Raw genomic sequence first — 115,485 nt, 5'->3', positions numbered from 1 at the left:
GAGTCGGGGGAAGAAATATTCCTGAAATAGGAAACATTGCTAGGCATGCTAGCCGGGAGCATAAGGTACTTCCATTATTTTAGGAAAGAAGCATGGGGGTATGTGTATATGTGGAGGGTACATTTATGGAGTGTGCCCGCCAGATTCCTGTTCTGTCTCTTTGTAGCTCCTGATTGTATTCTACACATCTAGTGCTGCATAATTTTACCAAGGCTATAGCCTTCACCTGTAGTCTTACAAAGTCTTCAGTCCCCTATATCACAATCAGTTGTGTGAGTCAGAAACAACACCACCCCCCACTGCCCACCCCCCAGCCCTTCCACCCCCCCCAAAAAAGCAGTTAAATAGCAGCACAGAAACCTTGGCTAGCATGTTGTTATTCCTCAATATCAGACTTCTCCCTCTGCTTGTGAGACTCTAGTGTCTTCCTTTCACATGGCAAACTTACAGCCATGCACAAAAGCACACTCAAATTTCATGATTCTTCAGGCTGGAATAGTATGAGATTAGAAGTTTACAATAAATTAGTAATTAATATCAGAAATGTATATGTATAAAGGATCTTTGTTCAATGAAAGCTAATACTATGTCTAGTCTATTATTGGAACTCTATACAAACAAGCTTCTTGACGTTCATATCGGCATGGAAGCCACAATCTTCCCATCTAAAGAATCCTGCATCTGTAGCTATTGGAGTGTCATCCCATCGCAAGCTGTAGCACAAGGCCAGTATGACTTTATAATTATTAATTACTGACTGGCATTTATGGAAGTAGTACGCGTCAGTCCTGGAGATAAGGACAGGCAAATGAGAAGCAGCCTTTGAAAGCTCGGAAATGGGACAGGAACATTGCTGGAATGATTTTCCTATGCTGTTGAGAGGGCCTTCCACAGGCAGGAGAAATGGGCTGACAGGAACCTCATGGAGTTTAACAAGGGGAAGTGCCGTGTCCTGCTGTTGGGAGGAACAACCCCTGTGGGGGCCAACCTGCTGGGAAACAGCTTTGCAGAAAAGGTCCTGGGGGTCCTGGTGGGCACCAAGTTGAACATGAGGCAGCAGTTGCAACAAAGGTGGCCAGCAGCACTTTGGGCTGCATCAGGCAGAGCATCACCAGCAGGCCAAGGGAGATGATACTTCCTCTCTGATCAGCCCTGGTGAGACACATCTGGAGTGCTGGGTCCAGCTCTGGGATCACCGGTATGAGAGAGACACAGGCATACCAGAGGGAGACCTGTGGTAATCAAAGATGGTTAAAGGACTCGAGCATCATATGGGAGAAGCTGAGAGATCTGGGACTGCTCAGCTTGGAGAGAGCTCAGATACAAATACCTGATGCAGAGGGTAAAGGCCATGGGGCCAGACCCTTCTCAGCAGTGCCTGGTGATGGTGAAAGACAATGGGCACAAACTGAAACACGGGAAATCCCATTCAAACAAAACAATTTTTTCACTCCACGGGTGGTCATGTATGGGAGCAGGTTGCTCATAAAGGCTGTGGAGCCTCCATCCTTCAGGATACTCAAACTCCTGACCTTGCTGACCACACTGAGCAGGGGTGTGCCTTCCTGCCTCTGCTGATCTGTGAGCCCGTGCTTAGGTCAGCCACAGCTTGTCTCCAGCGCAGGCTGAAGGCTTGGGCTAGATAATAACAAGGGCCAGGGAGAAGGCAACGCTAGCTTATTTGGACAAAACCATTTCACTTTGTATGAATCAGTTTACACCCATCACTGTATTTCAACATTATTCAACCGGCACGATCACTACGTTACCCTATATATGTATTTGCTTTGGCAGAGTCAGCCCTATTGTGTGGGCTTGCTATCCTACTTGGTTTAGTTTTGAGAGAGAATCTTTTAAGCGGTTGCAGTGGGAGTCCAAGTAGAATGACTCCTTTTCAGATTCCTGATTGCTTTAGTCAAATGCCTTATTTTTCACAAGGAATTATACCACCAGGCGCTTCAAAGCAGCCCAAAAGGCAGGCGTGGGATAATATGCTTCCAAAGAGACCACAGTTAAAGTGTGGTTATAAAAACATAAAAATATGGGTTCCTTAATTATTTTTAATGGGAAGACATCAATTTGGGAGTTGCTTCTTTTTGTCTGTAGTGTTGGGTTTTTTTAATCTATGGGCTGCTGATCTGAGGGTTCCTTCTCTGACTGTCCTCAAACGTTAATTCACTTTGGTTGGAAGGATCTCCCACACGACTGCTTTGCAGTTCTGCAGGGAGGGAGCACTCTGAGAGCTGAAGATCCAGCAGCTCTAGCTTCCTCACCGCCTGATACATTTCTTGGGTCTTGTGCAACTAGGAAAGAGCTTGCAGACAGGACAGCGCTGGTGATCAGTTGTCACTGTCTAGAGCAAGCATTTTGCCTCCCACTGCCAAAGCTGTTGCAATTGTCTTCTATTTGTTTTGGCAACAGGATGGGTTAGTCAGCTGCTCAGCAGCATGCGCATTTCCTATGCTGCCTCACAAACAGCTTCGGGAGTTTTGAGTATATCGCTTTAGCTACTTACTTTCTTCTAAGTTTTCTGACTACATCAGTCCTGTCCATCTTTCTTGCATATGTTGTCTTGCAGGTGAACAGATCACTGAAACCTGCCATAGAGCTTACTGTTTGATACAGAGGAACTCAAATTCATGGACTGTTTGTCATCAGCTTTTATGAGCACAGACATCCCTTCTGTGCCACCGCTCTGTGTCCAACAACAGGAGTCAGCTTACGGGATGCATAACACAAATATTAGTGCTCTCCCCTGCATGGTGTTTCAGTATCAACATCACTTTCTTCCACAAACGCTAGTGCCCAGTGCTGCCCCGTTCTGAAAGAAGGTTACTTGAAAAACTATGTAAATGGCTTCAATCTCTGTCAGCTTACGACTAGAATCTAACTCCAAGTCTTCTGTGGACGGCACTTTCTGGAAGTTATTGTGCCAGTGCCGCTTGTCAACCTTGATTTTTCAGGGAGAATTGATTCTTCAGTTGCACAATTCTGATGAACTGACTCTTCAGCAGAAGAAACTGATTTAACAAGAAGAAAAGCTTCTAGCGCTCTCACAGTACAAGAGGCATCAGATACTCACCGAGTTCTTTGTTTTTAAGGAAGAAAGGCAAAAGGAGGGAGAGTGACCTGTCCGGAATGTGCAAGAATCCTGTCTTCATTGTGAAGCAAAGCACAAGATGATAACTTTGATATTGTTCTCCAAATGATGATTGTTGTGTCTCAGTTAAAACTCAAGACATGTATCAGTAAGTCTCTTTAAGACACTCTACACACAAACACACACCACCACCCCAGGAAATAGGCTGACAACGCAAGCTGTTCTGATTTGGACTCTATATAGTCTTCAGCAAGGTGTAAACCACTTAAGTGCAACATGATGCTTCTGTTCTGTGACCTTCTTAATACTTAAGCCTTAAAGTAAACAAATTGTACCTTACCTTCATTTGGATTTCTGCTTATTGACTCAGAAGTCGTCAAGGACTATCATATCCAGCAACAGATTTCAGAACATGTGATTGTTTCTTTGACTGTTACCAGGTCCTTTTGTTTGACTGCTGATACTACACCAACAAACAATTGGATACAATGCAAGGTTTATCAGACTGCTAAACATTAGGTAATGTTAAGTAAAATTCATATTAATTTAATTAATTGATTTAATTAAACATTATAATAGTGCTGAAAGATTTTATTCGCTCATCTTGAAATAGCTTATTTGTTTATTCATGAATATATGAAATACTGAGTTGCACTTCATGTGCAAATAAGACATGTTGTATATTGGAATATGCAGGTGTAGTTTTATTTAGTGTGTGAGGTAAGGACTTAGGAAAGGTAGAAAAAAACAAACCAGAAATTTAGCAATTCAGAACCCAGTGTAATGCAATAGTAAATCAATATAACAAGCCACAGCATGATTGATGGCCATAACAGTAGGATGATACTGGTTTATAGAACATCCTTCAATATCTGAAATTGTTGGAAGGTTTTATTATAGCTTCATAAAAAAACAAACCAAAAAAAACCCAAAGCAAAAAAAACCCAAACAAAAAACCACAAAACACTTTCCCACTTGCTTTTCAAAGTAGCATCTGCTGAAGCTATCAGAGCAGCATTTGGCATAGTATTCTCAAAATGAAAATGTTGAAAAAAAATTTAAATATTTATGCAAAAACATGAGTCACAGCTGTACTACCTTACAATAGTAACAAAGATAACATCAGCATATGAGCAGTTCATTTACACTGTGTAGATCGGTACTGCCAAACTAGTTTGCAGTAAATGCATAGTACCAAACACATATGAGGAAAGACAGTGAGTTCTTTCATAATAAAATAAAAAACAAGAGGTGTGGTCATTCTTGTCTATAGAATTTCCTCTAAGATTGTTAATGTTATGGATTTTCACCCAAAAGTCATGAAGTTCCTGTACCAAGGTCACACACAGACCTAATAGTGTGTATCCACAAAGTAACCATTAAAGTATACTTATGTAATTTATTTCTTTCTATGGATGTTTAATCTTGGACACTGCCTAGACTTTGAAATGGATGTTCCACAGTGAAGGAAACAGATGTACGTAAGGTCCATATCACTTTTGGTTTTCTTTTATTTGGAAGTCAGAGGGTTTGTAATGTGGAAGACATGGGTTCTCATTACTGTGGTGCTTGAAATTACTCTGAGCTACACAACATTTGCACAGGCATTTCCAGGATACGTCTCTCTTGCTCTCTTCTCTGGCCATTAAAAAAACACAGACACTTCATATCCATTAAGAAGGCTGCTAACATTTGTTGGTTTGTTATTTTGGGTTTGCTTATCCATCACTTTAAGTCTGGACTCTGTGTCAGTAAAAGCATTCCTGTTTCAGAACTATAAGCTGGGGATCCTCCACTCCATCTGTCCCCTCACCCTGCTACTGTAGTGAAATAATGTCTGACGGTCTTAGGGCATATAGGATCATGCATCTAGATGCCAGGCAACATCATTCTTCAGACCATGTCATCCTTATCCACCTTTACAGAGCCAATCTTTCCTCTTGAGAGTTGGCCATCAGCTATAGTCCCAAAGAAACACTGTACAGAGGGATGAGCTAAGCAGGAGTTGTGCTGAAGTCCACACATGGGGTGTTTGTTGGGGTTCAGGGTAGTATCTGGCAGGGAGGGGGGCGTATAGATCTGCCTTCCACTGTGAAGCAGAGTACTGCTTCTGGAAAAAAAAAATCTCTCCTGAATGCTAAAAAAAGCATTTAGGAGAAAAAAAAATAAATCATTTGCTGCACTGTATACCTGCATTTGTAAAAATTCAAAATACTTCCTTTCCACCCCAGCTTCAGTGCTGAAGTCGGGCCCACGCTGTAGCCCTCTGCCAGCACAGCTGTGCTGCCCGCGGGTATAAGGATGCTTTGGCTGGTTCGTACCTTAGCGCCCACGTACATCAGGCACAGTGGCAATGCTGTACTTTTACCAGCTTCACTGGCATTTTAGGTGGGAACTGATCTAAGATCTCTGTATTATCACATCAAAATTGCTTTACTGCTATCATATTTCTCTGCATTAAGAAATGCTTTTGCAGACATAGCCTTGGCATCTTGGGCTTGAACTAAACCAGACTGTTATCAAAGCAATTTTAATAGCTTGTTTTTCAGGCCAAGGCACATAATGCTTCAAATTTAAACAAAGTAGAATAAATATAGTATATTCAAAAGTACTTTATTCAGTGAAGACCAACTTTTAAGGTGTATGAGAAAGTAATTAATGGTAAGAGTTTAAAAAAAAGCCCCCAGTGATGGTATCACTGTAGAGGAATGAAGGCAGTGGGTTGATTAGCATTGATAACATGCAGCTGTGGCCTTGCCTCAGCGGCAGCGGGTTGATTGACCTGGATGATGTGCAGCTGTAGCTCTAAATATCCCTGAGGCGTGTGGGAGAGGTGGTCAGATGGAGGAAGAGGAATGTTGTCTGACCTCTGGAGGAAGGAGAAACAGCACAGACAGTAGAATCTGACTGAGGGTAAAAGCCTTGTTGCAGCCTACTAGTTTGTTTGTGCTGCAGCATGACTCCATTTGGTATATGTGCACAGGTAAGATCAATTGATTCCTCTGGTTTCCTTTGTTCCTTAGATAGATCTTTTTGAGCATCCCATATGGTAGAAAATTTCCAAAGAACAAAAACCCAAATTTGCCACCACTGTTATTTTCCTGCCAGAGCAGATGTTAAGAAGCTGCGGTCCTAACTATAAAAATTGAATTCTTATTGATCAGCCCAGTAATTAGATTATCACTGGCCCTATGCATGGGACCTATTTAAGCAAGGCATATTTTGTACTCAAAATCCGTTAGCACAGATACTGATTATGTTATTTATTATGTTTGTTTTCAACAATCATACATTTGTTTTCCTTCTTTGATACTTTAATCATTTGCTACTGCTAACTAGGTTAGCATTAAGATAATGCTAAGCTAATGCCACAAGTGACTTGCAAGAAAGCTGTAAATTCTTATCTAGTTCACAAGCAGCTGCAATATAAAAAACCTTCTGCACAGTTATGGTAAGTGCTGCTTTAAATCTGAAGCTTTTGATAGATTAAAAAGTTTAAAGCATAAATTGTATTTTCTGAACAAAGGAGTTTCTTAATCACATTTTGCCTGTGCTGAAAAGCACCATCTGTTTATAATTTTTAAAAGACACTTGTTGACTGCATTAATTTCTCAGGAAAGCTAAATTCACTTACAATGAAAGGTGCTCACCTGGCAGTATGACAAACAGAAGCCCCTTGTTTATTCACAAAACCAGCCATGCACGGACTGCAGACTGAGTCTTGCTCTCTTACCCTCGTGCACCACATACAAAAGCAGATTCTTGTTGCCAATTAAACCCGGACCATCTCTTTGGGCATTAGGATGCCCACCGAGATTAGACTTTGTCCTTGTGTAGCTACTTGTCCGACAGATGCGGAAGGAGTTCCCAACCCCATCGTCAGTAGGTGGGCAAGCAACCACCAAGGACATGGGGCTTCTGTCAGTCACCTGGGGCTGAACCAGTCAGGTAACAACCTGGCATTCTGGATCCCAGTCAATCATCTTTTTTCCTTTATTTTTCTTCTCTTCATTCACTGGCTGTTTAGTTGTGGGCACACCCTACGTGTTTAAATGACTCAAAATAAGACTAACCTTGTGCTAGACCATTGCAATGTGGGAAGTGTTGCTTAGTTATTCACTATTCTCCTGTATTTCTTTTTTTAATTTTAATTTTATTTTATTTTTTTAAATTTTTAAATATATTTTTATAGTATTATAAATCTTTAATTTAATTTAAAAAAAAAATACCATGGGTATCTCCTAGCAGAGATGAAAAAAGGCAGGGTCTCTAGTTATGAATGTAATCATCCTGATCGCTATGTCTACAGTTGTATGTAAATTTAATGTAAAATGTAAAATAAATGTGAATTTAAGCCTAGCTCTTAGCCCACGCAGACCAGTAAGCCTCCTGGCCTTCCCCCTGCCACCCCCGTGAGTGTGCCTGGAAGCCCCCTGGGAGCACCGGGCCAGTGCTGAGAGGCAAACCCGCGCTTCCCCCACTGTGGTGACACGGCAAGCCACACACACCGGCTCCACCAGCTCCCTCCAGCTGTCAGGCAGCAAAAAGATCCTCACCTTGGCTGTTCGTTACGTCCAGCGGTGTACATCAAGCATCCCTTTGCTTCCCCAAAAACCCAAGTGCATGAGCTGAAACCTCGCGGTCTCATTGCCCTGGCAGAGCTGCCAGGCTGTGAGTGCCCCTCTGTCTTCACATCGTCTGAAATGTGACCTTGCAGGGAACGCCTGGAGCAGGCAGATGCCACGGGAGGTAGCTGGCAGGCAGGGTATGACCCCCTCAGCACTGCCTCCGAGCGCACAGGGGCTGCCTTCCCCACCACTTCGTGTCTGGGGACCACAGCAGTGGGACCAGCAGCTTGCCCTGAACTCCACCCAACGTGCAGCACAGGGTGGTGCTTTCCAGGGTACTTGGGGACTTTGGGGATTAATTTTGGACCTGCAAAGACAGTGAGACACTGTGCTTGCAACAGGACAGAGTCGTTCACCCAGGGTCACGCCAGGAGTCCAGGATGCTTTTGCTCAGGGCTGTCACTCCCAAACGACAGGACCTAGGTGGGTGCGCGTAGTTTGACCAAGGACCAAGTCCTTACCTGGGGTGACAGCCAAGGGCAGCTCCCACTCAGCCATTCACATAGTGTCAGCTTTGCCCAGGTGACACTTAGAAACTTGCCAGGGTACTTGACAAATATAAAATCAATTTAACAATCCAGAGTACTGTAATTGCACGTGTTTATCAAACTTGACAAGTAAATTGTGTAAAGGAAGCTGAGTTAAAACACTACAAAAGTTTTAATTAGAATTTATTTCGGTATGTAAAAGGGGACTACCAAGTTTTGTAATTAAGTCTTGGCAAAAGGATTTTAATGGAAAAGGCCAGGACATAAATTGCTTTGTGTCACGCTACTCAGCATGGATTTCTCTGCTGCTTTACTGATGGAGTAGGAAGTAGAAGAATAAAAACACCATGCCAAAACCTCTCTGCACAAGAGTGGATATTAGTCGCTTCAAACTCTTTCCTGTTTAATAGAATGTGTTACCTTAACTTTCAGAGGGAGGAAAGTAATATTCTCAGTGGTGAAAAACAGCTGGATATCATTAACAGCTTGGAAGTGGAGGTGGTACTTTCAACAGTTCCACTTTTCTTTCCCTCCCTTCGCCCTCCTTTTCAGAGCCACCGCTTCATTTCCCTGTTCTTGCTTAACCCACTCCATATTACAGCTTTCTGGCAAAATGAAGCTGGATTTTCTGAGGTATCCTTCTATATTTTGTCAAACAAGGCACAGGTGTGTAACGTACCACAAATTTTCTTTTCCTTTTGATTTGTTTCCTTCTGTTGTCTGAGCCAAAAATGCAAAAGCAAGAGAGTGAGAGAAGCCCTCCTACAATGGTGTGTGCTTCAACTCCCTTTTTTCTGGCTCCTCCACAAACAGAGCTATAACTTTTATATCCAAAGGATTTGCATTTTCTATTATGTACCCTCCTTTTGCCATACACAGTACTTGGCTCTACAGCTGCAGCCCTCTGTGCACCCAGCTCTGGAGAGCCCCTGCTCTCTCCTTGATCTGCCCCAGAAGCCACAGCCACCCCAAAAAACAGGCAATGTGGTGGCTGGGCTCTGTGACACCAAGGCTGTCAAAGCTACATCATTTGCAATGTAATCTGATTTTTAAGGGAAGCTATTGAGAAGGTGGTGGTGGCCAAGCACATGAAAAATTCACAAAAGACTTGTTCTTCTGCAAGTGTGTGCTGGCTTTGACTCAGACTAAACACTGACTGTAACTTCGCAGGTTCAGCCATCGGTCCTGTGCTTTTGGGTGGTGCGACAGAGTGGCCTGACACTGCTCCAGGAAGAATGCATCCTGCCACCCAGCCAAGGAGTTGCCATAATGTTTGTTGGGCTTAAACCCCAGTGAGTCTGTGGTATGTCACCGATGGGGCATGTAGAAGCTGGCAAGGAGTGGGTAATGGTGTCCTGGCTGTTGCCCGCCCTAGTGACAGCCCCTTGCACTCTCACAGGGTTGCACCTATAGTGTTGCACCCGGTTTCTTTACGTGCACAGCAAGGAAAGGGAAGAAGATGACCCTTTAACATGCTGAGTTTCACAACCCCTCTTTAATGCTTCCTATGTAATGCACACTTCATGCAAGACTGGTATCATTTATTTCTAGGCAAAGAGCCTAAGTTAATACAGGTAGCCCTGTGCTCGAGTGATCTACCACTCCCCGCTCCCCCGGAGGCGTGGGGACAGAGAGTGGCCACCCCCATCCCACTGCAGGGACCATGGGGGTGACTGAGCTCTGGGCTCCAGGCTGCCCAGCCACACTGTGAGCTGCCCTCCAGCCCAGATCCGCTTCTTCCTTGCGGGCAGCTTTCTCATCCAGTCTCAAGAATGGTCAAAAAAACCCCTGGCAACTCCAAGGTATATTTTCCTCCTCTTATCCTAAAACTGTTCGTTTCCCCTCCTGTGCTCTGTTGGCAAGAGGAAGGACAGATAGAAATGGTTTTCACATGGTCTACCCTTTCTCCCTACTGTTTTTCTGGTTGTCTTTGCAGATACAGAAAGTTTGATGGTTTCTGAGAAATAAGAAAAGGTTCTGCCTTTTGCAACAGCTGCTGTTTGTTGCTCTCCCCAGGAAGGAGGTTTAGCCGGGCAAAGAGGGGGTTATTTTGGGCAGTCCAGTACATGAAGATCAGATTTTGCAGGATTAGCTCCCAGTGGAGCCAAAGGGCCATTACTGAGGATGCGTCTGGAAAAGGTCACAAAACTCACTCGAACAGAAGAATTGTCAGCCTGCTGCTTTTTGTTCCCTCATATAGTCAGGGTCCAGCATTAGCTGGATATTCCTGCATCCAGTACTATATCAAAGAGGAACTTTGCTGTTCTACCTTTCACCCAGTGCACGTGCTTCTCTCCTGAGCGCTGCTCGCCCCTTCAGCAGTGCGAGACTGCTGTTCTTTATTCATGCACTGGGCGAAGCCCCGGTGGCACTCCTGGATGGGCAGTAAACGAGCTACAGCCAGCAGTGGCATTGAATTATTCACAGCTATACCCAGAACGGGTTTCAGTGATACAGCCGTGATTCTGGGGTGGAAGGTAAAGCTGTTCACTAGGCAATTACTTGTCCCAGTGGGGTGGGGGTGGATGTTTTTGCTGCCACCAGCCTCTCTGTTGCTATTAGCCTTCTAACCGGTGAAGAAAGTCATGACATCTCAGCGCCGCCCCAGGGACAGCGTGTTTACCAAATGGAGGTAAATGCATACGCTAAGGGGCGTGGGGGATAGGCAGGATTTGTTCCCTTCCTCCAGGGAACTACAGCTGCTTTCCTGGCCATCCGTTCTTTACTTCTCCACTTTCTCCCTTCCTAGAGATCTCTCTTCCACCTAATGGGATTTCTATTGTTAACTTTAATCATTTTAATGCAGGTTTCATGGGAATTAGAGTTCTGGATTGAAATTATTACTTGCAGGTATGGTGTTATATATACATATATTTTAAAACCTCTAGTTTTCACCTTTTTTTTCAAGCTCAAGAAGGAGGTAAAAATTATTCTATTTTCTAAATCATGTGGTGTTTGAGTTGTTGGACTTTTCAGCGTATTCTTGTCCTCTAATTGGACTTTGGAAGTCAGCTCTTAGAAAGTCTGTTGGGTCTACTGGAGCTTGTCTTCTCTTTATTGCTATGTATCTTTTATTTTTCTTTATGATGTAGTATGAGTATGTCAGGATTATTCGATGTGAAGATAATTATTTTTCCATTACCTCCCTTTGTGAAGTGTTAAAAGAGAAACTTACACTATAGTACTTCATACAGTCATAATATGTCAAATAGGTGATTTTTATTTTCCTGACTTTCATTTTTAATTAAATGGTATTTTCTGCTTTTTAGGATTCAATCTGTAACATGATGAATAATTGTCTTAATTGCAGTTTGATATTTTTTCTGATGGGGTGCAGAACAGTGAATAAGGCTGTTCATTATTAGAATGCAAGAAGTTCACAAACTACTCTAAAATAAAAATGTGAGTAGGTGGCTGAATATGTAAAATCCTTGTAATTAGTGTGATTTCCAGACTGCATGGTGGGACTTCTATTATTTATATTGTATCGCAGATCTGTTACATATTAACTGTGACTACCCATCAGCTCCAGATGAAGTTTTGAGCCAAAGTGCTTGCTTCCTTGCGTGATCATTTTAGTATCAAAATAACTGTTGCTCTGTTTTTGCTGTTCCTGATGGGGCTAATGAGTAGTGCTTAACAAAGGCAGTTAAACCCTCAGAATTTAATTGCTGGTAAAGAACACTTTTTGATGAGAACATTGCAACTTCAAGCTGTGATTAGTGATGTTTACGTAGCTCCTCCAGGATAAATATTTAGTGGGCTGTTGTATGGGTCTCTAAATGTCTTTGGAGTCTGATCAGGTCTGTCTTGCACATTAATAATGTTTTCAAGCACTTAAATTTCATCTTAGTGAGCAAGAATAAGTGAAGAAGGTTGAGGGATGTGGGTGCATGCCTACATGTTGACTGGACCATGACTACATCTAAAGAGATTGTTTACTCCGGCAGCTACCAAGAGTATAAATCGCCATCAAGAGAAGGCAGGATGCCTTCTCCTTATTTTCATCAGTGGAAGGAGCAGTTTGGCAGTGCCCAAGGTCATCTTTTTTATCCTTCTGATAATTAAACAATAGACAATTAAGTGCAAATAGTGGGAATAAAAGTGACTTGACTGTCCACAGGGGTTTTTAGTTGCTCAAGGGAAGCTGTTGCCAGAAAACCCTGTGCAGCGACCACTGGCACAAGGCTTGCTGTGCGGCTTGCCCTGCCAGGGGTCACACCTGGGCTGCTGGAGACCCGGGGAGCTGCTGACCACGGCTGACCCTGGTGGCATTTCCCACCGCCCAGCAATGTTCTCCCAGTCATCCTACAGGCTTTGTTAGGCTGAGGAGAGTGGGCTGTGGAGGCGTCACTGGTGTGTGCACACCCTGTTTCAACATGTGCTTTAAGAGTGTTGGTGGAGCGGAGTTGAGGGCTGCTGGTGAGAGGACGATGACGATGTGATGACTGAAATGAAGAAGCAGAAGTCAATGCCTTGCTCCAGCCACCCTGTCTGCCAGCCAGACCGCTCACAACAGCGGTGCAGGCATGATCTACCCTGTCAGCCCCCAAGCACAAGCCTCAAATAATTGTTACAAATTCTGCTCATATCAGGCAATATTTTTCTTATATTAACTTGCATGGAGAACATTTTTGACCCATCTTAGAGCTGCATTTATTTCATTGCTTGCTAGGTACTTAGTAAATGCAGTGGGGAAGGATTTGTATTTTGATTTTAAGAGAAGGAAATCTAGTGCTTTTACATTCTGAAAGATACGTCAGTGCTTTCCAGACAATTTGTAAGCTCCTTTAACCCAGCACTGAAACATGGCTGCATCTTTTCTGTGGAATGCTGCTGGAGTTTGAAGCAAATGTACCAATTTGCTGGTATCTCAATTTGAAATTGCATGGAGTGTGTAGCTCTGGGTGCTGGGATATTGGTAAATGTGGTGCCTCTCATTTGAAATTGGTACAGTTTTTGATACTGTTTATATAAACACAAAAATAAAATGTGAAATGCAAAACATAGCCTGTGCTCTGAGTTGTTTTGTCTACTTAAGGTGATTATTGTATAAGTATTTCAATGGTGAAGTATAAAAATTAGAGCAGGTAAGTCTTTGAGTTCTGAATGCGTGGCACCTTGATTTTACACCTGAACAAAATTATTGATGCATGTTGCAATTTGATAGCTTAAAAGCCTCATAAAAAACCAGTGAGGGAATAGTTTATCACTACTTTATTTATAAGTAAACATGATTTTAAGATGAATAAATATCTGTAAATTGTCTTTTAGTTGAAGGACAGGAAGAGATTTTGGTTTTCACTGACGGAGCATTTCTTCTTTGTCCTTTCAGGACAGACAAATGTGGGGTTTTTTGGGTGTTTTGTTTTTTTTTTTTTTTTAAACAAACCAAAAAAACCAACAACAACAAAAAAAAACCACAACAAAAAAAACCACAACAACAAAAACATAGGGCAAAGTGCTGGATGTAATAACTCTGACCCAGAGAAATGTCTTCATTCAGAAAAGGTGTTTAACTGTATTTTAGTATCATCAGCAGCTTCAGTGAGAAAGAAGTAGGTGTGCATTTCCAGAATAAGAAATCAGTTTCAAACAATTTGCATGCTTAATCCTTCTCCCCAGAAGGGGCAGGAGGTCTGGGCTCCTTGATGAATGAGAATGACAAATATGCAGATCAGCAGTCTTTGAAATGGTGGTCCTTTTTGGGAGACTTAGTAAAGTAGATAGAACAAATTTAGGTGGGGAAAATCTTGGTGTGTATCTCGCATCACAGGCCCTTTGAAATACAGAGTGCCTGAAGCAAAGAGAAATTGGTAAATGTAAGGACAGGACAGCAAAACCAGAGTGAGAATTTTTCAGGAAAAAAACAGTTGGAAAAGTAATAAATTTTTCATTGCCTTAAATTCTAAAAAGAGTTTAATCAATAATGGGAGAGATACCAAAAATTTCTGTAACTCAGTATTGATTTTTGTTATATTTATCCTTTGAAAGGCACTAGCAGGTCATTATTGAATTAGATAGAAGAACCCTGAAAAGCTAAGGGGTTTTACCACCCTCAAAAGATAGATATTTGTTACTCAAGGTCACAGTGACAGTTTATTTTTGGAAAACCATTAGTTCCACACAGTATGTAAGGAAGAACAGTTCCAGCTGCCAGGCAGCAAACCTGAAGCTTCTGTCCTGTCTGTGAGGGTTTGCATGTAGTTCTTTGTTTGAAAAGAAAGGCTGGGGGGTTTCTCCTAGCCTAACACGATCATTTATTAAATTCTATTATTTCAGTGTTTCAGTAAATAATTACCCAACATTGCATCATTAGCTGATTTGTGACCCTCATTATTACAATTTTATGTTAAACCCATGGCATTTAAATGTTGGACTCCTGTATAAACAAGTTCTGGGCTAGCCAGAGATGCTGCAAAAGGAAACATGTGGATCAAATACCAGCCCAATGGCTAAAAATTTCCCCCTCCCCTGAGGAAACTTCATAACCTCTGCATTTGTGTCTGTGCTTGCAGGGCTTGAGCTGCTCCCTCGTCAGTTTCCCATACAGGCTGGCCAGCTGAAGGACAGTGTGGTCCTGCTGTAGCAGTAGTTTTGTGGTTAACCCTCGTGACATTGATGATTCTGCACCAGGTGTTGCATCCTGCTGGTTTCCTTCTCCAAATGAGGATGCTTTTTGTTGCAGATATGTCCTTTAACTAAAACCTCTTCAAGCTACAGTGTGGAAAGTATTTTCTTTTGCAGATACGTGATGCCCCCAGTTTAGGTACTCTGAAGTTTCACGGCTCTGACTCTGTTGCCCTGGGCCCTGTCTGTGTTTGGCGCAGAAAGCTGCTGCTGGAGTGCAGCTGGGATCTTAGGTGACCTAAGTTAGCATCTGGACTTGCCCCATATTCCCCGGCAGAGGGGCAACGTGGTTAGTAGAGGGAGATGGACCATGGGGATGCTTACTTTGCTAGAGACCAAAGCGTTTGAGGCGGGGTTAACGTGCATATGCTTGAAAGTTTCTTTTTTCTCTCTTTGTAAACGTTTTTTTGTTTCTCTTTTTAAGCCATCTTAATGCATTTACTTTAGTTTCTTTATTGTTTCAAGGCACGGAAATATTTAACATGATCGATTTAGGAGTTCTGGACAATATAGGCAGTACTGTAATATAATATCAGACCTTTAGCTAGGCAGTGGGTGGGGTAGATGATTAGTCTAGCCTCTGGAAGAATGAGACTCTAAGAAACTTTATTCTTAGTGGTATTAGCAATTCAGGTATATCTTCATTTCTGGTGATGTCAAGAGTTGGGACGTAATGTCTCTATTTCATCCGTCAGCTTGGCTAAGCCAAAGCACTTTACCATTGTGCAATGCTTATTTGACATCTATATTAGATTGCCAGTCAAGCCTCTGTTTAATTACACTTTAGATTTAAATGCATGCTTTTTTTATTCAGGAAAAAAGATTAATTCACTACCCCTTTTTCTCTTTCCATCGCTCGTGTTCACTTCAGTGCCAGTTTCTCATTTCCCTCTCTCCTTCATGACTACGCTTTTTCTTATAGTTATGCTCCTTTTTTCTCTTCCATTGCTTCATGAGGAAGAAGGTATCTTCTTTGAATATTTAACATATAGCAGGACACAAAGAACAAGGAAATCCCCAAATCAAGCCTTCTGCTGAGTTCCGCTTCACAAGTTCATTTCAGTTTTTCCTTTAATGGCCTATCAACATCAAGTTAAACTGCTCCAGATAACCCTTTTTCCTCAATAGGGATTAAATGCTTGCACTGGGGGAGGAAAAAGAATTGTTTAGGGAACTTTAAATGTAAGCCTTGACATTTCATATTAAATTTACTAGAAATGCTGACTGTATGAATGAGATTAAGAGGGATGTGCTAGGAAGGGCTGTGCAACATTGCAGTGGGCCAAACCTCTAACACTGCTTGGATGTACCTGATTAGGTACCAGTACACAGCTCCACCTGGATCCTCTGCATAAAACTAGACTAAATTGGCTAAATTAATTCTGCGTTGTTTTGGGGAGTTGTGAAAAAGAACCCAACACTTTCCACCAGTAGTTTACTTCTTGTTTGTCCTTTTTACCAGGTAAAAGATGATCTGAATGCTAAAAATAGCATGGCACCTATAATTTATTCAGTAGTTTTTATTTCAGGTTTTGGTGCCCCAGTTAGTAGAAATGAAATACAGTGTAGAGGCTTTATTTGAGGAAAAATAATTTTCAACTTTCCCTGCAGATAGAGAATTACAAAAAAAGGGCTTTGTGCCAGGTATCTGCTTTAATAATTCTATAAACGGTGGCAAAAGAAAGAGTTACAACAAACCTGGAACTCAACTGCAGCATCTTTTCTATTCTTCCAGTGCCTAATGTCTGTATTTTACATAGAATCTGCTGTGGATATTTTTCTGTTTTCTCTTTGGGGGGAAAAAAATACTCTGCTTCTGCTCTTTTAGTCAGAGAATTGTTTGTTGTGTCTTTTACACCTGATGGGTTTTCCCAGACAAAATAGGGAAAGTTCAATATCTATAGTTTCATTTCTTATCAATTTGGAAAGATGTGATTATTTCTGTTGAACTTTTCCAGAGATGACAGGGCTTCAGGTAGGGATCTTTAGGCAGTAATTATTTCTGATAGGAAGACAATAAATGGACTAGATATTTGCTATTTACTTTGATATTCAGCCTTGTTCTAAATACCTAATCATTATGTTTATGAGACAAAGTAACCTCTGTGTTTTGGCACTAAATTTTACTATTCATTCTCTGTTGTGCCTGGACTTGTGTCTACAGTAGCTTTCTCAATGTATATGGTCTGAATTGTCAAAACAAATAGATTGAAAAGGGTGCATTGAAATCTGTTGAAGGTGTGGATAAAAAAAATGCTTTTTCTTACTGAGAGGAGAACTGAGCACATGAAGACCAAAGAGACTTTTCCCACTAATACTCTTCACTGAATTTCCATTATTGCAAAGTTAGTTTAGTGCTGAAAATAAGAAATGGCACTCATGATAGAGCTTACTCATTCCGTATTTTCCTGTAAAATAAAATTAGCTTCTATAAATAAATAAAACCATACGTTTTAGTCTAATACCTTTTTAGTCTACATTGTATTCTCTTCAGGTACTATAATATAGATGTTTCAAGAATGCACACTGAACATTGAATCCTGGACATCAAGGTTATTGCATTCTCATAAATATTCATGTAAAGTATGTTAAGGATTGTCATACATCCAAACTGGTACTGGGTAGTTCTCAGTAAAATGTGTTATGCAAATCTACCTTGTTTTAAGGAGAGTTATGTGAATATGATAAATTCAGCTATCTTCAGATGACTTATAAAAACAGTAAGAAAAGAGCAGTGAAAAAAGGATGTCCAAACCAGCTTGGTTGCCCTGTTAAGGACTGCTGCCCAGGATTGCTTGTGTTAGTGGGTCATCCTGTACCAGCCAGCCCAGCTCGGCAAGGTGCTGAGCTCCCCAGCTGCCACCACGATCACTGGGAAGACGAAAGACATCTGCACCTTACAGCTACAAACCCACAGATAAAAAGGAATAGCAGGTTTTCTCCGAGGCCCACAACAGAATGACGATGTTCTGTGAACTATAGAAGTTTCAGTTAAAATAGAGCCTGGTGCCAGGTTTCCCCACGCTAATTCAGGGGCAGCTTCTTGAACACATCAGACCGCTCGAGGTCAGTCCCGTACTGCTGTGCCTTCCGGCACCGGCACCTGGACCCCGGCCAGCCGCTGGGGCACCCCGGCATGAGCTGTGGCGATGGGTGCACCCTTTCAGCAGATGCTCAGGCACCCCGCTGAGTCAAGGCTGATAACACCTCGCTCCGGATCCTGGCACTAGGACTGGTCTGAGTACAAGGAGATGCTCTGCAGCTCTCTCCTCTGGTGGAACATTGTACACAGGTCTTGGTTTTAGATCTGGGTTTGGTGTTTTGTATTGGTTTTTTATATAGATCTCATTGCAGATATTGTTTTGTCTTTAAATGGCTGTAGGGAAAGCATAGTCTATAATATTTGAGGCTCATTTTCATACAAAGTCATGATCTAGACCTCATAGTTTCACAAGCAGATGAAATAAGACAGCTGTTTATTTCCCCAGATGCTCCAGTTCAGGGCAGTGGCACAGAGGGCATGCTTGTGGCAAACTGGATTTTGGCAGATGTTTTGGAGGAAGGCAGTTCTTTCTCCCTTTGTAGCTGGGTTTTGAAACATTCCTCTTGTACCTCACCTTGAGAATTTTTACTCAAATCAGTTTTGTGCAGGGGGCTCTTTTTCAGTGAAAAATGTCATCGCAGGCTTGATATTTAAGTCATAATTTTTTGTGAGCATAAACTTGGGCACCCAACTGTAGTAAAATAATAGGTCAGTTGATCCTGCTTGACACCGGCTCAGTCCAAGCAATCTCACGGTTACTTTTGACGGCGTTGATGCATATCCAGTGTGGGGAATAACTGGGTTTGAATGGACTGAAGGCAAACATCTTTTACATTGCTCTTCTGTACTTTATAAGACATTCCATGTACCGATTTTAATTTCATTAAACCTGGTGAGGACCAGCTAATGCACATTGTATCTGTCCTCAGGGAAGGTTTTATTTTCTTTTACCTTGGTACACATTAATAATGGCATGCTTTGTTTGTTTCTAATTTTGATGTTCCAAGGGATAATTTCTTTAATTTCCAAGGCTTTTGTTACCTATATTGAACCCTCTCTTTAATAAGTTAGCACATGTAAATCAAAGTAGTTAATTCCTATTATACTGGATTTCCATGAAGTATATTTCCCTAGTAGTACCTAGGAAGTTGATGCAGGGTTTTTTAACCAGTACTATGACTTATTCACAATTATTTCATTCCGCAGTTGTTTAATGACTTGTACTAAGGTAAAGACTGCATAGTATTAATTTTACTTTATATGACTGATGAGGAAAAGAGTAATGATGTTTTCTTGTGTGGTGCCTCTGATGTCAGGGCTGGGTTTACACCATGTGCATGAGAGTACGGATTCAGCTCCTGGATCCATCACGTGTGTGCTGTGTGACTGTGGACCAGCCGTGCCATGTTTGTTTCTGTGATTTGCCCTTGAACTGGGGAAAGCCGTAATGCCTTGCTGCTGGCGGAGAATATTGTGGGAATGCGTGGGCTTCGATGCTGTCCTCTTGGAGGCCAGCTGCTTAACTTCTCAAAACCATTTTTCTTTGCTTGTTAAGAAAGTTACCATTTCATTATCCCAGCTCAGGATTAATGGAGCTGTTTGATGAGTCTGGTAGGGTGGGTTGTGAGAAAGGGAGGGAAAAATCTTTCCTGGTGTTCCTTTTCCTTATGTCTTATCTCGGCTTTACCGAGAGCCTCAGCAGCACAGCGCTGACCTCGAGAGGGCTACAAAGCATGTTTGTACTTGCTAATTTTGCTGCACCTGGTGAAGGACTGATGATATCAGCATGTCTGCTCAGCATGGGAGTTGTGGCACATGGATCTTGCTGAAGCTTATGTAAAACTGACCACTGCACCACTAGAACAATGAGGATGTCATCCTGAGATTCATCCATTGCACTTGCTAGACCGTTGCCTGTCTGTGAATCTAAACTCCTTTTATACAGTTACATGGTCAAGATGCACTATATCATATTCCAGAAATTTAACTCCTTTATATTTGTTTTTTTGTCAGGATTTGTAATAGGAAGCTTTTGCTGAGTGGCAACTTCAGTGTTAACAAGTATTGCAAGCATTGGCTGGGCATGGTTGATAGATTAATACCTGCTGCAGTCTCAGATGATGAGAACACAAACGCTATAGACATCATAAGCACAAGAAGTCAAATTCCAGAAGACAAAATGTTGGTTTCTTTTCAATTAGAGCTGCACAAGAAAATAATAAGTGGTGTTTCTGTACCCTCTGTTACCCAGTCTTTAGGCTGGTACACCTACGTCACAATGATCAACTTGTCAGGTTTCTCTAGGCACTTACATGATCTTCTACCTATTTTTCCTGAGCAGTCTGGTTCTTTTAGGATGTAGGAGCATGTATTTGGACATTTGTAGAAATGCTGATCAGCTTCAGACATCTTCAGAAGCTGGATGATGCTGCAGAGCAGACTGTGTGAATTATTTCAGTGCCTAAAGGCTTCAATACCTTCAATTACTTAAGTGACTTTGACCAAGTAAATCTCTGGAGCTCTGGCAAGCCCTTTCCAATTCAAGAAATCTTTTACCAAGTTGTTTAGGTCCTACAGCTCACTGTGGACAGTGACATGAATATGGTTCAAAGCTGCATCGGTCAGGGAAGATTCAGGCTGGACGTTAGGAAGCTTTTCTTTACAGACAGGGTGGTCAAAGCCTGCAACAGGCTTCCTAGGGAGGTGGTTGGTGCCCCGTGCCTGCCAGCGCTTAAGAGGCATTTGGACAATGGCCTTGACAACATGATTTAATTTTTGGACAGCACTGAAGCGTTCAGGCAGCTGCAGTAGATGATCCTTGTAGGTCCCTTCCAGCTGAAGTAGTCTATTCTATTCTACAAATCAGCAAAAGGAAGCAGCACTGGCTGTTGGGCACGGCAGGGGAGCCAAGAGTTGCACTTCTTCACCCAGAGTATAGAAAAAGCGCTCAGCCCAGACCCAGGTGCCCTGCTTTTGCTCAGAAGGAGCCTTTCCCCAGGGACTTTTTTCACTCATGAGGTTCCAAATCTCATAATTACCTAAATATTAAAATATACAAGAAATCAAGCTGCTAGTTCTGCCTGGCAGCTTAGTATGTTACCAGTGTCACCTCGCATCTTGTCCCCCTGGCAATGCATAAGTAAACCTAAATGGCAGTTGTCTGATCAGAAGAAAAGAAGGGAAAGAAAAAAAGAAAGCCTGACCCCACTTCTGTCTGTTTGCTATTTGAGGTGAGCAGCAGGAGGGCTGAAAGGACACAGAAGCCAGAGGGAGGCCCCCATGGCCAGGCAGGGTGAGCAGGGACAAGGACGGTGCCTGGGGTGTGATGAGAGCGGCACATCCCCGTAGGGAACTGGCAGCACCTTGGGAAGAAAGTGAAGTTTTCTGGGCTTTAGCCAATTTGTGAGTCATGAACTAGTGGTAACCATAGTTTCAGAAACGCTGTTGTGAGGCCAGACTAACAGCCCACTTTGTGGTTGGTCTTGGTGTATGCACATGGGAGAGGACAAAGGATGTCACCTCCAGATCCACAGGGCCAGGAAAAACAAGTTTTTACCAAGTATCAGAAGAGATGGTTACAGAGGAGACATAGGACTGGTTTCTAATTTTGTGTTGGAACCCCTTCTGCTGCTCAGGCAGTAAGGTAGAGCCTTAACATCGGTCCCCCCCCAGCCCCCCCCCCCCGCCCCCCCCAGCCATTTCTAACTGCATCATGTGATTTTTTTCACACCTAGCCAAGGATAAAAGGCACTGTGGCATGTGGCAGAGTAATTCCGAAATTTTCACAGGGCAACATATCTGGTATTTTCACAAATCCCTGATGTCAGATTTCGCATTTGTTTTGGGGCCAGAGCATTGCCCCCAAGAAGCCCCTCTGTGCCGGCTGGCTGGCACGGCTGGGGCTGGGGGGGCTGCCCACTGCCGGCAGCAGCCCTCGCCGATCCAGCACCCCTCTTCTGCAGAGGGACAAGCTGTGCAGGTTTTCCAGGCAGCGGCAGCTCAGACCCTTTGACCAGGGCTTTGGATGAGGGACCACAGCTGCGGCCACTGCGCTGCTGCTGCCCCTGGAGCCTCACACAGGTGACAAGATGGCTCTAAATGGAGGTGGGGGCTGCTGGGCTGCTGGGCTGCGGCACCTGGGCACGGGCTGGCTGCCGGGAGTGGTGAAAGGACAATGAAAGCCACAGCTGTGGAGGTGGGAGAGGGATTTTTTGCTTTCAAACCAGAGTACAGTGGTTGTATACAAGCAGTGAAAGAAGGGAGCCTTCTTACTGCCAGCTCGTCTGAAATCAGCCCTCTGACTGCAAGTTGCGCTGTGATGCTTGTGTGGTTAGGTGCTAACACCTGGGTATTCTGCAGCTAACATCCAAGTGTCGTACATAATAATTATCTTCCTGAAATACGAATTTTTAAATTTGATTAATTGAGCAGGCTTTACCACCAGGACGTTTTTGGTTCAATAAAATTAAGTGTCTGCAGAAATTTCACTTAGCGTTTCTCTTCCTTACACATGCCTCATGGTGGTTAAACAGCTTTCTTCTAACTGTTATCTCTCTTTTATAGATTTAGTTTGGAGGGGTTTAAGAAATTAAGCACAATGCAACAAGTTACGTAATTTTAAAATTTACCATATAAGCATCCTTAAAAGAAAAAATATACATAATTATTCTTTATTTATAATATAAACATTGTTTATAATCGTACTTATTACTTGTTTCAGTCAAAACCAGAAACCTGTAGTCAGATGTACTAAGCTAGACCAAGAATTATCTGGCTATAATGCCATTTTTTACTCACCTGTTGGTGCATTTCCTGTTGTTTCAATACTGTAATGTATTTCTTATCATTTTAACACATGAATTCAATGCATGCAAGTGTACAGTTCCACCGGGACCGGCTACAAGCTATCAGTAAACTGGAACATCTGTTATATTTGTGTACCCACACACACATCTACATTACCAAACAGCCTGCTTACAGGGCACGTAAAGACCAGTAAAACCATCAATATTTTCCTATCAGACAATAATAAACCCAAACCAGATATAAGTACGCATCTTGTGGTTCATATCATGGATTCTCCCTTTGCAGTAGTTTTTCTTTTCTGAATTCAGTGATTTAACTGCAGTTGAAAAACACCACAGCAATTGTAAAACTCCATATATTGGAAGGTGAGAAACAATAGCAAAACATTCTGTTTGGGAAGTCTGTGCATGACACCCATATAATTTAAGATTAATTCGTATTGTTGTTTTCAAAATCTGTCATGATGATAAAACTGACAGCTGCATAGCAGGTTGTAACTGCTTCCCTGTCCACAGAGCTCCTGCCCTTGGCTCCTTCTCCTCCTCCTGGAAGATATGGGTCACTGTTTCAGTGCTCGAATAATACAGTTGTTCTTTGTAGGAAATGGCTGAAATCTTTGAAAAAGGCTTTGGGATTAAACCTGTCAGTAATTCTGTACTGCAGTGTGGGAATAAATGTAACCTGCTGGCTAAGAGGTACCTTTTAAAGGAATATCTGGGGTTTTACCATCTTATCTGTCAAAGCTGATGGGTAAAACTAAGTCATTTAGATTTAGTGGTATTAGCACACCTTTCTACAGAGTTCAGAGTTAGTGCAGCACAGCAGACTGCCTTAGCTTTTTGGTTTTTAAACAATTAACAAAAAAAGAAGGAAAGAAAAAAAAGTAATGGGGTTTTCAGTGATGGTGTGACATTTAGAGCCTTAACCTAGATTATCTCTCTTCCTACAGCATATGAAGGGTCTTAATCTGCTGTAGACTTTTCATTACTGATTTTTCAAATGGTGGCAAACCAAAGATAATATACCATGCGCTTTCTACTATGAGCTGAGCTGGTCTCCCACGTCGAGTCTTAGCCACAAGATACATGAAATGCTTATGGCTCCAAAGCATTTTTCCTGCTTGCAGGTGATGGCTCAGTAAGTGGTTATTCTGCTGAGTGCCAGTTCACCGGGTGTTGTGTAGCTGGATTGTTTCAGCATGTTATCTACTGACACTGCAATAGTAGTCAAACTTTTTTATTTTCTATAGGGTTTACAAAGCCTGAGTTTACTAAGTAGAATAATTAGTTTGCACTACATGGCCATCACAAAATTTTAGTGAAATCAGGCAGTTTTTTTATTGCATTTCCTTTAACACTGGACAAAGTGACCCGAGGACACAGCTGCACCACTGCTGATGCCACTGCTCGGGAGCTGGGTGCCGCAGCCGGCAGCAGCCACGCGCAGCCCTGGCTCCCTGCAGAATGCAAGAGGCTCGGGAAAAAGGTGAAGTCGGGTGTATTTCTGATAGTGTTTTTTTCTGTCTCTCCAGTGTCTATGTGTCTGGAGCAAAACAGAAGAGGTAAGGAAAAAAAAGGTCTTTCTGCAATATTTGTTTTAAATGAGAGGCAGTCAGACAATTAGGATGCAGACTGCTTCCCTCCTGTCCCTGGAACAGATAACAAAACAAAAATGTAATTGTTCTTCATCTTACTTTCCCCACTTTTCTACATCACAATAGATATATGACAGAACTAAACACAGGAAAAAATACCGTGCCCAGGGGGACTGTTTATAGACGAGGACACCTACAAGTAAAGGATTTTGGTATCATTACACTGTCAGCATTTCTTTGATCTGGCATGTTCAGGGAAAAAGATTTATTGTTATCGTGTTCTCAATAAGCCAGCGGCTGCACTTATGATATTTGCAACACAATCAGCACCCAGAAATTATATGCATGGATCCCCACTACTCTTGCTTCGCTGTTCTCCATTCCCACAGTCACTGCAGGCAGACATCAACAAACTGGGGTATCGCACACCTATGCTCCTTGAAGAAGCAGCCCGACGAAACAGGAAAAGTATTTAGTCTTAAGGTACAACTTACCTGATTAAAAGTAGGTGGCTTGTTTTTCTGTGAGTAGAGGGAAAGGGTCACTTCTAGGGTGAAACACATTTTATTTTACAAGAGACGCTAACACAGAGTGCTGGCTCTTCTCCGTATTAAAAGACCCAACGTGAGTAATTCAGATATAGACTTTAGCCATGCAGCTCTCTAAGCTCAGGTGAGATAAACATCACTTTGAATGTCATTATTTTGTTTTACTCAAAAATTCCAGCCCAACCCTCTGCTCTTCAGTTGCATGTTACCTGTTTCATCTCATTGCCACCTCTGAGAAAGAGCATATAATCTCCTGCACAAACCCACACTTGCCCCTCACTGGTTTGATGAGTGCGTCCCTGCCTGGTCAGACTCTTGTGACTGAAGATACACTCAAACGACCATTTCAGAAATGACAGTGGCAGTTAAAGATGTTACCACAATTTTTGTTTCTGCAGCAACAGTGTATGCTACCCCCACCCAACTTCTTGTCTGGTGTGGGGTTGTAACCTCAGAAATGGTGCAGCCATCCCACAGCACCTGTCCAAACACTGGCTTTCTTTGCATTCATTGCATCTTTTTCGGTATTTTAGATAAGAATGTGTCCAAGGTACATGTTAACTCTTGGTAGAACGTTCACATTGGCACATGCCTGAGAAACATAAAATATAATAATAAAGGGAGGGGGAGATAAGGTTGTTGAGTTGCAATTTATTGCAAAATAATATTGAAAGGACCAGCTTATCTGTGCTTTATCTGACTGTCTTTTTATTGCCTTTGGGAAGAGTTAGAGAGGCAGTACCTTTATTTAAGGCAATGTCACTACTGTGACAATAAGGGACAACCACTAGTCACAAAGCTTGTCATCTGAAGTTTGTCAATACGGTAAGAAAACAAATAACTGCAAAAAATTGGAAAGCTAAAAACACAGTAAGGTTCAGACTGAAAAACCTTGGTTAGGCCTTCTCAGTAAGTGGGTAAAAAAATCTTTTTGTAACTGTGGTCTCATAACTGTTGTGCATCATCAGCGTTGCATCTCCAGTGTTTTCAGGTTGAAAGGAAGATGCTTGTAGTTCAAGTTTCCCTACTCTCTTCTTTCTGAGTGGTTCACAGAGTTTGAACTGTGAAGGATAATCCCTAGAATACAAAGTTAATCACAATGCCTTGAATACAGTATTTCATGTAAATAACTAAGCAAATGTAACAACATGTTTTTCTCTTGATGTCTTCACTATCACCTGACTCTTTTCACACCTGAATACTGAATATTATAAATAAATAAAAAAAAAACCAACTGGCTGTAGTTCCTCACATTCTGTCACTAAAATCTTAATCTGCCAAAACATGCTTACTAGACCAGATCCATGTGAAGGATCCTTTTTACTTCAGCAGGACCTGCACACGCGGCTGTAGACCTGAGCTCCAACATACTCTCTAAAAAAAGCAAGAGTCAGCTATGCAGCATTACAGGGGCACCGCCAGATGTCAGATGTCTTTAATGATAATACTTTGCACTTGGGTCAATGCCGTTTCAAAATGGGTAGTTCAGACCGGTAGCCCCAAAATCAGAGATTCTGGGAGGTGATCAAGATCATGAGAGGAACTGGTGTCTGAGGCGGTGCTGGGATTTCTGAACCCTAATGGAATGGCACAGGTGGTGGCCTCTTCCCATAAGAAACTGGCATGACAGGTGTATTAAACATATCTAGATTACACACACGCACATATCTGTCGCACAGCAGCTCTTCAGCACTGGTCCAGTGACCTGCATGAGGCCAGCAAGGCCTTTGCCTGCAACTGGCAGAGTCAGGTGAAGAAATGTGTCAGCTTGAAGAACAGCTCAACTTGATAAAGGTCTGAATACCTGCAAAAGTTAGAAAGACCCAGACAGGACAAAATTCTTCTCTGGGGGACAGTAAGTTATTCCTCTGGATACTGAACAGGTCCCTCATTTGTCAGGGCAGAGAATTTCTTTCAAAGTGGTTACCCTCGTAGAACAAATTTGATGTCAGTAGAAATGACTGGAAAAAGAGTAAAGCAGTTATCTTTCACTTCCAGTTTTAAGTAACAGCTTTGAAAACTACTGGGAAACATTTACACACTCTGCATTTATTGCTGCAATAAATTTGCCTCCGTTTCTAAAGCCAGGCATCGCCACGTGGGAATTTCACACACTTGGTTATTTCTACAGCTCATGAAAAATCTGTATTTCCCTCCACGGTGGATTCACATTGCAACCAGAATACACTTAGCTAGCTTAGCCATATTTAGGATAACATCCTGCTGTTACTCTGTTGTCACTGGGATGATTATGTCTCTTGCCTGGGGTTTATGTGCTACGTTCTTCTGAATGACTGCACTGTCCAAAGTACACGTCTATTGCCCGTGGCACTGTGTTGCCAAACCCCGTAGGCTGATGGAGATGGGGCTGCAGCTGCTCCGTGCCCCCAGGTCAGACCAACAGCAGGTCTGAACGTGTTCCCCACGGGCACATGTACACACGTGGGTGCAACGCACAAACATGGATACGTATGGCTGGGCGCACAGATCCACACAGGCAGACACACTCAGCGTTTATGTGGACCCTGGATCCTCTCTCCAGTGAATCAGGATGGAGGGCTGTCAGCAGGAGAATACACGTACACATGTCCAGCATGGATCCCCTTGACAGCTGGGCTCAGACATGGGGTCTTCTCCAGGGGCTGCCCCAGGCATTGCCCTCCCCAGCTGCGGGCACCTGGCACACAGAAGCAGCTGTGTACGCTTGCACTTGCCTCCAAAGGCTTCTCAGTCTCCTTGTCAGAGGTAGGGTATCCACCCACCCTGATCAGCAAGGACTGGAGGTGTACAGCTTGGATCCTGATCTTATTTTCCATGACCCTAGCAGTGTGGGCACCCTGCCAGCGCAGCAAGCCGATTCCATTCGATTCCCAATAATGGAGAGAGTGAGGAGGGCACCAGGACACAGCGGTGCTGTGACCTGGGTGAGTGCAGGGAGCCTCAGCATTGCCACTGATCTAGGTAGATCAGAAAGACCAAGGAAAAATTACTATTGCTTCCAGTTCTAGACACCAAGAACGCATATAGCTGGGATTTGAAATGGTCAGCCTCTCATGAGAACAGAATTCCTGCTAAGGATTTATTAGAAAAAATAGACACTGTAAAGAATCAGAAAGAGTAGGGCTTCACAGCTTGGTCCCACTGGAGGAGGGGAGAAATCCAAATTTAGGGAATAACTAGCAACCTAAGAACGAGCCCGTCAAAAAGCACATTCATACAGTTAAACCCATTCACTGCTTTTCTAAAAGATTAAATTCAGAGGGGGGAAATCACTTGCTTGGCTCTTGCACTGGGATACAAACTGCACCAGCCACTATTCCAGATGGAATAACATCTCAGAATAACATTTCAATAGCACAGGTTATCCTTCATGAGAGAACCTGCATGCACACAGCTGTTCAACACTCTGAGTTGTCTTCAAAAGTTCATGGTTAATCTGTTTAGATTTTTTTCACTTCTAAGAGTCTGCTTCATTTACAGAAGCGCTGCTAGAGGGAAGGTGATGCTCACACTTGCATTAAGAACTGTTACAGACCTGAGAGTTAGTAATTAGGGAAAATTTTGAACTTCAGCTAAGGAACCATCAAACACTTGAGGAAGCCTCATTGGGCCAAAGCAGGATATGTTTTACCTTGGACAAGAATTGGAAGGCAATCCACCAGGAAAACATGATAGAAGATTTAAAGGGCACATGGTATCATCTTCAGCAAGTTGAAAATAAAAAGGATTTTGTTTTCCATTTCTTGAAAAAACTGACTGATTGTTTTTTGTTTTAATACTGTAATACATGGACTACTAGATGAGAATGTTTTGCATGAAATCACTTAGCTTTTTATTTAATCAATTGTGTGGTAAGTAAGGCCAACATACATATTTAAAAAATAAACCTATTTCAAATATTTCACTTCAGTTGTACAAAACAAGGTATGCGTATTTTGCCTGGCAGTTGCTGTTTTACCAGAGAGAACAATTCTTACCGGCAGCATTGCCTTGAGTTTCTTAAAAGGGCTACGGATCAAGCCAGCCAGGCTGCTTCTCAAATGGTTTCATTAAGAAGCAATAGTAAAGCCTGAAGGACGTTTCAAAATGACATGTAATTTTTTAAGATTTGCTTTATAGATTTATGAAGTATCTACCTAGTTCTGTCTGTGTGGTATAACACCGACTTGAGGTATCGGTGCTGTGAAGAAGAGTGTGAACATACACACAGCTCATCACCTACTCCCTGTAGCTTTGAAATTTTCAGAGTTTGAAAAGATAGTGATCAGCAACAGATTCATGATCATGTATCACTTACCAGTTGAAAAAAGAGGAAAAAAAAAAAGATAAAAGAATGTCTGTTTGGCTTATGAACAATCATTTGAGACAAATGGTGGGGGGTGGGGGGGTGGGGTGAGGAGCGGGAGTTCGAGTTCCCTGGAACAGCAACCAAGCCATTTCATGAGGCTTGATGTGATGAAAGGTGACCAACGCTTTTCAACACAACTGTTTGTCACGCAAAAAGCAAAGCATATACAGGAATCTCATTAGGGGAAAGGATTCACAAGTTATCATAAAGACACAGGTCATTCGCTGTGAAGCTTGGTCAGACCCTGCTTACTCTAAACCCGTGTGTCTGTCTGGAAAGTGTATTTGACTATTATTCTCCCCCCCCGGGGGATGGGTCACAGGGGTACTACATGTCGGCCTGGATGCCAGGCAGAATCATGCTAGGCACTGTCCAGTGCACAAGGTACTCTGCAAAAAGACCCATGTCAACTGCCAAAAGCAAATTCAGCTTTGCCGAGTCATTGGAACTGCTTGAATAGGCTCAAAATAAAAGAAAAATTTCAGGTGAAACAACCCCCAACGCCAGGAATTTGCGAGGCTGGTTCAGGGTCCTTGGGAACAAACCAGCAGAGCGCTCTGGAGCGCTAGTGATGAATACTCACCCAGCTGCGACTCACGTCTTTGATCTAAGGCAGGGAAGTCCTTTTCAGTTGACCCAAATCCACAACTCCCAGGCAGCTCCTGAACCACCTCTTCCACAAGGGTGGGGACTGTTTAGTTCTGAGGGGTTTATTTATTTGTTTTTTCTCCAAAAGGCCAGCGATCTTTCCTGTCACGGTAACATCTATACGTCAGGTGACTAAACTGAAGGCAGGCCCTGTGAAGTGATAGGCAGTGGGTGGGTGTCCCGAAAGGCATGCCAAATAGCCAGCTGTCACTGGCTCATCCCATGACACCAGGAGATGACCACCAACTTGTTGCAACACATGATGCTTTGCTGTCGTGTACCAGCTGCACATCCCAGCACGTGACACCGGGCCGGAATACATGGCCATTTAATGCTTCCAAAAGACACCGTGTGTCCCGTTTCAGCCGGGCAGTTGGCCACCAGCAGTTTCAGGCACGCTGCTACTACTCCCAGTCTTTCTAACTAATGCCAGAATTTGGTACCAATCGTTATACAACATAGTGATGAGCTGTACCAGTCTGGAATCAGCATATTGCTTTCAAACCTATGATAACCTCCCCCACCTAGAAATTTTTTTCTTGAAATATTCTGTACTTTTCCTAGAAAGAAAAAAGAAATACCACCTCCACCTGCGTGAACTTTTCTCCTGAAACACTTCCAAAACCAGAAGCTCCTAGTCAAAAATCCAGTAGCACCTGTGTTGCATGTCTTTCATTCAGAGGCTTTTCAGTCTTGTTTCTAAAGCAGTAACAGAACTCCATCTAGGCTTTTCGTTTTGTTTTGTTTAGCAAACCTAGCATGGATGCCTTTGTCAAATTTGGGAATATCTGGGAATAAAGGACAATTAATCTGTCAAACTCTTCAAAATGGAACTTGTAAAATCCTATGTGCAAAATTTTAAGCCATGCCTAACTGGAAAGAAGTTACCTGTAGAGTGGAGTTTTTTATGAATGTCTGGTTTTGTTTGGTTTTTTTTCTTTAAAGAAAACATGACTGTTTCCTAGACAGACAGAATATTTTATGCAACCAAGTGGCACTCTTGCAGGAGGCTTTTAGAGGCCTGGCCTGGTTTTTACCGTCACACTATAACATGTCACATCACCACAGAGCCTCTACCTAAAAAATAATACGGCCCCTTCTCCAACATTTTTACAAAATGTCTGGTAACCCATTTAATGTATAATGATTTGAATCCAGCTGTTAGGCGGTATTAGTTATCTAAGCCACCTCCTTCCAAAAAGTCTATTTACAATCAGAGAGGGTGCAACTGAAGGCCACAGAGTACTTACCCAGTGCTATGGACCATCTTGATTGATTAGAAGCAGCAGCACTTAATACCTGGAATGGTCACCAGATCACAGGACAAATAATTTCTCTAAGTGCCACAGGTTTAAGACATGCCGCAGTACTGTCAAAACGAAGTAATTCTTATGAATAAATCAGTAACTTTTATGCAATTATTTCAGGCAAATCCTCCTCCTCATGACTTCAGGGAAACAACAACAAGAAGTGGCTACTCAGTTGTTAAATCTAGTGTCTATTGGCTTTGTGCTTTCTCCATGAGCATATTTTATAGGTACCCTTAACATTTTTACCCCTTTTCTAAAGCTTTGAAACTTTTTTAAAAAAGGTAAGTTTCAATTGCAACAATTTCTGAAAGAACTAAATGCTTAATACACAAACCTGTCCTGATTTTTTTATAAATTCAATTTAGCAAAAGGAATGCAGAACTAAATTCTTACATGTAGCAAAAGGAATGCAGAACTAAATTCTTACATGTTTGCTGACAAAAGCTCAAAAAATCCAAAGTTGTAGTGGTTTGTTAGACCAGAATGTGTTTAACAACTGAAACTGTATGTGAACAAAAGCTACAGAGCTTTTTTTAGATTATGGTGAGCTGATGCAGTCATGGTAATTGAGAAGACAAACCAATAAAGAGAAATTGCCTGCATACTGGTTTATGCATTTCAAATTCTCCACACTCTCCCGAGCATTGTGTAAGAGGTTATAGCAGAAGATGGACTTTTGTAATCCAGATACTCAATACTACCAAGGTGATAAGCAGGAACGCCTGCAATCAAGGCTATAAACCGAAGGCCATCATCTCCTACAGCAGATAAAGCTACTCCTTTAATAACAACTTTCCATTAAAAAATCAAAGTGATGAGCTCAGCTTCAGTCTCTGAACATTTGATGTCTTGTTTCTACACCAGAAGCTGCACAGAACAACCACCCATCATCTAAATGGGACTCTTTCTTACACAAGCTGTCCACATTCACAGGAACAGGATCTGGACCCCAGTTCAGTATTCAGAAATTTCCTGACGAGAATCATATCGATCGAAAAAGAAACCCCCAAAAGCCCTGAAACAAATTTGCTATAGCTATGAAGTGGAAGACCAGAAACAACTGGGACTATGAAAGCAAAAAGGCTCTATTTTTTACATGTTTCTTACTACATACAAGAACAAATGCAGGATGTGATGTTTGCTTAGTTTTATTAATTTATTTTTGCAGGAATCTGCAACTCGGAGTATGCACTTTCTGGAGGTACCATGCATGCATAGCCTCTGAATGCTTTTATACAATTTCATCTCTTAGTAATAAGTTCATTCACAGCATACACAAATCTAGAATGTAGACACCATATATACAGGATTAAACAAGATCGTGTCTTTTTTTAATGAAAAAATTTAACAGGGTTTCACACAGCAGGAAATATGGATTTAGATACACTGGTGCCACCATAAATAAATAAGTTTCAAGAACACATTTTTTTAAAATCTGTTTCAAAGGTACTGAAAATCCAGGATTATAATATTGCATTGACTCCATTGACTTCTGATTATTCAAACCCAAGAAAAATATTTTCATTAATATTTATGGACATAAACAGCAATGAAAGCCCCAAACTGAAGAAATCTGGCAAAATTCAGTCATGTCTAGCTTCATATAATATTGACATTTTGAAACAAAACAAATGCAGCAGCACAGAGAGAAAGTACTGACTATGAGATGTGATATCTGTGCATGTGTTCTCTTTATGGGATTTAGAGTCACTGCAGTACAGACCATGTAAATTCTGTGGTATCAAACAAGCTGATGAATTGTTCATGTCCAACTGTCCACTTCCATCAGGATAGTCATGTTCACATTCTAGGGTAAACCACTACATTTTAAAACAAAACTATCATCCTGATGACAAGCTTGTTTTTAACATATTTTATATTCTCACATTCTTTTTTAAAACATTCTTTATTGGTTTCATTTAGTTTTGTCCCCATTTCAACTCAAGTATTTTCATTTCAGTTTCAAGGGGGTTTACAATCAAAAGTATTTAGAAATTGAAATGAGAGATGTGTAACTGGGACAGATAAAGTAACTGAAAGAAAGTGTTTTGTTTTTTTTTAAATGTGATTTAGTAGCATATCATAATCAGAAAGTACTGAGACCAGCTCTTTTAAGAATTATTACACCTTTTCACCACACCTCCCATATTTCAAGGGAAACACACACACACCACAGACACACAGATACACAATTCAATCTGATCTAAGACTACATTTTACAAAGTACTTCTTTTTGCTTGACTTCCCACCCCTTTCCTCTTCACCCAAAAAAAAGACTAATAATTACATCAAATTAAAAGTAGATCCAAAGTTCAGGATTTCTTTTGGTTTACTATGTTCTGAATAATTTTCCACAAGCCCCACTCTAAATAAACTTTTAAAGAACTACAATAGTATTCTATAATTAAAGGGAATTCACCTTAACAGCACAGTAAATATAAAATAAGCTTTATAAAATTTCAGTGAACAGTGAAATCATTTTGCTTATCTGAATGTCCGAGTCAGTTACAAATTCTACCAATCTAGTAGCATGGTTGAGGGAAAGCTCAGTCATTACAGAAAGAAAGAAAACACAAGTAGTGCATTAACTCAACACGACGTCATCAGCATCCCATCATTCACACACACACACAAGTTTTATACAATACAGTGCATTTTGTATGCCAGCTGACATTAGGGTTTTATGTGCATTCAATAAATATTACATAAACCAATATTTTTGGCATAATCTACAATTCAGTTGGGGTGTGAACAGCGTCACCTGCTTTCAGAAGGAAAATGGATCTTCCAATAATCAAAATACAATTTACATTCTAACTAGAAATATTCAAGCACCATGTAAAGTCTTTACTATTAACGTTTGAGTACGGGCATCTACAAATAAAGAATACAACAGAAGGGGTGGGTTTTTTGTACAAACAACAAATGACAGTAATTGAAAAACTGGAGTAAAATTATTGGTACAAATGAATTCATTTGCAATTTAACAGCACCCACTCAGTCTTCCAAAAAGTATCTTGCTGTCACAGCAGTCCTCCTTTTCTTCCTCTGGTGAAGCTATGACCAAGATTAGCAGTCTCCATTTACGGTTATTACAATTCAGGGAGTTATTGGACTGCATGCATCCCCCCTCCCCTCCCCCCCCCCCCCCTTCAAAAGTAGCATCTATTCTATCTGAAAATGGCACAGCTGTATTGATGTATGACACAGCTACTCTCATTTGCTGACTGTCATTTCAGTTGCTATCATTTTGTAATTCCAGCAAAAATAAATGCTTCTAGAACTTCAACAGAAGTACAAATGAACAGAAAATGGAAATAACACAAAGACATCATGACAGAAAAGTCATGAAGCTACTGGTATTGTTTTGAGTAATTCATTATACAGCTGATAACAGCAATGGTACTGCTTACCCTAGGTATAATGCTTCTGCTCATCTGTTTTCTAGTTATCTGTTTTGTCAGACTTCACTTACATGAACAAAATATTTTCTTTCTAACTTCATTTGACAGTAATTTTTTTACCCCTTTCCACACGTGATGAGCTCCTCACACAGTAATATAAATCATTAGGAAGGAAGGAAGGAAGGAAGGAAAACTAGCTCTGATGCCTTTGACTTTGTTTTGGTCATCAGTGGTATACACTGATTGCTGGAGATCTCTTAGCTTATTTAAAATTACACTGAAGATTTAATTAGTGCAAGAACATATTGAAAAATACCAGATAAAACATTGGCTCCTCATAGAAGATCACAGTTTCTTTTTTACTGTTATCTTTATAAACTCCAGGGAGAGAAGACACCAGATTGAGCAATGCCCACCCACCCCTTACAAACGCTGCTTTATTTTAAATAAGGATTCAGACACATGATTGTTCTACCACAACTTAACATGTTATCACACATCCAGTGAATTGTGGTAATTGACCATATGGATGCAGCTTCCACGAGCTAAGAACAATTTTAAATGAAGTAGTTTAAATCTCTTCTGGTAAGGTTTAGCTAGCTCATTTTGCCTCACAGCTGCAACGTCAATTACTGTAACTAAGCTGATGTGCCTGGCTGCATATCTGAATCTTGACAAAGTTATACCAGAAAAAGCTTAAATGCACTGTACCAGCTTCTGACCAGTACACAAGAACATCTCACCCAGTCACACAGTTGTGTAACATAATCATTCAGCTGCCCAAACCCAAGTCTGATTTCACAAGTATTGAGTGCTTTATTACAGCAACCTGAAGCATTCAAACAAATTGAACATCACCTTTATAATACAGTGTGTATCATATGCATAAAAGTACCACTATGATTTTCAGTTGCAAGTACTGTGTTCTTCAACCCATGGCAAATATTTCCTGACCAAAATGAAAAGAATGCAGTGTGTAATTTTTCAGGATCTGGCATCTGCTATTTTATACAGGCCAGATTATTAACAATGTGCAAATAAACCTTTACTGAAGAGCTAATTGATTATTTTTCAGCTAACTTGGAACTGGGGCACAAAGTACCTTCTGTGCTGTAAACATCATGAATTCTTCACAAATTGGAAGCTGAAAAGGCCTAAGGAACTGGGTACAAACTCTTCTCATACACAACCATGGCTGAGCTCAAGTCTTCCAAACCAAATTTGGAGTAGTCTGTGTTTGGCATGTTACTGTGCTGCTACACAGCACAGGCTTAGAAGATTGTTGTACATAAAAGCATACTTTTAGCTTTGAAACACGACGGCCTAATGAAAGCATGCAGCAGTATTTTCATCCGTAATATGGTAGAATCATTCTTAGTTTATTACCAGTGTTGACACAGCCAGGTGAGCACTGTACAAGCAAAAGGGATTGTAAAAAATTACCTCTGATTAAACTCTCTGTAACACTCATACGGCATCTCATTTAGTCACCTTAGGTTACTATTTCAAACAGCAATTTTTTGTAGACATAAGTTACCCTGAAAAAAAGCAGCAATTACAAATACCCTTCTCCTTGTTTTTTATACATTGCAAAATTTATCATTGTATTTACCTGTCTTCTTTTTCAGTAGCTTGCAATCTAGAAGCACAGGGAGCCTTTGCTTGCCAGCTAGCTGTGGCCAGGTTAAGTCAGCTCTGGCTCTTCAGTTTTTCTGGTTAAGTGTAACATTTCACACCATTATTAAGAGTCCTATATGTTTTTTCAAAAAACCTGTTTGTTTGCTTGTTTTTAGAGCCACTAAGCAGTAACTATAACCACAGGACTAAACACCAGTAGTTACTTGCTTTCCTGTATACATTCTTCCCAAAATTAATCCTTTTACATTTTCAGGTTTCATGTTCTGCTTTGCACACTACAATGGGATAAGAAAGAATTTCACTCTTAATTTGCTTATTTTTAGTGTAGCACAAGCAGAAACATCTTAACACATTACTCCCACCCCTTGCAATATGAAGACTGTGGACTGGCAAAGGCTGGGTAGATGGACTGAAAGGTTCCCCGTGTTTCCTTCTCCTACAGCTGATGGCTTGAGAGCCTGTTTTCAACCCAATGCAGCCCCTTCCTGATTTTCAGGTGTATCGTGGCATTTCACACTGCTCACAGCGATTTAGTGCCGGATGATTTAGAAAGGTGCAGCTATCACAATTCCATGGAGCCCCTTCGAAGTCTTCATCTCTTGGCTGAGTCCGTGGAGTCTGTTTGGAGCTGTTTTGATGTTCTGAAAAAAGCCAAAGAAAAACATTCTTTTCTTATTTCAGAAGAGAAGGATGATAGGCAAGATCATACTACTAGTTTGTCACCTCAATAAACACTGCATCTTAAAATGAATGTGGAAAACTGTCCACGTAGGTAACATTAAAGGTCTTTGCTGAAGCACTTCCAGTTCAGTTTGTGAAACCTGAATACAGAAAGTGTTTCACTTCTGTACAAGAGTCACTTAACCACACTACATTAAAAACAGGAACAGCAGTCAGCACTGTTAGGTCACTGATATTGCAAAAGGTTTAATAGCTTATAATACTGAGAAGTTTGTTACTGGCACTGCAACACCATCCTGTTAAACAATGACTTCATAGATGGACACACAGCAGCCTCAAATTCTAAATTCCAATAAACCTACTTTACCTGAAGTGAAAGATGAGTTTAACTTACTTCCTTCAGTCTGACAGAAAATATATTGTCTGCATTTTTTTTAGCACTTATCCAGGCTGAAGAAAAACAACATTAAAATAACACGATAGGCCTATTTCAAAACAAAAAGATTGTTTTTCTTCCTCAAGGCTTTGCAGCAGAGACGTGTGTATCTGAAGCAGCACTTAAGTCTGTTTCCATTCATAAAATCAGTATGTATGCAAATCGCGTATTAGGTATTAATCCATGGAAAGACTCCATTTTCTGATGTCTCCTACCACCACTTCAAAACCCCAGGTTATCTACTAAAAGTGACAAATACTCCTAGGACGTGGAAACAGTATTTTACAAAATGTTATTTGAAACAACATTAGCATGCAGACCTAGAAGGTAAGGTTAAGATATCCATCTGTTAACAAACATCTGTAGAACATCTTAATTAAAATAAAACTTGTGTTGTAAAAATGGACTGCAATTTGTAATTCAAAGTGCACACATTGTTATCATCTGCTAAGAAATCTAGCAGATGGCCGATGACAGTGCAAATAGCCCTTAGGTTTGTCTTCAGTGACATATGTAAAGAAAATAAAAGTAAACTCCTTGCTTAGATGTAAACCCCCTCTAGACCAGAGGTTGCGTAGCCACATTAACCGTGCTTGGCCTCAACAAATTCCTTCTAAGCAAGCAAATAGCGGGCACTAGACTGCATTCATGTTGACTAGCCAGCCAGCAGCACCGAGCAGAACCTTGTCTGCCCATGCTTTCAACAGCTGAATATTAAGAAAATGGAAGTTTTAAGGGAAAAAAAAAATAATTTGACAACTCCATGTTAAAACCCAAACTCAGAATACAGTACACCAGCCCTAAAGTGGATCTCTAATAAGTTGACAGACAAAACCAGGAAGCTAATCATCAAAGTTGTACAAATTCTTACAAGACACTATCTTTCTAACTGCCAAATAAAACAACTTATTTCATGCAAGTTTTGCACATTATTTTGCTTTGAAATGATGGATCAAACAGGCTAGTCTAATAAAGAGAATCTCTTCAACCATCACAAACAGCAGTGCCTTAAATCAACCACATGACCACTGAAATTTAACATGAATCCAGGCAGCTGTCTTTATGCCACTTCTCAGCTGCTGCTACTGTCTTTCCTGAACACTACCACATATGCAGAGAACTCATCCCAGTATTTTCTGTCTGTTTTTTGAACACCAGCAATAGTCCTGGGCCTTCTCTTTCTTTTAAATCTCCACATACTAAGCACTTCATTACACTGAAGGGTAAAATACTGGCTTCAAAAGAGGGGGGACAATTTCCTTCTATGAATTCAAAATTCAACTGCATAAACCTTTGTGAAATGCAGATTTCAGGTTGTAAAGGAAAAAAAAAAAAGGTCCAAACCCACCTGAGCCAAAAGGTATGACTCTGCTCCAAAATCACTACTGAACGTGGTGAAGTTAGAGAGCTACCGAGTTACACAGCAACCAGGTGTCTGCTTAGGATAAGCTGAGTCACTCTGGGATGTACTAACTGAATCTCCACTGGAGAAAAGGTGAGACTAAATACATAGCTCCTGTGCTTACATAAAACTTAAGTGTCCTCAGCTGGATACTATACAATTTTAGCACAGAAAATTTTCAAAACCAGTAATGAACTTGTACAAGTGGGTCGCTGTTATCTCTTTAGACCAAGGTGAAGGAATGTGTTCTGTCTCGGTCCTTAAATTGTCGGAAGCTCTTGCTGTGCTAAAACTTCAGGGCTACCGTGAAATTCAGTCTGCACAAAAAATGTGTGACCAGTCGAGTTAAAATACAATTAAAAATACAAATGCAAATTTTAAAAAGCTGCTGTGACCAACTGCACTTGCATAAGAGACCTCAACTAAACTATAAATCCTACCACCACATATTAGAAGACAGCTGAAGAAACATGACACACAGCTTTTAACCCAGAAGCATTTTTAAAAAGCATAATTAGGAACCTCAAGTTAACATGTTTGTATACTTTCAACTCTTTCTAGTTGAATTACTAGTGAATAACAGTATTTACAAACAAATATTATCAGAACATTCATTTGCAATGACCTGCCAGAGGAAAACAAGTTGTAGCCACGATTATTGCACTTATATAAAAATGTTCTGGTTTGGTTTATACATAAAGAAAAGTTATTGACCTACCCTTTTTATATGGCTTTGGTGGCACAACAGGACCAGGCTCTATGTTATCATAGAAATTACATGCGGCTTTCGGATCAAAGTTCCCTGTCAGAAAAGTAAGAAAGCATAACTCAAAGGTTATTTGCATGCCTATGCCAGTAATATAAACATCTAGAGGCTTCAGATTTTATACATTTTTTAATTATGACATTATATATTAACTTTTTCCTGAGCAGTTTTTTTATCACATATTTTCAGGTTTGTGTTGATTCTAGTAATTTTTAAGCAGGCTAATCCCATATTGAAGAATCATCTCCAGCTCAATGTTCTGTATTGCTTTAAAAATATGTGAAAACTTAAATCTTTCTGTAGGATGCATTCTTGGTAAAAAAAAGGAGGACTACGCATATTCTAGTTTATTTGATTGTATTTATGTCAAGTTTCTGTGGCAGGAAGAGGATTTTTAAAGACTTAAGTAGATTTCTGTTTGCCAACTTTTTGGTTGCAATCTGTAGTTCTGGTTTGCATTATTTGGTCAGAGCCTTTGTCAGCAAAAAGTTAAAAATTTAGAAGAAAGAACCTTCTCTAAGGAGTATTTTTAATTATTTGCTCTTGACAAAGTCACTTTTAAGTCACCACTTTCTTGGTAATGTAATTTAACTTGGCCAACAGAAATATTAGCAAGTCAAGTTCATCAGGTTGCAACTGAAAGAGACACCTTTTAGAGACAATTTGTTATTGATAATCAAAATTGCATTTTAAAGAGTCCAAGTATTCACATTTAGGCATATATTATATTAGAGTCATAGAATCATTTAGGTTGGAAAAGACCAGTAAGATCACTGAGTCCAACTGTAAGTCCATCACTAAACCATGTCCCTAAGCTCCACACATCTACAAGTCTTCTAAATACCTCCAGGGATGATAACCATCGCTTTCCTGGGCAGCTTGTTCCAATGCTTGACAAACCTTTCAGTGAAGAAATTCTTCCTAAGATCCAATCTAAACCTCCCCTGGCGCAACTTGAGGCCATTTCCTCTTGTCCTATTGCTTGTTACTTGGGAGAAGAGACCCACACCCCCCATGCCTCCAACCTCCTTTCAAGTAGTTGTAGAGAGCAATAAGCCTGAGCCTCCTTTTCTCCAGGCTAAACAAGTCCAGTTCCCTCACCTGCCCCTCATAAAACCTGTTCTCTAGACCCTCACTTTCTTGCCCTACTTTGGACACACTCCAGCACCAAAATGTCTCTCTTGAAGTGAGGGGCCCAAAACTGAACACAGGATTCAAGGTGCGGCCTCACCAGTGCCCACTACAGGGGGACGAGCCCTTCCCTTGTCCTGCTGGCAGCACTGTTTCTGATACAAGCCAGGGTGCTGTTGGCCGCCTTGGTCACCTGGGACACTGCTGGCTCATGTTCAGCCAGCTGTCGACCAGTACTCCCCAAGTACTTTTCCCCCAGGCAGCTTTCCAGCCACTCTGCCCCAAGTCTGTAGCGTTGCGTGGGGTTGCTGCGACCCAGGTGCAGGACCCGGCGCTTCTCCTTGTTGAACCTCATACAATTGGCCTCGGACCACCAATCCAGCCTGTCCAGATCCCTCTGTAGAGCTTTTCTACCCTCAAGCAGATAGATACTCCCACCCATTTTTTTTTTAAAAAAACAACAACTATCAAATCTATACCTCTAGACTGAAGGAGATCAACTTCTTTCAGTGTACAGTCAACATTTATCTGGAGCTGTCTGTTGAGGCTTCTTAATCTGGTCATTTCCTCAGGCTAGAAAGAAACAACCCAAAATAATAATTGTGGGAAAATCAGCATCTTATCTGGCATAGAAATAACATTGATATATCTCTGTTAACACCTTTATTAGACTTGAGTATAGATAAAGCACTGAAAAAAACCCCAAGATTCTACCTTCTGTCCTGTTCCCGCTACCCAACCTATTCCCTCAAGACCCATTCTTCTATTGGCATTTGGGGAAGAAAACAAACCAAACCAACAAAAATGAACAAGCTCCTTTAATATTAAAGCTTGTTAGTAAGAAGACATAGCTAAGCTCAAGTTTACAAAACCATATACCTTATAAAATTCTGTATAAATTGATGACTTGCTACATGGGTTTACATCAAGATGATCAGGAAAGAGAATACAAAGTGCAGGCTCATGTTAATTATTACTTGATTATAACTGAATAAAGTCAGAAGTTTATTGATTTGCATCACTCTAAAGAGTTCCAACATGCCAAACATTCTAGCCCATTATGTTTAAATTGTTCAGTGCTGCAAGACAGTAATTATTTTTCACAAAATAACCAGTTATTTAAGTCCATATATTTGCATATCATTTAAAAAACCCGTTACTGGAATACAAAGCGTTCTTAATGCTAGCAGCAGCAGTTATTAACATAATATGTAGAAATAACTACCTTATCCTAGGATATATTCCAGCATCGCAGTCACAGAATTACAGAATGTTTAAGGTCAGAAGGGACCTCTGGAGGTCATCTGGTCCAACTCTTTGCCCAGATAGCAGACAGCTTTTGAGTATCTCCAAAGATGAAGACTCCACAACCTCCCTGGGCAACCTGTGCCAGCACTCAGTCAACAACACAGTAAAAAAGTGGTTCCTGATGTTCAGAGGGACCCTCCTGTGCTTCACTGTGTGCCCACTGCCTCTGGTCCTGTCACTGGGCACAAACGGAAAAAGCCTGGCTCCATCCTCTTTGCACACTCCCTTCAGGTATTTATATATACATTGATAAGACCCCTTCTGAGCCTGCTCTTCTCCACGCTGAACAGTCCTAGCTGTCTTAGTCTATCCTCACATGAGAGATGCTTAATCATCTTTGTGGCCCTTCACTGGACTCTCCAGTATGACCATGCCTATCTCTTGGACACCATACTCCAAGTTTGACCTCCCCAGTGCTGAATAAAAGCTTGGAGTAACCTCTCCCCCCTTGCCAGCAATGCTCCTAACACAGCCCAGGGTATCATTAGCCTTCTTTGCCACATCATTGGCTCATTTTCAGCTTAGTCTTCACCAGGGCCTTTTCTGCAAAATTGCTTTCCAGCTGGTTGGCTCCCTGCTTATACTGGTGCATGGGGTTGCTCCTCCCCAGGTGCAGGACTTAGTACTTCCCCTTGCTAAACGGCATAAGGTTCCTGCCAGCTCATCTCTTCAGCTTTTTGAGGTCCCTCTGAATGGCAGCACAACTCTGCCAGTTTTTTGTCATCAGCAAACTTGTTGAGTGTACAATCTGCCCCGTCATCTATATCATTAAAGATGATGTTAAATAGGATCAGACCCAGTACTGACCCCTGTGGTACACCGCTAGCTACTGGCCTCCAACCAGCCTTTGTGCCACTGACTACCATACTCTTGGCCTGGCTGTTCAGCCAGTTTTCAATCCACCTCACTACCTGCTCATCCAGCCCATACTTTATCAGCTTCTCTGTGAAGATCTTACAGGAGAAAACGTTTTAGTTCATGAAAAGTCTTACCAAAGTCTAGGTAGACAATAACCACTGCTCTCCCCTAATGTACCAAGACACTTTTTTCATCCTAGAGGTTTATCAGATTGGTCAAACTTGACTTCCCCTTGATGAACCCATGCTGACTACTGCTGATCACTTTCTTGTGCTTCACGTGCCTGGAAATGGTCTCCAGGACTAGCTGCTCCATCACTTTCCCAGGCATCAAGACAAGGCTGACCAGCCTGTAGCTCCCTGGGTCCTCCTTTCTGAAGGCAGAAGTGACATTTGCTCTCCTCTAGTCTTCAGGCACTTCTCCCAAACACCATGATCAATCAAAGATTATCTAGAATAGCCTCACAGTGACATCAGCCAGCTCCCTCAGCACTCATGGGTGCATGCCATTCAGGACCACGAACTCATGTATGTCCACTTTGCTTAAGCATTCCCTGACCTGATCCTTTTCCACCAAGGGTGTACCTTCCTTGCTTCAGACTCTTCCCAGGGTCTCTGGGACTTGGGATTCCTGAAGGCCTATAAAGACTGAGGCAAACAAGGCATTCAGTATCTTAGCCTTTTCTATTTCCTATGTAACCAGGTCCCCTGTAAGCGATCGCCCCACACTTTCACTAGCCTTGCTTTTGTTACCTAGGTACTAATAGAAGCCCTTTTTGTCTTTGACATCTCACGCCACATTCAACTCCATTTGGGCTTTGCCTTTCCTAACCTCATCCTTGCACACTTGGACTGTGCCTCTGTATTCCTCCCAGGAACATACCTGCCAGATGCTGCCCTGAGACAGGCGAGACACACAGTAGCCATACTAGTCAAGCAGCTAACAGCCTGTACTATGCCTCCCAGCCTACATCTGTGCATTGCTTATGTCAACACAGTAAGTCTGAACTGATTTTGGCTAGCAACTGCACAAAGTGGAAGCTCTTTTTCAGTCAGATGAATTCTCTTATCAGAGCCATACAGATGTTTGGGCTAGAGTTGCTTGCAGGTGGAAGTCATACAAATAGGAAGAACCAATGAGGAAAAGAGGAGAGAGGTGTCAACTATTTGAGCTAACACCGCCACTGAAAACTTACTTGGTACATCCTGCACATATCAAATGGGAAACATAATTTATTGCAACTACTATGCAACTACTCAAACAAAATACCTTTTAAAAAAAGGTGAAAACTTGCTGCATGAACACCAAGCTGTACACGGCTTGGGCTCTTTAAATAGACTTGGACATACTCTTTTTCAGGTTGTTAGAAAAGTAACTATCTATTCAGTTCTGTGGTCCAGAAAAGAACGTATACAAGTTTCAGAAATTCTGTTGTGAACACTAAGCAAGCTGGACTCATGTCTGTTTCTTAAACTGTAAGAACAACAAGCCAAGAACTCTCAAAAAATAATCACCTCCACTGAAGATTTTATATTCCAAAATATTTTTGTACAATACTTTAGTTCATGAAAACATAAAAAAAAATGTATCTTGAATTAAAATACTAACAAATCGCTTACTGTTGGAATTGCAGTTGTACAGCTAACTCTCCGAAGCCGCCTCTGCATTAGATCGTGCTCCATACCATTGACTTCAGCTTTCAGGCGTTCAAGCTCTTCCTTCTCAAGCTTCAGTTCCTTTGCTAATCTCTCCATCCTTGCTCGTTGATGTAACAGCAAGGCTAATGTTTTATATGGAAGAAATAGTTACTAATACACAAAAACCTGGAAAACCAAATTCTTATGCTTAAGATTCATGAGTGACCTTTCTGGAAAAAAAAAGTGATCATAAACATGCAACCAAGTATCAGTGTGAAGATGCTTTCATGCCAAATGAACTACAATTTAGAACAAAGTTCTTCCAGAATAAAAACATATTTTAGACAGTAACTTGAAGTTGATATTACCATTTTGGTCAAAGCTTCTTTTTTTGCATTTGGTCTTTCTCGTCTCAAAAATACAAAGGCACCTGTACAAGGAGACAGCTTCTCAGGATGAAACAGCAACCTAGTTATATTAATATTGTACTGACAAAAAAAAAATAAAAATACCAGAGGTAAGATCAGAAGGTAACACACACTTCATATCTGCTGCTCAATAGCATCTGACACACTAGCCTTGTGACATCAACCAAATGTCAGTCCTGCATTGTTTTTTCACTATTACAGATTATGCTGTAACAACTTTAAGTAGTCTTAGCATTTCGGAGAGTATGATGAGTCTCCATACTATAAGTTCCCCAGTGTTCAAAGGTAAAACTATAGAATCTCAGTAAAACAGACTAGAGAGCCCAGAAAATAAAAGCTGGGGGAGCTCAAGTGCCTCAGCATGTGTAATTCTACAATAGAGCTGATTCATCGTCCTATAACCTCTCTCTGCTGTTAATCATTCTCTCATATTTTTGTCATGGTACTGAAATTTATGACTCTCAGTCACAAGATGATGTTGGGTTCTCAGAGCAGCCAAAGAAAGAATTTTGACTAGGCAGAAAATAATATTCAGTTTTTGCAGGAAGAATGTTTATTGGTATTTCATCACGATGCAAAACTGGCCAAGTTTATTAGTCTGATGCTTAGCACTTTCTGATCTGGCTGTTTTTACCCAATAAAAGTTTACCAGGACAGAGAAAAATAAGAAAAATTCACTGTGTGTATTCAGGCAAGCGTGCCACTCATATAACAATGTTCCAGCAAACGGTTCAAATGTATGAAGACATTGTAGAATCTGCAAAATGCTACTTCATACAAAGTACCAGCCAGTACCTGCCCTTTTCTTCACCCCTATCCAGCACAGGCAAAGAAAAAACACATAATATCTCAAGAATACTTATATACTATCTAAAAAAAACCTTAGAAAAATAAGCAATGACAAGCTTACTGGAGGAGGGCAAAAAACCTCCTCAGTCAGGAGCATAAAAATGACAGTGTTGTTTATCAGATGCCAGTATTCTGTGCAAAAATGTAGTACTACGCATTGGATTTTGTATGGATCCACCAATTCGCGGCTAAAGAATAGACACTGAAAATCCTATCCATGAATAATACCATATTTTTTTACAAATTTTTTAAAAAAATTATTCTCTACTTTTTGAAGTAGCATAAGTCATCCAAGTAGAGTTTGAGATCACAAACTTGGAAAAAAAAATTACAGATACCAAGCTGTATGATTTTCTACTACTACTACCCAAATGGTCTATCTGATACGACTACATTACATAGCTTCACATTAGACTCTAGTACAACTCATCAAACATGACTCACACCGCAAAGAGAAAGTGGAAGTACAGACACCAGAACAGATTTTTGGTAACACTTTTCACAATGGTTCATATTCAAAAGAAAACTAAATACACTTGTTCCCTGTATTAAGCTGTTAAATATACTCCTCTTTAGGACTCCTTTGTGGTAGTAAAAAACGTAACATTTATTCTTCTACAATGTATTTATATAATGAGTTCAGAGTACAGCAATACCAAAGGCTGTAATAAAGTCCCAGCAGTGGTAGGTATTGCCCTGAAAAGCACATACTAACTAGTTTCATTAGTTTTGTTTTCCAGATACAGAAATGTATTCAAAGATACAAAGGCAAAACCAGATTTCTGTATTTCAGAATGTTTTTCTCAGTTATATGAAGCTACTTGTAGTTTTCTCACGTAACTGACAATCTGTAATGAAGCTTAACAGGAACACTACCACACAAAGCATATGGCCTAGGAGTTACAGGCCTACTAGCGTTCATTCTCTCTAAATAACATTTCTAATTGGGTCTACCAGGTACAGAACAGCTCTCTGTTGATGAGTTAGAATAGCTCAAAAGACACAAAGCAAAATAAGAAGTCAAGAACTACAGGGCAGCATTATAACCACTATTTCAGTTCTCTAAAGTGAAAGGAAGGCTAGAAGGAGCAATGGACAAATAGACTCTTTTCCAAACACAAATCCAGAAACAAGCACATTCTTTAAATAATTGCTGCCAATTATCATCCTGTCGTTACCCCAAATGATTGGTTTAAATGCTGGCAGACTGATTCATTTGCTCAATTTTAAATGTTTCAAATCTATAAAGCAGATTACTTGGAAAAGCAGTTTTCAGCTGAAGGTTAGATTTCAGCTTTTTAAAGAATTTTATTTACTAAATTACTCAATTCTTCATTTATACATGGCATGAAGACTAACTACTTCTAACCCTACAAAGCAGAACACACATCTTAAAATCTGTCTGCCAATCTCTTCCTCCTCTTTGAAAAATCTAGGAAGTGAACTTTTGAGTAAGTTCTTCAAAATAATTATTTTAATATCTTTCAAAAAAAAATATGATTTGTATTGATACCCAAAGTATTTTTAGCTGCAATCCTACCTCCCCCTCCTATTTCACTTAATACTCTTCAATCTAAACCAAACAAATTGAATTCAAATCTCTTGCAGAAGTTTGTGCTTCAGGTTTTATAAAGCACCCCAAGTATGGAAAAGATATAAGAAATTAAAACCCACTTGTAAATTTATGAGACAGTTCTTCAATGCAGAATTTAACAAACTGGACACACAGTATATGAACAAACTACTTAATTGTTAGCTGCAGTGCTTTATTTTTAATAAATTCCCCTAACTTCAAAAGCATACCAACTTCAAGAACCTCAGAAATTATTTATGTATTAGACTGATATATGGCAAAATTTTTCACAAATCGGAACAAACTCTTTGCAGATGATGTGTGGTGCAATTTCTATTCTCTGTACACGTTTAAAAATTCTTACTTAATAGTAGCAAAATCAAGCTGAAAATGCACTTTATAATAATACAATTTGCAGGGTGAAACATTTACCTTGAGTGTAAGCATAGTCATCTGATCCAGAACTAGAACTTCTCTGATACTTATGGCTTCCTTTTTCTCCTCCAGATCCTGGGATTACAGAAATAGGCTGAATAGGTTCTGGTGCTGCAGAACGCTCTTCTTGGTCCACTAAATTTAAAAGATTCTCAGTCGGTGCTCGACCTACTGTGATTTTAAAAATGGTTGGGTTTGGCTGAGATACCATTACCCGAGGAGACTGTGTTGGTGCACCTGTAGGTCCAGTTGGTTGAGTGTAGGTAATATATACTGGATTAACACTAAATGGAGGTTTGGGTTGACCTGACATACCTCTTGATGGAGAGCTTGAAGGAGGAGTAGTGGCTGCATACAGTGAGTGCTGGTTTCGTTGAGATGGTTGATTACTTATTGGTGAAGGACTTCTGTTCATTGCAGTCCCAGGTCTTTGTGGTGGCTCGACTGTAATTTCTATTTTATTCATGGAACCTTTGGATAAACTAGGTCCAGCAAAAGGAGGAAGATACGGCACAGAGTGACCACCTTGTTTTTGAAAAGTCTGGGATGCTTGCTGATATGGATGGGGTGGGACAGTTGAAGGACTAGGAGGCATGAAAACATGTGAACTCTGATGACCCAACTGAGGAGTCTGAACTTGGTGTTGAGGAGAACCAAAAGGTGAAGGACACTGGGATGCCGGTGGTGATCGAAAAGCTGACTGAGGGATCTGGGCTTGTTTAGGAGAATACTGAGAAGGTTGGTAGTTCTGTTGATGTGGATATACAGGTAAAGGACGGGGAGTATAATGTGGAACTGGGCCCTGTGGCGATGAATGCCACTGTGTATTCTGAGGAGTCTGTCGTCCTGAAGAACTCTGAGATGTTTGCCTTATATAAATAGAGCCAGGAGTCCCATAAAGATTGCTTGGAATCTGTGGAAGAATTTGTAGAGCTCTGGGTACACTCTGTCCAGAGGGGAGGTTTTGCGATACTGTAACAGTAATGGGATTTGTACTGTACCGAGGTATGTGCATATACGTGGGAGGAGGGCCTTGCATAGCAGACGTGTTCATTCCTGGTTGTATGGAAGATGGCTGTGGAGGTGGCTGTGGAGGAGGAGTAGCTGCATTTCTATTCTGGTCATTCACAAAAAATGGATTGTAACTAGGAGAAGCTGCCACAACAGCGGGAGCAGAATGTGGTTCTTGAACTAAGCATATCAGCTGTTTACCTGCTGTGCGTTGTGGATCAATATGTCCATCACTTGAACTGTGTACCAGTGTACGACCACCATTAAGTTGAGCTCCATCCCCTACATGATAGCTGGTATGAGGATGAATACCCAGATTAATGTGCAAAAGGCTATTTCTATTCATTCTGGTGTCATCAGGGCTATGGTACTCCATATATAAGTATTTGTTGCTCTCCTGTGCAAGGGCTCGACAACAGGCATCTAGGTTGTTGTTGTTCTAGGAATAAGAATGGGCACCTATTACTGTCAAATAGCAAAAGCAAACACCACTGCTCAGCATTCAAAAAGCATTCAACTGAAGCTGCAGTCTGGCCTAGGGATAACGCTACTAGGGATAATGTTTCACAGACATGAATTTTGAAATAAAAGGTAATACCCTGTAAGTCACAGTATGCAAGTAGTACATAGCTCACGTTGCATCTAGCAAAATGGTACAGTAACACTAGCTACAGTATGACATATTAAAAAAAAAAATCAAGTTCAGTTTTCGGGAAAGCAATAGTTAGAACTCTTGGCATCTTCTGCAAGGAACAGGTATGTACAATTAACTACTTCTAGTAACAAGACTAATCAAATTAAACTAGATCAAAATTGCAAACTCTGGAAAGTCAAAACATAAATGCAGATGACATTTTGAAGTTTACCTAAGTGCTTACTGCTTTCACCTTTATTATACTGTTTACCTGAGTATCTCTTTACCTGAAAGTTTAAAACCCCAACATTTTAAATCAGCTTCTCTTCGTAGAACAGAATTTAGTGCCTTAAAAATGAAGTCAGAGTAAGTACTGCTTAAAAAAGTAGTGGCAATTCCATAAAGAACTTTACAATTCTGAAATAATTTCAACTGCCTTTTAAGAATTTCAGCTTCAAGGCTAAAAAAAGTTTCATTCATACATCAGTGAGGAATAAATACTGTAAATGTTTGATTTTTCTGTGGTGTCAGCAGCTGAAACTATACAGTCAATAAATTATGAAACAAATCAGAAGTGTGACAGGGAATTCCCTTTCCCTTCTTTCCCACTCCACTAATTTTAGCTTAATCTAGTCTCGTTAAAAGAACATGAATGATAGCTTTTCCAAAAGAGTAAAATCACTAAAAAGCATTCCAGATTGTGGATTTTTTTTTTCTCCTCAGTTTCTCATGCAACAGCCTGCATCAGCTGTGGTTCAGTTTTTAATTTAAGCAGTAGTCAAATTAAAAAATTTCACTTTAAGTTCAACTACCTCTGGCCCTCAGCACACGAACTGTGTTACATGTGATCCAAGACTGGTATACAGCACCTCCTACCAGAAAAAGTGTGTACATATATATACACACAAAACACCCCCGCCTTCCTTAGTGTGCTAAGAGTACCACTCTAAGGAATATACATTAATAATGGTTTTGCTTCAATTTTAAACACTATCACTATATAAAGTTTGCATACATATTAACACTCATGTAGCCTTGCAATATGATTTTCAACAGCCTATCCACTGGTGGAAAAGTCACATTGGCGTTTCTTTTCTAAAGGACTAATACCTTGTCAGTCTTAATACTAAAGTGAAAATGTCTTTCCCAATATTTTGTATGATTTCACTATCAGATAAACACACATATTCAGCATCTTCTCAGATGAAGACTTACTACTAAACATGACAGAAGAGTTCAGCGCTTAATTATGTATGGCTCTCACTATGGATACCCTCCCTGACTATTTCCCCTTCATGCCAAGCTCCCCTTCTAGACCCCAGTGGTCAATGGGAATATCCAGGAGTATCACAGAAAAATGTAAAAACCAGAACATGTGGAAACCAGACCTTGTAATAGTAACCATCCCCACTGTGCCAAGACAGCAGTCTCAAAAAAGTTGACAGCTAACATCAGCCACTTGCCATCTAGACAGAATTTCATAGAGTCCTTAGCTTCCTTAGCTCACTTCATCAGGGTGGAGGTAGAGAGAATGTAGATAGGACAGGTCCTAATCTGATTTTCTCAGGGTATGGGAAGTATTTGTCATTTCAAAGGACCCTCAATTTTTGATGGGTCCAAAACTCATACCGGTTTAAATCTAGAGTATGTATAGCAAAAGGTTAATGGAAACCAGCTCACATATCTCAAAATATAAACTGGTTTGGAAACAAATTCAGCACTTGAAAAAATGACATATGTTTGCCATGTAACGTTAACTAGCTATCCAGAATGCCATATTATAGATATAGAACACCATATGCTTCTGCAGCATTAAGGGTTCTTCAATTTTATCAGTTAAAAGATGTCTGACAAAGTTCATCAAAAGGACCATGTACTTAACAGTACAGCACAGATGACTGTCAGGGTAAGTAAAGCTTTGCATTGCAGTGCTTCTCCTGCTTTACATTTGTATGAAAGCAATTAATTTGTATCTGCGTGGTTTAGAAGACACAATACAGAAACTACAGCCACAGTTATAAGTAAATCTACTCCTCTGCCAGGGACATGTAGGATACAAAGACAGCTTTTGATAGTCTCACAGGAAGCTGTTTATTGCATTGGGCTCCACCTTAGCCATGGTCACACAAGGCCAAACCAGATCTTACATGTTTCTGTTGCACTCCTGAATCGTCCCATTAACAGAAGGTATTCCCAGATGACCACGACTTTGAAAAATTATTATGTGTGGTCACTTATCATCACTTCCAATTTGTGATTTTATATGAAGGTGGAAAGAAGAAATGGAAAGCAGGGGTAGGGAAGAAAAGAAATGCCACCTGACCTGGAAACAGAAAAGTAAAATTAAAACTTTTGGACAGCTGTGGCAGAAAGATGCCATGAAGACAGAAAATGTTTAGGTTCCTAGCTAAGGCCAGTTCCTTATTTTGAAAGAATGAGTCATTGGAGTCATTGTTTGCCAAAATCTCCTCCAGTATATGTATGTTATTTACGTAGCTATCATCAACAATCATCCCATTAGCCACTTTCCTTATTCCCTGTACGCATACAGTCACAGGTCACATAGACGAGGTGGAACAGTCAGTGGGAAAAATACCCACGTGGGAAACAAGTGAAGAATGAAAAAATCTTTGTACACATCTCCTGTAAAAGGCAGGACAAATATGCAAGTAGCGGAGTCTTCTACCCTTTCAAAATAAAATCAGAACAATGAAAATCTGTGCTCCATATATACTACTAAAAGGAATCTGCATACTACAAAAATAAAATACAAAGACTCTTAAAAACTCTTTACCGTACCTGAAGCATGCACTGAGATACCACCCCTTCAGGTATCTCAGGGAAACGTTGTCGGAGATCATGGAGAACCTGCATGTCGAGTTGTTGACTGCCCTGCGCCATGCCAAACTGATGATGTTCCAGATTACCAAAAAAAATGGAAGTCAACAGGCCTTCCAATGATTATGGTCTTCTGAGGCTTCTGGCATTTTCTGGAAGAAAGAAAACACAATCCTTTAAGCTATCACAACAACTTCTCCCCCTTCCTCAGCTGCATGTGTGAAAGAATTTTTAGACCTAGATATCAAGAGAGACAAGGCTTAAACACAAAAGTGGGAATCACCATGTCTCAAATCCTAATGTTAAAACACTTCATATACCTCAGTTATGTTTACATGACATTTCACTGGAATGTACTCATTTAGGTCTTTACACAGCCCCATTAGTGGTACCAGGTAGGCATAACTTAATCTGACCTGCCTAAAATGGAACTGTTACACATTTACTCCAAGTGGAAATTCTGAACAGTCTGTAGAAAAGTCTGAAGTTATTACAAAGCACCCATGTCTTTGTTATTTACAACATGCTAAAAATAACAGGCTGGAAAACTAAGTAGCACAATTACCCAAAAATACTCCTCTAGTAACAGGGTTTAAACACATTACATCACTACCAATCCAAGAAGTTGGAAACAATTTTTGTCAAACACAAGGTTTAAACAGAATTTTAGAAGACCTTTTTAGGACTACGATAAGCATCTATTCAAGATTTTTGTAAAGCACCTTTTATATTCATAGAAACATGATTAGTGATCAAAAAACCCTCTTTTCTTTTCAGGATTCTTGTATTCAACAGCAAAAAGATTCTATCTGAACTTTAGTACTCCAGGACTACTAGAAGGCAAATACAACCTGAGACAACAAATACTTTTCCCACTTGTGGCTCATGATCACAGCAGTTATCAAAAGGCAGTAAAGTCTAAGTAAAGATTCACAAAGACTTTGCGTGAAGGTGGTGCATGACATAGGGCCTGTAACACATCTGTTATTGCTAAGCTTCAAAAGCCTTTCCAACGTTACTACTCAGTCGAATTCTTCACTGCAGAGAATGTAATCCTGTGTTCAAAAACAGAATTGAAAGTCATATGTCAGCAGAGCTGGTGTTCAAGTAATTTGGTAGCTACTCAAACTTCCAAGTTTAAATCATGTTTATCTCAACCTCAGTGCAGTTGAGGGTGTCACACAGTACAGGTATTCCAATCAGCTTTTCACTTGTTAGCTCAACTTCCAATAGCAGTCTAAAGCAGACTGCAACAAATTTACAACAGATCAGCACATACACATACCCTTACGTGCTAATAAACTCCAACAGTTTCCTGTATCTTTCCTAAGAAAGTCTCTTAGTTTTCGTAGGCAAGAAAATAGAACATATACCTTCAAAGAAATATGAAGTGTCAGGTTTAAGGTAAAAAGCTTTGCTTTGTTTTGTTTTGTTTTTTCTTCCATTATGATTTTGAGTATTTAATAACCATGCCTTTCTTTTCTCATGTTTTTCTAAGTAGTACTTCCTTTCTCTGAAAAGGAGCAAACCAAAAACTATGACCACAACAAAAGCAGAAGTCAAGTCCACTCCACTATCTGGCTACTATGTACGTGGACAGCTCTGAACTGACATTAGCACCGATTAAGTAACACATACGCTTACAGGAAGGGTTGCTCTACGTCCTATCTGATATATTCTAGTATCCAGTATTAAATCTGTCAGATCACACTCTTTCTCAAGATGAGACAAGTTTAAGCAGTGCTGCTGTGATTTAAGAAATACTGCAATAAACTTACACTGTACAATCCCAGTGCAGTTCTGTCCACTACAGTAATGCTGCAGACCCCTTTTATTTTAAAAGGAAATTAATTTTCACTGACTACAAGAGCCAGCTGAAACTTCATTATCTACATCTACACTCACAGTACAGGATCTTCTGTAAAACATACTTTTCATAAATGACAAATATCATGCTTTGATAAACAATCTACCACTAGCATTCTCAAAGAAAACCTGACAGCAATCAAGTTGTACGTGTTTCTAGACAGCTCTCCTTTTCCCAGGAGGCAGGAAATGAAGAGCAGTAACGGAGGAGAACCACTACCAGAATAAACTGCAGTTAACCCCCCTGTGGAATAACAAATGACAGTATCCAAAAATCTGAAATAAAAGATAATAATTTTAAGAATTTAATTTAAATGAGTAAAGCCCTTCGCATCACCTCTCTTCAAATGAAAACTCATGGGTGAGCAGACTGAAGATCCATCATCAATACCTACAATGTTTTTCTACAATACTTTTACAATCTAAATAAATAACTTCTTCTATGCTTTTCTAACAATTCCTGATCATGTGTGGTGAGTAGAGATGGAACACTCAAAGTAATTTGCACCTATTGGCCAACTACAAATTTTATCAGAGTTCTCGTCTAAACACAAAAAATGGAAAACAAATTTCCATTCTCATTTTAAAGAGTTGAAGCTTCTAGCCTTTACAGTTACACAGATCCTTGAAAAGTCTATAAGAAACACAAAATAATTGTCTTGAGAAGCATGAACACACAATCATTCAGAACTCCTTGGATTGTATGGCTACACTACTGTGGAAATTTATTATTTTTCAGCCAATACCACAACATCCACTCCTGCTGCATCTAGGAGCCCAGCATTTTGTCCTGCCTATTCTGCTTGACCTGCCCACAACTCACTGCACATTTTCCACTCTAAGCAGACACAAACTGGCTGGAATACAATACTTGCTTCCCATGTTGCTCCATAGCAGCGGGCAGGTGGAGAAGCAAGTTGTTCAGAGAGCCAAGAGCTTACAGCACAGACTATACAGCTAAGATGCTCAGACAACAAGAACTCCCGCTGAGCCACAAGAGCCTAAGAAAGCAATCCTTCAAAGCTTCTTTCTTTCACAGCATGCACAGGCTAAGGCACATGCTGAGGTGCACTACACTACCAGCCTTACAAATACTGAAAGTTTACAGAGCAGAACACATCAAAAACCAACCCAAAGTCACAATGAAAGCAAGGAGCTTCATCTGTAACTTTCAAAGATGAGGACACCCAAACTCTACTTGAGGAGTATTTCACCAGCATGGAATGAATTTACATTGATACATACACGGCAGTTCTAACAGAAAAACCAAAGGATATTGTTGCAGAATTTGTTCTGCTGTGTTAACGCACAGATGACCTTGGGAGCCACTACTGAATCCTGGGGATTATGCAAAGCATGACTCAAGTCCTAAACAAGTGCACTACTCAGTTTTCCACACTTTTTACACACCCAAATTATATGTACAGAAAAACAGTATCTTTTAATCTTCCTTCCTTAAGCCATCTGCATACCCTGCAAATTCAAAAGTCATTACAAAAAAGTTCCATCTATCAACTGATGCCTCTTTTCTGAAAGAATGAGTAAAAAATTAGAACTACTATGGTGTTGATACTCCCCACAGATAACATTCTGTATATAAATATATATACACAAAAGGAAAACCATCTCACTACTGATATTTTTGAAGCACTAAATCACTTAAAGATACATGAATCATCAGTGATGAGATCCAATTGAAAAATAACAGGTCAATATGCACTATCCAGGAGTTTATAAATTATGTACTGATGCACACTTACGCAAGCACAATGTCTGCAGCAACTAAAATAATTCCTGAGTGAATTTCCAGAAAACAGGTTACCTGGAAGAGTTTTTCAGGCCTCATCAATTGCAAGTTAAAGAGTTTTATAACAGCAGCTGCACTTTGAAAGATCAGAGGAAAAACCCACCACAAAACATAGTAATAAATAAACCAGTTTATAAAAGTAACACTTCATAGGCATCGTGCTTCTATATGTCTTGCATAAATTCTTTCATCTTAAAAGATTATTATTTAAATTTTTAGATTACAAGGATGAGAAAACACAGATGGATTTAAGTACAGTCACATAAAGAACCTCAGTTTTTCCTCTGAACACAACACAAATGTAATCCTTAAATTTCACTGTCCTGACTTCTAAACAAATGCATGCTGATGTCTACAGATAAAAAGTGGATTTACTGAATGACGGTCGTATGAACTCAACCCAATATTTTTAAATTAATCAATTTTTTCTTCCTTGTTAACCTTGTTTGATCGAAGTGTTGAAGCAGAATTTTGGTCTCCAGATTCATAAATGCAGCACAAATTTTTTACTTAAGCACTCATAAGGCAATTCCTTCAAACACTTGCACTGGACTGACAGGCTTTTAGCCAAGAGGTAGAAAAGGATTCAGGGAAAGCTAGCAAACCTGGATGGTCTATTCTGTCTAAACATTGCAGGAACTGGAGTATGAAGATACCATGAAATTCAGGTGGACAAAACAGTAAAACACTATCAACTTCTTAATTATGAAATCTTCAGAACAGAAAAAAACAAAATTAACACAAATCAGGAAGCTGAAAAGAAAAATCAACATGCATAACATCTCCACCCAGCAAAAGTGATTTTGACTTTAGAGCCATTTAAACTCATTTGCAGTGAATATGAACTAGCAACTCCAATGAACACTTATACAATCCAAACTCATGACAGCAATTCCTACTTGTTACGTTTAAACATCAAACTCATTCCTGCTTATATTTGCTATTGGCATTCAGGCAGAAAAGTTCTAAGTAACACTGGTATCAATGCTACTCAGAACTTCATTCCTGTTCTGAGCCAAACAGAAGAGCAGTATCAGCGTGAATACCTCCCCTGAACAGCAATTTTCCTTATTTCTCTGGTAACCAACAGAGGGAGAACTGCGAAGAGCGAGCACACGAATTGAGGAACCAGAACAAGATAGGAAAATATAAAATTCAGTTTCATTAATCTAGATCAGTACAGAATTTTACTTTCAATAAAAACGGTAGGCTAAATAAAAATGAGATCGTGTCCAAAAGAAAAATATGGTGTTCTTTAAATGGAAGAATAATAATAAAAGCCTAACGCTCATTTGTAGTAACTTTACTAAAACATACCATTTTGTTTTCAAAGCCATGCCAGACTAACTGGCTGGACAGCATGAGTTCTGAATCTGAGTGACATTTTAGATTTTTTATTCTAAATTCATTTATTAAATGGAAAGAATTGTGAGTGAATCTTATGAATTATATTCCTTCTTGAGGTAATGTTAGCTACAGTTGAAATTACTTTTTCAGTTTTGTCATTGCCTTTTTCCTACTCATTTATTTGCTGAAGTTGGTCTCAAGAATAAGTTATTCCATCTTTTCTGGAGAGAAAAAAAAAAAAGAAAAAAAGAAAAAATCATCTGCTCTAGTCTGAAAAGCCTTTTAGAAGAGCACAGACCGTTCATGCTCAAAGCACAAAAAACCTTAGCATTACTAGGCTTGTTCTACAAAGTAGTATTACTAAAGTATACAGCAAACAAGAATACACAGAGTGCTTAGGAAGTATGACAGTTTTATATAGATCATGACTTTTATATCTATATAATTTAAAAAAAATTAGTTGCTTATTAAGAACATGTATTAGGACATTTATGTTATGTGACTACTTACTTCCGTATTCCTAAATTCAAGATGTCTTATAGTATGGAAATAATCCTACCAAAATGTCGTCCAGGTATTGCACTCCAGTGTTCCTCTTTACCAGGCACAGTGCATAAGAGATTCTCAAAATAATCTATTATTTTCCCAACTGTGAAAATTATTTCATTGTACTACTACAACACAAAGATTTAAGCTGTATTTGAAACTATAGCCTATCTTTATTAAACCCTATATTTATAGCTATAATGTATAAAAACATTATTTATATGGCCCAAGAAAGATGATGAAAACATTCTACCTCTCACAAAAGTAAAATATCATCTATTTCATCTTCAGCACTCAAATTTAACTAGTCCAAAGCATTTATAATTGTTTGGGAATAAAAAAAAAAATCTTGAGCAAGTTAAGTCCCTAGAAACTCTCTTACTGCAAAAGGATTTCAAGTTTTTATTTACACATACATGTATATAAATTCAAAACTATTCAGTGAATTACATGTTAGTTGCAGTTTCTTGAATGAAGTTATCCTATAAGCAAGGACTGCTTAGGGGGTAATGTCAATTTACTTCTAGAATAGATGTGGACAAACTTCCACTGCCTCCAGAGCCATCTACAGACCTGGTTACAATTCTCCAAGGATGCCAAGATTTGGTGCATATGGGGCAGCATGAAAAAGCAGTGAGATCAGTTGTAGTGAATTACAACTCATACACAACTGAACAGCTTTCTCTACCTTTCTTCCCACTCCAGTCAACTCAGCTGAACTAACTGAACCTGCTAAAACAGTTAAAAAAGAAAAAAAAAATAGTTTAATAAGCCTACCCTGCACAATGGATGGCTCACTGAATAACACACCATTGTGGAAAGGAATTTAAAATGGTAAAAAGGGGAAAGGGATACAGGACCAGGAGCAACACCTCTCTCTCTTGAGCACAGGTAAGCCAGCTGATGAGTTAAAGCCGTAACAAAAATGCACTTTCACCTGAAGCAGAGTTAGAACACAAGAACCAAAGCTGTTCTTGTATGAACAGCACTAAATCAGGATGGGGATTTTGCCAAGTGTTGTCAGTACTGGAGTTAGAGAACATGACTGTGGCGCTGCAAGAAAGCTGTCAGCTGAGCTCAGAAGGTATACACACCACCAGCAAGAGGTCTGAACTGAAACTGTACTTCAACCTCCATGTCGCTTCCCCACAGGCCATGCAATGCTGTTCTCTACAAAAAAATCTTTCTGAAAACTGTGATGGGCCAACTGATTATAGGCAGCCAGTTCCTTATCACTGACAGAGCTATACCTTCCACATCTCTGTTGACACATTGGTTACATGCTTCCAAAGGCTACAGTACCCTCCATACACTGCATGCTGACAGTAAAACGTGAGAAGACAACAAAGGAATTAGTTCAGCCAACAGATTTAGGAAGTACTTTGTTAGACAAGGTATTAATATCTTTTAGTTTTAACCTAACACTGTGGTTTTAACAGATAAATATGATTTCAGCCGAAGTCTACATTACTATGTGACCACAGCCCAATTCCACTTCTGTATTTCAATACTCAAGCAGATGTAAAGTTGTATAATTACTGCGGTGCTTCCTACAATGCAACTGCAAACACAAAGAGAGACTGCTAAATAGCCACATTTTGTAAATAAGCTTGTATAAAACCATGAAATCTGAAGATGACGATTCAAATTAAGTTGCCTCAAACACAAGATTAACTAAACAAAAACATACTTTAACATCCCAACCCACACATACCTACTATTAAATCGGCATTTGCACCCAATTATAGCCTTGTAAACATGCCTGGCACATGACCTGGCCGCAGATGCAATCAAGTAATCTCACCTCTAATCCTTGAGCAGCCTCTGGAACCACTGTTGGCTTAAATTCAAAGGTGCCCACACAGAATATTAAACTGACTGTAATAGTTTAGAGTCATCATGCTATTCTGACACTGGGAATAATAGAGAACAATTTTGTACACTATTTCCATTTATTTAACCATTCAAATAAAGAAAAGCAATTAACTCATCCCATATATGTCAGAACACACATCAGTCCAGCTGACTTCAGATTGCTCTTGCAGCAAAGGCACCAAACACTTTTATGGTAATGTGACACCTTTGTAAAGATTTGCTAGCTGGAAGATCTTAAATTCTCAAAGATAAGAGAAACCAAACTGTTATAAGTGTGAAGAGATCAATTTTTACTCACAACCATCTTCAGTCACCCACTCGCACTGTTTAAACATGATGTATGACAAAAAAACCAAGGATAACTTTTCCCTGCAACTATGATTACATATAGCTAAGAACAACTATCCCACCTCACAAATCACAATAACCATTTGTTACAGAAGCTTTTTTTATTTACAGGGTGAGATATCCCACAGCTTTGGGACTCTATTGCTTCACAGAGTAGGAAAGACACGTACAATAGAGTTTAAAGACGTTCTGTCGGTTCATACAGATGTATTAAGTTCAACAAAGCAAAAGAAAAGCAGGCAATACCTAAAGCTGAGCTCAGCAGGCTGCTGTCACTGCTCTGAATGCCTGGCTATGTCACTAAGAACACAACACAACTCCATGGTTTGGCAAGCTGTCTTATGACGACCGCTCATTCACTTGCATAAAAGATCAACAGATTCATAAAGCTCCTGGAGAGTACGAAGGCAATGTGAAGCACAATAAAGGGGTATACAGAAAACTAAAAATAAAGCTGACAAGCTATTGCTGCTGACCACTGGTCTCTCATATTATGGTACAGTTATACAGGCTCACCTGACAGTTCCTGGTTCGATACCCCTGTCCATTTAGCCATACGGTAGTTAAACAGCCATATAATAGTTACACAGATGATGGCCTAGAACATCTTTGAGTACTAAAATGGAATGTAAATCATTAAAGCCAGCACGACGAGAATACTGTTATCTCACACTGATGAAATGGGAGTGTAGAGCAACGAAGACATTCCTTCTCTTGTGTTTTATTTTCATTAGTTTAAACTTAAGCAATAATCAGTTTTATCCATGTTTGAAACTCCACAGATTCCATAAATGAGGAATATTGTGATACAATGTTGTGTGTCTTCATCACGCAAAAGCAGTGTGCAACTCTGAGGTAAGACGCACCTGGACGGAGGAAAACCATTTTTGCCACAACAGTGACACTGCCTAGGAACAGGACTCAAGCACAATAAGGTTTCATCTGTGGTCTGTGGGCAAGCATGTTATGACACAGGTTCTTGCTAAAAATCAAAAAGTCATAATCAATCACTATTCCCTCTTAGGCATGAATTTTGTGTTGCTTTGTGTGACATTTGCTTTTCTTTTCTCCATCACAGTCTACCATCCTTCTGAGCCACCAACATCTAAATGGATTAGTGTTATCTATTTACTGGGTTTCTTCTGCCATCTATAAGACAAAAAAAAAAAAAAAAAAAAGTCACAGGAACAACATAAGCAATGCAGTGTTTACACAGATTACAAAAAACCCAAAATATCAGGCACTGAGACAGCAAGTTGTGAGGTGGAAAACAAGCCAGAAGTATTGCTCTGTTAGATCTAAAGATCTAACATTTGCGAAACAACTCACACATTATTTAATAACCTTGGTCATGATTAAATGTCTGTCCCTTAAAGGTAGGACTAGTATTTGAGAATAAGAGACCATATTTATTCCACTGCTCTGGAAGTAAAAGGAGTGAAAGTCATCCCTACCCTATATACAAGTCACACCTTCACAAAGCAGAATTTACTTTTAATAACTACATGATACTTTGCACCACAAGATATTAAAAACTGAAGACTGCTTAACTGGAATAATTACACCCATTCTAGCAAGTGGTTAAGAGGTTCTTGGCCAGTAATTCCCCACCAAGTACATCACAGAATCATAGAATGTTTGGGTTTGAAGGTAGCTTTAAAGATCATCTAATTCCAGCCCTGCTGCTGAGGACAGGGACACCTTCCACTACCCCAGATTGCTCAAAGCCCCATCCAACCTGGCCTTGAACACTTCTAATGAAGTCCTTCTAACGAGGAGGTATCCACTTCTCTGACCAGCCTGTTCCAGTGTCTCACAAGAAATTTTTTCCTTATGTCCAACCCAAACCTACCATCTTTCAGTTTAAAACCTCTGCCCCTCATCCTGTCACTACAGGCCTTGGTAAAAAGTCTCCCCCCGCCTTTCTCAAAAACCTGTGTCTCACTCCATGGCACAACCAGAATGAGCTCTTGCTACAGAACAAAGTTACAAGAAAATTAAGTTTTTAAGGCAGTGAGATAGTTCAGGAATGATGCTACTATGCAACAAATACTAATTTCCAGAAGAGTTCCGTGGAATACTAGGTGCAACTATAAGTTGTAAAACACAAGTGAGTTTGTATGCCTCACAGAAAATCCTGAGACTACCACAAGAATCATGTTAGTACCAAAAGCTATGAGGATGATGAATTGGCTTTCTTACCAAGACATACGATCTACAATTGACAGAAAGTTTATGAAATACAGACTGTGGCTGGAAAAAAACCTGCTGTGAACTAGCACACTGTCAGATTTCCTAATCCATAAATTCTAAGCGTTGGCCCTGCAAAAGGCAGTTTTAAAATGATATAGTTTTTTTTGACCATTATATCCTATTTTGGGAATCAAAATGAGCCAGAAAGGATACAAGAAAACGTTAAAGTGCATAGATACATAAAGCATGGGAAAATGTCTACTTGCAAATCTATGGATCATAAACTTCAGCTTTTTTAAAGTACAGTCGCCTATTCGTATTTCCAGGTTTAACAATTACTAGAAGCTGAGGTTTATACTAGAAGGAAATGGAGCTAACAAAAAATACTGGGCTATTGTTCAATACACAAGTTGTTCCGGAAAGTGGGCTTCCTTCTTCGAAGTCTGAGATTAACATTTCTCAAAGAAGTAATGTCTCTGCATATTGCAATGGACAGTGTTACCTGCAACTCACCAATCTGAACCTCAATCAGCTCAACAGGAATTTAATGCTGTTCCAGCCTAAGAGATCTTTCATAGCTCCTACACAAGGTAAGTGATTCTCAGCATTAGCTCCTGCTCCTACATCACAAATTCATTGCCACACTTACAATTTGTTTCGAAGACATTCAGAACAGGCTTTGTTACAAGATACATTTACGCTAGTCAAAAAAACAATGAGCCCTTCCAGCAGAAACTTCACAAAATGAAACACTGTACTTGCTTTTGCATGAGTTCAGAGCAGTAAGTATTCACTAAAGCCAGAAGTTCCAAGAAGTCTGAAGACAACAGTTATGATTTTAAAAAAATATGAACCAAATTGTCATTTGTTTTACCCACACATAGCTTGTAAAATTTCAGATTTAACTATACTCATAGATCAACTATTACACATTCAAATAGCTATTCTCATAATAGGCCTAAATGTCTCCCTCATTTTTCTTCACCTTCTCACTTTGATTTGGGCTTCTCCCTGCTAAAAATGTTTGCTCTGAATAAATAAACTGCTAGCAATAAATTTGAAATAGACCATTGACCATTTACAGATTAAAAGCAGCAAAATCACATTAGTCATCCAAGCTTGCTGATATTTCCGTAAAAGGCACGCTACTGTACTTCATGCATTAGGGCTATACTATTTGTATTATTAACCGGTTATTTGATTTACTGGGGTGGCTCAGCAAACAATTTCATGGTGAAGTAAAAGCTTGACCATCCTCTCAGAGTTATCTGATGTTGCACAAGATCTACAGAACTTGTAGAAAATTCACTCTTTTTAGTCAGCCATGCTATGAATTAGCAATAGGACGAGTGATTTATGACAACAGAAACCTAAAAAAATAAAATTTAATTGTTTATGCTATCAAAGAAAAGTTGAACTATTTGATTTAAGCCATTCTTAAGGTACGAAGAGGAGAAAAAAGTTCTAAATCAACTGCTTAAACATCAGGTTTCCTGCTCCTGACAGACTTTTTGTGATGGCTAACAGTGTTGTAAACAATAGTTAAAAATGAATTCTCTGTTAAGTCTCTGATGACAGACAAACCTTGAAAATACTCTATATTGAATACACCGACTGAATCAAAGATTTCTGTTTTGTTGGTAACTGCATATACGGAAGAGTGTTACAGCATAGGATGCAGGCAATTTCTGTAACACACCCTGTATTAACTTTTTTCTGCATCAATGAAGAAGTGATTGCAAAACATATTTACACCTGTAAAGAAGCATTCATTTTCCCATAGAGATAAAAGGAGATACTAAATAGCATTAATTACAATTGAAATGACCTATGTGAATTTATTAGCAACCCATGCAACTGACAACAGTGCAAAAAACAACATCTACTGCAAAGACTGCCTGCACACTACATTCACTACAACATTTATACCCAAGACGACCAGTTGAAAAAAGAAAAGAAAACAGTACTGGGAAGTGCGAACACCAATGCATCACTGGTTTTAGTCAGTCTACTTACTGCTAACCCCTCCTCACTTTGGCCACCTTAAACCAGAAGAAAAACCCTTGATTAGAAAGAAGTGGAGCTGAGCAAGGGGATGAGAAAAATCTCATTTCAGGATCCCTGGCAAACACACTGATGGAGGATATGACTCTACACAAAGGAGGGAAACAGACAGGCATATGTAAACAGGAACAAGAAAGAAGACAGAAATAAGGAGAGAGCAGATACAGAAAAAACAAGGAAGAGACAGGAATCAATACAGAGCAATGCAAAAGATATCAATAATACATAGAAATACCATATACTTCCTACACAACAGAAATCATCAACTTTCACTTTTGAAGTTTTGAATTAAGCTCTGGTGGCCTGACTGTGTAAATTTCCTTGACGTGATTAACTGCTACAAAATACAGCAGACATGTTACACAGCATGCCTGTCTTTTCTATCCTTGCAGGAGAATTTGTTAAGCTAAGGAACCATAACGTGAACCTTGCCTGTTTTGTGGTATCTTCTGGCAAGTCCTTACATGAATACCCACCCATAAGGGTGCCACAAGAACAGGTCATATTAAGAGGTTACATATAACATTATATTAATTTTATCTACATGTGTTTATTCCAGTATAACTTATTAACACATTTAGGTTATCTATAATCATGCATGTGCATCTATAGATGCTTCAATATGTGCCATAGTTGAGGAATTGCTATACACAATTTCTAGCAAAACAGAAAAGATTATCTTAAAATAAAAACATCACCTGCCACACACATGCATGTGTACATAGCTATTTTTCTATGTATATATACAAGTCATATAAGCCCTAGACTGAGCCTTTCCTCCCCCCTCCCCACCCACTACTTTTGCTTTTGGGGGCAGGGAGGGAAGCATGCTTTAAAATTAGATTTTTGTTTCTGCAACACGATTTGTTTTCTTTTAAGGACACATTTGTGTTCTACTAACATTATTTTAAGATGAAAAATTTTATCTCAGTTTAGCCCCAGACTGATTGTCTGGGGAGATGTGCCTTAGATACTACACAATGCAGACCTTTTGAAACGTTTTTGTTTTGCACTGGCTTCAGCATTCTCTACAAAGAATACTAATAGAACACATAAAAAGTCTGGTGGAAGAAAAGCCGTTAAGTTTTCCTCTTTCCGTAAGTAATGTCTACGTTATACCTGTTGCAGCAAGAAATGATGGTAGTATAAGGTAATGTTTAAGCAACTAACACTCAGATAAAGCTGTAGATGCCCTATCTGTAGAACTGCTTCAATGGCAAAGCTCCATGAGGAAGTCTAGATATTTCAGACCCACTCGTTCCATAATCTTAGGCCAGAAACAGGACAAGGCCAAACAGATAATGGGAAGACCAGAATATGAATACAAATGTTCATCCTAAGATACATTGATACATTCCTGCCAAAATTCAAAGGACTTGAACAATATCCAGTAGCTTTACTTGTTAAAAGCTTTAGAGTGTCCTCTTCCTTACAGAGAGCCTGGCACCAAATCAGGTGTTTTAATACCTGAGAGGGCAGGCTAAGAAAGTACAGATAGCAGAAGTAAAAGGGCAGCCACCGACACTGAACTTTTCCACACATGACATTTCTACTTCATATTGCCAAATAACTCTCATGATTTTTCTAAGGATTTAACATTAAATTAGAACCTTTATGAATTACAATCACTTGGTCATTCACAGCTATGTAACAGCACAAACCAATTCTAAAGACCACACTTTACGACATGCTTTCAGTCATGACTTTGGTAGGTTAAGGGAAAACTGTTTTTGCATTCCTGACACCTCGGTTACTCAATGACATTGTCTGCAAAGGCAGGTTGTCAGTATTCAGGTCATCAGTCATAATATTTGTTTATTTTTGTTGGTCTGGTACCAGGCCAGAAAATTTCAGATCCAAGCGGTGAGATTAACACAATTCCTGGCTGGAGCATGCATGACTTTTACATACAGATGATATAAAAAGGCCAGTTTTGTGATGATGCAGCCCTCTTTCACAGAGCCTGTGATCACAAACTATAGCAGAACACATTAAACAACTTTGTGGCTTTATAAAATCAGGCTTACAGTATAAAAATTAAAGGGAAAGAAGTCTTTTACTACTAGCCAGTCTTTCCACAGTCGACACTGCATGGCTGCCTGATGACAAAGTTATGAGCAAATTTCACTTTCATCAGGTAGAGCTACAGAAAAAAAATGGTATAAATCTAAACATGACACAAAATGAATGAAACACACTTTCAGGAATAAGTAGTATTTGGCTTTTCAAAGCATTTCACCCTAAAGTCTGTATACGTATACACAATTTCAGTTTTTAAAATACCTTACATTTATTCTATATGACAGATATTCTTCAAAAGGGAAGTTCAACACGCATGTTAAACACTTAAAGCAATCAGCATCTCTCTAAAACCAGATCATTTCCACACTGATCTGCCCTCCTGTAGTCCATTAAGGTTGGTAGGATAATCTGTGCTGATTTCATTTCCCTTTTAGGAAGCTATCCTCATAATCCTGCTTTAGAAGAATAAAAAAAAAAGAGGGGGGCTCAAAGACAGCTTCAACTTAAAATAGTTACTAACTCATTCTACTCTTAAAGAGGTTTGGATTATTTCACTTCTCCAAAACAAGAAGATGCTGTCCAGCAGCTCAGGGTAGGTGCATCTTCTAAAAGTGCTGTCCTTTTTTATTTTACCAGACCTCTCTGCTCTTACGGGATTATATAGGCCTTGTGGATAACTTTGTAAAACAGTAGCAAAAGAACTACTTGAAACTTTCTTTACGCTACACTAAAATTGCTCTAGTATTTGTGCTGCACTCAGTGCTATTCACCTTCAGAAGAACAGAAGGGTGCAACAGATAACCCATTCAATAGTCTGAGTAGTTGCAGATACAAGCTACAAAAATGTGTTTCTTTCACCTGATATGGTACAGAGGTTTCTTCGCTTAGATGCTGCAGCAAAGGAGGAGTGGTGAAAGAACTAACTTAATACCACACATCTCCCAATTTCTATACTGTAAAGAAGTGCCAGTGGCCACATGCTTTGTAGATAGTAATAAAGAGCACGCCCAGCTGTTCATTTAGACACTAAGAATATCAATCTGAAACACTGGTCTTTTGGTCCAACTCCCTGGGGTCTTGGAAGAGCACCATATGCCAAGACAACAGAGCAAGACAATCAAGTTATTTGTCTTCCTGCAAATCAAATGCAGCCTTGTATACAACAGGAGGTTAGACAGCAGAAAAATCTGAAGTTTAAAATAATTTGCACTCATCCCCCTGCCAGCCACACACACTGCCATCATATTCCCCTGAGGCCAGTAACTAACAAGACAAGTGTCTGCCCTAGACACAAGCAGCACAAAGTGACAGATTTGTACCTTTCAGAATAAAAAAAAAAGTTAAAAGTAAAAATGTTAAAATAACACTGTAATCTGATGCCTTGATTCTGAAATCATAGCGCAAGCAGTCACACTCTTTGCTCAACCAAACAGCCCAACGACTTCCTCAGATTTTTCACAAGCATTAAACAGAAACAAATCACAGCTCTAAGCACTTTCATGTCTTGGACTCAAGCATATGATTTGGGTTTTCTCTGTTTTTAGAGAAGAGGGACAGAGCTGAGAATCTTTGACATTTATACTACTGCTAAAGCACAAATCTTATTCAGAAGAGTATGTATTTTGGGTTTTGTGTCATTCTTCCCTTACAGAACAGAAAACAAAGCTACACTTCTGGACAATTAAACACTATTACTTTCTTTTGAAACAGAATTCAAATCTACCTGAAAATTAGATATAAACATACTTCTAAAATGCATGAATATGCACATTTTAAGAATAATCCTGCTAAATAGGACTGTGTATTTAAAGCTTATTTTTCAGTACCTGAATGGCCAGATGAGCTGAGCAATACTGTAACAGACCTGTTACATTAGACTACATACCACAGGCAGATTCTTTATTCCTTCCAATTGCTGGGGAAACATGCAAATTAAGCAGTCAGATATCTACTATAAGATGGCTAGTTGCTTTGATTCAGCATCAGGTTTAAAAAACAAAGATACTTTATCTTTTTAAAAAACCCTATAATACAAAGGTCAATGATTCTTACCTTAACAACTATTTCACATCACCAGTTTTCCATTATAGTAAACTAAATTCAGTACTGTTTAAATTCTGGGGGTTTTCTTGGCTAAAAAAAAAAAAAAAAAAAAAAAAAGAATGTAATATTTTTAAAACAGTATTTACCTGAGAACCACAATCACAAGAATCTTGTTACCAGATTTATATAGTAGTACAGCATTTTAGCAAACTTTTCCGCCAGGTAGGATTACTAGGTTCCATTCAGGGTAGACACAAGACCTTGGACACTGGAGGCCCACTAGTTCACCATTATTGTCTACAGAGTTTAATCTATGGAGTTACTCTTAATTCAGCTACCTTATTACATATTTAGTCTCATTTTCAAGTTAATTGAAAATAAATTTCACACAAATTTGAACACTTCTAAAAAAAATGTTCGTTCAACTCTGTTCATAATTGCTCAAATATGGGATCTCTATCACTTCGGTAGTTTGTCAGGTTTCTACACTCAACCGCTCACTTTGATCAGAAGAGCAACTTTCTACATATTTGAAAAGTAAATTAACTGGACACAGACAAAATTATCTTCTAATGAGACGCTGCCTTTATAATAAACAAATTTACAAGTATATGTAAGAGTAAAGACATTATTTACTTAGTTATATATGCTCAATTCAACTGAACTGATTCCAGAACAGAGACTGCACATAAAGAAAAACATACATTTAAGGTACAAGTTCAAACACTGTAGTACTGACTATCTATTTATTTATGTCAAAGTATTCACATCTATACCAAACTTATCAATGATTGAACACCATCATGAAAGAATCATAACAAGCATGCTTAAATTGGACGAGGATTTTTAATTATTTATTGCAAAAAGCAACTTCTAAATTTCAAATTATTACTTTCAAATAGAAGCTGAAGAATTAAATGAAACCTCATTACTAGAATTCAAAATGACATGTTCCCAATTTACAGAATTGTTCATACAACTGCTTTTACCTAAATAAAATTGCACTTGCAAATGTATTTTACATTTCAACTCAGGTTTTAAATTACTAGTGTAAAACAAGTATGTCTCTTTAGAGAAGACTATATAATAGAATATACATAACCTAGGCTAGGCTGGAGGTCAGGAGAAAGACTGAACTTACTAGTAAATTCTGTAATATTAGAACTTCTGATTAAGGTGGTATTAAATGTTATTTCCAGAAAAAAAAACAGGCAGAAGAAATCTTTAAACATCACAAGCACAAAATAATTCAGAGAAGGAAAAAAAACCAACCACCACATTAAAAATTACAACATAACTATACCCAAATATCAAACTTCTTATAAATTTTTTAACAGTGAGCCTGGGCTGCAGTCTACTTCCCTTCTATGCAGATACACAGAAATATGTAGTTACAAGGCAAAAGAAATATAGAACATCCAAATCCATCCATTTTTTCTCCGACATATGTTGTAACAACTGAAAACACCAAACAAACAATAGTAATAGCGAAAAAAAAGAAAAGGGGTTTGCTGATGTTGTTGAACTCTGAAAAACACTGAAAATTGAAACAAGTAAGCATTAGGCACAAAAATCCCTTAACTTCAGGAAATCAGTTTTGGAGGGAAAAAACCCCCTCTTTATCCAGGGCAGTATTTATCAGTATAAAATGCTCAGCTATACAGAACAAACTATGGGTGTTTCCACAAGAAAAAATTATCACATAGGAAGTCTCATCTGACTCTTTCATAATCACTTCAAACCAGCAAAAATACAGTAAATCTGAAAAAAGAATTTGCTTCTCCTTTCCTTTGAATGCTTGCTCCTCCCAATGCACTAGCACAAATGTTTAGGGACCGAATGGCAAACTGAACACTACTGAAGCTAAACTTTGATTTACAAACTCTAAATACTAGCTCAGTCTGGATCAGCTCCTTGATTCACCTCAAAACCCCATGAAACCTTGTGCTGTAATCAGATACACAACATTGAGACATAAGCTGGCCACCAGAGGCGAGAGACAGAAATGTTAGATCAAAATGTCATGATGAGATCTCATCAGGAAGATCTCAAAAGCAGACTCTCCCTTCAGGAAAGACAGAAGTGGCTATTACAAATTAAGACTATGCCATTATAAAAGCACTTCAAGTTTGATGTCATTTAGCATATTTCCTTCTGGGACACGCAGGCACCTCACAGTTGCAACCAACCATGCAACCAATAGTTCTGGTTGCAACCAACGTTATCTGGTCGGTGATACCTAATGTTTTAGACATTGAAGAAAAACAGGTGACATTTCTGGAAGTCTTCTTTTCAAGATCAAATGATAAAACAATCAGTATCCCTGTGAAATCCAAATGATCTACATTCAAGCAAGCCAGGAACCTAAATCCTGGAGAACGACTGATTGTTCCCAACTTCCCTGAAAACCTTCCTGATTCTTCATATTCTTTTTTATTTGGAAGAATTACAAAGAGTTCTTAGCCTTGATCACAGGAAAAACAAAGCTATGGGTCCAAATGACCCAAATAACAGGGCAAACAATGCGAAATACCTATACTGTGCTTGAATAATGCTAGTATTTTAATATGAGAAGCATAGAAATTATATGAATTTAATCTGCTGTCACGAAAGAATTAAAACAAACACCTAAAAAGAAGTCTGCAATCCTCACAGATCCCTCCTGAAAAGTTATTCAGCAGAATGTTTTACAATTACATTAATATATTCAGGAGTTATTCATCTTAGAATATCTGTGACTCACTTCATAAAACTAACACAAATTACAAGTACTCAAATACATGCATAATAACGGCCTATAATTCAATCTTGAGGTTTACACCTTAGTCAACTCATTTAATGTTTAAGCATTTTTTTCATAGCTAGCAATGTAACTAACCATTAAAGTACCCCTAGTTAAATACTGTTTAATACAAATGCAATACAACTATTTTACTGCTTTTTATGAACACACTCCTGAAATAACCACAATACTTTCTGAATATTGCAAAAAATCTAGCAATTTTTTAGAGTACCTATCTAATGGATAGTCTTTCTAGTAGCATTCTGTCATGCTATACATACTACCAGGTAAACAAGCAACTTAAGATGCCCATACTACATAACAGGGGATCATTGCTACTCACGAACAAATAATCCGAAACATCGAGTTCTTCTAATTGTTTGACATTTCTCCTAGTTTGGTAAAAAAATTAAATTTTACAATTATGTAACATGTTTACATAATTCACAAATTTCACTATACAAAGAAATAGCTTGCCCTACAAGTATACCATACACTTGCTGCAAAACCAAAACAAACTCCCAAAAAACCCAAAGTGCAGTAGAAAAAAAACCAAACAAACAGACAAAAGAAAGGCTTAAGCAAGTCCAAATGCATTCCCCCTAAACATGTAGAGTTTTCATTTTTTGAACAGACTAAATAGCCTGTACCATAAATAGTTTCATTTAAAAATTAGTGCGGCTTGCATAAGCACATGGCAGTCATCTTAACCGTTTTTACTGATGGCAATTCAACCAACAGTGACACAAGAAGTATATAAACATGTTCCACTCAGAAAGCAGCATTTAGAGTCTAATTCAAAATATCAGTAGCTTTTACTGTAATCTACTACTAAAAAGTTTAAACTCAAATATTCTACAAATGGACAAGTGGATACAGTAAACTAATGATTATAGGCAGGCAAATTTATTCAGAGTAGCCCCAAAGCAGAAATTTGCCACTGTCATGAGACCAAAACTTTTACTGTGAGACACGTTTGTACTTTCTTCAATCTGTGTTCTATCACATAATAAAAACATAACAAAAAGAGATACTAAAATGTTATGTCATGACTACTTTTTTCCCTCATGAATGAAAGACTATGAATCAAAGAAAAATACTAAAACCTTCTCTCTTTTTTTTTTTTCCCCCGCCTCTTTTTTTGGCTCTCTAAGTATTTATGAAACCCTTACCTTTTGGACCTTTCAAAACCCAAAAGACACTAAAAGAACTTTTTAGACTTCTTTTACAGAAAGATGGACTAAACAATGATTATGATGTAGATTTTAACAAGGAAGAAGGAGGGGTGGGGGACAAGACAGAAGGGGAAAAGACTGGGGTTTTTTCTTGTTTGGTTTTGTGGGCTTTTTTTAACTGAATTCAGAGAAGAATAGAGCCGAACAGCTTTTGAAATTTTCCTGCCAGTTCCCTAACACCACTTCCCTTTCATCCAGTTCTTAAGAGATATCAAGTCTGTGAACAACAATCCACACGGGGACTGCTTCAGTGAGTCCAAGACTGGCAATAAAAAGCTCTGTCCACCTTCCTCAACCACCAGAAGAGTAAGCAGAATGATCTTCTCTTTGTGAAGATATGGATTCCTTAAAAGGTGAGAGAAGTAGGAGCTCTCCCCTCCCCTTTTCTGTTGTTTCTAGGAGGGGAATTCTCTATCAGACTGGAAACACCAGTCCACTAATGCTGTGTTTTGACCTCTTACTAAGCAGATGTACATGAGAACAAAGTGCATCAGGACTTCTGAAAATCAGAAGTCCAGAACTGGACTGTACAAATAGGAAACAAACAACACACGCCTCCGTGCCCTGATGACATCTTGGTAACATACGCTCTTAGGAGACCTGTCATATATTTTTGCTACAACTTTTGCAGAAAGTGGTCTCAGTTAGGGAAAAGCAGCTTTCAAGTGACTGGGTGTTGCTCCAGAAACAGAAGTCCTGTTCATCACAGTACCAGCAATGTCTGTGTTGTTGGTACTAGCACCTCACTGAGTAACAATAGGAAAGATCAGTGAAGATCCCTCAATGTCCACATTACTATAGGAAGCTGTCAACCAGTTAATGGTACTAAAAATATCAAGACCTCCTGTACAGAGTTGCTGAGAGCAATTTTCCTGTTTGTCTTTGAAAAAACTTAAAGCTGTCCTCTACAGAAGCCACTAATTCATCTCCTTCTCATAGACCCCTGCTTCCTAGATGAATGAACTCTATTTCAACACCTGCGTGAGTTTTTTACTTTTTTTAAAATATAGTAGATAATTTCTGAAGACAGATTGAAAAAGCTGATCTTATTTCAGTCTCTCTTAGGCCTAAGGCTACCTTCAGCCTCATTTACCTCAACTCCCGAATCTGGAAAAGGACTGGCAGGTAGGACATTTACTTGACTTGGAACTTTCTCTAAAGCAAAAACATTTACTGTATCTAGAGAAAGGGCTTCAAAAGCAGAGGCAGATTTCATTTAAGGGGGTCTACATTCTGCCATTTATAAACTTAACTCTGCTGCAACAGATACCGTAGAAACTGCTTTCCCTTTCTCTTCCTTTAAACTGGATATTCCAAGTAAACAATAGTAAAAGAATATATTTACTACAGAAAGTGCTAATAAGCTCAAACCAACACAGAAGGAAACTGGATGTGAACAGGGACTTACCTCACAGTCACCACCTGCTACTGAAACCAGTACACATTGAAGGCTAACATCTTCAGTATAAAAGCAAGAGAAAGTACAAAACTGTATACATCATCCTGCACAATTATTCAAAAAGCTCGTAACACATGAAGCATTTTCAGACCAACAGTGAGATCTGTTTTGAAACACCTCTATAAAACATTGATGCTCATGAAAGAAGGAACACCAAACAAGGTTTTATAACCACATTTTCAAAATGCTGTCCTAACAGCAGGAAACCAGGCAGAGATCCGAACTAAAGTAACTCTTACCCCATGGTATCCATTTGAAACTTACAAATGAATTGCAAAACCCATGCTCATCTAAAAAAGCACTGACAAATATGTCTCTTTCTGAACACAATTTCATATGAGTGTTCTGAGTTCAGTTACACTTACTCAGCAATTCCAAGATTATTCAAGTCACATCTGTACACTACCAGATCACCTAGCAACTAAAACCTGATTTGTACCAGAAAAGGGCATATAGTGGCATTTCAGCAGAACTACCCAGAAAATAATAGTTTTTACCACCTTCAGGTCAGCGCTAAGAAGAAAAATGGTACTTGATGTAGAAAAGCTTGCTAGTAGAAATTTATCCTAATAACATTTTTTGATCAAGTATGAAGCAACTGAGTGAAATTGTGCCAAATTAACACTTTGCCTTATCTGGACATGCAATTTCTGATCTGACATCAACAGGATTACAATGAAAATTACTATTCCGTCAAGATAATCTTAAGAATTTAATGAAATAAGGGCAGCAGATACATTTCAACAGCAATACTCTACAAAAGACCTAGCACCTGTCTTACTACTTCTGCAAGCTGATCTTCAAGAACATCAACATGAAACCCAAGTTCTACATTTCCTTCATAACTTGCACAATGTCCAGGTAAAAAAAAACACTCTACCACCACCATCAAACCCAAACCCAACAACCAACCAAAACCCAACAACCCCCTCTACTTGCTCTGAACTGTTATTGATCCCATGCCCAATGCCAAAACCCAAAGAAAACAAGACCATTACTCTTTCAAGTGTTAGGAATAAATGTCCACAGCTTGAGTCAAGCCAAAGTACATAAAGCTCCCACAGAACAATAAGAATTATACTTCAAGGTTTATACCAATGTAACAATTGCTATGACATACATAGAACAAAACAAGCCTTTCACCAGCTGTATTCAGGAAGTTGTGACATTGTAAACCAGTACAAATTGTTCAAACAGATGTGACTTCAGGACAAATTACCTTAGAGCATAACCAAGGAAGGGAAAGCTGCAGTGAGATTAAAATACTAGCACTGCTGTGGTTATTGAATCTGATAAACAATCAAGGCATCCAATTTTTTTTCTGCCACAACATCCAAGAAAATACTGACAGTATCATTTTTTTTCTAAAAGTATCCCTAGAACAACCATGATTTCACAGAAATTGATCCACTTTTCAAATTAATATACATTTTGTGGATATGCAATTTGATTTGAAAACATACTGCATCTAGAACATGACTGATTTAACATAATCTGATGAAAGGTGTTTTTAAGAAAACATTCTTAATTATCCACCAGCAAGCCCACATGCAGGTAGGTAAACATCTATAATTAAGCTCTGACAATCAGGTTGCTGAATACTATTATAGCAGAAGGACCTTTATCTCTATTCTTTGTTCTTTATCTTCACTCTGCTTACAAAGCCACCCTGCTGTATACAACCCTCTGAAAAGAGCAAAGGGTGAACTAGTTTTCCTTACAATAGAGCTAGGTTAGGAAGAAACCTGGTAATGCACTGAAGATGTTTTTAAAACACCACTACTTTAAATTCAGGCCCTGAATAAAACAAACCCCACCTGGAATTCAAGAACTAATGCTTATTGAGAACACAAAGCTGTATATAACCTTACAAAGATTTTCCACTTTTATACTGTAGTGCTATGCTGGCTGTTATGAAAGAGTACTTGAAGAACATTCAATGTAGTAATCAATGGGGTGTAAGAATACTGAAATGTTAATTCCAGTCTGGCATTAAGCTGAGACACACACAGAGTGTGATCTATCTAGCATAATTAATCTTCAAAAAGAGAAAAAGAACAAGAAAAAAAACAACCATTAAGAACTTGCTGCCCATCTTGATCAGTCTGGTTTATTAGTGGTATTGTAACTTTGTTTCACCGTCTTGTAACATACTGAATTTTGCCAGATGTATTTCAGCTTCTCATGTTGATAAAAAGGTATTAGTGATGTTTTTTCTGGTAGTTGTGCACATGAGTCTCCTGGATACTAATACCACAGTGCCACCTTTTCAGCACTGACTGACACACCACCAAAGTCACTGACCAATTATCCACCTCATACAGAGCAAGAGATACTCGGAACCGATACTCAGTACCACAGAACCATCTGCACTTTCAGGTCAGATTTACATCATTTGTCTGAAGCTGCAGAGACAAATTTGCATAGTATTACTAGCATATGCACAAATTGAAAGCCTTTCAAAGGACAACTTCGATACTTCAAGGTTTGGCAGAGTACAAGAACCTATTCTAGAATGTTTTCAACCAACACCTTCAACATTTGCATACATGAGTCTAAACAAGTATTTCAAAACTCTCATCCTTCCATTTAGAAAGAATGCTCCACACATGTGAATTGGCACCATGACATCACCACACATTCAATCTCAACAAGACGATTCCTGGTCTTTCACAAGAACATGACAGCTGATATCACCCTTCAGACAACATTTTAGTCTACTGTGCCCATAAAGAAAAAACATTTTACAGAAAATGTATATTATATAGATAACTGAAGGAGAGCTCCAACTTGCAAAAAGGGCCAAATAATACCAGAAACGTTTGGCAGGGATTTGAAAGTAATATCCTAATATCAGTTTATTGCACTGGGCAGCACCACCAACTTCCAGTTTAGCTTTATTTTTCTGTTTCAGTGAAGACAGTAATAGGGACAGGAAAAAATATTGCAAAACCACAAGTCACATATTTCTACCTTGTAACTTAAAAACACTTGCAGTTAAAAGTAGTCCAAAACGTGCTTACGAAAAAGTTTGAGGCTTTGCATAAACTCTCTCTTAGTTTCAGTCTCCATTTGTCACCTGCCTTTTAAATGTACCATGTAACAAAAATAACTTTTTCACTGCAAATACCTTTACTTCCATTCATGTGGGCAACATAGGTACACACACACCAGGCACTGCACCTACTTCAGCTCACAGCAGTGGAAAGAGCAGTCTACAGACACTCCTAGAACAAAATGTCATACTATAGTTGAGTTGAATGACTACACATACATGAGAGACTTGACATTATCCAAACTTTATTAGATTTGATAATTTACTTAATGTTTGGATCATCGCTAAAATATTTTTTGCGTTAAAGAAGTAAATCAAAGCCTTTTGCTTGTATTGTTAGCAATTTTGCTACAACATTGCCACTGTAAAAGTAAAAAGCTGAATTACCATTCCACTTGAAGATACAGCTCTTTGAAAAATAATAAATATGCAACTTAAGAAGATGTTTTATTGAGTTATGTATTGCAGTACATAAAAAAACCTAACTCTGACCCTAACCAAGAATACTTCTGCAGGTCATACTTTCAGGCTACTTATGCTATTTAAAAAAACATACAAAATGAATCATCACAGGTTTAAAGTCAGGAGAAGGTATCTACAGACCAGTGCAACCAAAAACTTAACTTCATTTAAGTACTACATGATTTTTGAGGGGGGACAGAAACAGGCAAGCTAGTACCAGATAACCTTAAGAATCACATTAATGTATTCTCTTGGATGACATGAAAGAAACCCTTTACCACTAGGTTTAACATTTACCATTACTCCTTTACAACTCAATGGACAGACATCAGCACAGAAATACCACCAAAGTTGGGTGGAAAAGAGGACACACTTTCACAACACCTATTCAACCCATCTTGTCTTCATCAAGATAACAACTAATGGAAGGAAAAAGGAGCCTAGATGAGATCCAGGAAACAACAAGAGAGTGGACACAGAACTCACAATACCCTCTTTACATTTAACTGTAATCACTTACGCTAAAGGTTATACCCAAGCCAGATAAAAATACATCATAAAAGTATAGTTTCAAAATAAGCATCAATCACACCCAACTCACTGTACCTAAACGATTTAAGGTTAAAGGCAGACTTAAATGCTGTCTTTATTATCCTTTACTAATGCGTGTAAAATGTGATACGTTAATAATTTTATGGATGAACTGAGACAGTCTATGTATACATTAATAGAGGCTGTTACGGCATTTTTCAGATTGCTGTTATCAACTGACACCCTTCACAAGACAGGACAAAGGGCAGGCTTTAACGAATGTTGTGAAATACTTTATTTTTAAGAAGCCTGTTCCTCTCTCAGTACTAAGAGGAAATGAATTTAACATTTCTTCTTTTTAAATGAAATATGTTAACTGAAAATATACTTGAGAAGGGGCAGAAGAAAGTACTGCTCTTCTCACACATCTGGGAAAACAAAGCTATCAGAACAGACACTGACCTTCAACCATGCAGGCTTTACCTGTAAGTTTTAGGAGTTCTTTGATACTAAGCCCTCTGAAATCAGAACTGGCCAAGTGGACCTACTACAGAACATAAGCCTATAAACAACTACGACTCAATTTTATGACAGTGAACACCAGCACTAAAAATAACAGATGCCTATCAATACATCAGCAGAACTGGGTTGACCTATCCACTCTCAGTATTTATTTAGAATGGATGAAGAGAGAGAAAGGAAAGCTACCCTACAACATTAAGCTGAAAAATCTTGAAATGTAATTATAAAAGCATTACAAATAGCCATCTTTTTAGCCAGTTTGTTTATTTAGCTAATATTTACTGTATTCATCAGCTATAAAGATATTAACAGACTACCAACAGCATCTTCACATTAGTTACCACTGAAACCTTCTAAGACAGTTTAAGCATATTTGCCTGAACGTAGTGTCTTGCTCAAAGTTTTTCAATTAACTTCCAGTGTGGCATACCTGGGACATTCCATTTTTTTGGTGACAGGGATTTCCTAGCAAACTCCAAAATATAGTTAGTGTCAAGCCATGTAAGCAATTGCTTTCATCTCCCTGCTTTCTCCTTGCTAAAGCAAGGGAAAGAGCAGCCAACATCACGTTACACATCATGTTTGAATGAGGGAAAAACACACCAACTGCATAGTCAAATGCTAACACTGGAACAGTATCAAACCATAAATAAGAGTAGCAGCCTTCCACCATATTCACCGACATCAAAAAACAAACCAAAAGAAAATCCGAGCTGTTCTTGCCGGCAGCCAACACAAGCAATCGGTAAGATCTCAAACCTGACCCGAAGACAAGACTCTGGCCAGAGCACAACTAAGGCCTCGCTACCTTTGGGGGCCTTCTATCTCCAGAGCCAAGCCACAACAGCAGCAGCATCATACTGCAGACAACACGTCAAAGAGGCAGCGGCAGCTCTTTCACCTGTGAAATTATTTGCTGCTTTTATTTTTCACACAGCAAGGGCAGCATCTGTGGCCCAGCAGACACCGCAGCCGCTGCCGATCGGCTGCCCGCACGGGATCCCCGGGCAGCCAACCCGCCCCCCTCTCCCGAAGGGCTCCAGAAACAAACCCCAAAGTTTTCTCCGCTCGGTGCGTGGGAGTGCGGCAGCAAAACAAGCGGCAGGATCAACACGGGCACCCTCCCGTCACCGCACCCCCGCCCCCGCGCAGCCCGCGCCCGGCGGAGCCCCCCGCCCCGCTCCCGGGGCAGCCCGTCTCCCCCCGCCCCGCCGACGGGGCGGCCGCCGGCTCCAGCCCGCTCCCACCCCGCCTCTCCCTCGGCCGGGGGGGTTAGGGGTCACCCCAACGGGGCTGGGGGGGGGGGGCACGGAGGTGTCACCCCCCCTACTCCGCCCTGAGCCTCCCTCCCTGACTGGGCGCCCCCGGCAGCGGGGCAGCCCTGCCCGCCCCCGAATACCTCCCCCTCGCCCGTGTCCCCGTCCCGTCCCCCCTCCCCCGCCCCGGGGCCTGCCCCCTCACCGTGCTGCGCTGGGGGCTCGGCTTCAGCGGCGGCGGCTGCATGCCCACCCGCCCGCCCGCCCGGCCGGCCCCTCGCCTCTGCCCCGGGCCTCCGGGACGGCGACCGTACCGGGGGAGGGGGGGGGCGGGGGGGGACACACGGGAGGCGCCCCGCGCGGGCCCCCCCGCTCCTCCTGGGCACAAACCGGTTGGGGGGGAGGAGGGGGGGAGAGAGGCGCGTGCCCCCCCCGGTGAGGGCGCGCGGAGGCGGGGGGGGGGGGGCGTTCGCCGGGCGGCACCGGCTTTCCGCGAGAGGGGAGGGGGGAGAGGGGGAGGGGGCCCGGAGCGCGCCGCGCGGCCGGGAAGCGCTTCCGGGATAGGCGGGACGCGCCGCACGCTCAGTGCGGGGCGCTGAGGCCGCCGGGCGCGCGGCGGGGGGAGGGGCCCGGCCTGCGCCGACCAGGCTCCGACATGGCGCGGCCCGCGCGCCGGCCGCCCCCACACCCTCGCGAGATTTGGCGGCGCGGCGCGGGGCGGGGCGGGGGTTTGAACGCGCGCGGTAGCGGACCGTAGCGGGGGCAGTGCGGGGGGGCAGTGCGGGCGGGCGGGCGCTCGGCCGGGGGACCCCTTGTATCCCCGTCCCCCACGGCGTCCCGGGGCCTCTGGGGGCCGCGAGGCCTGGCTGCCGGCCCCGGGGGCTGGTGAGGGCGCTGCCAGCCGTGTGTGGCGCACGATCGGCGCGGCAGAGGGGGCAGAGGGGTGCGTGGCATCGCCCACGCGAGCGGTGACCGCGGGCGGGCCGCCGTGCTGCGGCGCAGCCTGGCGGGGACGGAGGAGACGTCGGGCTGCCGGGCCGGCACCCGCGGCCCCGGAGCCGGAGGCAGCGGGCGGGCGGGAGGGGGCAGCCCTGAGGGTGAGGGCTTCTTGCCCTGGGCAGGTTAGGTGCTTCCCCGAGCATGGGTAGGTGCTTAGCGAAACTTGGGCGTTATATATTCTGGATATTGACAGCAACAGTAAGGTGTGTGGAAGCAAAGTTCACAGCACAGTTCTTAACTCGAGTAGAAGGGGATCGCTACCGGCATAAAAATGCCCATGTGCTGCGCTCCTGCCCGAAGCTGTCATCGCCCTGTGCCGTTATAAGCAGTGGTTTTGTGTCCCTTGCTTGCAGGACAGGCTTCAGGCAGTTGTAATGATACAGATTGATCCAATGTGGACTTTTCATTGACGTCATCAGAGGCTGTGATCTTCCCGTTGAGGCAGAGCCTTGCAGACGGTTTAGTGGGTGTACACTGATTTTTCATCCACAGGCTGGGCCTTAGTTTGAGATTGTGTTCTTCTGTTTGAATGCTGGTGTAAGCTGGTCTAAAGCATCTCCTCCCAAGTAAAGACCATGATTTGTATTTTGGGGTGTGTGTGTGGGGATGTGTGTGTTCAAATACTATTTTTTTTTTCTAGCTAGCATCTGTCTTGCGTAGATTTTTTTTTCTTCTTCTTCTTACTTACTGGTCTTCATCAGAGCCACAGAAACACTATTGCACTGAAATTAATCAAAGCAGATGCAGAGTTCCTCTAATGACCTTCTATCTCTGGTAGAGAGCTGGGAGGTGCAGGCATGAAGGGGTGAAAAGAGGGGCCATGTATCTTGTAGTGCCATTACTGACTCATCCATGTTATCTTCTGTATGCGGAGGCCTTGGCTGCTGTGTCAGAAGTTGCATGAAGTTAATTAAGGAATTCCTGTATTCCAATCCCTGTATTGGAAACAAGCCAAACCTGACTGGCATTTCTGGAGAGGCAAGATGCAAAACCAGAAGTAAACAGGATCTTGCTGCATCAATGCTGTTTTCTAACAGAGACTGATTTTTATCCTGTGATTGGAATTAATATCAAGATGCCAAATACACATTCCTCAGAAAAAATCCATAATTTCCAAATACAACAAGTGTGTGCTTTTGGACCCAATGAATAGTTCCAGTAGCTCTATCTAGTCTCCCACTTTCTTAAAACATAAGGAACAGCCCTTTTTGTATAGTTGTTGATCCTTATGCACATGAGAGTCTCTGTGCTGTGCCCTGAATTACACATACTGGCCCTGGCTTGTTCAGCATTTTTTATGATGTCTAGCTACTATCTTCATTCATTCTGTCATTTGTTGCTTCCAGATCTTTCAAATCAACATCCGAGTCAAACCTTTCCCTCTACTGTTTCTCACTGTCTCTTGGTAAACTCCCTGTACTACAACTCCAGCATGTCTCAGCTAACCAGTGTAGTACATTCATCATACAAGTGAGCTCCATGGCTCCATCTCAGCTTGGCAGCAACCAATCCTTTATCTTTGTTTGGAAATGATGCTTTTCCTCTGCAATGACTGCCATGGTGGACTGTCATCTAGCAATTGGTTGATTTATATGCACCCATCCCACTTTCAAAGCAGGAGTGTTCTAACAGAAATTGCAGAGACTTTGTATTTTTCATCTGCCTGTAGCTAGTCATAGGTTTGAGAGCAGGATTATGCTACTGGCAAATTAATCAGTCTTGAAACTTCACAATTAATCATAGCAAAGCCAGTGCTCTGTTCAAGAATTTAGAAAAAATATCCTTATGGGTATTAGGTGCCTGATTACCCCAGAAATCAAAGATTGTATATGTTTTAACTTTGCTGAAGAAGTCTATGAAAGGAGTTCATTTTATTGCTCATTCAGTTATTTTGTCTCCTCTTACCCATATGACAGCTACAGCAATTGATTATATGGAAAAGTAGTATTAGGATTTAATGTATTTTTAGCTGCTTCTAATGGGTTTTAGCAGCTGGAAACCAGGAGAGCTGGCACTGAGTAATCAGGGCAGTTCTTAGACAGCTGTGTGAGGAACCAGTGTATCAAGGCTCTGAAATACATCACTATTTTCTGTATTTTAAAAAATGCAATATATGCAATGAAAAATTTGAAAACTAGCCCTCAATACTTGCAGCTCAGACAGTAACTTAAAGTAGAATCGTATTCATTGTTAAATCCCATTCTGTAATAACTTCTAGATGAAAATGCCCCTGGGTTTTGCGTGATCTTTTTTTCCCCCTAATTTAATGTTTATGGCAGTTATTACTACCCATCTTTGAAAGGCCTCAGGTTGGGATTGAAATTCCCGGCTACATTTATTTTTAGGCAGAAAAAAATGTACTTTTTTCTGCTCCCCTTTTCGCTTTGTGAACAGCAACCTAAGAGACCCATTTTCCTGTTTTGGAAGAACACAATTTTCTGCATGTTTGTGCCTAAGAACTGCAGCCAGAAAAGTATCTTGATAAAACAACCCTCTAGTATTCCACATGTTTTCTGTCTGAATAGTTCCTATACTGAGCTGGTTCCATTTACCAATCAAAACCATAACTTTTCAATGTAAGCACTATAAACTGAGTCTTGATTCTAAAAAGTCAAAACTGAGTTCTTTCTCTTTGTTACACTGTGGTCAGCAATGTGTGTCTTGTCACTGAAGTATGCCTAGTGGTTTTATTTGGTGATGCATAAAGTAGAACTCAGTGTGCATCCATTGGTCACAGATTCCGTTACAAAAAATAGTAACATTTTTTTGGTCTTTGTGTACTTAAAGTAATGAGCATCATTATCAAAAAGCCAGGAATGTGTGTCTAGAGTAAGGAAATACCATTTTTTCATATCATTTTCTATATGAAAGGAAATTAACCTGGGATGAAGTCTAAGCAGAGTCATCTATAGGCCTGTAGTAATATCTTGTGTTGGCATGAGATCCTGCTGACTCCTGTGATAGTCTACTTGTGTCAAGAAGTTGCAGACTTAAGGATCTAAGCAGAGTTATTTAGATGGAAGCCTATAGAACCAGAGCTCACAGTGAAGGATATCTTTTTCTATAACAACTTTAATTCTGCCTATAGGATTTAGTCCTGATATGTCAGTTTGAAATTCTCAAATTGTCCAGCTATTCTGTAATAAATCCTGTGTCATGGGTTTATGAGAACACCTCAATTCTCTGTCTTTAATTACGTTTTAAGGAATGTATCCTTGGCCTTTCCTCATGTGAAGGTGAATTCTGTGCCCTGAAAAACAATTTCTAGAGCACAATTCATCTACTAGATTCCAAATTTAGTCAAAATGTTTTGGACCTATGCATCACCCTTTGTAGTTTTCCTTTTGCAGTAAAGTGGTTTTGACTCTACTTAGGTACCCTAAGTATTTTTCCATTTCAAACTGGTGTCAGCCACATGACTCTGAGAGAATAGTATAAAATGTTTATTGTTTTAATAGGGATCACAGATCAACTAGTTGAGGTAAAAATGAAGACATCTTGGAACTTACGAGTATGCACAAGTTGAGAAGTGAAGATAAATCTCTGAGAAAATGGAAAAGATTCCTGAGAGCACTCAAAAAATATTACTACTTTGTCCTAAGATGGAATCTCTTCTACCTTATGAAGTGTAGATCTAAGCAACTGTCAGTGGTTACATCCTCTGAAGGGCTACCTAACACAGTTTGGGGAACCTGTTGGTTATGTACAAGTGTACATAATTATGTACATGGTGCCCGGTAAATGAGAAGGTGGTATCCCTCACTATTAGCTGTTCTGTGTCTGGTGTTCTCCACTTCAGAAGTACAACACTATGATCACATCTGTATACACCAGAATGTTTTCAAGGTGTGCCTTTGTGTTCTCAAGTTCTGGGAGTGAGCTGAGTGAGCAGGGACAGAACTCGGCTGCTGCTTTTGTCTTTTGACAAAGTACGATGCAGACACTGGGAAGAGCAGCAGAGCTCACGCCAGCATGCACTGTTTAGTTGGCTTTCACTCTCCTTGAACAAAAGCTATGGAGCAGTCCCCATTTTTCTGTTTGCAATTTCCATAGCTGTTTGCCGCTTTACAAATTTCTAGCCTGTGACTTGGAAGAACTAGATGCTACATGTAAGAAATACAGGTCTCTATAAGCATGCTTAAAAACTTATGAAAAGTTTCAAGTGTTCCTTTGCAGAGTCTTAACTGCTGCAGGCCTGGCATAGTCATTGTCACTAGAGCTACATGGTGCTGAAAGACTGATGAAACAAATCAGTAATAACCTATACAGTAGGTGTCATGGCATGTTTTCTGAATTTTTGAGTAGGATATGTAGTGTGAGAGAAGTGAGAAGATATGCTTGCATGTATGCCTTTATGCATTTTTGTTGTTAGGATTCAAAGGCTTTAATAATACAACTCAAGGAAGATTTGTGATTTTATTCTTTTTTCTAAAGCAACATGAAGACCATATTAATATTTTGGATTTATATATATATATAAATATATATAATTTATATAATTCAATATATATAATTGATTCATGTGGGGGCAATTTTCATTACAAGTAACTTTGATGCTCTGGTCAATTCCAGTTTCTAAATACTCAGAGTTTCCCTGTGGTAGCAGGAATTTAAATTAATGATGTCATTTGCTCCTTCTGTGCCAGTGCTATTGTGTGGGACTACTGTATTCTATAAAATTAGCTGTAGTTTTTAATCTTAGGTGTGGCTGTACTTCCGCAGTGGACACAATGACTGTGGTGTAAATCCATTTTACTGTTTACAACCTCATGTGTTACATAGCTATACCTAGATTGGTAGGTTATTTGTAAAATTGCTTTTTAAGGGTTTAAAAATTCTTAGGGATGAAAAGGATACATTTATAAGTTATCATGATAGAAGATCACATGTGCTTTTCTTAACTTCGGATGATTTGGTGTTTTGCAATCCATTCAAGATGACAGTAATTTTTTTGTCATGATTCCTGTAATCAGATCTGTTAGTATCAGGGTGGTATTTCCAGTTCCCAGATTTTTCACTGAGGTGTGACATTTGAAAGGGAGATAGTACTTCTGAATTGTACTGGCTGCTTCTCTAAACTCAGCATCACATACCATCAGTGGCCCAGTCATTGCTCAGTGTCAGCTTATCCTGTGAACAGGAATACAGGCAGATAGCAGATTACCACATCATATTAGATATGGTTGCTGCTAAAAGCAGTCGGAATGATTGGTCAAAACACCCCAATCTGTAGAAATGAAATACACAGCCTTATGGGAATGCATAAGAATTCTGTGCAACATATAGAAAGCACTGCTGCCCGAGGATCACATGTTTCTTACTTTCTTTCTTGCTTTCCTACTCACATCTGTTGAGTAAGAGAGACATAAAGGGTGTTAGAGCTGTGTGGGTTGTTCCAGAGGGGAGGAGCATGTGTTTTTACCGTGATGCAAATGCTTCCTTTTGATACCTCTTGTTACATTCCTGGAAAGATACACAAGTATAATGGAAAATTATTTTCAAGCCATACTCTGTAATACTGCAGAAAGTTGCAACCGCGCTGCAGGGTACAAATAAAACACAAATACTTAAATTATATTTGGGAGGTTTCCTACTCATTAACTACAACACAACAGATCTCATTCTGTGATCGCTTGGATTGTATTTTACAGCCTACTATGGAATATTTACTTTCAGCCCTACTAAAATATTTTGGGACAGCGGTAAGACTGCTTTAGAAGGGCATAAGATATGCAGAAAACACTGTTAGCATTCAGTCTATTGAGCTAGCACTTACAGATAGATAGCTGGATAGATACGCAGGGTTTTCTGCAGGTTTGTACAGTCAGTGATGAAGTGTGTGCTGCTGAGTCTTTATTACTCCTGTTGCTGTTTCTAGCTGGACAAAAGTTAGCATGAGCATGCTCAGCTACACTACAACCAACTCTTGTTGCGGAGACGTTTGCACAGGGGCTGTGGTGGTGTCATCGTACATAGCCTGGGTTGGTAGCCAGAGATTAATGTAATTTATGACCTGCATATGTCACTATGTAGTAACAGAGGATTTTGTCTCAGGTCAGTAGATAAAGCCTGTAACTTCTTGGGCCTTGAAAAGGAAGCTTTAAGGTAGACCCCCATAATTAAATATTTAAAAATGTCTTGATCATTGTTTTTCAGTTTATGATTATCTTGCTAGTCCTGCATAACACCTTACAGCCAGAGTAGTTCTGTAAGTCAGCAGCACAACTTGTAGGGGAGGGGTGGCATTCTTGAAGAGCATGGGTAGTTCAGGGAGAGTAGAGGCCAAGATGTTTTTTAAATCCTGGTTTGTGCTGCAATACTTTATTGAAATAGTTCTTGGGGAGCTAACACTTAACTCTGAAGGTATCTGTGACTGCATTCCTTGTTCCAATCTTCCACCTCAGGACAATGATCAGTAAAGTACTAAACTCCCAGCAGCCTTTGATGTCTGTGAATATTGTAAAGTTCTGATGATAATCTAAGGTCAGAGCAGAGCACAAGACTGTTGGTGGTTCCCAAGGAACATTATGCACATTATGCCTTCAGTGTTTGTAATACTATGTCCTTCTGCAGCTTTGGCACTATGGACTGTTGTATGCAGCCATGTGATTCTGCAGTCGCTTACAAACTTGCCTCATGTACAACTAGGGGCACAACTTCTATTTGTCAGTCATACCAGGTCATACCTGGTGTTTGAGTTGTTGGTAAACTTGCTTGCTGAGTTGTATTAGTTTCCAAGTGGGACTTCTTTCAGCCCCAGCTAGATGAAAAGCATTGTCCCTTCTTTGTACCTGATGCTGTGGTCAATAGTAGCGGGCGCTTCCAATGTGGTTTACTCTAATTGAAGTGAAACGTGAAGACAGCTGATGCAAAAAAAGTTTTCACTTCTCGTTACATTTGTCTCACTGCTGAGGTCCTTTTGCTAGCTGCTACATATTCCTTGCTAATAACTTCAAAGCAATTAATGCATCAAGCCACACAACATCAAGTATCTATGATTCTGGTTTGATCCACTGACCACGGGTTGTTTGGGGAAAGCTAGTTACAGGACCTAATATAAAGCATATGAAAACTGGAAACAAACACTGCTGTCACCAGGCAGAATTAGATGAATGTTGAGTATTCCTATGGAAAATTCTTTTTATTGAGACACTCATAATAAAGATTCAACACCTTCCACTGTCTTTAAAGCTAAACACTTATCAAACTTAGTCCACCATTTTTCTCCTTAATGAAAAGAAGTAGATTCTCAGAAGATAAGGAAGAACTTATTGCTGCTGGTTTTGTGTGGAGGACTTATTTATAGAGTTGGGCAAGTATTCTAAAATGCATGGCTTAGATACATTTGTTCTGTACTATTAGAGACTGTCACAGTCCAGCCTTGTGTATTTTTCTCTACACAGGTTAGAAGAGTGTGGAAAAAAGTTCTGACTAACCTCTTTTGTACCTTTTGTCAGGTAGTGCAGGAATAAGAGCAAGCAAGAGGAAGGAAAGATAATTCTAGCAATTCTCCTGAGCTATATGACCAGGTGAAATCTGGGTGGGTGGTTTCCTTCAGGCCAGTAGTTTGGAAAGCAAGGCAAACTTCACAGGGGGGAAGGAGGAAAAAACCCCACCTGAATGCTGAGTATCAGAAAGACATAACTCTGGGAACTAAAACCTTTTAGATAACCCTTTAATCTGACATGCAGCTTTCCATTGGAGAAATGGAATGTCCTTTCCAAGCAATGTATTTTCCTTTGTGTCAAAGTCTGTTCCAACACAACAGTAAGTAAAAACAGTGAATGCAAGTTAAAAAGAATGAAAATGTTCATTATTACATTGAAATTAACGGAGAAGAGAAATTGAATACTCCATATTTCAGACAAATAATATCAGGGAGCTAGATGAAATGGTAAACAAATTAAGGTAAATACTTCACTAATTAATGGTAGTGTCACTATAAAGAATCATACTTTTCAACCTCTCCCTAGAATTGTTTTCTTCACACTCACTTTCAACTATATGTAAAGTGAGGTGGCTACTCATTTCCAAACCGAGATAGCTGTGTGTTTTTAATTTATGTTGCCACAAGAGAGCCACATGATCCTTTATTGCAGTAAAACACAGAAGCAGGTTATTGACATGGGTTACGTTTTTCACAATAGATGGCGGCTAATAGCACTGCTGTTGAAGATTGTGCTTTAAATGGTCTGCAGGTATGGCAAGTTACTTACTTTTCTGCCTTGTCCCCAAGAAAATGTTTTGTTTCAGAGTCTACATATGCCTGTGAAAATGTACCTTCAACAATATAATAGCTGGAATGATGTTATTCAACCTTGGAAACAAGGACCCCACTCCAAAACTGTCACCTGAAGTTATCAGGCTATACTGAATCTGGTTTCAAGTGAAAGCCGTTCAGCTTTACAGTAATTAGAAAGTACGGTGAAGCTTAAAGACGTAGCTGCTTTTTAAAATTATCTCTCAAACCTCACTTACAGAGGGTCTGCTACTTGTTAACATTCAAGTCAAGGCAAGATTATTTGCTTTTACTTTGGCACAGAAGCTAATCCTTACGCACTGTTTGCATGGGAAGGCAGCCAGATTCAAAGCATAGACAAAACTCCACTAGTATCCCCGGAGTGGAGGGTTTGTAGGATTCCTGGCCCTCTGCCTTTCTTAGCAACACCATAAATCTTCTGGGGCCCATGAGCATAGGGGACGCTGATTTTTGCTGCTTCTATTTCCTATCTCATTGCAGTCTTTCAGCCAGAAGATGTATCTGCCAAGGTGTACATAGAGGGAGCTGGTATGGTTCCAGGAGTGAGTTTGTGCTATTGAATTCTGTCAGCCCTGCAACTTCACTCAGACAAAAACGTTACTGAAGTCAATAAGCTTGCAAGGACATATAAAAGCTGTGTGAGCCGTTGTTTAGTTTGGTTTGGTTTTGTTTAAGCATGAGACAGATTTTAGGACAATAATCAAATAGGATGAGCATTGATTTTTTTTATTTTTCAAGTAACTATATAAAAATATATAGCATACAGAAATTAACTCTTAAACCCATCACAGCTGGTTTGATTTTTAGATTTTAAGGAGTGCACTTAAACCTAATGTAGCTAGAAGATTTTCCCCTGAGCTCAGGCTCAGACCCTTAATGTCTGAGAAGAAAATAAAGAGGAAGACATACTCAGTTGAAAGAGAATTTAACATGCATATCTTTCTTTCTATAAGTTTTTGGTTTTTTTGGTTTTTTTTCCCTGGCCTTTCTTTTCCATGACTTCGGACAATATGCAAATTTTCGTTGCTGTGTAGTTGTTAATGACAGGATCCCCAGACATCAGAGAAACCTCTACTGTCAATTTGTATTTCCATTTCAGTCCTCTCCGTTGTCCGTGTAAGCTGAGAGTCCTATCTAGATTTACTATGGCAGGCTAATACCCCTGAAACCAAGTGACCACCCAGGGTCTCTTACAAGAGCAATACCCTCATTAAAGATTGTTAGCAGAACAGAAAAGCAGTTGCTTTCCAGGTCAGGATTACCAGAGGCTAAATTGTTTGAAGTTTGATTCCATGTAGCCAAAGAACAGGAAAAGTCTATAATTACATCTGTTTCGATCACTGTCCTTTTGCCATCATGCATGCAGCATGATAACTTGGAGTCCTAACTGAAATGAAGGCGCTGTCAGCACAGTTTAGGTAAGTGGTTACAGGATGAGCTTCAAAATTAAAACTGAAATGGTAGCTCCAGTCTAATATCTTCTGCCTATATACATAACTTTCTCCAAACTCTTGGGTTTTGCCTGAATTGTGTCTTACCTGTCTCATCTTTGACCATTTATGTTTTCTACATTACACTACTGCCATGATACAGAAATCTCCACTCCTGTGCAAACTGTTGCTTCTGCACAGTTCCTGCTGCTTTCTGCGAGGCCTTAGCATCTCGCTAAATTTTGTTAGATCCTAATTCTGTTCTGCAGCTGTTTCTAAGATAAGTAATGTTTTATTAATGTTGATGTCTATCAGCTGTGGAAGGGTCAGTACACTGACATGCAATGCATGTAAGCACTTACTACCTTGCACCACGTCTCATAATTTGTAACAGTGAAGAACAGGGTCAAGGTGTGTGTAGGGGACACCGGGCTGGAATAGCATTTCATAGCCATTTGACACTGGCAAAAATAACTACACAGGAAGTTTTTTCTTTAAATATTGTGAAAAGTACCTGCCTCAGTTACATCTCTGTACCTTCAGTGACACCAGGGCATTCAAAATATATCACCAAGTCCTGAATTTTGCCTAGAAATGGTGAGGTAGTTTAAATTTTGTCTTACATGTGATTTTGCCAGAACAGTTAAAATATAGTTATACTGAGACATTTACTTTCCAAGATACAAGACTTTTATTTTGCTCTTAAGTGTTCATTTAAAACAGACAGTTTCGCTCATATGCTATGATTGCTTTGTGAACAATAAACAGCAGAAATTTAGTTTCTAACAGATCTCCTATTCATTCATCCTTCCCAAAGTGTTTTAAGTAGATAATTAACACTGGGTAATTAGAAGCATCTTTAGTCTGTGTAATTGTACAGCCTATAATTTTTCATAGTAATGTGATTCATTTTATTTTAAGTTGTTCCACACATGTCTTTGTAGCAATTTAATTTCCATGCCTAGTTGGTACTGCCTTCCCTCAGTTGCCTTCCTTTTGTGAGATGCTCAATTAGTCACAAGGCTAAACAGACAAATTCAGGCGGATTCACAGCTTTGAGTACCCTTTGCTCACTGAAATCCTTTATAGGACTTAGAAAACACACTATCCTTAGGGCTAAACCTCCAGCACAGCAACACAGCCCTCAATTTATAGATTGCACACCAAAAGGGAGCAATTCCATGGTCATTGCTTCCTAGCAAAAGGAAGCAAGTGAAGACAGAGCCGTGTGTATCTTTTTTCACAGCTTTACAGAAAGCGTTGAATATTGACACTTCTGTTCTTCCCATCATGGGTTTCTATATATTCTCTGAAAAAAACCCTGCCTTTCACTACCCCTAGTAAGCCATGGTAGTTTTATTGCCAGTGTGCTGCATGAATCTAAAACAGTGTGCAGGTTTGGCTCTGCAGAATGGACTTCTAAGTAATAGGCAGCCACTGCATTCTAATGTGTTACATGAAAACAAAAAATGCAGTTTGATAATTTTCATTAAAAAAAACAGTATTATAAGTAAGCTGTTGAGATATTAGCATCCATTTTCTGATAAAATTGTAAGGTGAATGCAGACAAAAAGTAGTTCATATGTTAACATATTTACATTGTTTCTGTCTTACTGTTTTAACATAAATACTTTTAATAAGAACATGTTTCCTAAGTGAACATCAGGTTGGTTAACAAATCTAATTCACGTCATGTAGAACGATGGGCCATATTGAGTATTTAGCCTGGCATGAGGTTCCAACAGGGAATAATGTGGACAAAAGTATTTTCATGCTGTCCCCATGCTGTCTGGGTTTGATTGGGTCTGCTTGCTCAAGGGTTTAAAGTCATAACTGTATAAAATTCAGATGGCTGAAATGCAGCAGAGCTTGGCACTAATGTCAAATGCTTTTGTGATGGGGATTAATTACTTTTGGTTATGTTTTTGATAATTCATTGAGGTGAACTGTGTTGCCCAGAAGAGGAGAGAAGGCCATTTGTGTATGGCACCTCAAAATTATTTCAGCCATGACCCTCCAAAAATGTCTTACACTCTGTGCCAGCTCCTGGCACGTCAGATGATTTGATACTTATGGATCATTTCAGTGAACCTTCTTACTCTTCTTGGCTTTACTCAATTTTTCTTTCTTAGGATAGATCATGGTAGATAAATGCTGTGCCACTTCTTTGTCCAGTGGTCATTTTGTCTCTGCTTTAAGAAATCTGTGAATTTGGCTTTCTCTTCCATGTGATTGTGTAGCGAAGCAATTGGATCCTTCTTAAGTTATCATAATCACATCTTTTCTGAGTTCCTCTGTCACATCAGTTCCTACACACATATGTTTCTTTCCTTGTTCTTTCTAATTCACCGTATCTCAGTGATCAAAAAACTTGAAGTATTAGTCGAGGAGGTTTTGAAGAGAATTGGAGGAGCAGTGCCCGAGAAATTAGCCAGGCTTCCAGTGAAAAGGAAGAGGCTGAAATACCATCCTCCTATATATTGTGAGAGAGACATCTGTCTTGGAGATTTTAAATGTTTGCAGGAAGGAAAGATTGTTTTTTGTTTATTTGTCACCTCCAAGAGTCTCCTGGCAACTAGGTTCCCTTCATTTGATTTCTACCAGTTTATGACAATTCTGACAAAGACTGAAGACATAATAGTGCATTTTATCCACAAGAAGGGGGTCATGGGCTGTAAGTCTCAAGGCTGCCTGTGATGAGTTTTACAAGAAATCTGTGGCATGGGCAAGAAGCAGGATCAGCATATAGTTTCTTTGGCTTTCTCTTCCTTTTGGGAAAGGATGTGTGAAATTCTCAGCTAATAGAGATCCAACTAAAAGAGAGCATCATCAGCAAAAAGGTAAACGTAAATAGCTGAAACATTTTTTTTCCCAACCCATGTTGTGTGGCTTTGCTAAATCAGAGGACTGTATTTGTATAAGGCCTCTGATGTAGAGAGAATTTCATACAATGTTTTTACTGTCAAGTGCTGATAGTACTTCTGACAGAGTCCAAAACATGTTTTGGTGCAACATCACCCTCATAAAAATAAACCAAACTCCCAGCACAACACATCTGAATGGCATTGTGACATGCATGGCTGTCAACAGATTTGAGTCAAATTTCCTTCTCAGTTACCCAGCTGAACTTAGAGATTCATCGCCACTTTGGTATATACAGACTTCTGAACCTTTCCCTGCTGGCAGTCTCTCCTAGTTCCAGAAGTATGCAGTATGATTGCCCCTTGCTGTAGGGAGACTTTAGGTTGTGGACGTGTGGTAGTTTTTAGTGACTGACTCTGCAGTGATCAGCTGACTCCTTTCTGATGCTTTCATTGATATTGCAGCCCCCTGCGCATGGCATCACATCCACATGACAAATCTGGAACAGAGCTGGCTTCCCTGCTATCATTAACTGTGGTTCATCACGATGCTTCAGCAAACTGCCAAGCTTTCCAGTAGTAATGAGATAAATATAACCAAGTGAAGTAACAACACAAGTGTAAGCAGCAACTTTATCTTGCCATTTCAGTTTTACACTTGGGAAGTGGAATGACTGTTCTGAGCAACTACCACAGCAGTTGCTGATATTAGCCTGAGCTGTTGATGTTGACAGGGTCTCCAAAGGAGACTTGCAACGTCCCAGTGGATTCACATTTTATATACGTCAGCTTGTGAATAGTTGGAACTTCCTTTTGGCGTTACAAGAGATCAGCAGTAAAGAAGCTACATAAGCCAAATTCTCCTTTGTTGTAATTGATGCAATTGACTTTTCAGACAATCTGGCCCAAAGTACATATGTAATCCTTTCAGTACTAGGTTCTTTTTTCTTTTATTTAATTTAGTGGAATGGCTTTATCTGGTTTGTCCTGGATGTATATTGATATAAATATACAAAGGATACAGAATCAGGTTCCTGAAAGTGACCATCAAAGAACTTAGAGCTGCAGAAGAAGGGCTAAATACTTCTGTCATCTACACTGTTGTAAATCCAAAGTAATACCAACAAATATAAATAATTTAGTTTGACAGGAAAATGCAATACCTAATACAGGATGTATATAGCCTTCAGCACCCACTGTGATAAATCTGTGCTAGCAAACAGTCCACTTGTATTGATGAGACACTGAAGTAAAAAACTGGTGCAGTACACTGGGGTTGGGGAGGGAACAACCCAAAATCCTAGTTCTAACAAAATAATACGGGAAACACACCTGCTAAGCAAAGACAAGTGACCTAGGGTAGATTCTAATTTATCTTGTCGTTATATATGCCTTGAGAATTTCTACTGACTTCACTGGTGGAACTGAGAGTAAAACATGTCCACTAAGTCTTTAAGCGACCAGCAACCTTCGGACAGCAAATTAGCCTTAACGTGTGTTAGTAGTGCAGCTGCAGTCTAGATGTCAAATGAATCTAACTTTTTAACATACTTTCTCTGAGAGTGCAGTTGCAGAGAGTATCTGTGTCTCTGTGCTTCTCATTAGTCATTCAAGGATGACACCTTCTATGTTATGCTTGCTATCATTGTGCATTAATCCACTTTGCAGTTTTATGTCAAATACTTTTTTGAAATGCAAGTAGATTATGTCCTCTAATCACTTTGCCCAGTCTGTGCTTCTTGTGATCTCATCTCTTATTAATATCTTTAGGATCTTGCCTACCACCAAGGTCAACCTGGTCTATAATTTCCTAGCTCCACCCCGGGCCTTTTTAAAGAGGGTTATGTTTGTGTAACTGTGATCCTTCAGTAGCTGCCTCCTTTTCAGAAGACGATGAAGAATCTTTCACCTGGTTTGTGTGGTTTTGAATTCTAAAGTTTTCTAGAAATCCTGAAAATGTTGCTTTGCTTTACTTGCTCTAGTTTGCTCCAGTAGTGTTAAACTGTACATCTGGACTCCTTGCTGCCAGAATCTTTCCACGTCTGGTATCATCTCATCTTCTTCCTACACAGAAAGTAGCTCACTTAATTTTTCATTTCTTTCCTTATGATGTAATATTTCTAATCGTAAATCAAAAAGCCTTCATCTTTTTTTTCCACTTTTGTGAATATAGTGAAGTGCCATTGAAGTGTGGACAGCATGCAGGTTTGCTTGGCTTATACAAATATTCTTGATCAGACTGAATTTTTCATGGGTGGAAATCCAAACCAGTTCCTAGGAAAGCAGTAAAATCTTTTACTAATCCACAGACATCAGAATCATACCTATGTCTGGTTCTCATTGTACCCTGTCTTCTCTGCATATACCCATCAGATTAAAAAGATGTTCATTAGTGGCAGGGCCTTTTTATTTTGTAACCTTGAACATGTCCAAGCATAACAACAGAACATAATAAGCAAAATTAAAGAGAAGTAACAGCACAGTGAAGAATGTTATACAGATTACAAGCTAAAGAAAAGTCATCGGACAGAAATAATGTTTTAGTACATTCCATAGGTAAAGACATAGTCCAGATTAAAGTAACTACATTTGCATGGATGAAAATGATCTCTAGAAAGTTAATTAAATAAATAATATTCTGGGCGATGGCTTCAACAGAAATGCAAATAGGCAAAAAAGCCGTATCGGCAGCAAAGACCATACCTGTCATAATTAGAACTGATGCTTTTGGTTAGGCTTGGCTACAATAATGAGTCACCGAAAGAAATTTTGACTTTCTATTGTCAAGCATGTGTGTGGCGTGGAAGTAAACAGAAGATTTCACTGGAAATTCTAGTTAGGAGTCTTTCAGGAGAACTGAAAATATATTAAAATAAAGCAGAGTTATTTATTTAATTTGAAGGCAAACCGCTTCCTGTTTTAAACTTTCATACCCTGATAATTTATGTCAGTGATATGGCTGGGTATATTTTTACTTGTTTTGGATTTAGATTCTTTATCTGAGAGAGATTGCCAGTTCATTTTGTATGCAAAGGAGTAAGGCCATAGAACATGCCACTTACATGGTGTCAGCATTCTCAGCATGTAGTGTAGCTTCAAAGGCATGTCACAAATTAAGATCGTATTTAATGTACTGTTGTCTTTGCTGATGCTTAGGAAATTTGCCACTAGTGTTACAGGGGGTTTTTGGTTTTTTTTTTAGAGCCTAGCCTCTTCATGAGGGGATATACACACATGATTTGGTTAAGGGTACAGCATAATTGGCTTTTGAAAAAAGTAGTGGGTTTTTACCAGCAGTAATTAGCAGTATGGTGTGGGAGGGGACGTGAGCAGTGTTCTCAGTCCTTCCAGTGAGAGGGAAGGGTTTGGGCAGGGGTGGGTACCTGCAGCGGATGAACACTTGGTGCATGGCTGGTATCACAGACGGGAGTTTGGCTTCTGTGTGCATGCAGTCATTTTGGAGGAGCAAGGACTTAAGTGGAAGCGAGATCCATCTTATGAGGTGTGGCAAGAGTGTCTTTGGCAGGCTTCAAACCTAGCAAGGACAGCTTGAAACTATGTATGCTGGGGAAAGTTTATCATAACCTATAGAAAAGTGAAGGCACAGGGAGCAGTGGGGAAGTGACAGTGCAATGGGGAGGCTCACTTCTCTGTGAACACAGTATGATGGGGCCTGTTTCAAGTGTCTGTACATGAACATGTGCTGCAGGGGAAACAAAAAGGAGATACTAGACGTCTCCATGCAGTTGCAGAGCTGTGCCTTCGTTGGGACATGTGTGGTGGGGTAGCTTATGTTACTGGAGTGCTGTGTAAGTGGGTAGAGGCTCTGCAGGAGGGGCAAGCCAGGAAGGCAGTGGGGAAGGCTTGTGCTCTGTGCAAAGGGGTGGCTGGGTGATGAACCAATTGAGAACTTGTGGATAATGATCAGAGAATGTTTTCACTGTGAGGCTGGTCAACCACTGGACCAGGTGGCTAGAAGGATGGTGGGACCTCCATCAAGTTGGTACTCAAGACTACTGGACACGATGCTTTTGAACTTGCTTCAAGCAGGGACTTGGACCAGGGTGACCTCCAGAGAGGCACTCCAGCGTAAGTTATTCTATGATTAAGTAGAAAGCAAGCATAGAGCGCTTAACCTCATGCTACTCCTGTGTTTAACCTGATTTCAGAGAGATCACACACTTAGGTATGAGCAAGAGCCATGCCAAACCTGAAACCTAAAACCCCTTATCTATTTTATTTTTTCTTTTACAGAAAATAAGTAGCTATATATTTTTGTTTTATTATATTTCCTTTACAGAAATATAAGTGACCGCCTGAGAGAGAGAGAGGGCATAAATAGCACTATTTGCCTGAGAAAGAGAAGGTTAAATTCTTCACATTGGCCGAGCATAACATAATAAAGAGATTAATTCCTGGAGCTGTTCTAACATTGCATCCGGCAGAGGGCAGGGGAAGCTGCAGAACAGGCTACGGACAGGAGTTTCTTTTTCTTGCTTTTAATTTTATACTAAGAAAGACCTACAAAACAAAAGAAGCGGCCTGGACTTTAAAACCACTTCTAGACAGAAAAGGTAAAAACCAGGTTAATGCCTAATTTTAATAATCTTGAATTGATCTAGCGCAACTCTGAGCACAACAATTTTCAGCAAAGCAGTGTAACTCAAATTACCTATTGCTGAGAATAACTAATCTGAACATGGTAGTCAGAGCATTAGCAGTGAGGATACGAGACGATGTTAATGTAATGCTAATTATGGCAAGAATGTGAATATTCATTATAATGACTGTACAAAATATTGTGGGAGAAGAAAAACAGACTGTTTAGGAAATTAATGTTTGGTAGCATGGAATTTTATATGAACACTTTCAAATAACAAGAAGAAAAATATGTTGCAGTTTGCAACAGGGATATAGATGTTTCTATTGACATTTTATTCAAATAACACCTCATGGAAAATAAAAGGATTATTCCCTAATTTACAGCAATAAAAGGATTTTCAACACTAATGCATTTTCAGAGACTGCATCCACAGTAGTAAGTTAATGGCAATCAAGAACAATAAGCTGGAATTAACATGGGATACAGAGAAGATCGTCAGCGTAATGACCTCTATAAATGTCTATGGTGTCATATAGAAGGATTGGAATTAGTGGCAACAGGTTTTGTCTGTAGATGACACCTTGAATTATGTTGGGAGTAGCAAGTGAGTATAAATAATGATGCATTTTTCTTGCTACTTATCAAAGTCATTAGCAGTATTTTGCAGTCTGATATAATTGTCGGAACATAAATAAATCCATTAAGGTTGCTCAAATAAGCACTAAAAATATTTCTGTGAGTAAAATTTTGTTATGATGCCAAAGGACTCTTGCAGAGCAGGGTTTTAGAGGGATGGAAACAGGAATAGAGTCCACCTGCTGTACCTCTGTGGTCTTGCACAGTAACTTGGACAGCCAGTTTATCCAGTTGTAGGAAATTCAGGCAAATTGTCACCCAAATCTCATCTACTTTGCCATCTGAATAATTTACAGTTTATAATACATACAGGCAGAGTCCTGGTAATGGCATAGAAGCTTGTTCAAGAAGCTGTAAAGACATGGAAATCAGTCAGTTAAAATCATTGCAGCAGCCTACTCCTCACATCTTCCCTTGAGCAAAACCACAAATCAGAGCACAAGGAGAAAAAAAAGCAACAGACTAAGATGAAAAAGATCTGTTTGCAGAGGGTTTCCAGTCCATACTGTTTCAGGAGTATATACATGGCTTAGCTGACCTTGCTTCTTTTGAGTACCACATCTGTCATCATAAAGCTTTTGTGTAGGGTCGGGCAGGTGAATTCATCCTTCCGTCAAAGGCAGCACTGGAGTGATCTCCCAAACTAAGAAAAATGCTGAGTATTGTGACAAGAGTTAAGTGAAGAAACACTAAGACATCCCAGCTGTAGGGTTTCTGAATTGTGCTTTTTCTTTGAATTTTACTTTTTTTTTTTTTTTTTTTTTTTTTTTTTTATATAAAGAATATGTAATGACTGGGGTGGAGGCAGAAGTGAAGTGCATCTAAACCAAATCTAGCAGAAACTGGGTTTCCACAGGAAGTGCTGTTCACTCCTGCAGAAGCTGTCCAGCTTCTGGTGAAAGGCAGGAGCTGGCAGTTCACTGTTTTCTGATTGCCGAGTTCAGTGAAAACTAGTTGACAAGTGACCTTGTTACTTGTTGCATGCTCCCAATAAACAGTTAATTCAGTTTGGCTGATACCTTTTCACCTCACACAGTGGTATGTCACACTGCTTTGAATATTCATTCCCTTCATTTTCAGCCCTGTGTAAATGAATACTTTTCACTGTCTGTAATTTACGTAATTACCTTTGAATTTGCATAAGATTTAATCAGATAAAAGGGTTGAAGAGAGGAGAGAGATGTTTTTTCTTAAACTTTTAACAACAAAAGTAAAAATGTGATTTTGGTAAAAGAAAACAATACACATTTTTTGTCACTTGCAGGCACCTGCTACAATACTTGTCACTGGGTGCTTGCAAGTGGAGCTCGCAAGCAGGATGTCATCAGTGTTGTCACATGTGGCAGAAATGGGAGAATGTCGATTTTTCCCCCCCTCTTGAAGACAGAGAACATAAATTAGTTCCAGGCTGATTATGCTTCAGGTTTTTCTCAAGAGGTTCTGAAAGATAAGTAGAAATCAGGCTTGGGGAGGAAACATTTGCTCCGTGATTACAGAATGATGAGACTTGAGTGGTAGATACAGGTGAAGCATCTGTTTTACAAATGTTTCACATTGGACTAGTGCCTTTTGCATTGGATGCCGATTTTGCATACTTCTAGGTCCATCTAAAACAAGTTTTCTATCATTTTAGCCATTATTATAAAAACTGAAATAACCATACTAGGTAGCCTCCAGTGTGAATACTGTTATAAATGAATAATGATGATTAAATTATCATGAACAATTCTCTCATGGAAGAATATTGCTAATTCAGCACAGCTAAAATAATATTAATTTCCCATATTGAAAAAACCTTTGAGAAAGTGCACGGAGGTCCCTAAGGCAGCAGCATCTTCAATCCTTTTACAGTCCCTATCAGGGACCACTATGTTTCTGCCAGTCCTTGCTCAGCGTTTTGCCTGCATTTCCTCAACTTACCATGAAGTCTGTTGGTTTCACTGACCCAAGTAGTCCTGGCAAAGAATCCAATAAGCAATTTGCTTTATCCAGGTTTTAGTCATAATAAAGCTGGCTGTGAAACATTAAACATTTGTGCTGCCCCTTTCTTAGCATCTTTCAGTAAAACACCTGATTGGTCTGTAGCTGGACACATGCAGAAGGCTAAACCTTAGGTCACTGATCATGCTGACACGGGCGAAGAGTGGGATAAGGGATGAAACAGAGAACTAAAGGAAAGAAGTGAGAATGAAGAAGAGGAACAACTGCTGAGGTGAGTTCATTTTGGTGAATTAAGGTATTTCTACCAAAAGCAATAAGCCCATATTGTACACCAGAGCTTGTTAATTTGTTAACTTTCCTGCCTAGCCCTTAAAACTTAAAATTGAATGTATTCTGAATCCTATGCATCACAAATGTATTCCTATCAGTGCCTCATCATGTTTCCACATTTCCATATACTTTTGTCCTACTGAAGTACGTTCTGTTTAGGGGGAAACTTGTCTGTCACATTAAATTAAATTTATAAAACACTAAGTACTTCATAAGACAAGAGGCAGTAGGGGTTAGGAAAATGTGTACCAAGGCCCTTAGTTACTTCGTGGTTAAATGAACAGTACTTCAGTATTCACTGAGAGGTTAAAAGTGCAAAATAAAAGGAGTCTTCGCTTCGGGTGGAAGGGTTTTTAGTCATGCAATAGATATACAGGTACAAAGGCTGTGACAGTCCTTTGTTTCAGGCTTTCAGAAGAAGCATTTTAAAAGGTAATACTGCTCATCCCAGAAAAGTGGGCAGGTTAATTCTTTTTAGCTGTAATGTCTATTCTCTGCTTCCAACATAAGCAAATATTGCCATTGATCCTGTAGTTCCGAGTTCACTAGGCAAGGTAATACTAGCAAGTTAACCCGCAAGACTCACAGGCATGGATTATTCAGCTTTTTATAAATTCTCCAACTGAAAAGTTTTCTGGAGGCGTTCTATGAAATTGCACCGTCTCCCTCTAGTGACTGCTTCTGTCTCTTATCTCAGGTTTACCATGAAATTTTCAGGGTGTTGGCATCTTTTATGTTTTGTATTGCAGTCAGACCCAAAGCCTGAATTTGCACAGATACATCAATATATTGGCACATCAGAGACAATCATGTAGTCTGTGATAATCAGGAAATTTTGTTTAAAAATGCAAGTTTAGCACATGATTATGCTTTTTTTTTTTTTTAATTTCTTAACAAACAGCAAATTTGATGCAATGGAAGGTAAGTACACCTTCAATGTGGACTGAACCAACTTAAGTAAACAGCTGTGAATTACATTACTGCTAGCTGAGAGTCGCAGCTGAGAAAATTTTGGGTAGAAATTGTAGGACAGAAAGTAGAATGGCTAGGAGAAATAATCATAGAATCATTTAGGTTGGAAAAGACCTTTGAGATCATCAGGTCCAACCATTACCCCAGGACTGCCAAGTGCCTCACTAAATTATGTCCCTAAGCACCATCTACATGGTTTTTAAACACCTCCAGAGATGGTGATTCCACCACCTCCCTGGGCAGGCTGTTCCAGTGCTGGACCACCTTTTCAGTGAAGAATTTTTTCCTAATACCCAATCTAAACCTTCCATCTAATCTTATTGCTCAGTCTGGCAATATCAAAACCAATATAATATGAAGTGTAGGTCATGAAACCCTAAGAATATCACCAGTAATGTATCACAGTTTTGATTTTTGCAGATGTAGTAATTTTCTTTCTGTAACCCAAATGAGCATGCTTGATTCGAACAGGTGGAAGCAGGAGAGCAGAGCATCTTTTCTGATGGTGATAGGCACGGTGGAGATTTGTCTCAAAGACAGGAGAAACCATGCTGTGTCAGGGCTAAGTTTAGACTTTGGAAATACCGAGTTAAAGGTTTTGTTGTTCTCTAGTGTCCACCGTGGTAGTTGCTATGTATGTATCCAGTTAATAGGAAGTCAGTGGAAAGTTCACCATTTACACCTATCTGGGGTTTGACCTGATGCGGAATCAGTGTGCAGGTTGCTCTCAAAATCACGCAAAGACAGAATAACAACATAGTGTTTGTCTGGCTTACATGGGTGTAATTGTATGAAAGCGAGGAATCATGGATGAAAACAGGGAATTATGGATGAAAACAAGGAATCATGGATGAAAACAGGGAATCATGGATGAAAACAAGGAATCATGGATGAAAACAAGGAAATGAAAGGGGAGCAGTCCCTCAGGCATACTTCTCTGAGGGTGCTCCAGCCTTGTATCAGCTATCGGGGTGGAGAAGAAGACACACAGCTGTAACCTCAATAGCATGGTGGGGTCCGCACTGGTAACTCCCTGTGCATTTCCCCATTTTTAGCCTGTGCTTAGTACTCAACATGTGCATAGCTCTGATAAGCAGAAGCAATATGCAGTGTTCACGAGCTGACCTTTTTGAGTTCAGGTGTCTGCAAAAACAAACTAGAAAATGAAGAACAAGGCAGGAAGCGCCAGATCATCCAGCTGTGTGTTGTTGTGAGCTCCGCTGAGAGGTTACTTCAGTGTATTGGAAAAAGGAGAAAAGTAAATGTCAGATCTTGAGAAAGAATATCCTCGCGCGATCTTTAGAAAGTTCATTTTAGTGAATGGAGTCACGAACTGAAAGGCATTAGAATCAATGGATATTCCAGTTGTCTGAGATCTCATTGACCAGTTCTCAGTTGCAGTGGCCATAAGCCTGCAGTGACTCTCAGCTCTAGCTGCGTGCTGCAGACATGAAAACAGAGTTCAGATGACTGCTTTAGCTCCTTTTACAGATTTTTATACTATGTTTTAAAGAAGCATTTGGACCTTGAATCACTAAATGCAAAAGAATTAAACAATGAAAAAATGTCACCTGTGTTAGCCAATACCACCTTCATTTTACCCTTTTTGGGTTCTTTTTTCTATTTGGCTGTCTTGCATGTGGTCTCACCTGAAAGCTGTATTAGGAGGCAGTTTTGCCTTCCTTTGTTAGACTGGTGTTTGTGCTAGATATTTTGCATTATGTGTCAGTACAATGCAGCATCGCATACATTATCCTTCTTCCTTCTGCCACTTAAGTGCTTCTCACAGAGTGTGCTCAAAACTGGTGGCATGCAATGACATTCTTCAGGTACATTCAATAAAAATGTTTAAAACTGTTCATGTATCTAAGATTAAGAAAAAAACCTAACATGGGACAGTATTTTTTTCCTGCCAGCTTCTGATTTGTGTATGTTAGCAGTTGAAAGGAAACAAAATGTACATTGGAGTATTACTTTTGGACCAGTTTGTGATCTCATTTGTGGAAATTCAGTTCTGAAAAATGTCTTACTAAATTAACAGGGATCAAGGCCGAGGCAGGTTGCTACACAGACTCTTTCTGAGCTGTAGGATGAGTATGTTTGGCCACGTCTGCTGAACCCCATATCATGGGTGGAGGTCCAAATGGGGTGCACTCTAATTCTCTCCCTGGCCACACATCCATGTGTTAATTTCTCAGGGTCCCCAGTTAAGGTATATCAACTGTGAGCAGCAAGAAATAATAATAATTTGCTCCTTGCAGCAGTTTCACATGGAAAGCACTCTGCCAGGAGGTAGCATTGGCACAGTTTCATGGATGAGAAACCAGCTAGGACAGCCAGGCCAGTGAGAGGACAGCCTGGGTTTCCTGAGCCAAACAAGAGGATCACTCTTCAGTCCTAATGTGTTGTCCATGTTTTTCTATGAAAAGATGCTGGCGATGCCTTTTGTGCTACACAGGGCCTGATATGTGCCTCTGAAAAGCTTCACCTCTGCTCATCCATAATTTAAGCAGTCTCTTTAAAGAAGCCAGACTGCCAGACTCGGAAAAGCTATGAAAACCAGTGCTGCCTGGCTGCCTGATCCTGCTGGACCACATCAGTATACCAGATCAGCTTCTGGGGCAAGAGTTTTTCCTTTTATCAGGAATGATACATGAAGTTTCAGAGTTCATTCCCTTTTCCCTGATACCTTGAGGGTCAGTTTGCAGGTCTGTGCTGTAGCACAGTTTCCCACCAACTAAACCAGCACACAAGGCAAGACCTAATCCCTCTGCAAGCATTTATACAGTCTGTATGTTCCCCAACCTCTCTTCTGTGCTAATCTTCTTGTCAGGTTTAAAGGGTGTTTCTGACTCTCTATAAAAAATAGTTTCTCTCCAATAAAAGACAATCTGGTAATTGCAGCATGAGATTGAGATTCAGGAGTCCTCAGTTATGTGGTGGCAAGTGCCATCGGGCATGCTGGGTGATCGTGGATGTGCCACTTCACCACCCCATGCTGCCACTTCTCCTTTTGTGGAAAAAGGGGATGAAGATACTGAGATTAGTTATGAAGTCCTTCGATCTGGCAATGTTAAATGCTATGAAAGAATAAGAAGTTGTTAATTTAAGCAAGAAAACATCAACCTTGGTATACCAAGGCCTTAAACTTTGCTGTGTCCTAATTTGCCGCTGGCAACCTGAATGGCTGATCCAGGCTCTTTGGAGCTCATAGTTAATTACAAGGCAGATTAGGGGTTCTGCTGAGGCAGGTTGCTGCTTCTGATACACAGAGACTTAATGCTGCATAGGCAAATCTCGGTGTTTACTAGCACAGGAATCTTCCTCATCTTTAGCGAGAAATTAAAATCCTTAAACTTCCCTCTGTAATAATCACCCTATCAGAATAATAGTGGCTTTTCCCTTCCTAAGAACGCCTCCACTGACGATTAATACTTCATTGCCTGGTGTACATCTGTTTAGCTAGAACAGGAATCATGAAGTTGGTTTCCAGCATCCCATTTCAGCATCCCATTTCAGAACACCAGCCTCAAAAGCACACATGACACTTCTCAGCTCCCACCCATCTGCAGAGAATCCAGGTTGCCCCATTTGCCAGCAGGTCCAATTTCAAGAAGTGCTTGTCCAGAACTGACTGAAGAGGACACCTTGCCAAAATGGGGACAATTATCCTATTGGCAGAGATCAGTAGGATTTCAGAGGTAGAGGTGATGGTGATGACAAGTAAAATTACTCAGCCATTTAAAGCACCTTTCTTTCAAGTGCCCCCTCTCTGCTGGGTGCTTTGCCCCTATCTTTTCCCTGTCCTGTAGGTCTGGGTCCTCATCAGGTCCATCCGATGAGTGACCTTTGCTTTCACCTTAATCCCTGAGTGGCAGCAGAGGCACCACGGGCACCGCTCAGCAGCCGGAGGGAGGACGAGTGCTGCAGTGTGTCCTGAGCCTTCAACTGGCTTAGTCCGTATCGCTCAGTGGGAAAGCATGGGCAGTTCCTCACTGGTGATGGTGAGTAGGTAAGTGGCAAGGCTGCAAGGTGCTGAAATTAATTTACAGTGTTTGGAAAAATCACTGTTAACCCCCTAATGAGCCTTTACCAACTATAAACAAACTGATTTTTTAATGCTTGTTGCTTACGACACTTGAGTGGATAGATTTTTCTGACAGTGATCAGGACACACTGCTGACACCAGCGTGACCCCCTCTGTCAAACTTCATTTTCTCCCTACCAACACTTGTTCTTAATTCCCTGAAACAGCTGGATCACTGTGGCTAAACTTAAAATCAACAAGAGACAACTCAAAGCGAACCTCCAGCCTCGAAAATTTTGGTGCAAATGTTAAAGCTTACTAAATCAAGAGCACCTGAAAACAAGACACTTAAGTCTGGCAACATTAGCTACAGGAAAAATTACCAAGCACAGCGATGACAGTGGGTTTCAGTGGCCAATTCATACTTAAAAATGGCAAAAGAAATCAATTGGCCTATTCATTACAGCACTAAGGAAAACAGCTGGGGCGGAATGAAATGGGCAAGACCAAAGGAGAATGTTAAGCCTGACAGCTCAGTACTGTTTTAAATTTTTGGATCCCCGCTGGGTGATCTTTTCACAGAGAAGAGTTTCCTTTGAAAAAATGTCTTAAAAATGGAAGAGAAACGGGGCTGGCCATTTTGTATCAGGCAGTGTGTTCCTAGATATGTAAGTTAAACCAGATGCAGATAACTGATTTGAAAAGCCTCTGGCCAAAACTGTTGTCATTATCTGAGCACAAGGTGAATAAATTAAGCTTCCTCAGGCAGCTACAGTAAATATGAAATTATGCATAGATTAATGCGCTAATGATTTATGCACCTGCCCTTTACCTGTGAGTCCTTTTCTCTGGGAATTAAATTTAATTTCCAAGGACTTAGCACACTGAAACAGACTCTCTTCATTACTAATTTTACTTTTTTTTTCTTTCTCGCTCATACCAATCTCTTTCCCTGCATTTAAAAAGGCAATATTCAGTTTGCCACTATTCAAATGTTTAGGAGTCAGTGCTTTTCAATGCAGAGAGTTTGATGTATAACTCAATACCACCAAAACAGGGATATTTTCCATTTCTCAATATAACATATAGCATTTATTTTTAGTTCTAAAAATGTCAGTGTAGATCTTAAAGTCAGGACACTGTCATGCACAAAACCCCACTGTTTCTGTTTCCTTCTAATTCCCAGTAGCCCCTTAAGGCTAGATTCAAAAAGTAAAGGGTGGTTAGGATTATGCCCTCAATATCCAGTGTCAGAGGGATGTTGCTGCCTGTGCAGAGTGGACTCCCAAAGTACATGCTCCTGGTCAGGCACCTGTGAACAGCAGGGCAGAGCTGGCACCGTGGGTTTGCGGGTGGGCTGGGGTAATACTGCTCCTCAACGTTGGTCTGGCCCACTGCAACTCACAAAACCATAGTAAAGCACCAGTAGATATTTTGCTTTCCATCACTGAGATTTCCTTTGCTGGAGACCCTCCTTTGGTGTTTTGCAATGTTGGGACAGGAATGGCCTGGAACAAAAAGATTAATTTGCTTTCTAGGCAGAGATAAAAAATGGCTTCAATAATAAACTTAAAACATTCTTAGGTCCATGCATTTTGATTTGTTACATCCTTTTTGTGGCTTCCAAGGCGGTAGTATCCAAAACATCTGAAACAGATACAGAATTGTGCAGTGTGATGTAGCAAGGCACTTCGGTGCTACATGCTGCTTAGCTAGCACTGGGATGAGAGCATCATAAGTACCGGGAAAGAGTACATAAAAGTTTTATTGACACTAATTTGAGATGACCTGCATACTGTATTTCTCTTGGTGTGCCATAGCATTTGAGCTCCAATAAAAACTTTATATCCTACTATCCCCTCAAGCCTTGGATACATATTTTCAGTTAAAGGTGAGGAACTAAGTGTTAATAGTATAGATGGAGCAAGGGTCCCATTGTTAAGTATTGCTAAGATGCTGATTTATTCTCTCCTTCTGTCCATATTCCTTCTCTGCTTTTAGCCTGGACAATGTTTATCCTACAGAGATTTTCTCTGTAATAAGTATCAGTGAAACTGGGCTTTACGTCTCTGACCTGCAGTTCCTCTGCTGCAGTACGGGTTGTATTAGGTTTGTTCTTACTGTTCTGAGCAGCAATAATGTGATAAAAAGCGTATGTCTGAATAAACATAGCTTTGCACAGGATGTTCCAATAGGCAAGATCGTAAAGGTTAGCTTCTGCAAGGAAATATTTTTGGAAATACAGATTTAGAAAGGGCCACCACACCCCTGCAAACTGGACCACAGGCTGCTAATTGAGCAATGTGACTAGGTTTTGCAGTATGCTGCAAGCCACGAGGCATTGCAGGGCACAAAATATTTGCCAGCACTTCTGATAGGGTTAGAAGCAAAACATAACCAAAGCAGGTGTAGTGTGGCTCAGAAAAAAGAGCAGGGCATCATATTAGGTCCTTGCCATAGCAAGGGATGGGTTAGATGATGCTGAAAACCCATGGAGATGGGCAACTCTCAGTGCTACAAAGAAAGAAAAAAAGCCTTAATCATATAAAATGTTTTTCAGATTTTTTTTTTGTATTAAAATCTCTTATATATTACCTATATCTAAAGTGATCCACTACCTGCATTTTGGGCCATTGGATCTAACCTCTCAGGAAAGCTTTGGCCAGGTAGTGGCTATTGACGTGACAACCACCAGAGGACAGCTCGGAGCTGGCAGAAGACCGCCAGGCTGCACCGGCAGCTGGAAAGCAGGCTGCCTTCCTTTCAGTCACTGCTTTAACTTCTCCTCCTTTTTATTTATGGCAACTTCGATAAATAGGGATTCAATAGAAATTACTTCTAGTGACCTAAATTGATTAACATGAGGTTTATGCTATGCTTAGTGCAAAATAATTACTTGGCTCATAATTAAATACAAGGTGATGATAAAGAGTGGTCAGGTCAGTCAGGAGGGGTTATAACACAAAAGCTGTAAGGGGTGCAAGGTTTACCTTGTGCTCTGTTTGTTTAGTCCTTGCTACTCCTTTAGACCAATGCTCAAAGTTGTGTATTTTCATGCCTTCAGAGTAGTCAAATGTTGGTGAAACAAAACAGGCAAATTTCACGGTGTATATGCGTGTAACAAATTTGATGTTCTCTCCTGAGCCAAGAATACAGTTGTCATATGCATTTATCTGCAGAGAAAGTGATTCCAACAAACGTGAATATACTTATGTACATGGCAAATCATCACAAGTTTTATTTAAAACTGGTCCTTTGGTTTTCCTTTGGCTTTTCGGTTAAAACAAGAAAAGTAGAAACAAAAAATCAAAGGAATGTAGGCTAATTCAAATTAGAAAGAGGACACATTGTATTTCACAACACATATCTGGGGTTTTTCCTACCTCAGAGTTCTGTACAAGGGTTCATCACAAAACCTTCAAGCTCTCTAAGAGATTTCCAATTTCTTCAGGCCTGGGCAAGAGATGGGTGTTTCTGGACTTCACGGAGGGAAAGTCTCAGCATGAAAACTAAGTTAGTGTAAAAGGAGGGTTTGGAGGTTTTGTTCCTCTCTCCAACCAACCACCACATCGCTCTTTCAGGGGATATAGTCTACTGCCTTGCAAAAAATTACCTTCCTGGCCATATTTCCTCAGCACTCACAACAACAGTATCGTTAGCTGGGCATAAGTCCATTGCCTGGGGAAGCTAATGGGAACGCCCTGGCCAGCCACACCGGCTTCTCGTCAGGCCCTCGGAGCTCTGCAGCACCACCACCACCACAGTCAGACCTCTTAAGGGCAGGACTTAGCTTCACTCTTGTTTCAGCAATGAAAGTTATAATATTTTCTAAATTTTCTTCTCATGTTAAGTATATCGTCCTCAGACAGCTAAATAAACATCAGCATGGCCTCATGCCATCCCATTTCCATAACGTACACAGAGGTTGTAATTGAATTTATTATTCAGATGTATTCAACTATTGAAAGCAAGCTAATTGGCATAACATATGCCTTGGGGATTCTTCAGCGTTGCAAAGTCACAATGTATTAAGAGACAAAAGTAACAGCATTTGGCACATTTTTCCAGTCTCAGACTTGATTTAGATTTTATTGGTCTCAGCAACCAAAGACAAGTCAAGTAAACAAGACCTAAATCTGCAAAATTTGTAGATGCCAACTAATTTTATTCACAGGTTACCCCACCAATGTCAATAGTTCTGCTGCATGGAAAGCTGTGCCTGTCACAATGGAGTCACCTGTGAGGCCAGTGCTGCACCTCCTTGTAGTGGTGCCCTGTGAAGCTACAGGGAGCTGCGATGGCGTTCACACGGTTTTGCAACTGGTGAGATACCTACATACAGAGAAAGAGAAATTTCAGCATTTTGATTCGCAAGGAAGAGTCAAGTCAGCCTCTTAGCTCACAGAGAAGAGTCTGGCTGGAGAAGAATGCGTAACCAAGGCAGCTTTCCTGAATTTTAGGAAAAAAGTTAATGCAAAATCTTTTGTTTTGCTATTCTTACTGTTGCATACCAAGAATCAGATGAAATCTAAGTGACTGTAGTCCCTTCTCAACTCTCCTTGCACAGGTTCCTTCTTAATCTTAAAACACTCCTTCTCTGATTACATCAAATGCAGAGCTGCTGTGTGGGAAAAGGTGAATGTCTCTGTCACACTTTTATGCCCTCCAATACTGCAACTGTTCTGCAGGAGATCTTTGGTGTCTCTGGCTGTAAAAGAACCTGTTATTTTGGTGCTTTAAATATCAAGATTTGGTATGTAGTTCACATATTTCTACGTTATACCTTCCTCAATTAGTGTCATCATATACCTGCAAAAAGGGAGTCAGCAAAGTAGTATTCAGATTGATATGCATGAGCGTTAGGTGGATGGCAACATTAAAGTGCCTAATGCTGAGGCTCTAGGTCTGCTCACTGTGCTCACATACAGGAGCCTTATCAGAAAAAACAGTGTCAAGTGAAATTGTACTGAACCTTATCAAAACTGCTGTCATTTTCAAGCAACAAGGTCTTTGGCTGATTTCTGCCAGTGCCCTCTCATGAAGGGGATCACTCAGCTGGATGTGGAACAAATCAAACAGTACTAAAAATCTTTGAAAATGATAAATCTTGCACGGAAGAGCACTTACAGTCATTTTGAAGTGGGACTTACTTGACACATGATTGCTTTTCAGGTTAAAAAGGTTTCTTTCTAAATAAAGCTTTTCTCCATGTATTAAGTTAATATAACTGGATTGTGTTCGTACAAAGACCTATAATGATTGTGTCTTTCCTACCAAACTGCTGCTATAGCTTCTGTTGTCAGTTTGATTAGCCTGCCTGCTTGTTTGAAGTACTGTCAAAGATTTTTAGTTTTAAACATCATTATAAATAGCCTAAGAAATGTTGCTAGCAACGTGGACATAAAAACGCAGAGGACTCCTTTTTTCTCTAGATCTTTTCCACATACTTTGCCTGCTTTTCTGAAATATTTCTATTTAATCTAAATAAATGCTGAGCATCTAATATTGTACGTCCATTCTTGTTTCAGCATACATTTTTCAGCACTCCATCATCTACCCCTGTGTTGGTCAGCTGTTGGCTCCATTTCCCTCTTCCAGCTGAGCGTGCTGTGTATTTGCCTCGTGTGCAATCTCTGGGCAGACAAACTGCCCACAAAGACAGCCTTCTGCAGAGCAAGTTTGGGGCTGGTCTCTGCTGTGACAATAAGGAAAGGTTTGAATTCAGTGGGGCAGAAATATTCCCTGCCTATTTGTTTTAGGGTACAGTCTAGGCCAAAATTAAGAGCATACATTTTGTTGAATCCGGGCCACAGAAATCAGTGGAGATTTTGCATACAACTGAGTATCATACATATTTTTTTAAATGCTGGCTCTGTAGAAAAAAGTTTCTGAAAAAATTGACAGTCCCCACAATCTCCACAGCCATAGCCTGATAAACTAACAGGGGCCTTTCTGCATGTGATCTCCTTTCTCCTTGCAAAATGGTCTTTTCTCTTCTCGTCTCTGCTCTGCTCTTCTCTCCCTTCCTCTCCTTTCTCTTCTTGCAAAGCAGGTGCCTAAGAGACACCTGTTATACTGCAGGGCAACCCCCTAACGCAAAAAATCCTTATTCTAGGCAGCTCTGTCCTCTGAGGGATGTGGCTGTTTGGTTTTTAAAAACAAGTTTTTTAATTCCTCAATCTGTTGCCTGTCAGCCGTGGTTTTGTACTAAACCTCATCACAGCAGGATCCCAGCCTGAAGGCTGTGGTCAGTAAGTTGGGTTCAGGGGATACTCTGTGGTGGGGGGAGGATGCAGCCACGCTGCTTTGGGAAGCAATGCTTTTTGGTTTGGGTTTTTTGTTGTTGTTGCATTGGGGGTGGGGGTTGTTTGGTTGGGGTTTTTTGGCATTTTCTCTGCACTTTCTGTTTTAGCTGGTCAGTACTATGAGTGCTGCTGCTGCGGTGGGAGCCGTCGGTAAGGATACGGGTTCAGAAGCGCAGCCCAGCCCAGCCCCGTCCGGTGCTGCAGCCGCTAGAGGAAGGAGACTTCGTTGTTGATACTCACAAACTTCATCCTGGGCTGACTGATTTGGGCTTATCTGGGAATTAACTATCTCCATTAGGTATCCATTGTTAGCACTGGGGTTTCTGTGTTGTTTTAGACAAAGCCCTCTTGAGATTTACTGCTTGGCTTCTGCTCATCTAAGTTCCCTTTGATGCAGGGAGAAGCTACAGCTTTTCAAACTTCTTAATGCCAGCTGTGTTAGCTGGTTGCAGGTATTCATGTGACGGGCCTACAGGCTGTCACTGTATGCACAGATACATAATGTCTGCAGAACTGGCGCAGCAGCAGACCTGGCAGCCCGGTTTAGTGGGACTAAAACATTTATCTATGTTTTTCAGTAAACACAATGAAAATATTTGAAAGTGTTGTTTTATTCCCTAGCAGTAGTTTTGAAAGTGTTCACCACCTCAGGAAGCAGAAAAGCTGTCTTTTAATTAAAAAATCATGGGAGAGAATAAAATAAAATAAAAAAGTCTGGGACAATGAGTGGGTGGTGTGTCACTGAGTGAGCTAGTGACAGGCACTTTAAGGAGAGAGCAGTCTTAATTAAGACAAGTGTGAGGTGCTGGAAGCATCACCATCCCTAGAAAAGTTAAAAAATCCTATAGATATGGTGCTTAGGGACATGGTTTAGTGGTGGACATAGCAGTCTTGGGTTAACAGTTAGACTTGATGATCTTAAAGGTCTTTTCTAACCTAAATGATTCTATGATTCTATGCTGCAGAGCACCTGAAGGCTTCCATTGCTGCAAATAGCAGCAGGGGATGAAAGGACACACGTGATGCTGCATTTGCTGTAAGCAGCTAGAATCGGTACTTAAGAACAAATGGTTGCTTGCTCCTAGAAAACTGGGTGTAGCATGTTGCAATGCTTATTCCTTTCATTCAGTATATTACAATTTTTCTGCCTGTTCCCCAAAGGTCCTTGATTGTTTGACTTCCCACAAGGTAGGGCACACTCTGGTAGTCACCCTGCCTCACCTGGTCGGCAGCTGCCAGGAGCCAAGAAACGGCCGGCACAGCCTTGGAAACTGCCTCTCACGGGCTCCGCAGTGACGGCTCTGTTCACACAAGGACAATGTTTACTAATGAGATAAAAATTTACGAGACATGAGTGTGCATACACTCATAAACACACCACAGGTGAGGCAGCAGCATGCTAATTGGAGTTACCAGCCACAAGCCACACTGACATGTCAGCAGAGCCGCTCTCTTGCTTCTGTGTAATTACCTTACCGTGGCTTTGCTGCCTTCCTATCATATCCTGGCTTGGTATATTTATGTCTTGCAAAAGTATCAGTATCCATGTGTATCAAAGTGTTTAAGAAACACTCAACTAGCTTACCTGGGAGTTTGTTCACCTCAGAATTTAGTGAGTATATACCCAAACACAGCGTGTAGTGAGTTACTGACTCCAACCTCTGGACATTGTCTTCACCATGTGCACAAAGAATGTATTTGTTGCAGCGCTTTCCAAACTAGCCAGCTGCAGCAAGGTCTTTTACCATCACATACCAACATACTCTTCATGCCAGTCCCTCTGCTGCCTTCTCCTAGTCTCTCCTCATCCAGGGCACACATCCTCACTCCCTTCTCTCTGTTTCTTCCCCCTCTCTCTTCCTTGGCTGCCCAACCACTTAACTGAACCAGCCACACCTGCACCTTGTCTACATCAGCCAACCCACCCCCCTGAAGCCAGCCCACAGCTGTGTGTTATCAATGACAATTAACCCAGCTTCATTCCTCTACACGTATTCAGCAAATAGCCAAGACAGGGAGAATAACTGTACGTCCCTTTTTTAAAGCCCAAAAGGGCTCTCTGTTGGGAAATTCCAAGTGTGATACTTTAGAGAATTAAAATGCCATCAGTAATGTGTGCTTCAGGATGAATGCTGCTAACCTGTGACCACTGAATGGCATTGTAGATCTATGGACTGCCTCATCCTGCTTTAGCAATAAATGCAACCGGGACAGCAAAATAATGTAAACTTAGCTTCTCCAGATAAAATAAATTTATATGTAAAATACGCTACAAAAATTAAGTCAAATTAAAGAAACATAAAACCCTAAGAGATTAACTGTGTTTAGGCTTTTATTCAAATCCTCTTACTCTTTCCCAGGATGAGGTTCAAACAAAGCTAAGACTAAATGTAATAATTGCTATTACATGTTGATTCTGAGAAGTGATTACTCGAAGGCAAGCCATGGCATATCTCCAGGAAAAAAAAATAAATTTAAACATCTTCATGTATTTCCCTGCTTGCCCACGAGTTTAATCCATGCTGACGTCCCAAGGCAACTCCATCAGAGTCTGTATTGTCTGAATTCACGTGCATCTGTGCAGATATTGGCGATACCTGATCTCACCATCAGCCCCTGGCATCCCTCAAAAGACAGCCTAGACATACCAATCCAGCTGATTAGAGCTTCTTCATTCTCATGCTCTGCTGAAGCGGTACATGTGATCACATACCAAATCTGCCCTGATGCATGTGATCGGGTACAGGATCCTCACTGGTTCTTCCCACCCCTAGCTGCCAAAAGGCACAGCAGAGCCATAATGGAGGTTGATGGACGTAAGCACTGCAAAGAGGGACCGCAGAGTCTGTCGCCAGCAGGAAGCTTTGCAGGGCCTTGCAGCAGCACGTGATGTGCCCAGACTGGAGCACATGGAGAGGGCAGGGGGGCAAGTCTGGGCAGCGAGAAGAGTCTGGGTACATGACGGTGTGTCGCACCCAGCAGAGGCAGGAATGATGAGTATCCCCCATGGGCCCATACCACTCGCCATTCACAAATCTGCATCGGGCCAGAACTGACTAGATAAAAGCATAAACATGATATAACTGCACCATAATACCTTCTTTTCCTTTAGTTATGAATTGTGCAATATTGCTTTTAGGAAAAAATAATTTTTCACTATGGAAAGCAATACTGCAACAATGTAGATAAGTATAAACCAGTAACAATGTAGATAAGCATGATTTACTGCAGTATTCCTCAGCAGTTGCGGTCAGAGGATATTTTTCACCTGTCATTAATTGTTTGAACATAGCAAGAAGCTACATTGGCATACATACTGCTCAGGAATTTTTTTGTCCTTCTGAGGAATCTGCTGCAGGTACTACAGATGCACTGGAATTTACTTTATCTTCTCTTTAGCTGGGTATATGCAGGGCAGCAAAACAAGTCGGGGCAACGCAACCTCAGAAATTGGTTCTGAATGAGAGGATTTTAATTAACTGTGAACTCTAAAGGGAGTTTTGAAAGAAGTCCGCAAACAGTTACAGTAAAAGGGC

The 115,485-nt window shown here is 40.2% G+C and overlaps 1 protein-coding gene across 5 annotated transcripts; it reads right to left on the bottom strand.

Annotated features, from left to right (window-relative positions):
- Positions 1-32,275: 32,275 nt before the first annotated feature.
- Positions 32,276-80,064, bottom strand: TAB3 (TGF-beta activated kinase 1 (MAP3K7) binding protein 3). 5 transcript variants are annotated; one of them, XM_056328142.1, is made up of 8 exons: positions 79,791-80,046; positions 52,134-52,324; positions 48,005-49,139; positions 47,687-47,764; positions 44,387-44,547; positions 41,081-41,174; positions 39,423-39,506; positions 32,276-36,826 (listed from the first exon to the last, which is right to left on the bottom strand). In XM_056328142.1, the coding sequence occupies exons 2-8, from the start codon at positions 52,233-52,235 to the stop codon at positions 36,678-36,680; spliced, it is 1,803 nt and encodes a 600-aa protein (XP_056184117.1). In that variant the 5' UTR covers positions 52,236-52,324; positions 79,791-80,046; the 3' UTR covers positions 32,276-36,677. The 5 variants fall into 5 exon arrangements, 4 of the variants coding, with proteins under 4 accessions (XP_056184117.1, XP_056184116.1, XP_056184118.1 ...); XM_056328141.1 differs by adding an exon at positions 68,293-68,373 and having other exon boundaries at positions 47,687-49,139; positions 79,791-80,044; XM_056328143.1 differs by lacking the exon at positions 47,687-47,764.
- Positions 80,065-115,485: the final 35,421 nt, after the last annotated feature.

This window comes from Falco biarmicus, chromosome 2 (genome assembly GCF_023638135.1).
Source record: "Falco biarmicus isolate bFalBia1 chromosome 2, bFalBia1.pri, whole genome shotgun sequence".
NCBI classification, from domain to species: Eukaryota; Metazoa; Chordata; class Aves; order Falconiformes; family Falconidae; genus Falco; species Falco biarmicus.
The sequence above is the reverse complement of the archived record's forward strand: the minus strand, read 5'-3'. Positions and strand labels throughout refer to the sequence as shown.

Excerpts from the sequence above, each read along its gene's own strand:
- TAB3 (XM_056328141.1), bottom strand. The coding sequence starts at position 52,235 with ATGGCGCAGGGCAGTCAACAACTCGACATGCAGGTTCTCCATGATCTC. Across the intron at positions 41,175-44,386 it reads GTACAACTGCAATTCCAACA|CCTGAGGAAATGACCAGATT; the intron begins GTAAGCGATTTG and ends GTTTCTTTCTAG. Across the intron at positions 36,827-39,422 it reads ACCAAAGCCATATAAAAAGG|AACATCAAAACAGCTCCAAA; the intron begins GTAGGTCAATAA and ends GGCTTTTTTCAG.